Source organism: Bufo bufo, chromosome 4, assembly GCF_905171765.1.
Source record: "Bufo bufo chromosome 4, aBufBuf1.1, whole genome shotgun sequence".
In the NCBI taxonomy this organism is placed as follows: Eukaryota; Metazoa; Chordata; class Amphibia; order Anura; family Bufonidae; genus Bufo; species Bufo bufo.
Window position 1 is genome coordinate 28,328,828 of NC_053392.1, and position 144,179 is coordinate 28,473,006.

General features: G+C 46.4%; 3 protein-coding genes and 1 long non-coding RNA gene across 14 annotated transcripts; 3 read left to right on the forward strand and 1 right to left on the reverse strand.

Moving 5' to 3' along the window:
- Positions 1-19,334: 19,334 nt before the first annotated feature.
- On the forward strand, positions 19,335-80,642 carry LOC120997076 (zinc finger protein 12-like). Of its 6 annotated transcripts, XM_040426987.1 has the most exons (13): positions 19,335-19,479; positions 23,094-23,158; positions 32,404-32,530; positions 34,485-34,583; positions 35,972-36,076; positions 36,295-36,366; positions 41,583-41,678; positions 52,874-52,972; positions 54,705-54,803; positions 57,160-57,258; positions 77,651-77,743; positions 78,194-79,605; positions 80,291-80,642. In XM_040426987.1, the coding sequence occupies exons 2-12, from the start codon at positions 23,138-23,140 to the stop codon at positions 78,679-78,681; spliced, it is 1,398 nt and encodes a 465-aa protein (XP_040282921.1). In that variant the 5' UTR covers positions 19,335-19,479; positions 23,094-23,137; the 3' UTR covers positions 78,682-79,605; positions 80,291-80,642. The 6 variants fall into 6 exon arrangements, with proteins under 6 accessions (XP_040282921.1, XP_040282919.1, XP_040282918.1 ...); XM_040426985.1 differs by lacking the exons at positions 77,651-77,743; positions 78,194-79,605; positions 80,291-80,642 and adding exons at positions 70,051-70,566; positions 72,921-73,564 and having other exon boundaries at positions 19,335-19,502; XM_040426984.1 differs by lacking the exons at positions 77,651-77,743; positions 78,194-79,605; positions 80,291-80,642 and adding exons at positions 70,051-70,566; positions 72,921-73,564.
- A 2,553-nt stretch (positions 80,643-83,195) lies between these two features.
- Positions 83,196-95,985, reverse strand: LOC120997079 (zinc finger protein interacting with ribonucleoprotein K-like). 6 transcript variants are annotated; one of them, XM_040426996.1, is made up of 10 exons: positions 88,001-88,665; positions 87,724-87,803; positions 87,530-87,683; positions 87,331-87,394; positions 87,131-87,251; positions 86,638-86,721; positions 86,412-86,519; positions 86,164-86,250; positions 85,228-85,377; positions 83,196-84,898 (listed from the first exon to the last, which is right to left on the reverse strand). In XM_040426996.1, exons 3-10 carry the CDS (start codon positions 87,553-87,555, stop codon positions 83,805-83,807), a joined length of 1,734 nt encoding a protein of 577 aa, XP_040282930.1. In that variant the 5' UTR covers positions 87,556-87,683; positions 87,724-87,803; positions 88,001-88,665; the 3' UTR covers positions 83,196-83,804. The 6 variants fall into 6 exon arrangements, with proteins under 6 accessions (XP_040282930.1, XP_040282929.1, XP_040282934.1 ...); XM_040426995.1 differs by lacking the exon at positions 88,001-88,665 and having other exon boundaries at positions 87,131-87,253; positions 87,327-87,394; positions 87,530-87,606; positions 87,724-87,886; XM_040427000.1 differs by lacking the exons at positions 87,331-87,394; positions 87,530-87,683; positions 87,724-87,803; positions 88,001-88,665 and adding exons at positions 89,746-89,751; positions 95,980-95,985.
- Positions 87,374-87,885, forward strand: LOC120997082. Its single transcript, XR_005778065.1, has 2 exons — positions 87,374-87,628; positions 87,706-87,885. It is a non-coding gene; the product is annotated as an uncharacterized LOC120997082 (long non-coding RNA).
- On the forward strand, positions 90,135-117,344 carry LOC120997081 (zinc finger protein 567-like). The gene is made up of 8 exons (XM_040427005.1): positions 90,135-90,191; positions 91,339-91,457; positions 91,558-91,684; positions 91,983-92,063; positions 98,215-98,301; positions 98,381-98,470; positions 98,559-98,660; positions 116,322-117,344. The coding sequence occupies exons 2-8, from the start codon at positions 91,440-91,442 to the stop codon at positions 117,056-117,058; spliced, it is 1,242 nt and encodes a 413-aa protein (XP_040282939.1). The 5' UTR covers positions 90,135-90,191; positions 91,339-91,439; the 3' UTR covers positions 117,059-117,344.
- Positions 117,345-144,179: the final 26,835 nt, after the last annotated feature.

Sequence of the window (144,179 nt, forward strand, 5' to 3'; positions counted from 1 at the left end):
GAGAGCTGAACACTTCCGTGGGACATTGTGGAGATGCTTGGTGACCCAGGTGGTGGTGTTGCTGGCAGATCCTCTGTTTGTGGGGTGGCAGGTGGCACTGTCACTCCAGAGGTGGATGAAGAGGCCGAGACTGCAGCAGATGAGGAAGCAGGAGGAGCAAAAGACCTCAAAAACCAAGAAAGGTGTCTACTCCACTGCAGCTCATGCTTTGCACTTAGATGCCTGGTCATGCAGGTTGTGCTCAGGTTGAGAACGTTTATGCCTCGCTTCAGGCTCTGATTGCACAGCGTGTAAACCACTCGTGTCTTGTCGTCAGCACATTGTCTGAAGAACTGCAACACCAGGGAACTCCTTGGAGTTGGCTTTGGTGTGCTCGGTCCCTTGCTGCGGTGGGCAGTAGCAGGTGTACTGTCCAGGGGACGGCCACTCCGCTTTTGCACCCTGCTCCCTCTTCTGCTGTGCTGGTGGCTCTGTGTGACCACCGCCTCTTCCTCTGAACTAGACAGGTCACTCGCATGACCTTGATTCTATGTGGGGTCGAGGACCTCATCATCCTCCACATCATCTTCCACCCAGTCTTCACCCCTGCCCTCCTTGTCGGTCTGCACACTTTCGAAAGCCACCGCAGTTGGCACCTATGTTTCGTCATCATCCGAGACGTGATGCGACGGTCCTCTCATGTACTCATCTTGAAACATAAGTGGTTGGGCATCGGTGCACTCAATCTCTTCCACTTCTGGGGCAGGGCTAGGTGGATGGCCCTGGGAAACCCTGCTAGCAGAGTCATCAAAAAGCAGAAGAGACTGCTGCATGACTTGGGGCTCAGACTGCTTGGCTGATTTGCAAGGGGGTGAGGTGAAAGACTGATGGACATCGGCTGCAGGTGCCAACTTTGATCTTTCAGCAAGAGACTGGGTGGGAGACAATGTGAAGGAACTGGAGGCACTGTCAGCAACCCAATCTACTATCGCCTGTACTTGTTCTGGCCTCACAATTCGTAGAGCCGCATTAGGCCCGACCAAATACCGCTGAAGGTTCTGTTGCCTACTCGCACCTGAGGAAGGTGTTTCACTTGTGCGTGTAGCTGGCACAGATCGACCACGTCCTCTCCCTGCAACAGGAGCTTCACCAGCAGCACCACGGCCGAGGCCACGTCCCTTATTTGATGCTCTCCTCATATTTCTCAAATTTAGGATCTTGCCCAAAATGGGTGTTTTTTTTTAATAACAGAATAAAACAACAGTATCCAACGCGTGTATCTCAAAATGAGAGATGCAGCAAAGGCTGCAAAATTAAGATTTTTGCCTTAAATAGGTGTTTTTTTAAAAGCAGAATAGAACAACAGTTTCTAAAGGGTGTATCTCACAATGACAGATGCAGGAAAGGCTGCAAAATTAAGATTGTTGCCCTAAATTTGTGGTTTTTTAATAGCAGAATAGAACAACAGTATCTAAAGGGTGTATCTCACAATGACAGATGCAGCAAAGGCTGCAAAATTAAGATTTTTGCCCAAAATGGGTGTTTTTTTAATACCAGAATAGCACAGCAGTATCTAAAGCGTGTATCTCACACGTACAGATGCAGACAAGGCCGCAAATTAAGATTTCTGCCCAAAATGGGTATTTTTTTAATACCAGAATAGCACATCAGTATCTAAAGCGTGTATCTCACACTGACAGATGCATACAAGGCCGCAAATTAAGGATTTTGCCAAAAAAGGGTGTTTTTTTTAATACCAGAATAGCACAGCAGTATCTAAAGCATGTATCTCACACTGACAGATACATACAAGGCCGCAAATTAAGGATTTAGCCCCAAAAGAATGTTTTTTTACTAACAGAATATGACAGCAGTATATAACGCTTGAATTTTACACTGACGAGATGCAGCAAGGGCTGTAAAATTAAGTATTTTGCCCAAAAAGGGTGTTTTTTTAATACCAGAATAGCACAGCAGTATCTAAAGTGTGTATCTCACACTGAGAGATGCAGACAAGGCCGCAAATTAAGTATTTTGCCCAAAATGGGTGTTTTTTTAAAACCCAGAAAATTATAGCTGTATTTCTAGCTTAAATTGCACACTGACTAATGCGGCATAGGCCCCAGATGGAGAGTATTGCCAAAAATGGGTTTTTTAAAACCCAGAAAATTATTGAAGTATTTCAAGCTTGTTTTTAACAATCACAGATTCAGCAAAGGCTGCAATATTAAAGAGAACCTGTCACCAGTTTCATGGTGTCCTAACTATGGGCAACGTAAATAAGTGACTGATTCTCTTAGCAAAATGCTGGGTCACTTTCTTTAATTGACCCAGTCAATCTGCCAACATCTTGTATTGAAAAGCTCCAGCTGATAATGATGAGTCATGAATATTTATGAGCTCCTGACTCTCTCCGCCTACCTGCTGCTGAATGACAGTTTTTTTTCCATATGAATCAGCAGCAGGTGGGCAGGGGAGTGGCTATAGCTGTTAATTAAATAAACGCTGGACTCAATGACATCACGCTGGACTCAAATCAGCTCAATAGCATGCGGCATGTGGCATCTTTGTGTGTATATTATGAGGTAACCATCTGTCACACCAGTAAGTGAATACATCTAAGGCACTTTTTAGTAGTTAATGATTGTATATACCGTATTTTACGCTTTATAAGACGCACCTGATGATAAGACGCACCTAGGTTTTTGAGGAGGAAAATAAGAAAAAAAAATTTTGAACCAAAGGGTGTGCTTTTGGTAGCTTTTGTAACTAATGGTGGTCTGTGGATGATGTACTGTTATGGGGATCTGGGGATGACGCACTGTTATGGGGATCTGTGGATGACACTGTTATGGGGGATCTGTGGATGACGCACTGTTATGGGGGATCTGTGGATGACGCACTGTTATGGGGGGATCTGTGGATGACGCACTGTTATGGGGGAATCTGTGGATGATGCACTGTTATGGGGGGATCTGTGGATGATGCACTGTTATGGGGGATCTGTGGATGACGCACTGTTATGGGGGGATCTGTGGATGATGCACTGTTATGGGGGGATCTGTGGATGACGCACTGTTATGGGGGGATCTGTGGATGACGCACTGTTATGGGGGATCTGTGGATGACACTGATGGGGGATCTGTGGATGACACTGAGGGGGGATCTGTGAATGACACTGAGGGGGGATCTGTGAATGACACTGAGGGGGGATCTGTGAATGACACTGAGGGGGGATCTGTGAATGACACTGAGGGGGGATCTGTGCATGACACTGAGGGGGGATCTGTGCATGACACTGATGGGGAATCTGTGGATGACACTTATGGGGCTCTGTGGATGACACTTATGTCATCCACAGATCCCCATAAGTGTCATCCACAGATCCCTCATCAGATGCATCAGTGTGGAGGGAGGAGGCGGAGACACTCATGGCGGGGCCCGGTGCAGTGACTCTACTCTAATACACCGGGCCCCGCAACTGTTAAACATTCAATCTGATCTATATCTAATAGTATATGCTCTGTACGGCTCTTACTGTAGTACCGTAAGTATAGCACAGACCAGCATCTCCATCGGTCATGCGCCACCTGCCGCAGCTCCCTCCTCATGCGCCGTCTGCTCCAGCTCCCTCTGTCATGCACCGCCTGCCCCAGCTCCCTCCTCATGCGCCGCCTGCCTGCTTATCTCTTTTTATGAATGAACAGGCAGGCGGCGCATGACAGAGGGAGCTGGGGCAGGCGATGCATGACAGAGGGAGCTGGAGCAGACGGCGCATGAGGAAGGAGGTGCGGCAAGCGGCGCATGACCGAGGGAGATGCCGGTCTGCGCTATACTTACGGTACTACAGTAAGAGCCGTACAGAACATATACTATTAGATATAGATCAGATTGAATGTTTAACAGTTGCGGGGCCCGGTGTATTAGAGTAGAGTCACTGCACCGGGCCCCGCCTCCTCCCTCCACACTGTCACTGATACTTCGCTGGCCGCGCTGTGCAGCATAGCGGCCAGCGAAGTATTCGCTTTATAAGATGCACGGACATTTCCCCCCCACTTTTGGGGGGGAAAAAGTGCGTCTTATAAAGCGAAAAATACGGTAATTAGTTAGATTATAATCAAATATCCACATGACAGGTTCCCTTTAAGTACTTTGCCCAAAATGGGTGTTTTTTTTACTAACAGAATATGATAGCAGTATATAACGCTTGAATTTCACACTGACAGATGCAGCAAGGGCTGTAAAATTAAGTATTTTGCCCAAAAAGGGTTTTTTTTTAAAACCCAGAAAATTATTACTGTATTTCTAGCTTAAATTGCACACTGACAAATGCTGCAAAGGCACCAGATGTAGGATGTTGCCAAAAAAGGGTGTTTTTTTTAAACCCAGATTATTATTGCAGTATTTCAAGCTTGGATTTGAATGTCACAAAAGCACACATGCAGTGCTGGTGCACTGAACTTGCATAAAATGGCCGCCACCACCCACCTAACTAACAGACAGATAAAAGTTATTTTTCTGTGTCACTGGGCTCAGGGCAGGGTAAAAAGATTGTGCACTGCACTCACAAAACTAAATCTAGGTAGATCGCTGAGTTAACAAGCACTTCTGATTAAAGATTCTTTCCTATTCTCTCCCTCACAGCAGCAGCATCCTCTCCCTACACTAGTAACAGCAGAGTTACGTGCAGCGCTACGTGACTCCAGCTTATATAGGGGCTGGGTCACATGCTGCACTGGCTAATCACAACCATGCCATTAGTAGGCATGGCTGTGATGGCTTCTAAGGGCACAGAGTTAAACACTTGTTGATTGGCTGCTCTGCAGCCTTTCAAAAAGCACCATAAAAATAGCCGAACACCGAACCCAAACTTTTACTGAAATGTTCGGGTTCAGGTCCAGGGTCTAAAAATCCTAACGTTCGGGTTCGCTCAACCCTACAAATGACCCCTTCCCATTGGAAAAACCTGAACGTAATTAAATACGGCAGCTTTCAAAATGGCAGGTGAAAATCCCCCCCACCCCCCAATTAATACTTTCACACATTGGAAAAAAGTTTTCTACAAATTAAAGCCGCTAAAAGGGGGCATCCAGAATTTTATATAATTTTCCATCCCCATATACAAACTGTAATCCTAATTAAAAAGGATGAAATGTATTGTGGCTTGCAGAAGTTGCTGACAATGTTCAGAAGAATGTGTGCTCATTTCTAATGTGCCTAAGAACTCCCTCTTGGTCTTCCAGTGATAGAATTGTCTGCCTTTGCACCTCTTGATTTGCGACGTTCCAACTCGCTGGAATTCCACCTTGGATATGGCAAAGCGTCTGTACATCATGCACCAGTCAATCACAGTAGAGATAATTATATTGGAGGAAACACGCTGATGCAACAAGGGATCGTGGAAGAATAACAGCTTCCACATGTACTGTAGCTTGCTGCCCTGAGGCTGTTGGGGACCCGCATGTATAAGAGGAAGTGAAGGAGAATGTGTAGCAGTTGGTGGTAGAGGGGGACATTGAGTTTTCAGAGGCATAGTTGGGGGATGAGGTTGACACTCATCATGGCACACATGATGATGATGATGACACTGACCATGAGTAAACATTGCAATGCGAGGCAAAGACTGCATAATTAGCTGATTATGTGATTATACATATACAACATCAAGCAAAATAATGAATATGGGATAGCTATGATTTTAGACCCTTGCTGTAAAAGAAGGAAACATTGGCATATTACCTTGATATGCTTGGCATCCTATTTAGAATGACCCCCATTTCTTAGCTCTATTGTTTGTATGTATAATGGTGTGCAGCCATCTTGTTTTTTATAATAATGTTTGCTTCATGGATATGCACCTGTGATTCTGAAGGTTCTAGTCTAAATTCTCTTGTGGTATATATTGAGGGTAGCGCCTCTTTTAGACTGAACACGCCCATCTACCTGGGACTTCTGAGCAGAGTACGTATGTAGCTGGTCTCTACACTGCCCTTAATATTGTAGGCTTAAGTAAGTCCAAAGAGAGGCAGTATATTAGTGTTAGGGACCCATCTGCGGAAGCCACCTTGACGCCTGGTAGAGGGGCCCGACACACGTTTGAGCAAATATGTGCGCTAAGAGCTTCCATTAACTCATTTATAGTCGGTATTGTACCACTTTTATTTAGTATGCCTTGTACCCTGCAGACAGCTGCCAGCCTCATGTCTACCCATGCACCCTCTTAAATCCATACCACCACAATAAGTAGCAGCAGCACCAGCTGTAACCAATACAGCTTGCTGGACAAGATGTAACCGTACTTTCAACCGCCATGCCAACCTGACAGCGCATCAGCAAACAGATATGCATCACCTGAACAACCGGGTTCAGTTCTACCTGGACTGCACCCTATAGCTGACAAATACCCTGATTCCTGAACATTTGGACTTCAAGGTCAGCAGAATGGGGACAGGCTACTTGCCACTTTATGTGGTAATAACTTTGGAATGCTTTTGTGAATCAGTTAAAATTCAATTTGCCATGAAACCGAATTCCCTTGTGTTTCGTGGTAACAAATCGATTTTCCCAAATGGTGGTAAAAAATAAAAAAAATCATACTTACCTCATCCACTTTAGTAAGAAGAGCCAGCCGCTATATTGATTGAAGATTCTGCGTGAAATCACGTGTCCGGTGACGTATGATGTCACTACGCCGGCTGACGTGGTGACATCATGGACCGTGCAAGATTTTGCGCTGGATCTTCAATCAAGATGGCGGCAGTCGACTCTTTGCAATCAAATGGATGAGGTAAGTATGATTTTTTTTTCTTGTTTTTTTTTTTAGAATTTAATATTAATGTCAGATGCCGTGATCAGCGATGAAAACGGCATCTGAGGGGTACAATGATGGGGAGCGGCGCAATCGCCGTTCCTTGTCATTGCAGCCACTACTTACAAAGAAAAGTGCTTTTTTTTTGTATAATTAGGCGACGTAGCCAAATCAAATTTTATAATATTTCGCTCATCTCTAGCTTTCACTTATACAAGCCATTCCGAGAATGTTTCCTCATGACATTCTGTAGTTTTTGCTATTGGTAAATATTGATATGTTTTACCTTTATTTATTTAAAAAATTCCAAAATGTATGGAAAATTTGGAAAAATTAGCATTTTACTAACTTTGAATTCCTCTGCCTTTAAGAGAGTGATATCTCATAAAATAGCTAATAACTAATGTTCATCTTATGTCTCCTTTATGTTGGCCAAATTTTATCAAATTTAGAAACAATTGGCTGTGAAAATAAACAATTACATTTTTTCCAATAAAATTATCCTTTAACTCGAGATTTTTAGTTTTTACAGCAGTAATGCAGAGAGCCTCTGAGGAGCCGATGCAGAGGATGGGAGTGGCACTGGCCCAGATCAGGTGTTGTGTCACGAATAACTCATTCAGCCCATTGCTCCCTGTGGATCGGTGCAGTGGAAAGATAGTTTGAAGAAACAAAAAACTTTGAAGAAGTAAGTGTATAAAAGTCTCTCTATATGCAAAATATAACTTTGTCACGCTTCGGTGTGGGAGGAAAACACCACACCGAGCATAGGAGGGAAAGGGGGAACAGGGAATCAGGCCTTGAGAACTAGGGAAGGAAAATGGACACCACCTAGTGAAAACCCTAACCAAAATCCTGACTGACTACCAGTATGACCAGACCCAAAAGGTAGATGAGTTCATAAGCAGGAATACCTAGAATCCTATCAAGCCCTATAGGACCCTGGTACTAATGGGAGGGAAGAGACTACCTGTTCCTCGAAAAGGAAGGACAAACAGGAGTCTCCTTCAGGCTTAATACAAACAATAGGGAAATGCAACACACAGAACCCAAACAAAATACAAAAGGGAAAGGAAAGACTTAAAGGGAACCTGTCACCGGGATTTTGTGTATAGAGCTGAGGACATGGGCTGCTAGATGGCCGCTAGCACATCCGCAATACCCAGTCCCCATTGCTTTTATTGTGTAAAAAAAACGATTTGATACATATGCAAATTAACCTGAGATGGGTCCTGTCCCTGACTCATCTCACGTATAGGACTCATCTCAGGTTAATTTTCATATGTATCAAATCGTTTTTTCTCCACAATAAAAACACAGAGAGCTATGGGGACTGGGTATTGCGGATGTGCTAGCGGCCATCTAGCAGCCCATGTCCTCAGCTCTATACACAAAATCCCAGTGACAGGTTCCCTTTAACTTCAAAGGAGCAATGGAAGCACCAGGAACTCAGCCGAGATCCAACCACAATCTATCCAAAGGTCCAAACAGAAGCTGTAAACCGCACAGCATTGTGGGAGAAACAACTATAAATAGAGAAAGTTAAATGACCCTAATAGCCACACCTGGGCAAAGAAGATGTGGCAAGCACCAGAAACAACACAGACGTCATTTGATCCAAATGTAAAACATGTCAGATCAAACCATGTGTTGCCAGTCTCACCAATCTCCTGCCACCTGTCCGTGACAGTACCCCCCCCTTCTCATGGTGACCTCCGGACACCCAGGACTTATCCGGGTGAGACCTGTGAAAAGCTTTCATCAAACGACTGGCATTCACGTCAGATGCCGGTACCCACATCCTCTCCTCTGGTCTATAACCCTTCCAGTGAACAAGATACTGAAGAGATCTACGGAGAACTCGAGAGTCAATTATCTTGGCGATCTCAAATTCCAAACTGCCATCCACCATGACAGGAGTGGGTGGCAAGGAAGACGGCTCCAAAGGTTCAACATATCTCTTCAACAAAGATTTATGAAACACATTATAAATTTTCAGGGCCTAAGGAAGTTCAAGACGAAAAGCTACAGGATTAACAATGGCAGTGATCTTATATGGACCAATAAATCTTGGACCCAACTTCCAAGAAGGTACCTTCAACTTAATGTTTCTTGGGAACAGCCACACAGAATTACCCAGTTTCCCAGAGGGACAAGAATTTGGTGCATCTCCCTGGGCCTCTAACACCTTCACCTCTAGGTCAGGGTAAAGAGCGGATATCACCACCCCTTCCGACAGTATAGGACTTGGATTTTCAAAATCACCACCTCCAAGAAAACTACGTGAAAAGGCATCTGCCTTGACATTCTTAACCCCAGGACGATAGGTGACAGTGAAATTGAATCTGGTGAAAAACAAAGACCATCTGGCCTGCCTCGGGTTTAGTAATTTAGCCGACTCCAGGTAAGCCAGGTTTTGTGATCTGTGAACACTGTGATCGGATGAATCGCCCCTTCCAAACAATGACGCCATTCCTCAAAAGCAAACTTAAAGGCCAGTAACTCTCTGTTCCCCACATCATAATTTCTCTCTGCGGAAGAGATTTTTCCAGAGAAAAAGGCACATGGATGCCATTTACCAGGTAACGGGCCCTGCGATAAAACTGCACCTACCCCCAACTCGGACACGTCCACTTCCACAATAAAAGGCTGTGATACATCCGGCTGCACCAATATAGGGGCAGAAGAGAAGCATTCCTTAATCGCAGAAAAGGCTCACAATGCCGAATCAGGCCACACTGAAACATCTGTCCCTTTCTTAGTCATGTCAGTTAAGGGTTTTACTATTGTCGAACAGTTTTGAATACATTTTCGGTAATAGTTGGTGAACCCCAAAAAATGCATAAGAGCCTTCAGATCCTTGTATCGATCCCAGTCCAATACAGAACGGACTTTCTCTGGATCCATTCAAAAACCTGAAGATAGCAGGTAGCCCAAAAACTGCACCTCGTGTACAGCAAAAACACACTTCTCTAATTCTGTGTACAATTTATTATCTCTTAGAATCTGTAACACCTAACGTGATCCTGATGTATCTCCACGTCTGGAGAATAAATTAGAATGTCATCCAAATACATGACTACAAACTTCCCCACAAGGTGATGAAAAATGTCATTCACAAAATGCTGGAAAACCACAGGAGCATTGGTCAACCCGAATGGCATGACCAGGTTCTCAAAATGACCCCCTGGGGTATTACGCAAGAAAAGAGAAAAATACAATATAGTGCAGTGATAAGAGTCTAACTTAGTCCCCTCCTAAAGTCCCGTGATCTAAAGTCACACACTTAAGGGTACTTTCACACTAGCGGCAGGGGACTCCGGCAGGCTGTTCCGGCGGGTGAACAGCCTGTCGGATCCGTCCTGCCGCTAGTTCACGTGTTCCCCCGGACTGCCGATCCGTACCCATTGACTGTAATGGGGGCGGAGTTCCGGTGGCAGCGCACGCCTAGAGGCAGCCGGACTAAAAGTACTGCATGCAGTACAAAATAAATATGAGTATAATAAACCCTTTTATCTGACTGGAACTATCAGTGCTTCACTATTGGTGCAATCTCTCGATATCCCACAGGAGTGTGCTGGAGGAGAGGAGTGCATCTGTGGAGGGCGATTTGGTTCTCTGTGTCTGAATATGCGGATGGTTCTGTGCTAGAGTGAGATTCCTGCATTGCTAAAATAGCGCGGTCCTACCCTGAAAACACATTGACTGTGTGAACATTGCCCACTTCACATTATGGACCAGCGACGCTGATAATACAGGTGACGTATTTATATTCACCTGTTCCAAGTATCAAAATGGCTGCACTGCTTCTTAGAGTGCCTGATGCCTTGTGTGAACCATGCTGGCCAGTCCAAAAGCAGGACTGGACAAATAGGAAGTGTCTTGGGCTACCGATTTACAGTTAGGTCCATATATTTTTGGACAGAGACAACATTTTCTAATTTTTGTTCTGTACGTTACCACAATGGATTTTGAATTAAACAATTCAGATGCAGTTGAAGTTCAGACTTTCAGCTTTAATTCAGTGGATTGAACAAAATGATGGCATAAAAATGTGAGGAACTAAAGCAATTTTTAACCACCTCAGCTCCCCTAGCTTAAACCCCCTTAATGACCAGACCACTTTTTACAATTCTGCACTACACTACTTTCACGGTTTATTGCTCGGTCATACAACTTACCACCCAAATTAATTTTACCTCCTTTTCTTCTCACTAATAGAGCTTTCATGTGGTGGTATTTCATTGCTGCTGACATTTTTACTTTTTTTGTTATTAATCGAAATTTACCGAAATTTTTGCAAAAAAATGAAATTTTTAAATTTCAGTTGTAAATTTTTTTTTTTTTTAAATACATTTCTATATAAATTTTTCTCTAAATGTATTGTTCTTCATGTCTTTGATAAAAAAAAATGCAATAAGTGTATATTTATTGGTTTGGGTAAAAGTTATAGCGTTTACAAATTATGGTACAAAAATGTGAATTTCCGCATTTTGAAGCAGCTCTGACTTTCTGAGCACCTGTCATGTTTCCGGAGGTTCTACAATGGCCAGACAGTAGAAAAACCCCATTTCGGAAAGTAGACACCCTAAGGTATTCGCTGATGGGCATAGTGAGTTCATAGAAGTTTTTATTTTTTGTCACAAGTTAGCGGAAAATTATGATTTTTTTTTTTTCTTACAAAGTCTCATATTCCACTAACTTGTGACAAAAAATTAAAACTTTCATGAACTCACTATGCCTATCACGAAATACCTTGGGGTGTCTTCTTTCCAAAATGGGGTCACTTGTGGGGTATTTATACTGCCCTGGCATTTTAGGGGCCCTAATGCGTGAGAAGTAGTTTGAAATTCAAATGTGTAAAAAATGCCCTGTGAAATCCTAAAGGTGCTCTTTAGAATTTGGGCCCCTTTGCCCACCTAAGCTGCAAAAAAGTGTCATACATGTGGTATCGCCGTACTCAGGAGAAGTTGGGCAATGTGTTTTGGGGTGTCTTTTTACATGTACCCATGCTGGGTGAGAGAAATATCTCTCTAAAAGACAACTTTTCTCATTTTTTTATACAAAGTTGTCATTTGACAGAGATATTTATCTCACCCAGCATGGGTATATGTAAAAAGACACCCCAAAACACATTGCCCAACTTCTCCTGAGTATGGCGATACCACATGTGTGACACTTTTTTGCAGCCTAGGTGGGCAAAGGGGCCCAAATTCTAAAGAGCACATTTAGGATTTCACAGGGCATTTTTAACACATTTGGATTTCAAACTACTTCTCACGCATTAGGGCCCCTAAAATGCCAGGGCAGTATAACTACCCCACAAGGGACCCCATTTTGGAAAAAAGACACCCCAAGGTATTCCGTGAGGGGCATGGCGAGTTCCTAGAATTTTTTTTTTTTTGGCACAAGTTAGCGGAAAATTATTATTTTTTATTTTTTTTCCTTACAAAGTCTCATATTCCACTAACTTGTGACAAAAAATAAAAACTTCCATGAACTCACTATGCCCATCACGAAATATCTTGGGGTGTCTTCTTTCCAAAATGGGGTCACTTGTGGGGTAGTTATACTGCCCTGGCATTTTAGGGGCCCTAATGCGTGAGAAGTAGTTTGAAATTCAATTGTGTAAAAAATGTCCTGTGAAATCCTAAAGGTGCTCTTTAGAATTTGGGCCCCTTTGCCCACCTAGGCTGCAAAAAAGTGTCACACATGTGGTATCGCCATACTCAGGAAAAGTAGGGCAATGTGTTTTGGGGTATATTTTTACATATACCCTTGCTGGGTGAGAGAAATATCTCTGTAAAAGTCAACTTTTCCCATTTTTTTATACAAAGTTGTCATTTTAGAGAGATATTTCTCTTACCCAGCATGGGTATATGTAAAAAGACACCCCAAAACGCATTGCCCTACTTCTCCTGAGTACGGCGATATCACATGTGTCACACTTTTTTGCAGCCTAGGTGTGCAAAGGGGCCCAAATTCCTTTTAGGAGGGCATTTTTAGACATTTGGATTCCAGACTTCTCACGCTTTAGGGCCCCTAAAATGCCAGGGCAGTATAAATACCCCACATGTGACCCCATTTTGGAAAGAAGACACCCCAAGGTATTCCGTGAGGGGCATGGCGAGTTCATAGAAGTTTTTATTTTTTTGCACAAGTTAGCGAAAATTGATATTTTTTTGTTTTTTCTCACAAAGTCTCCCTTTCCGCTAACTTGTGACAAAAAGTTCAACCTTTCATGGACTCAATATGCCCCTCAGCGAATACCTTGGGGTGTCTTCTTTCCGAAATGGGGTCATTTGTGGGGTATTTATACCGCCGCAGCGATTTTACAGTGTTTTTGCAGTGATCAGAAAAAAAAAAAACACATCCGCAAAACACATACGGACGTCTGAATGTAGCCTTACAGGGGGGTGATCAATGACAGGGGGGTGATCAGGGAGTCTATATGGGGTGATCACCCCCCTGTAAGGCTCCATTCAGACATCTGTATGTGTTTTGCGGATCCACAGGTCCGCAAAACACATACTGACGTCTGAATGGAGCCTTACAAGGGGGTGATCAAGGATTCTATATGGGGTGATCACCCCCCTGTAAGGCTCCATTTAGACGTCCGTATGTGTTTTGCGGATCCGCAAAACACATACGGACGTCTGAATGGAGCCTTACAGGGGGGTGATCAATGACAGGGGGGTGATCAGGGAGTCTATATGGGGTGATCAGGGTTCAATAAATGACGGGGGGTGTAGTAGTGATTGGTGCTACTTACAGAGCTGCCTGTGTCCTCTGGTGGTCGATCCAAGCAAAAGGGACCACCAGGTAGCAGGTATATTAGACACTGTTATCAAAACAGCGTCTAATATACCTTTAAGGGGTTAAATAAATCGCATCTACAGCCTGCCAGAGAACGATCGCGCGCTGGCAGGCTGCAGATCCACTCGTTTACCTTCGGTTCCTGTGTGCGCGCGTTCACAGGAAACCTCGCCTCTCGCGAGATGACGCGCCAGCGAGTGAAGGTGCCTGAATCAACCGCCTCCGGACCGAAATCCTGCGGTCCGGAGGCGGTTAAACTCAACCCCTTCATTTCAGGGGCTCAAAAGTAATTGGACAAATTAAATAATTGTAAATAAAATGTTAATTTCTAATACTTGGTTGAAAACCCTTTGTTGGCAATGACTGCCTGAAGTCTTGAACTCATGGACATCACCAGACGCTGTGTTTCCTCCTCTTTAATGCTCGGCCAGGCCTTTACTGCAGCGGTTTTCAGTCGCTGTTTGTTTGTGGGCCTTTCTGTCTGAAGTTTAGTCTTTTACAAGTGAAATGCTCTATTGGGTTCAGATCAGGTGACTGACTAGGCCATTTAAGAATATTCCACTTCATTGCTTTAATAAACTCTTGGGTTGCTTTGGCTTTATGTTTTGGGTCATTGTCCGTCTGTATAAGGCTACTTTCACACTGCCATTTGTTGCGGATTCGTCATGGATCTGCACAGACAGATCCGCACCGATAATACAACCGCATGCATCCGTTCAGAACAGATCCGTTTGCATTATCTTTAACATTGCCAAAACGGATCCGTCTTGAACACCATTGAAAGTCAATGGGGGACGATCAGTTTTCTATTGTGCCAATGAAAACGGATCCGTCCTTATTGACTTACATTGTGTGTCAGGACGGATCCGTTTGGTCAGATGGACACCGTGTCCATCTCCAAAGCGGAATGGAGACTGAACTGATGCAAACTGATGTATTCTGAGCGGATCCTTTTCCATTCAGAATGCATTAGGGCAAAACTGATCCGTTTTAGACCGCTTGTGAGAGCCCTGAAACGGATCTCAAAAACGGAAAGCCAAAACGCCAGTGTGAAAGTAGCCTAATGAAACGCCGACCAATCAGTTTGGCTTGATTTGAGCACACATTGTCTCTGAAGTACCCAGAATTCATCCGGCTGCTTCTGTCCTGTATCACATCATCAATAAACACTAGGGCCCCGGGGCCACTGGCAGTCATTCATGCCAAAGCCATCACACTGTCTCCGCTGTGTTTTACAGATGATGTGGCATGCTTTGGATCATGAGCTGTACTGTGCCTTCACCATACTTTTTCTTTCCATCATTCTGGTAGAGTTTGATCTTGGTTTTATCTGTCCAAAGAATGTACTTCCAGAAGTGTGCTGATTTTTTAAGATGTTTTCTAGCAAGGTCCAATCTGGCCTTCTTATTCTTGAGGCTTATGAGTGGCTTGCACCGCGCAGTGAACCCTCTGTATTACTTTCATGCAGTCTTCTCTTTATGGTAGATTTGGATATTGATACACCTATATCCTGGAGAGGGTTGTTCACTTGGTCGGCTGTTGTGAAGGGGCTTATTCTGCGATCATACTCACTGTTGTCTTCCGTGGGCGTCCAGGTCTTTTTGCATTCTTGAGGTCACCAGTGCTTTCTTTCTTTCTCAGGATGTTCCAAACTATTCATTTTGCCACTCCTAATAGTGTAGCAATTATTCGGATATTTTTTTTCTGTTTTCGCAGATGAAGGATCGCTTGTTTCACCTGCATAGAGAGCTCCTTTGACCGCATGTTTACTTCTCAGCAAAATCTTCAAAATGCAAGCACCACACCTCAAATCAACTCCAGGCCTTTTATGTGCTTAATTGAAGGAATGAAATAATGAAGGAATTGCCCACACCTGCCCATGAAACAGCCTTTGAGTCAATTGTCCGATTACTTTTGGTCCCTTTAAAAACAGGGCGCCACATGTAAAGGAGCTGAAACTCCCAAACCCTTCATCCAATTTTAATGTGAATACCCTCAAATGAAAGCTAAAAGTCTGGACTTTATGTCCATTATATAACTATAACTTAAATATGTTTTAGTAAACAGGTAAAAATAATAATTTGTGTCAGTGTTCAAATATATATGGACCTAACTGTATGGAGGAGCGGTGTGTGATTGATATGTGGTATATATGGAGAGAGGAGGAGCGGTGTGTGATTGATATGTGGTATATATGGAGAGAGGAGGAGTGGTGTGTGATACATGGTATATATGGAGGGAGGAGGAGCGGTGTGTGAGGGGTGATATGTGGTATATATGGAAGGAGGAGGAGTGGTGTGTGATACATGGTATATATGGAGGGAGGAGGAGCGGTGTGTGAGGGGTGATATGTGGTATATATGGAAGGAGGAGGAGTGGTGTGTGATACATGGTATATATGGAGGGAGGAGGAGCGGTGTGTGAGGGGTGATATGTGGTATATATGGAAGGAGGAGGAGCGGTGTGTGAGGGGTGATATGTGGTATATATGGAAGGAGGAGGAGCGGTGTGTGAGGGGTGATATGTGGTATATATGGAAGGAGGAGGAGCGGTGTGTGAGGGGTGATATGTGGTATATATGGACGGAGGAGGAGTGGTGTGTGAGGGGTGATATGTGGTATATATGGAAGGAGGAGGAGCGGTGTGTGAGGGGTGATATGTGGTATATATGGAGGGAGGAGGAGCGGTGTGTGAGGGGTGATATGTGGTATATATGGAGGGAGGAGGAGCGGTGTGTGAGGGGTGATATGTGGTATATATGGAGGGAGGAGGAGCGGTGTGTGAGGGGTGATATGTGGTATATATGGAGGGAGGAGGAGCGGTGTGTGAGGGGTGATATGTGGTATATATGGAGGGAGGAGGAGCGGTGTGTGAGGGGTGATATGTGGTATATATGGAAGGAGGAGGAGCGGTGTGTGAGGGGTGATATGTGGTATATATGGACAGAGGAGGAGCAGTGTGAGGGGTGATATGTGGTATATATTGAGGGAGGAGGAGCGGTGTGTGAGGGGTGATATGAGGTATATATGGAAGGAGGAGGAGCGGTGTGTGAGGGGTGATATGTGGTATATATGGAGGGAGGAGGAGCGGTGTGTGAGGGGTGATATGTGGTATATATGGAGGGAGGAGGAGCGGTGTGTGAGGGGTGATATGTGGTATATATGGAAGGAGGAGGAGCGGTGTGAGGGGTGATATGTGGTATATATGGAAGGAGGAGGAGCGGTGTGAGGGGTGATATGTGGTATATATGGAAGGAGGAGGAGCGGTGTGTGAGGGGTGATATGTGGTATATATGGAGGGAGGAGGAGCGGTGTGTGAGGGGTGATATGTGGTATATATGGAGGGAGGAGGAGCGGTGTGTGAGGGGTGATATGTGGTATATATGGAGGGAGGAGGAGCGGTGTGTGAGGGGTGATATGTGGTATATATGGAAGGAGGAGGAGCGGTGTGAGGGGTGATATGTGGTATATATGGAAGGAGGAGGAGCGGTGTGAGGGGTGATATGAGGTATATATGGAGGGAGGAGGAGCGGTGTGTGAGGGGTGATATGTGGTATATATGGAGAGAGGAGTGGTGTATGATGGGTGATATGAGGTATATATATGTTAGGAGGAGGAGCGGTGTGTGAGGGGTGATATGTGGTATATATGGAAGGAGGAGGAGCGGTGTGAGGGGTGATATGAGGTATATATGGAGGGAGGAGGAGCGGTGTGAGGGGTGATATGAGGTATATATGGAGGGAGGAGGAGCGGTGTGAGGGGTGATATGTGGTATATATGGAAGGAGGAGGAGCGGTGTGTGAGGGGTGATATGTGGTATATATGGAAGGAGGAGGAGCGGTGTGTGAGGGGTGATATGTGGTATATATGGAAGGAGGAGGAGCGGTGTGTGAGGGGTGATATGAGGTATATATGGAGGGAGGAGGAGCGGTGTGTGAGGGGTGATATGTGGTATATATGGAAGGAGGAGGAGCGGTGTGTGAGGGGTGATATGTGGTATATATGGACAGAGGAGGAGCAGTGTGAGGGGTGATATGTGGTATATATGGACAGAGGAGGAGCGGTGTGAGGGGTGATATGTGGTATATATGGAGAGAGGAGGAGCAGTGTGAGGGGTGATATGTGGTATATATGGACAGAGGAGAAGCAGTGTGAGGGGTGATATGTGGTATATATGGAGGGAGGAGGCGCGGTGATATGAGGTATATATGGAGGGAGGAGGAGCGGTGTGTGAGGGGTGATATGTGGTATATATGGAAGGAGGAGGAGCGGTGTGTGAGGGGTGATATGTGGTATATATGGAAGGAGGAGGAGCGGTGTGTGAGGGGTGATATGTGGTATATATGGACGGAGGAGGAGTGGTGTGTGAGGGGTGATATGTGGTATATATGGAAGGAGGAGGAGCGGTGTGTGAGGGGTGATATGTGGTATATATGGAGGGAGGAGGAGCGGTGTGTGAGGGGTGATATGTGGTATATATGGAGGGAGGAGGAGCGGTGTGTGAGGGGTGATATGTGGTATATATGGAGGGAGGAGGAGTTGTGTTTGAGGGGTGATATGTGGTATATATGGAGGGAGGAGGAGGGGTGTGTGAGGGGTGATATGAGGTATATATGGAGGGAGGAGGAGCGGTGTGTGATTGATATGAGGTATATATGGAGGGAGGAGGAGGGGTGTGTGAGGGGTGATATGAGGTATATATGGAGGGAGGAGGAGCGGCGTGTGAGGGGTGATATGAGGTATATATGGAGGGAGGAGGAGCGGTGTGTGAGGGGTGATATGTGGTATATATGGAGGGAGGAGGAGCGGTGTGTGAGGGGTGATATGAGGTATATATGGAGGGAGGAGGAGGGGTGTGTGAGGGGTGATATGAGGTATATATGGAGGGAGGAGGAGCGGTGTGTGAGGGGTGATATGAGGTATATATGGAGGGAGGAGGAGCGGTGTGTGAGGGGTGATATGAGGTATATATGGAGGGAGGAGGAGCGGTGTGTGAGGGGTGATATGTGGTATATATGGAGGGAGGAGGAGCAGTGTGAGGGGTGATATGTGGTATATATGGAGGGAGGAGGAGCGGTGTGTGAGGGGTGATATGAGGTATATATGGAGGGAGGAGGAGCGGTGTGTGAGGGGTGATATGTGGTATATATGGAGGGAGGAGGAGCGGTGATATGAGGTATATATGGAGGGAGGAGGAGCGGTGTGAGGGGTGATATGAGGTATATATGGAGGGAGGAGGAGCGGTGTGTGAGGGGTGATATGAGGTATATATGGAGGGAGGAGGAGCGGTGTGTGAGGGGTGATATGAGGTATATATTGAGGGAGGAGGAGCGGTGTGTGAGGGGTGATATGTGGTATATATGGATGGAGGAGGAGCGGTGTGTGAGGGGTGATATGAGGTATATATGGAGGGAGGAGGAGGGGTGTGTTCGGGGTGATATGAGGTATATATGGACGGAGGAAAGGTGTGCCAGGGGTGATATGAGGTATATATGGAGGGAGGAGGAGCGGTGTGTGAGATACGTGGAGGGAGCAGACGGTTGTATACGGCTCGAAACGTCTTTTCCTTCGGCTCGCTCTCATGTCACACCTTGGCGCCTAACACATTGCGCATGCGTCCTACCAGTCCACAGGTCCTTTGCGGCTCTACACCCGCCGACCAATCAGCGTAGACCCCTCACTCCTCCGCCACAGATGACAGCGCCCGGCTTGACGTTGTTTCGAACGCGGAAGTGGAGCATGCGCAGTGCTTCTGTCATGGCGGCGCCCACTGTACGGAGAACCGATTGAAGAGATCTTACGGAGTAGCCGGAGGCGATCATCTCTACTGGCGATCGTGGCGCCGCTATGAGTGCAGCAGTGTGATCTCTGCGACAGGTACGGCAAGTCCGGCCCTACAGGTCTGCACCCCGCGTACCTGTCACCCGCATCATGTATGTGTCATGTGTTGTGTACATAGATGACGTCACCTGCCTCCTCCCTGAAGCACTATGTATAGGCGCTGTATACTGCGCGGTCCCCGCCCCCCCCCCCCCCCCCCCCGGTGCCTACGGGTACATTGGCGGTTCTTGATGTGGATGCTGGCTGTACAGGGATTCCTGGGGTGCGGGCACTTCCTGACATGACCACGCTGGACCGTGGCGCTGTTGTGCTGTTAATGAGATGGTGATAAATGTCAGCTCTCTCATGTCACCTTAGTGTCAGGCGGTAACCTAGCAACAAACCCCCAACATGGCGCCTCCAGCCAAGAATCCAATATGGCTGCTGCATTTGGGGAGTTGACATAGCTGGATTAGCGTGATGTCAAGTAGTCGCCATGGAAATGTCCATGGTTTCTCATCACGTGACCGGCACAAGTCACATCCAGTGCAGAGGTCAACACCGGAAAATTGTAATTTCTGTGGTAAGTGGGTCATTACGTGGCACCGTCCTGTGAGACCCCCGGCAGATGATCATGGAGGCCCCTCATGTTATACCCATCCCGGCGGTGATCGTGGGGGTTCCTCGTGTGTGACACCCTCCCCCAGCAGGTGATCATTGAGGCCCCTCACCCACAGCGATCATCCCAATAAATAGACCATTCCTGAATTACTCTAAACTTCAAAATAGCCTAATGAGGCGCAAAAGCCTCCAAAACAGACGTACAGTACAGACCAAAAGTTTGGACACACCTTCTCATTCAAAGAGTTTTCTTTATTTTCATGACTGTGAAGGCATCAAAACTATGAATTAACACATGTGGAATTATATTCATAACAAACAAGTGTGAAACAACTGAAAATATGTCATATTCTAGGTTCTTCAAAGTAGCCACCTTTTGCTTTGATTACTGCTTTGCACACTCTTGGCATTCTCTTGATGAGCTTCAAGAGGTAGTCCCCTGAAATGGTCTTCCAACAGTCTTGAAGGAGTTCCCAGAGATGCTTAGCACTTGTTGGCCCTTTTGCCTTCACTCTGCGGTCCAGCTCACCCCAAACCATCTCGATTGGGTTCAGGTCCGGTGACTGTGGAGGCCAGGTCATCTGGCGCAGCACCCCATCACTCTCCTTCATGGTCAAATAGCCCTTACTTTCAAAGTTTTCCCAATTTTTCGGCTGACTGACTGACCTTCATTTCTTAAAGTAATGATGGCCACTCGTTTTTCTTTACTTAGCTGCTTTTTTCTTGCCATAATACAAATTCTAACAGTCTATTCAGTAGGACTATCAGCTGTGTATCCACCGGACTTCTCCTCAACGCAACTGATGGTCCCAACCCCATTTATAAGGCAAGAAATCCCACTTATTAAACCTGACAGGGCACACCTGTGAAGTGAAAACCATTTCAGGGGACTACCTCTTGAAGCTCATCAAGAGAATGCCAAGAGTGTGCAAAGCAGTAATCAAAGCAAAAGGTGGCTACTTTGAAGAACCTAGAATATGACATATTTTCAGCTGTTTCACACTTGTTTGTTATGTATATAATTCCACATGTGTTAATTCATAGTTTTGATGCCTTCATAGTCATGAAAATAAAGAAAACTCTTTGAATGAGAAGGTGTGTCCAAACTTTTGGTCTGTACTGTACTTTCAGTGGTAAATGCGACTAATAAAATTAGACTGTCTAAAACAGAATCTTTTGACTAAAAACAGGCACAACAACATAGTAAATGTGCCCTAGTGTTAAAAGGTTTCTCCAGGCTTTTAATATTGATGAGCCGTCCTCAGGATAGGTCATCAATATCAGATCAGTGGGCAGTGATGGTCAGTTCGCCAGCGAACACATGGGGGCTGCCATCTTGACTCACCCGTCCAGCAATGCACAGGTAAGCCTGTGCCGTGAGCCGGTCTGGAATCAAATGCGGTCACCGGAGCCCGATGAAGGCCCCCAGCGGCAGTTCTCGGAACTGCCTGCTCCCGGTGACCGCATTTGATTTCAGACAGGCACAGGACTTACCTGTGCATCGCCGGACAGGTGAGTCAAGATGGCAGCCCCCATGTGTTCGCTGGCGAACACTGCAAACTGACCATCACTGTCAGTGGGGTCCGACCACGGACCATAACGGAATTTAGAATCCAGAACACGATTCTTCGATAACCCGAACTTTAGACACAAGTTCGCTCAACACTATATGTGATACTTTTTATGTGAGATTTTTAGAGTGCGCTCTTATTGTATTGGTGCGACTCCTTTTTTTTTACTTCTCTACGAATAAATATCTGCTGCTTCCATATACAGAGGGCCGTCTACACCTCCGTTTTTAAAGCATTCCCAGGGCAGGATAAACAATAATAAGGCTCCATTCAGACGTCGGGGGGGGGGGGGGGCCCTTCGGACAAGAATAGGTATTTCTATGGGGGGGCCGGCCGGGTGTATTGCGGATCCGCAATGTACTACGGACGTCTGAATGGAGCCTTATTATTGTTTATCCTGCCCGGCGAATGCTATAAAAACGGAGGTGTAGACGGCCCTCTGTATATGGAAGCAGCAGATATTTATTCGCACCAATACAATAAGAGCGCACTCTAAAAATCTCACATAAAAAGTATCACATATAGTGTTGAGCGAACTTGTGTCTAAAGTTCGGATTATCGAAGAATCGCGTTCTGGATTCTAAATTCCGTTATGGTCCGTGGTAGCGGAATCCATAACGCGATTCTTCGATAACCCGAACTTTAGACACAAGTTCGCTCAACACTAATTGCATATAAAAAGTTGTCAAGATAAAAGAAGATACGAGACAGAAGATCATTTGGTACAAATCTGTCCCAAAATGTGCACGCCACCAGCCCAAGTTCCACCGTCTCCCTGGGTGCGACGCTCTGCGCTGCGATTGGACAGAAGGAACGCCCAGGGAGAGAAGCCGATGTCTCCTCCTTGGTAGTACAGCACAGGCGAATATACCGGGGGCCACAGCGGGCGGACGGAGCGGCGCCCAGATATAATAGTAAGCGCAGGGAGATCCCCGGGCGCCGCTCTACATGTCCTGCTACTTAGTTAACAAAGTCCGGACCCATGAAAGGTCCTCTTTAAGGTGAAAAATGTCAGGGTCCTGAAGGGGTTAAGGGTTTCTATCGGGTACATTTTGTATGGCTGTGATGGTTCTGACCCAGAGAATAAAGTCATGGTAATAGTGATGCCGCACACTGAACATCAGTACAAAGACGATGACGGAAGTGCTGTTTTTTTCCCCCAATCCACCACAGAGTTAAAAAGAAAAGTAATCGGTGAGTTGTGTGCGCCCCCTTATTGTGCCACTAAAAACTGCAGCAAGTCCTCGTAAGGCTACATCAATGAAAAAAATAAATGAAAAGTTTGGGGTTAAACAAGTGAATCCTTGGCACCAGCTTCCCCCTGTGAGCGGCTCCTCGGAGGACACCCCATTACTCATCATGGCGCCGGTACCATGTCAGCCCCCCCCCCATCCTTCTTTAGTTCATGGAGGGTCTAGAGACCTGTAGGGGGCGATCATCCTGGTGAATGTACGACTGAGCTGTGCTCTCCTCCTCCAGGTTACTGAGAAGCTGAAGACACCGCGATCGTCCTTCCTGAAGACATGTCCACTCACACTTACCCAGTAAGTACTTTCTGTACACTATCGTTTTTTCATAGGGGGTCTTTGTCTTTTTCTCCAGTCACATCCAAAGCTGCATTCCCATTTTGGCTCATGAGGTGCGGGGCCGTCCCGCTTGTTTACTGCGTGTCCAGGACATGCTCTGCTGCAGTACATTGAGGAGGATGTTGTGTCTATGGAGGTAGAGACAATCATAATGCAGTACTTTCCAGGGCCCCTCGGAGAGGACATCACCAGGGTGTTCCAAGTGCCTGAAGCTGGAACTGTGATTGCAGCTCTGGGTAGGACTAGTGTATATGACGTAACAGAATCCGTACCAGAGAAATCAACTTAGCCTTTAATCTAGATATACCGGGTATGCTGTAAAATGATACAGTTGTCACTGTGCTTTGCTGCAGCTCTAGCTGTGACTGGAGTATAAAACCAGAATAAAAAATGATTGAGATTTATCCTGTGACGTAATGTATGTCTCCACGTGGCTTACTAATGTTATGAGAAGTCCTAGTACACAGGTTATTACAGATCGCCACAGCAGGCTCTGTACGGAAACAAAGAAACAGGGAGTGCTGGGAGATTTCAGCTGTGAAGCCTTCAGAATAGTAACTGCTTCACATGTACACTCACCTACAGAATTATTAGGAACACCTGTTCTATTTCTCATTAATGCAATGATCTAGTCAACCAATCACATGGCAGTTGCTTCAATGCATTTAGGGGGGTGGTCCTGGTCAAGACAATCTCCTGAACTCCAAACTGAATGTCAGATTGGGAAAGAAAGGTGATTTAAGCAATTTTGAGCGTGGCATGGTTGTTGGTGCCAGACGGGCCGGTCTGAGTATTTCACAATCTGCTCAGTTACTGGGATTTTCACGCACAACCATTTCTAGGGTTTACAAAGAATGGTGTGAAAAGGGAAAAACATCCAGTATGCGGCAGTCCTGTGGGCAAAAATGCCTTGTGGATGCTAGAGGTCAGAGGAGAATGGGCCGACTGATTCAAGCTGATAGAAGAGCAACGTTGACTGAAATAACCACTCGTTACAACCGCGGTATGCAGCAAAGCATTTGTGAAGCCACAACACGCACAACCTTGAGGCGGATGGGCTACAACAGCAGAAGACCCCACCGGGTACCACTCATCTCCACTACAAATAGGAAAAAGAGGCTACAATTTGCACGAGCTCACCAAAATTGGACTGTTGAAGACTGGAAAAATGTTGCCTGGTCTGATGAGTCTCGATTTCTGTTGAGACATTCAAATGGTAGAGTCCGAATTTGGCGTAAACAGAATGAGAACATGTATCCATCCTCTGATGGCTACTTCCAGCAGGATAATGCACCATGTCACAAAGCTCGAATCATTTCAAATTGGTTTCTTGAACATGACAATGAGTTCACTGTACTAAAATGGCCCCCACAGTCACCAGATCTCAACCCAATAGAGCATCTTTGGGATGTGGTGGAACGGGAGCTTCGTGTCCTGGATGTGCATCCCTCAAATCTCCATCAACTGCAAGATGCTATCCTATCAATATGGGCCAACATTTCTAAAGAATGCTATCAGCACCTTGTGGAATCAATGCCACGTAGAATTAAGGCAGTTCTGAAGGCAAAAGGGGGTCCAACACCGTATTAGTATGGTGTTCCTAATAATTCTTTAGGTGAGTGTATATAGGCTGAACTGTACATCACTGTGTTTTTACAGGAGAAGCAGGACTCGCAGGCTTTCTCCTGGAGTGGGTGGGGGAAGCAGGACTCGCAGGCTTTCTCCTGGAGTGGGTGGGGTAAGCAGGACTCGCAGGCTTTCTCCTGGAGTGGGTGGGGGAAGCAGGACTCGCAGGCTTTCTCCTGGAGTGGGTGGGGGAAGCAGGACTCGCAGGCTTTCTCCTGGAGTGGGTGGGGGAAGCAGGACTCGCAGGCTTTCTCCTGGAGTGGGTGGGGGAAGCAGGACTCGCAGGCTTTCTCCTGGAGTGGGTGGGGGAAGCAGGACTCGCAGGCTTTCTCCTGGAGTGGGTGGGGGAAGCAGGACTCGCAGGCTTTCTCCTGGAGTGGGTGGGGGAAGCAGGACTCGCAGGCTTTCTCCTGGAGTGGGTGGGGGAAGCAGGACTCGCAGGCTTTCTCCTGGAGTGGGTGGGGGAAGCAGGACTCGCAGGCTTTCTCCTGGAGTGGGTGGGGGAAGCAGGACTCGCAGGCTTTCTCCTGGAGTGGGTGGGGGAAGCAGGACTCGCAGGCTTTCTCCTGGAGTGGGTGGGGGAAGCAGGACTCGCAGGCTTTCTCCTGGAGTGGGTGGGGGAAGCAGGACTCGCAGGCTTTCTCTGGGAGTGGGTGGAGGAAGCAGGACTCGCAGGCTTTCTCTGGGAGTGGGTGGAGGAAGCAGGACTCGCAGGCTTTCTCTGGGAGTGGGTGGGGGAAGCAGGACTTGCAGGCTTTCTCTGGGGTCCAAGTGGCTTGTGCCCCTTTGTACATTTCACTCTGCATCGTCCGGTGGTCTGAGGGGAGAAAGGACCACTGGCTCTTTAAAAAGAACCAAGATGCCAATGGAAAAGGGGTCAGCAGTCTCATGGGAGGACATAAGGCCAATGCCCAGGTGATGTGTGTCGAGAAAAGATTCAGGACAGTGGTGCATGCATAGTCATATACTCGTCCACTAAACGTGGACCTCCGTCCATTGCAGTGGTCTTCCTGGTGTTTGCACTTTGCTGACCGCCTGGTGAGACCAATCTTTTGGGTGACTGACAGATGCACCTTAAAGGGTGCCCCCGCAGATCAGCTGTTTGAGAAGGTAGCGGCACTGGCAGTAGCGCCGCAGCCTTCTCGCTGTTTACCGCAGGTCCAGTGACGTCACCACTAATATCACTGGCCTGGGCGGGGCTAAGCTCCATTTAAGTGAACAAAGCTTAGCTCCGTCCAGGCCAGTGATACTAGTCGTGACGTCACTGGGCCTGATCGGCAGGGGTCCCGGGTGTCGGTCCCCCGCCGATCAGATGCTGATGAGTTTAAATAACTGTTCAGTTTAAAATAACTGCAGAACCCCTTTAAAGGGAACTTGTCATCAGAAAATGATCTATTGTTTTAAATCAGTTTTTATGTTTAATATTTTTTTTAATATAAAAAATATATTTTAAATATTATTATTATTATTATTATTATTATTTTTAGATTTTTTTTATGAATTCTTTTTTATTTTTTTTTACATTTTTCCATGTAATCCTGTAATTTTTATTTTTGGAAGTGCTGAGGTATAGGCAGGGATGTGATGTATGAGCTGGTGAGCGTATATTACCCATTGGATATGATATGCACCTCTCCTAGGACAGGGCAAGAGTGCATAGAAAGGTAATAATACGCCAATAATACACCTGTAAGCACCACAATGGCGGGGAGGAGAGCGGAGATGTGCCATGGCTTCTTCTGACAGATGGTATCTCTGAAAGTAGTGGTGATTAGTGATGAGCGGGAGGTGCCATATTTATTATTTCTCGTGAATAATATGCGATTAAATTAATCGTACGATTTTTTTTAATCGTACGATTATTTAATTTATTTTTTTCCCTGTATAAGGCAACGTTCCTATGACTATGGCTAGGCTAATATGTGCTTTTTACGAAATTTCTTAATATTGCTCTAACTTCGTCTTTTAGAATATTCGTAATATTCTAAAAGACGGAGTTAGAGCAATATTACGAATATTCTAAAAGACGAAGTTAGAGCAATATTAAGAAATTTCGTAAAATACACATATTAGCCTAGCCATAGTCATAGGAACTTTGCCTTATACAGGGAAAAAATAAAATAAAAAAAATAAAAAATCGTACGATTAATTTAATCATACGATTATTAGCCTAGCCATAGTCATAGAAACGTTGCCTTATACAGGAAAAAAATAATAATAATCGTACGATTTTTTTATTTATTTTTTTCTGTATAAGGCAACGTTCCTATGACTATGGCTAGGCTAATATGTGTATTTTACGAAATTTCTTAATATTGCTCTAACTTCGTCTTTTAGAATATTCGTAATATTGCTCTAACTCCGTCTTTTAGAATATTACGAATATTCTAAAAGACGAAGTTAGAGCAATATTAAGAAATTTCGTAAAAAGCACATATTAGCCTAGCCATAGTCATAGGTACGTTGCCTTATACAGGAAAAAAAAATATTGTACGATTAAATTAATCGTCCGATTTTTTATTTATTTATTTTTTTAAAAATACGAATATTCGATTTCGCGAATATTTAGAACTATATTCTAAATATTCGCGAAATCTCGAAATTGCGATATTCGCTCTCAACACTAGTGGTGATCAGCAGCACAGACCCGGCAGTGTGAAAACACCAATGCCAGTGTGTTAACCCCTTGAATGCCGCGGTCAAAGCTGACCGAGGCATGCAGAGTTTACGGGTGCCCTCCGCTTCCCCATCAGGTCCCCGCTCTGCAGTGACTGGGGCTTGCCTTCTATGGAAGCCTGTGAGATCCAGCCCTTAGGCTGGGTCTCACAGGCAGGCTGTCAGCATAAATGCATTGCAGAGGGGATCAGACCCCAGACGTTAAAGTCCCAGAGTAGGACAAAAATGAAAAGTTTAAAAAAAAAAAAAAAAAAGTTTTTCCATAAAAAAAATTACATTTCACAAAATAAAACACATAAAAAATTTTTTAAAAAAGAAAACCAGATCTATTGGTTATTGCCGCGTCCTTAACGACCAGCTCTACAAAATATGACATGATCCACCCCCTCACCTGAACGCCGTAGAAAAAATAAAATAACTGTGCCAAAACAACCTTTTTTTTTGTCACCTTACATCACAAAAAGTGCAACACCAAGCGATCAAAAAGGCGTATGCTCCCCAAAATAGTGCCAATCAAACCGTCACCTCTTCCCGCAAAAAATGTGCTCCTACATAAAACAATCGTTTAAAAAATATAAAAAACTATGGCTCCCAGAATATGGAGACACTAAAACATGATTTTTTTTTTTGTTTCAAAAATGCTGTTATTGTGTAAAATTTAAATAAATAAAAAACAGTATACATATTAGGTATCGCCGTGTCCGTAAGGATGCTTTCCGTTTGTGAGATCCGTTCAGGGCTCTCACACGTGGTCCAAATCAGATCAGTTTTGCCCTAATGCATTCTGAATGGAAAAGGATCCGCTCAGAATACATCAGTTCAGTCTCCATTCTGCTTGCAGCGTTTTGGTGTCCATCTGACGAAACGGAGCCAAACGGATCCGTCCTGGCACACAATGCAAGTCAATGGGGACGGATCCGTTTTCTATTACACAATCTGGCACAATAGAAAACGGATCCGTCACCCATTGACTTTCAGTGGTGTTCAAGACGGATCCGTCTTGGCCATGTTACAGATAATACAAACGGATCCGTTCTGAATGGATGCATGCGGTTGTATTATCTGAACGGATCCGTCTGTGCAGATCCATGACTGATCCGCACCAAACGCGAGTGTGAAAGTAGCCTAAGAACCTGCTGTATAAAAATAGCACATGATACCCCTCAGGTGAACACCGTAAAATAAAAACTGTGTCAAAAAAGCCATTTTTTTTGTCACCTTACATCACAAAAAGTGTAATACCAAGCTATCAAAAAGACATATGCACCCTAAATCAGTACCAATCAAACTGTCATCTCATACAAAAAAAAAGATTCCCTACATAAGACAGTCGCCTGAAAAATAAACTATGGCTTTCAGAATATTGAGAGACCAATTTTTTTTTTATTTTTTTCAAAAATGCTTTATTATGTCATATTTGGTATTGTCGCGTCCGTAACAACCTGCTCTATAAAAAATACCACATGATCTAACCTGTCAGAGGAACATTGTAAATAACAAAAAATAAAAACGATGCCAAAACAGCTATTTTTTGTTACCTTACCACCTGAGAGGTTTATTGACTCTGTCATCGAGGCTAGGCGCTGGCCCCAGCAGTGAAATCCCGGGGGCTCCGATTAGAAGCCTGCCATAGTAAACTCCCTGCTGCTGTGTGCACTAAGCAGCAGCGACTGTGTAAAGTCCTATTCACCCTATTAGATCTCTGTAAGGGTCCATTCACACGTCCGCAATTTCGTTCCGCATTTTGCGGAACGGAATTGCGGACCCATTCATTTCTATGGGACCTGGAATTGCGGATCCGCACTTCCGGGTCCGCAATTCCGATCCCGAAAAATATAGAACATGTCCTATTCTTGTCCGCAATTGCGGACAAGAAAAGGGAACACACATCGCCGATGTCCGTGTTTTGCGGATCCACACACACGGACGTGTGAATGTAGCCTAATGGTGAATAGGACAAGGGTTCCAGCCCCTTAAGGCGGCTAAAGCAAAAAAATAAAGTTTAAAAAAAAAACTAAATATTAAAAGTTTAAATCGCCCCCCCTTTCCCGATTTTACATATAAAATATATAAGCAATAAAAAAATAAACAAATTGGGTATCACCGCTAGGGATGAGCGAATCGACTTCGGATGGTGCATCCAAAGTTGATTCGCTTAAAAATTCGTTGGAATTCGGTCCCAAGGTTTTTTACAGTAATAATTAATTCCCAAAGTTATTAAACGAAGTCTTGCGCGACTTTGCGAAGAAATAGCTTTGTCTCATTGTAATACTGTACGGAGAAGGATCTCTGTACAGTATTAGAACACATTTTTAAGCGAATCAACTTTAGATGTACCATCCGAAGTCGATACGCTCTTCTCTAATTACCATGTCTGAAAGTCTTAACTATTAAAGTATTTAAAAAAAAAATCTCCTATGCAGTGAAGGCCGTAACAGAAAAAAAATAAAAATAATTAAAATGCGATGATGGGAGAGAGAGGAATATAGGAGCGGGATATCTGTAGGACCTGGAGGTTGGGTTTATTATTTGAAGATCTATAAGGCGGAGAAATTGTAAAATACTGGAAGTTTTTGATGAACATGACAATTAAAGGTGCATTCTCCAAATAGTATAAGTTAATAATGAAAAGGAAAGTGGAGAAATACTCCATGGGAACAATATTTGGGGATAATATCGCCCAATGATTTTTAGTAGGATCCCTAAACCTTCCTGTCGCCTGGCGTATAGGATGTCACATAAGGCTAGTTTCACACTAGCGCTTGATACCTGGCTGGCTGTTCGCACAGTGGTTTTCATCCAGCCGATTTTGGCGCATATTTTCTGGGTTGCGCCCGGATCTTCGCCAGTCCTCATTATAGTTAATGGGGGCCGGACGGAGACTTACAAACTTCTGGCAATGCCAGATACAGAGAGATCCGTCCGGCTGTTCCCTGCCACAACAAGCCGGCCAGTTCTCAAGCTCTAGTTTGAAAATAGCCTAAGTGTTTTATTGTACATAGTTTACCGTATTTTTCGCCCTATAAGACGCACCTAGGTATTAGAGGAGGAAAATAAGAAATAAAATATTTCTCATTAGACCACCAATGCTAATCAGATCGAACCCCTATGTTAATAAGACCCCCAGTCAGACCTCAGATCAGAGGGGGGGGGGGGAAATAATCAACTCGCCTCTCCTGCTCCGGACGCCGCTGCTCCTTCTGAGATCCAGCGCTCTTCCTTGTCTTCTTGCCGCACCGTGGTGTCACCTGATGTCACAAAGCGCCAACATCCCGACCAATCACCGTAAGTGGCCGAGGAAGACGAGGTAGAGGTGAGTACAGAGCCCGCACGGGAGCGATGCATTCACCACTCCCCGGTCCTCCTGTACTAATGGGGGGGGGGGGAGGCGAGAGTCTGTCTTATAGGGTGTAAAATACGGTACTAAAAACCTTGCAAAATGATAGGAATAAAGAAGTTCACTGTCCAAAATGTGGCCTGGATGATGCGGATAACGTTCATGTTTTGAAAGGATGTGTATAAAACTATGGCGCCGCGGTATAAGATGGTGTATGGACGGCGTATTGAGGGTGGAGTCAGTAAATATACTCCAGGACAGTGATGGTTAACCTCCGGCACTCCAGCTGTGGTGAAACTACGTCTCCCAGCATGCTCCATTAATTTATGTGAAGTTCTGAGAACAGCCAAGCAAGTGCGCATCTTGGGAGTTGTAGTCTTACCACAGCTGCAGTACCGGAGGCTAGCCATCACACTCTAGGATATGCCATCTAAGTCAGATGGGGGCTCTGAGACCCGCACGATCTCTAACGGGGCCCCTGAAAGTGGCGGAGAGCGCACCGCGCACAGCATTTCTACTGGAGTTCTGAAAAAGCCAAGCAAAGGGACAATCCAGCTATTTTTGGAAGTCTCATAGAAATGAATGGAGAGCACACCGCACAAGCGCGTTCACTTCTACGAGACTGCGGAGATAGCCAGCGCTCGGCCATTTTCAGAACTCTCATAGAATGAATGGAGGGCGGTCGCGCAATTTCAAAAAAATAATAAAATCTTGCCGTTTTCTCACTTGTCTTTTGAGAGCAGCTACACGGGCCACAGACACAGTGGTCTGGACCGGACCCCTTCGACTTCTACGGATGCAGAGGTCAGGAGGGAGCAGATAAGCTGTGATATCACCGGTTGTGAATGGTTGATCCTGTGTTATCTATACAGAGGTGATATCTATCACTGTAATCCTGTCTGTGATGATAATGCGATGGATACTGAAAATGTAGCTGTTCAGAGCAGGAAATCATGACTAGGGACGGGCGAATCGACGTCAGATGAAAAATCTGAAGTTGATTCGCATAAAACTTTGTTACAATACTGTACGGAGCGCGAGCCCTCTGTACAGTATCAGAATGTATTCGGATCATCCCTAATCATGACCTATTATTACACCTAGTGGCCAGTGTGAGAATTGCAGGATTATACACATTTTTTTTTAAATGGTTTCTTCCACCAGATTTAACCCTAGCTGACACTAGCGACATGTTAATGTCAGCAGACCCTAACTAGCCTATTCCTACTTTTATCTATGCCCCCGTTACTCCAGAAATATAACTTTTATAATATGCTAATTAGCCTCTAGGAGCTGCTCCTAGAGGCTCTGTTCTCCCACCTCTGGCCACGTCCTGTATGCCGTGTAAATCTCGCGCCTGCGCCGTCCTGTTCAGTATTCAGCGCAGGCACAGTGAGTGAAGGGCGCTCGCCGGCTGCCTCCCTGCGCCGAATACTGGAGGTGAAGGCTGCCTGGCCCTGTCAATCGAGTGCAGCAGGGCATAGGCCAGAGGTGGGAGAACTGTATGCCACGGTCTTTTGTGTAGAGACTAAAAAACCCGTTTCTTTCCGCTCTTCCTCTGCAGATGTCTGTGACGTTCCATGACGTGGCGGCCTGCTTCTCCGCCGAGGAGTGGGTGGGGCTGGAGGACTGGCAGAAGGACCTGTATAAGAAGGTGATGCTGGAGATCCACTCTGCGCTGGAGGCCATGGGTGAGAGCCCGGGGGGGGCACTATACAACACTTCACGTCTCCTGGCCTGTCCTCAGGACAGATCTTCAATTTCTGACTGGTGGAGGTCCGACTGCCGGCACCCCCGGCGATCAGCCGCACAGATCTCTCCTGTCCTGATGGTTTGTTACAGTGTATCAGTTTGAGGACTGGGCTGTTTAGCGGACAGAGGATTTTCTAGACTGGATACAACTGTAACAAGCCCTCAGCTTTGAGAAGCATTAGAACTCTGCATGTGTCATCAGCAGTGTTCTCATTCAGTGACAGCAAGCAGACACCATGAAAGTGGTGAGGAATTTAGTGATTGGGAGCGCACTGCGCATGCGCAGCCACCGCTCCCATTCATTTCTATGGGGCCAACGGAAATAGCTGAGCCAGCGCTTGGCTATTTTCGGCGGCTCCATAGAAATGAATAGAGGGCGGCTGCACATGCGCAGTGCGCCCTCCTCAACTTCCTCAGCTCCGTTCTCCTTGTAGGTGCGGGTCCCAGAGGTGGGACCCGCACCTATCAGACAATGGGGGATAACCCCTTTTAAGGGAAAAAAAATTCCTTCCCGACTCCAATCAGGCATCAGAATAACTCCCTGGATCAACGACCCCTCTCTAGTAGCTATAGCCTGTAATATTATTACGCTCCAGAAATACATCCAGGCCCCTCTTGAATTCCTTTATTGTACTCACCATCGCCACCTCCTCAGGCAGAGAGCTCCATAGTCTCACTGCTCTTACCGTAAAGAATCCTCTTCTATGTTTGTGTACAAACCTTCTTTCCTCCAGACGCAGAGGATGTCCCCTCGTCACAGTCACAGTCCTGGGGATAAATAGATGATGGGATAGATCTCTGTACTGACCCCTGATATATTTATACATAGTAATTAGATCTCCCCTCAGTCATCTTTTTTCTAAAGTGAATAAACCTAATGTTGATAATCTTTCAGGGTACTGTAGTTGCCCCATTCCAGTTATTACTTTAGTTGCCCTCCTCTGGACCCTCTCCAGCTCTGCTATGTCTGCCTTGTTCACTGGAGCCCAGAACTGTACACAGTCCTCTATGTGTGGTCTGACCAGTGATCTGGTGATCGTCTCGTTCTGCTGGCGCTGAAAGTCATCATTCCTGCGCAGCAGACGTTGGTGTATAGACAATGACCTGCTGTGCAGACTTCACAGAAGTTCAGGTTTGGGTTAGTTGTAGTGTAGATTGTATTATTTCCCCTTATAACATGGTTATAAGGGAAAATAATAGCATTTTGAATACAGAATGCAAAGTACAATAGCGCTGGAGGGGTTAAAATAAAATATAAAAAATAATTTAACTCGCCTTAATCCACTTGTTCGCGCAGCCGGCTTCTCTTCTGTCTTCTTCTTTGAGGAATAGGACCTTTTGATGACGTCACCACAGGTCCTTTTCCTGCACAGCAAAGATGAAGACAGATTTTTTTAACCCCTCCAGCGCTATTGTACTTTGCATTCTGTATTCAGAATTCTATTATTTTCCCTTATAACCATGTAATAAGGGAAAATAATAATGATCGGGTCTCCATCCCGATTGTCTCCTAGCAACCGTGGGTGAAAATCGCACCGCATCCGCACTTGCTTGCGGATGCTTGCGATTTTCACGCAGCCCCATTCATTTCTATGGGGCCTGCGTTACGTGAAAAACGCACAAAGAGGAGCTTGCTGCGATTTTCACGCAACGCGCAAGTGATGCGTGAAAATCACCGCTCATGTGAACAGCCCCATAGAAATGAATGGGTCGGGATTCAGTGCGGGTGCAATGCGTTCACCTCACGCATTGCACCCGCGCAGAAATCTCGCCCGTGTGAAAGGGGCCTTAGAGGTTTGATAAGATGAGTGTTTTGTAGACCCGCGAGCCGAGCAGTCAGTGCTGATGTTGGAGGGGACGTCGCCTACTGACCGGTCTCTACCACTGTCTTAGGCTTTGAGATCCTGAACCGCGATGTCTTGTTCTGCATTAAGAAGGTGAAGGACCTGTACATGGACGTCTGTGAGAAGGACCGAGCCAACAGCGGTGCAGGTGAGGAGCGAAGCCGTGTCCACGACTAGAAAAACATGCCTTTTCAGTAATAGCGCCACATCTGGCCTTGGGTTGCATGTGCAATATCTAACCCTTTGCATTTTTTATATTTGTTTTCTTGGCGACGCGGCAGCGCTTAGGGCCTCCACTGCCTACTTAAAGGGGTCTTACCAGAGGAAAATCTAAAAATACCCTTAAAGGGTTTCCAGGATTTCTCCTCCGGATAGGTCTTTAGTGTCTGAATGGCGGGGCCCCCAGCGGTCATCTGAACTACACCGCTCCATCCATTCTCCTCGGTGGGAGCTGCACACGGAGTGGTGTAGGTGCGGAGCTTCCCCCCGAACAGCTGATCAGCGGGTGTCGGACCCTCAATGGTATAATCCTGGACAGCCCCCTTTAACCCCTTCAGAACACAGCATGTTTTGGAAATTCCATTTTCGTTTTTTCCCCTCCTCTTTCAAGGACCATTACATTTTGTGGGACCAGTTGGACTTTTTGATGGCACCATTTAATCTTCCATATAATGTATTGTGAATCTGGAAAAGAATGGTCTGTGGGATGAAAAAAAATAAAAATTAACATTCCGGCATGGTTTATATATATTATTCTGCGGGTGGGTGCGGTTACGGTGGTGCCAAAATTATAAAGTTTTTATTATGTTTTATAACTTTTAAAAAAGGAAAAACCTTTTCTTAAAAAAAAATTGCTTTGTCGCCATATTCCGACTGCCGTAGTTTTGATTAATATCATCTTGGAGAACGTGCAACTTTTGATAATCTTTTTTTTATTCCAATTTTTGGAGGAGACAAGGTGACCTAATAATGGCAGTTCTGACATTTTCTTTAAAAAAAAAAAAAAAAAAGTATTTTTACTTTTTTTTTTTTTCTTTTTTATGTCCCTTTAGAAGACTTGAACCTGTGATAGTTTGAGTGCGTCTACTTCTCGCAGCAAAGGCTTCTGTACTGCTGGGAGTAGTGATTTTGCGGCCATTCTATTAACCCTCCGTGAGGTTAAGCAGGCCCCACTGCCATAGCAGCTGATTGGCACCTCACATGGATGCCGATAGGAGGACACATGCCACCGTAGCAATTGGTCATAGCATCTGAGGGGTTAAACAGCTGGGATCAGAGTTATCTCCGATCCCGGCCGGCCTGTGGGTCGTTGTCAGCTGTCTTAAACAACTAGCATCCTGTGAGCCGCCTCCATGCGTTCCTCACACACCTTGGACGTACAGTTACACCCATGTGCACAAAGGGGTTCATTGTACATTAAAATGTAAAGGGGGGGGGGGCACGTAATCATCCGAACGTCTCAGTAGGGCAGCAGAGATGCCAACATTGATCGAATGAGAAGTACATGAAAACTTTGCGCTCTTATGTCTCCTCCAGCCTCCTCTCCCAGAGATCCAAGCCGAATCATGGGGCTGAAACAAGAGCGGGGGGCCCACCTGGTCTCCTGCCAGAAGAAGGGAGCCAAGTCCACCGCTCACCCAGGTAGGATGATGATGGAGTGGGTCAGTTTTAGGATATGGGGTGATCAGCATGCCACCAAGGATCGGGAGTGCAGTGCCGAGGGATCAGCTGGTGGCCCATAGTCATCATGTAACCCATGATCAGCCATGTCCTAGACACCAATATGTAGGAAGATCATATGTGTCTCCAGAATGAGCACGATGTCCAGGAGATGGGTCTGATGTGTCGTTCCTTCACAGGCTGCGGCCCCGACTTACTGCTGAGGATCCAGCAGGACGACCAGACGCAGCAGAGCCCTGCCCACAGCAGCGGTAAGTCAGGATTGCGGCTCACAAGTCTTGTCTAATCTTCGTCCATCTTCCCACCATTGTATGTACTATGTGACCATTTCCATCATCAGCTTATGGTTGGCTGGTGGGAAGTCTTTAGGGACTTTTAATCTTTTCATGGAGAAGATGCATGTATGTGTCTGTCCATGACCAGGCCATGGCTGAATGTGGTCAGCAGCTCTTTGTTAAAGTTGGTGGCCACTTAGATGTCTAGTTGAGTTGAGATGCAGGGGCTGACCGCCATTGGTTCTTGGGTGTTATAACTATAATGAAGATGGCAGTCCTCGGTTCTTTTCCAGATGAAGCTCTATTTGGATTATAAGGCCCAGATACAGCAAGGTTTATGGACCCAGAACGTCACCCTTAATGTCTCCTCAGCCTTCCTTCTTACCTTCTTATACCATTTCTACCCATTGACTAACATGTGGAGGACATCATCTACTTGAACAGTACAAAATTTCAAACCTAAACATTCATCTATTGGGCTTTTTTAAAACGAAACGTACACGCTGATTGGTTTTGTAGTATTGTGTTAGCGATGGCCGTTTGGGATGCGGAGGGAAAATGACTTGTCCGGGCTCTTCTGTGTAGGCCGCATACAGTGGTCACCCTCACTGTAAACAGTAAAGCCTGTATTACACTTGACCATTTTTCGGCAGATGATCGCCAACGAGCCTTCGTATGAATGATTGTTAGCGATGATTATGCTGCCGCAAATGCTCGTTCTTTGGGCAATTCTGGAGCGCCTCCCTCCTGACAATCGCTTGCTGTCTGGAAGCAAATAGTGACTCTCCTCAAACAGACCCCCGAGCAGGCTCCGTCTGTATAGCAAACTCTGCAAACCGAGAAGAACCTGCCTAAATATCCTCCAGTGCTGGATCAGTGAAATGGCAATGTATGAACGTACTATAATATATGTATAAATAATGTGTATAGTATACCAATATGGGGGACTCTTCTAACAAACAGGGATGGTACAAAGGGGAACTCCGTCTTACACCGTAGCAGATTTTTAGTAGACGTGATAAGGCACCAGCGTACCTGTTGTTGCCTCTAGGTGGCGATGTGTATGAAGTTTTATGTGACTCCTATTGACCTTAGTATGTAAGGAGTAAGAGGCTCTTACACATCGCCTCCTAGTGGCTGCAGAGATCCTTACAAGTCACTGTTAAAGGGCATCTGTCAGCAGTTCTGTACCTATGACACTGGCTGACCTGTTACATGTGCGCTTGGCAGCTGAAGGCATCTGTGTTGCTCCCATGTTCATATGTGCCCGCATTGCTGAAAAAAGTGATGTTTTATTATATACCAGCCCGCATCCGTCGGAACAGTCCGGGAGGCAGGAATCGGCCTCTGTGCGTCTCCTCCACAGACCAGCAGCGCTGCCACTGGTGGGGAGCACCGATGTCTGAGCTATGAGCAGGGGCCTTCCTCTGAAGGGGCCCAAATCTGGCGTAACCACTTTGAGGTGGCACATATCTGGCGTAACCACTGTGAGGGGCACATATCTGGGCATAGCTACTGTGAGGGGACACATTATTATTATTATTATTATTATTATTATTTTTATTATTTATTAAAGCGCCATTCATTCCATAGCGCTGTACATATGATAAGCGGTGCACATACATAATACAGACAATTGCACTAATCATGAACAAGACAAGTTACAAACTGGTACAGAAGGAGAGAGGGCCCTGCCCGTGAGGGCTTACAATCTACATGTTATGGGAGAAGGACACAGCAGGAGAGGGTGAAGCTGGTCATGGCGGTATAGAGGCAGCAGGGTCACTGGTTGTAGGCTTGTCTGAAGAGGTGGGGGGGACAGGTTTCTTTTGAAGGATTCCACTGTAGGTTAGAGTCTGATATGTTGGGGTAGCGAGTTCCAGAGTATGGGGGATGCACGGGAGAAATCTTGGAGGTGATTGTGGGAAGAGGCGATAAGAGGAGAGAAGGAGGTCTTGTGAGGATGGGAGATTACGTGTGGGCATGTATCGGGAAAGTAGCTCAGAGATGTAGGGAGGGGACAGGTTATGGACGGCCTTGTATGTATTTGTTGGTATTTTGAACTGAATTCGCTGGGCAATGGGGAACCAGTGAAGGGATTGGCAGAGGGGAGAGGCAGAGGAGTAATAGGGGGAGAGGTGGATTAGTCGGGCAGCAGAGTTGAGGATAGATTGGAGCGGTGCAAGAATGCTAGATGGAAGGCCACAGAGGAGGATGTTGCAGTAGTCTAGGCGGGAGATGATGAGGGCATGTACAAGCATTTTCGCAGATTCAAAGATGAGGAAAGCGCAGATGCGGGAGATGTTTTTGAGTTGGAGGTGGCAGGTGGTGGAAAGGGCTTGGATGTGCGGTCGGAAGGAGAGGGTGGAATCCAAGGTCACTCCAAGGCAGCGGACTTGGTTGACCGGGGAGAGTGTGCAGCCATTGATCATGATAGATAGGTCTGTTGGGGAGGTTAAGCAAGATGGGGGAAAGATGATGAATTCTGTTTTATCCATGTTAAGTTTTAGAAAGTGAGAGGAGAAGAAGGTGAATATAGAAGATAGACATTGTGGGATTCTGGAGAGTAAGGTGGTGATGTCTGGACCAGAGAGGTAGATTTGTGTGTCGTCAGCATAAAAGTGATACTGAAAGCCATGGGACTCTATGAGCTGTCCCAGGCCAAAAGTGTAGATGGAGAAGAGCAGGGGTCCTAGGACAGAGCCTTGCAGGACACCAATAGAGAAGGAATGAGACGAGGAGGTGGCGCTGGAGTGGGAGATGCTAAACGTCCGGTCTGTGAGGTATGATGTGATCCAGGAGAGGGCCAGGTCAGTGATGCCGAAAGATGAGAGAGTTTGTAGCAGAAAGGAGTGGTCAACAGTGTCAAAGGCAGAGGACAGGTCAAGGAGAAGGAGGACAGAGTATTGTTTTTTGGTTTTGGCTGTTCGTAGGTCATTGGTGACTTTGGTGAGGGCAGTCTCAGTTGAGTGGTGGGGTCGGAAGCCAGATTGTAGCCGGTCAAAGAGGGAGCAGGAGGAGAGGTGAGAGGACAGTTCTGAATGGACATGTTGCTCAAGTAGCTTTGAGGCAAATGGAAGAAGTGATATGGGGCGATAACTGGACAAAGAAGATGGGTCAAGTGAAGGCTTTTTGAGGATGGGTGTAATGGCAGCATGTTTAAAAGCAGAGGGGAAGACACCAGAGGTTAGTGATAGGTGGAAGAGATAAATTGGGGCTGGGAAAAACACTTAGGTGAAGTTAGGGATGAGGTGGGATGGGATTGGGTCAAGTGCACAGGTGGTGAGATGTGATCTGGAGAGTAGAGTGGAGAGTTTTTTCTTCTGTAATGGTGGAGAAGCGGGTTTTGGGAGAAGAGGACTGAGCATCTGGCGTAACCACTGTGGCGGCACATATCTGGCCATAACTACTGTGAGGGGGGCACATATCTGACGTAACGACTGTGAGCGAGGCACATATCTGGCCATAGTTACTGTGAGGGGGCCACATATCTGACCATAACTACTGTGAGGGGCACATATCTAGTGTAACAACTGTGTGGGGCACATATCTGATCTGATGTAACGACTGTGAGGGGGGCACATATCTGACTTAACCACTGTGAGGGGCACATATCTGGCCATAGCTACTGTGAGGGGCACATAGCTGGCCATAGCTACTGTGTGGGGCACATATCTAGCCATAGCAACTGTGAGGGGCACATATCTGGGCATATCTACTGTGACGGGACACATATCTGGGCAAAGCTACTGTGAGGGGCACAAGTCTGGGCATAACCACTGTGAGGGGCACAATGTGGGCATAGCTAGTGTGAGGGGGCACATATCTGGGCATTACTACTGTGAGGGGCACAATGTGGGCATTATTACTGTGAGGGGCACAAAGCGTGTATTACTAGTGTGAAGTGGGCATTACTACTGTGTACTGGAAGGTGTGTAATGAGCATCTGGGGCGTTGCCATTTTTCCTAGCGTGTCATAGGTACAAATCTGCTGACAGATGCCCATTAAGGGGAGGATTGCACTGTTCTAACATAACGGAGCACCTGTGTCTTCTCCAGTTAGAAAGTGTTGGAAATCAATCATCCTACAGATTGCGATGGCGGGGTTTTCATTTCATTCCGGCTCTTTTCTGAACAGTATTTCTATTAATTTCTCTGCCCATCATAATCTGCCATCGTGTTGTCCTCCTCAAGGGAACGTGCCATCCAAAAATGACCAATTGTTTAAATGAAGTTTATGTTAAACACCTTTTTTTTATTAATACATTTTCCATGACCCTGAAGTCTAGCACTTTCACTTTGACCACTAAGCAGAATAATTTGATGACATCTCCTTTTTTTTTTTAGCAGTTGTGTACTTATCATCACAGGCAGGATTGCAATGACAGATAACACCAGCGTACATGGATAGCACAGGGTCCACCATGCACAGTAGATGATATCCCAGCTTATCTACTCCCCTTTGCTGCACAATGACTTGTGCACGGGTTTCAGAGCATGTCCACAACACTCGTAGACACCAGTGAACATCTCCTGTCTATTGTACCCATGGTCCTTGTGGCTGCCGTAAAGCAGATCTCTAAGTGCTGTTAAAGGGGTTGTGCCATAAAGTTTATTTTCATCAGTTACTCCATCTCCCATTCCTCCTTGGATTGTTTTCTATAAAAATGTACGTCCTTTGCCGTTTTCTCTTGGCCCCCATGCTTGAATCCTACTTCCTGGTTGGTCATATGTCTCCTGTCCCATCATGCCTTAGGGCAGTGAGCTGTGTCCTGACATCAGCAGGTCATGTGACACTAACCACGCCCCTTGTACTTGTGCGTCCTACATTCCCAGGCTCCAATACAGGACGTAACCACAGGACGCAGTGGTGGTCTAATAACTGTAGCATAAGACAGGTTTTCTAAATGGTGGTATTTGGCGAAAGTGATATAACGGTGATATTTATATTAGTGGCACAACCCCTTTAATAGTAATTCATGTAAGATGGCCGCCCCCATAATCGCATACAGAAAATAGAATGAAAAAAACTCTGTGATCATAAAATAGAACGCGCGTCCGTATCTGATTTTAAGTGGTAAAAAAAATATAGGGGACGCGTTCCCTTTAATGTCATATTAAAGAGCCATTATATAAGCCATCTGCCGATCCTGCACGAGCCGGACGTAACGCTCTGTCTCCTCTGTACACAGCTGAGCCGATCCTCACCTCCGTCTTCTCACTGCAGAACGATGAGGAGGAGCTTCACCCGGCGGAGACTGCCGAGAGCCGCCCCATTCCCGCACACAGTGAGTCCTGTGATAATGATGGGGGTATTCCGCTTTTTGTTTGTTTTCTGATGTGATGTTGTGGATTTATGCTCTGCCAATACTAATGTTCTTCCATCCTGTGTAGCTTGTGAGCAGCAAGGAACCTGGGCGCTGTTCTCTGTAAGGCCCCTTTCACACAGGCGAGTATTCCGCACGGACGCGATGCACTAGTTAAACGCATTGCACCCGCACTGAATCCCGACCCATTCATTTCTATGGGGCTGTTCACATGAGCGGTGATTTTCACGCATCACTTGTCCGTTGCGTGAAAATCGCAGCATGTTCTATATTCTGCGTTTTTCACGCAACGCAGGCCCCATAGAAGTGAATGGGGTTGAGTGAAAATCGCAAGCATCCGCAAGCAATTGCGGATGCGGTGCGATTTTCACGCACGGTTGCTAGGAGACGATCGGGATGGGGACCCGATCGTTATTATTTTCCCTTATAACATGGTTATAAGGGAAAATAATAGCATTCTGAATACAGAATGCATAGTAAAATAGCGCTGGAGGGGTTAAAAAAAAAAGTAAAATAATTTAACTCACCTTAGTCCACTTGATCGCGCAGCCGGCATCTCCTTCTGTCTCCTTTGCTGAACAGGACCTGTGGTGACGTCACTCCGGTCATCACATGATCTTTTACCATGGTGATGGACCATGTGATGACCGGAGTGACGTCACCACAGGTCCTGTTCCTACAATCAGCAAAGAAGGAGACAGAAGGAGATGCCGGCAGCGAGATCAAGTGGACTAAGGTGAGTTAAATTATTTTAATTTTTTTTTACCCCTCCAGCCCTATTTTACTATGCATTCTGTATTCAGAATGCTATTATTTTCCCTTATAACCATGTTATAAGGGAAAATAATACAATCTACAGAACACTTCTGTGAAGATGTTCGGGAACCAAACATGCGTGATTTTTCTCACGCGAGTGCAAAACGCATTACAATGTTTTGCACTCGCGTGGAAGAATCGCGCGTGTTCCCGCAACGCCCATGTGAAAGGGGCCTAAGAGGTGCAATACAGAACTGCTTCAAATAAGTATTAATCTACAGCGTCCTAATAATTAGCAGCCAGATATCCAGGACCGTCCAGGTCTAGCGCAGTGAAGGTTATTGCCTACATCTGTGGTTGGCTAGTGCAGGGGTTAATGTTTTTTTGCCAGGAGGTCTAGGACAGTGAAGAGGTTAATTCCAGTATCCCTTGTGGTCTTAGGCAGTGAAGGAGTTAATATCATTAAATATGTTTATCTAGGATAGTGAGGGGGTTGATTCCAGTATTCCTGGTGGCCTAGAGCAGTGAAGGTGTTAATGTAAGGATCCCTGGTGGAAGGGTTAATATTGGATACCTTGGGTCTGGGGGTTACTTACCTTTCCAGACTCTCCGGCTGGATGATGATTCAAATTCTTGTGTCTTTGCTGCATAGAGATGAATGTAGGGATGTGATAGGACTGAGCAGCGGTAACTGTATGGATGCACAGTTCTCTCTATGACTGGACAGAGCAGTACATCAGGGTTCATTAAGGGAAGAGTGCAGGCAGGCTGCCTGGGGACACACTTTTCCTGCTGTATGGATGCACAGTTCTCTCTATGACTAGACAGAGCAGTACATCAGGGTTCATTAAGGGAAGAGTGCAGGCAGGCTGCCTGGGGACACACTTTTCCTGCTGTATGGATGCACAGTTCTCTCTATGACTGGACAGAGCAGTACATCAGGGTTCATTAAGGGAAGAGTGCAGGCAGGCTGCTGTATGGATGCACAGTTCTCTCTATGATTGGACAGAGCAGTACATCAGGGTTCATTAAGGGAAGAGTGCAGGCAGGCTGCCTGGGGACACACTTTTCCTGCTGTATGGATGCACAGTTCTCTCTATGACTGGACAGAGCAGTACATCAGGGTTCATTAAGGGAAGAGTGCAGGCAGGCTGCTGTATGGATGCACAGTTCTCTCTATGATTGGACAGAGCAGTACATCAGGGTTCATTAAGGGAAGAGTGCAGGCAGGCTGCTGTATGGATGCACAGTTCTCTCTATGATTGGACAGAGCAGTACATCAGGGTTCATTAAGGGAAGAGTGCAGGCAGGCTGCTGTATGGATGCACAGTTCTCTCTATGATTGGACAGAGCAGTACATCAGGGTTCATTAAGGGAAGAGTGCAGGCGGGCTGCCTGGGGACACACTTTTCCTGCTGTATGGATGCACAGTTCTCTCCATGACTGGACAGAGCAGTACATCAGGGTTCATTAAGGGAAGAGTGCAGGCAGGCTGCCTGGGGACACACTTTTCCTGCTGTATGGATGCACAGTTCTCTCTATGACTAGACAGAGCAGTACATCAGGGTTCATTAAGGGAAGAGTGCAGGCAGGCTGCCTGGGGACACACTTTTCCTGCTGTATGGATGCACAGTTCTCTCTATGACTGGACAGAGCAGTACATCAGGGTTCATTAAGGGAAGAGTGCAGGCAGGCTGCTGTATGGATGCACAGTTCTCTCTATGATTGGACAGAGCAGTACATCAGGGTTCATTAAGGGAAGAGTGCAGGCAGGCTGCCTGGGGACACACTTTTCCTGCTGTATGGATGCACAGTTCTCTCTATGACTGGACAGAGCAGTACATCAGGGTTCATTAAGGGAAGAGTGCAGGCAGGCTGCTGTATGGATGCACAGTTCTCTCTATGATTGGACAGAGCAGTACATCAGGGTTCATTAAGGGAAGAGTGCAGGCGGGCTGCCTGGGGACACACTTTTCCTGCTGTATGGATGCACAGTTCTCTCTATGACTGGACAGAGCAGTACATCAGCGTTCATTAAGGGAAGAGTGCAGGCAGGCTGCCTGGGGACACACTTTTCCTGCTGTATGGATGCACAGTTCTCTCTATGACTGGACAGAGCAGTACATCAGCGTTCATTAAGGGAAGAGTGCAGGCAGGCTGCCTGGGGACACACTTTTCTGGGCAGCTGTAGCTTCTTACAAGTGATGTCCACCAGAATGAAGGAGTGACGGTGTCAGTAGGCAGATTTATTTAACTGACCTTTCAGTGTCTGAGAGTCTGATTTATGAGAATTACTCGCCAACAACTAAAAGTGTATAGGTCCCTTTTTCTGGGAAGAAGATGAAATAGAAAGTTGTCTGCTCATGGGGTTTTCAGAAACGGCCATTTCCATGTGGTGAGGTCCCTATCTGGGGAGTACTGGGAAGGTCCTAGTTCAAAAATGTATCCTTCAGATCCCCAAGAATATACTGACCAAGAATATGTCCAACGTGCTGCGCAGAAGACATATCCAGGATATAGACCACTATTAGTCGATCAGATATCTTTATTATAATTAAGCCGCTAGGCACCAGGGGTGTTACTGGTAGCCCATTGGGCACAAAGGACATTATTAGTGAACCCCTGTAGACTAGACTAACCAACTGCACACCTGGGACATTACTGCTTAAGGACTGGTGTTCATGGTCCCTTAAAGGGGTTTTCCGAGATTTTCATACTGATGACCTATTTTCATGATAGACATTCAGTTAGTCGATGACGGCAGCATTATTCTCCTTTGAGTCTTTATTGTTAGTTAATCCATGATATACGTACAATTGCGGGGTACCGCGATGGGGTCCAATGTGGCCCCGACATATGCAAATATTTATATGGCTGCTGTGGAGGACGAGCTGGTGTACCAAAATACACCTATGGAGAGAATCCTGTGCTGGTGGCGCTTCATTGATGATATCTTTTTAATATGGATGGGTTCAGTTGAGGAATGAAATGATTTTCATGAAGATTTAAACGCGAGTTCAGTAGGACGATGTCCCGGGTGGAGCTGCGATTCTTGGATGTCAGAGCTTATGTTGAAGAGGGGTGCATTAAAAACGTATCTGTATCAGAAACCGACCGACGGAAACAATCCGTTAGAATATGGCAGTAATCGTCCACGTAAAAGGGTGGAATCATTACCATGGAGGTGATTGCTCAGAGTCAGGCGGGCGGGCTCTGATGATCAGGGATTTGACCTTAGGGTTGAAGAAATGTGCAAAACCTTTTTGGATAGAGGATACCCTTCTAATATCACCTAAAAGTACTATTAGGAAGAGCATGATGGATAAACCTGTAGCAAAACATTTCATTGAATGTGATCAACTACGATTCCGAGTAATTGACTCCGTGGGAAAGCTGAGAAGAGGGGGGGATGGCAATAGGATTCTGAGGAAGAAGGAATTTAAATGGATTTTCACACTAAGAGCACTTCAACCCCTTTTTTTTTTTTCCTGCAGGGGTTAATGGTGAACAACATTGAGCATCTCGCTTGTATGTCCTAGTGCTGCCGGCGGTCTGAAATGTAGGATTTGACCATTCCTATAAGTTCTATAGACAGGCACGAAGATCGCGATTTGTTTATTTGCAGAGTATACGGCGGGATTAGATGCTCCGATGTTGTGTTTGACGTCGGTTGCCGGGGTGATATGACGCCTGAAAGTGTGGAGACAGGCTGGTGTAGACAGAGGATAGCGAAGGATGCGATCATGTGACTCGGGCGGAGTCACGTGACCAAGGGGAGGAGCAGGGAGCGGCGATACGCTCTGAATTGTGTTTTGGAGGTTTCGCAGAGCGGTCGATCGGACCTGAATGAAGACTGGTAAGAAAGCGAGTGGGAGGGGTTAGGGTAGACTCACACGACCGTGTGTAATCCTTTCCGTTTTGCGGTCCGCGTGTGTAATCCTTTCCGTTTGTGTTCAGTATGTCTTCCGTTTTTTACGGTCTGCAAAAAATGGAAGGGGAAAAAAAAAGATAGAGAGGAAAAAAAAAAAAAGCATTATGAAGGCCTTCAAAAATATGGAAACGGATCCACAAAAAACGGATGACGTACGGAAACCATTCCGTATGTCATCTGCAATTTGCGGATCCATTGACTTGAATGGGACTGCGGACCGATCTGTGCAGACAATAGTAGGACAAGCTTCATATTTTTGCGGACTAGAAACGCAGAAAAACGCGGATGCGGACAACATACTGAACGTTGTCCGCACATTTTATTCAACCATAGAAATGAATGGATCCCCATCTATTCCGCAAAATGCGGAATGGATGCAGATCGGGTGCGGATAAAATAATACGGTCGTGTGAATGTACCCTTATGACGATGTGAGCAGCAGAGATGACGTGCTGCTGCCGAGGCATGTGCAGTCAGCGATTGGAGACGCCAAGCAGTGTGCTGCTGCCGAGACATGTGCAGTCAGTGATTGGAGACGCCAAGTAGTGTGCTGCTGCCGAGACATGCCAGGTCAGTGATTGGAGACGCCAAGCAGTGTGCTGCTGCCGAGACATGCCAGGTCAGTGATTGAAGACGCCAAGCAGTGTGCTGCTGCCGAGACATGCCAGGTCAGTGATTGGAGACGCCAAGCAGTGTGCTGCTGCCGAGACATGCCAGGTCAGTGATTGGAGACGCCAAGCAGTGTGCTGCTGCCGAGACATGCCAGGTCAGTGATTGGAGACGCCAAGCAGTGTGCTGCTGCCAGGGCATGCGCAGTCAGTGATTGAAGACGCCAAGCAGTGTGCTGCTGCCGAGGCATGCGCAGTCAGTGATTGGAGATGCCAAGCAGTGTGCTGCTGCCGAGACATGCCAGGTCAGTGATTGAAGACGCCAAGCAGTGTTCTGCTGCCGAGGCATGCGCAGTCAGTGATTGGAGATGCCAAGCAGTGTGCTGCTGCCGAGACATGCCAGGTCAGTGATTGGAGACGCCAAGCAGTGTGCTGCTGCCGAGACATGCCAGGTCAGTGATTGGAGACGCCAAGCAGTGTGCTGCTGCCGAGACATGCCAGGTCAGTGATTGGAGACGCCAAGTAGTGTGCTGCTGCCGAGACATGCCAGGTCAGTGATTGGAGACGCCAAGCAGTGTGCTGCTGCCGAGACATGCCAGGTCAGTGATTGGAGACGCCAAGCAGTGTGCTGCTGCCAGGGCATGCACAGTCAGTGATTGGAGACGCCAAGCCGTGTGCTGCTGCCGAGGCATGTGCAGTCAGCAATTGGAGACGCCAAGCAGTGTGCTGCTGCCGAGACATGCCAGGTCAGTGATTGGAGACGCCAAGCAGTGTGCTGCTGCCAGGGCATGCACAGTCAGTGATTGGAGACGCCAAGCCGTGTGCTGCTGCCGAGGCATGTGCAGTCAGCAATTGGAGACGCCAAGCAGTGTGCTGCTGCTGAGACATGTGCAGTTAGCGATTGGTGACGCCAAGCAGTGTGCTGCTGCCGAGACATGCGCAGTCAGTGATTGGAGACGCCAAGCCGTGTGCTGCTGCCGAGGCATGTGCAGTCAGCGATTGGAGATGCCAAGAAGTGTGCTGCTGCCGAGACATGCGTAGTCAGTAACAATAAAGACTCGATGGAGAATAATGCTGCCGTCATCGATTAACTGAATGTCTGTTGGCGGGCTGCTGTGGATCGGGGGCCCAAGACTGGCTGATGCATATCTCCTGAATCGAGTCAAGAAGGTACAGAAGTGCTGCTCTACATATAATGTTTCGCTGCTATTCTCATGATGGGTCATCTGTATCTGATCGGTAAGGGTCCAACACTCGGGACCCTCGCCGTTCAGCGTTCCTGTGAGCACCGCGGCCTTCTCTCAAGCTTTTGCTTGGCCTGTGACATCACGTTCATTGGTCACGTGGCCTAGGAGCAGCTCGGCCCCATAGAAGTGAATGGGGCTGAGCGCGATACCAAGAACAGCCACTATGCAATGTACGGCGCTGTGCTTGGTGAGCGGGGAGAAGGCTGCGGCGCTCGCAGGTGTTCCGCTGCCTTCTCAAGCAGCTGATCAGTGGGGGTCACAGGTGTCGGACCCCCACCGATCAGAGACTGTTGATCAATCCAGAGAACAGGTCATCAGTATAAAAATCCTGGAAACACCTTTTAAGCTGGCACCATAGTATTTTTATGGCGCAGTTTGTAGCCGACTGTCCATCAGGCAGTCAAATGTCAGGTCTCGCTGTCAGAAAAACTGCCAGGAACCACACGGATAACCCAGAACTGCACACGGGCGCACACTGCTCCGAGGCATCAAACTAGGTTCTCTGAAAGGCCATGGATTATTAGAGCATACAAGGACTAAGCATTCAAATTTCAGGTTTTAAAGGGCATCTGTCAGCAGTTCTGTCCCTATGACACTGGCTGACCTGTTACATGTGCACTTGGTAGCTGAAGGCATCTGTGTTGGTCCGGTGTCCATACGTGCTCGCGTTACTGAGAAAGATCATGTTTAATTATATGCAAATGAGCCTCTAGGAGCAACGGGGGCGTCACCATTACACCTAGAGGCTCTGCTCTCTCTGCACCTGCTGTGTCCTCTTCACTTTTGACAGAACCGGGCGTGATGATGTTTCACTGCCTGGTCCTGTCAATCATAGTACAGAGGGCGCAGCAGTTGCAGAGAGAGCAGAGCCTCTAGGTGTAATGGTAACGCCCCCGTTGCTCCTAGAGGCTCATTTGCATATAGTAAAACAATCTTTCTCAGCACTGCGGGCATATAGGAACATGGGACTAACACAGACGTCTTCAGCTGCCAAGTGCACATGTAACAGGTCGGCCGGTGTCATGTTACGTTATATATTATAATGCAGTGTATTACACTTTATATCATGTTACATTATACACTATTATCCATTGTTTTACATTATGTCGTTTATTAATTTACCTGATATTTAGGTATTTTATATTATTTCATGTTACGTGATATGTTATATATTGTATTATGAGCTATTTCCCATCGTGTAGTTTATTGATTTACCAGACCTTGTACATTACACCGTAGATCAGGTTACATTTAGTGTAATGTGCTGCAGCTATTCTCTCGGCACCCGGCGTCTCGGAGGCGTCTCCCGCTGTGCAGCGCGGCTATTTTACGCCGCTGCCTCAGGGGTCTGCCTGACACCTGTTATCCCAGGTCTTTATATACCGTGAGTGGGAGGTCCCGCTGGACCGCCATATTTACGTCTGCGCCCCGGCAGCTGAGCCCGGAGCCCACTGGGGAGGGCAGGGGAGCGGACGCCTCTGGGACGCCATTCTGTGTCTGCCCATCTGTTTATAGACAGTGACATCGGCGCAGAGACGCCCATCAGGGGGCACCGCACAAAAGGGTATGATTAACGGTATATCCAGCCCAGGACTGCGGCTCCTGTGTTAACCTCTTCATGACTGCACTGCTGAACATCCTCACACACAATCACATACCTGACCCATGTAACAGTGTGTTATATACAGTATATGGCTTACATAGGACTGCAGGTGATGCCTACTGCAGGGCTTGACAAATTTCCTTGGAATCTAGGAGCCCGCTAAAAAAGTTAGGAGCCAGGTGGAGCCGCGTCATAAAGCCCCCAGTAGATGCCCCCATAGGGCTCCCCCCCCCCCCCACTTCTCCATAGAGCCCCCCAATAATGCATGCCAGTACATAGGGCCCCCATAGTGCTCCTTCCCCTCTTCTCCATAGTGCCCCTCCATATTGTGCCAGTATATAGGGCCCCTTTATTGCTTCCCCTCCTCATAGTGCCCCCCCATATTGTGCCAGTATATAGGGCCCCATAGTGCTTCTCCTCTTCATACTGCCCCCCCATATTGTGCCAGTATATAGGGCCCCATAGTGCTCGCCCCCCCATATTGTGCCAGTATATAGGCCCCCATAGTGCCCCCCCCATATTGTGCCAGTATATAGGGCCCCATAGTGCTTCCCCTCTTCATAGTGCCCCCCCATATTGTGCCAGTATATAGGGCCCCATAGTGCTCGCCCCCCCATATTGTGCCAGTATATAGGCCCCCATAGTGCCCCCCCATATTGTGCCAGTATATAGGCCCCCATAGTGCCCCCCCATATTGTGCCAGTATATAGGTCCCCATAGTGCTTCCCCTCTTCATAGTGCCCCCCCATATTGTGCCAGTATATAGGGCCCCTTTATTGCTTCCCCTCTTCATAGTGGCCCCCCCATATTGTGCCAGTATATAGGTCCCCATAGTGCTTCCCCTCTTCATAGTGCCCCCCCATATTGTGCCAGTATATAGGGCCCCTTTATTGCTTCCCCTCCTCATAGTGCCCCCCCATATTGTGCCAGTATATAGGGCCCCTTTATTGCTTCCCCTCTTCATAGTGCCCCCCCATATTGTGCCAGTATATAGGGCCCCTTTATTGCTTCCCCTCTTCTCCATAGTGCCCCCCCATATTGTGCCAGTATATAGGGCCCCTTTATTGCTTCCCCTCTTCTCCATAGTGCCCCCCCCATAATGTGCCAGTATATAGGGCCCCCACCCCCCTTCTTGCCACAGTATACTATAAGTAATAAATACAATAAACTCATGTACTTACCTTATGCTGCTGTCAGTGATGCGATGCAGCCTCTTCCGGCCTGTGTCCTGCACTGTACGGCTCAGGTGGCGCGATGACGTCATAGCGCCGCCTGCACCGGCCTCTGATAGGCTACAGGCACTAGGCCTGTAGCCTATCAGAGGAACGGGCAAGGGAGACGCCTCTCCCGTGCTCCTCCGCACCATTCATCTGTATGGCTGTCCTGAGGACGGCGATTCAGATGAATATGGAGATGAGCGCTTCCACAATGGAGGCGCTCATCTCCACTCCTGCTGCCTCCGGACAGAACGGGCCCCCCCTCCGGCGCTCCGCACCCATCGCCTGTGCACCTTTGAAAACGGGCTGACAAATACCCAAGCGCCAGGACCAAATTCCTAATCGCCATGGCCTATTGCATTATCTATACTCCTCATGTGTTTCCTGTGATGTTACATGGGACTGCAGGTGATGCCTACTGCATTATCTATACTCCTCATGTGTTTCCTGTGATGTTACATGGGACTGCAGGTGATGCCTACTGCATTATCTATACTCCTCATGTGTTTCCTGCTCGTTCAGTGGAGGTGAAGTGCTGTACCTCCACAGTATGTCGCTGCATTGTGTCTGGGCAGCAAAGGGTTGATTACACCGCGCGATCTGCTGCCCAGAAAGGATCTTTTACTCGCCTGCACGAAGCGACGGTTTCGGCTGCACCATTAGACGGGCAGATTGTTGGTAACAAGTGTTCGCAGGAGCGTTCATCCCAGATAATCTGCCTGATTATCAGCATGTTTACCTCCACCATTACATAGAACTGCAGGAGGTTATCACTGCATTATCAGTGGTCTTACATAGGACTGCAGGTGACATCTACTACACTATCTGTACTCAGAGAGCGATCACTTTTATCTGTGGTGTTACATAGGACTGCAGGTGACATCTACTACACTATCTGTACTCAGAGAGTTATCACTGTGTTATCAGTGGTCTTACATAGGACTGCAGGTGACATCTACTACACTATCTGTACTCAGAGAGCGATCACTTTTATCTGTGGTGTTACATAGGACTGCAGGTGACATCTACTACACTATCTGTACTCAGAGAGCGATCACTTTTATCTGTGGTGTTACATAGGACTGCAGGTGACATCTACTACATTATCTGTACTCAGAGAGTTATCAGTGTGTTATCTGTGGTGTTACATAGGACTGCAGGTGACATCTACTACATCATCTGTACTCGGAGAGTTATCAGTGTGTTATCTGTGGTGTTACATAGGACTGCAGGTGACATCTACTACACTATCTGTACTCAGAGAGTTATCAGTGTGTTATCAGTGGTCTTACATAGGACTGCAGGTGACATCTACTACACTATCTGTACTCAGAGAGCGATCACTTTTATCTGTGGTGTTACATAGGACTGCAGGTGACATCTACTACATTATCTGTACTCGGAGAGTTATCAGTGTGTTATCTGTGGCGTTACATAGGACTGCGGGTGACATCTACTACATTATCTGTACTCAGAGAGTTATCACTGTGTTATCTGTGGAGTTACATAGGACTGCAAGTGACCTCTACTACATTATCTGTACTCAGAGAGTTATTACTGTGTTATCTGTGGTTTTACATAGGACTGCAAGTGACACATGGTGCATTATCAGTACTGGTATCCTCAGTGCTGTACAGGAGATCATGTTCTGTCATAGCAGGAGGAAACTGATCCATAACATCCTGCTTTATGAGAAATAACAGTAAATCAGCAGTGACTGCAGCTCTGGGTGTGACTAGAGTTGAAGACTGTGTGTCATTTTCAAGCTTCGTTGTGTTTGATCTTCTTTTGTAGGACGGTTGTCATCGCAAACGATCAAACAAGAGAAGGTGGATTATGTCAAGGTGTCCGTGGGGGGCCACGGGTCCAACGGCACTACGGCGACCCCTACAGGTGAGATCGGGTGACACTGACAGTAAGAAAACTCCCCGTAAATAACGTCCTGCCGTCCATCTGTTCTAATGCGGGCGCACTACAGCTGTATTATGGGGAGCTGATAGGCTGAAAAATCCTACTCCATCATCCCTGTTCCCATCTCCCCATCTCACACTTAGGCCTCATGCACACGACCGTTGTGTGCGTCCGTGGTTCCGTTTTCTGTTTTTTTTTTCGCGGACCCATTGACTTTCAAGGGGTCCGTGGAAAAATCGGAAAATGCACCGTTTGGCAGCCGCATCCGTGATCCGTGTTTCCTGGCCGTGAAAAAAATATAACCTGTACTATTTTTTTCACGGTCAACGGTTCGCGGACCCATTCAAGTCAATGGGTCCGTGAAAAATCACGGATGCACACAAGATTGTCATCCGCGTCCGTGATCCGTGTCCATTTTTTCCTATCATTTCAATGGCAAACTTGACTTAGATTTATTTTTCATGTCCGTGGATCCTCCAAAAATCAAGGAAGACCCACGGAAGAAAAAACGGACACTGATCATGGAACAACGGAAACCGTTTTTGCGGACCGCTAAAAAAAACGTCTGTGTGCATGAGACCTTAGTATATCACATTCACATTATAATCTCCCTATTTTACATCTTACATCACTCCCATCATCCATGTCCACAGGAGCTCACAATCTAATCTCCATTTAATCTCACACACAATGTATTAATCCGTGTCCCCCGAAGTTCACATTATAATGTTCCTATCTCAATGTATCACTCCCATCATCCCTCTCCCCAGGAGCTCACAATCTAATCTCCCTATCTCACACACATTGTATCACTCCCATCATCCCTGTCCCCAGGAGCTCACAATCTAATCTCCTTATCTCACACACATTGTATCACTCCCATCATCCATGTCCACAGGAGCTCACAATCTAATCTCCCTATCTCACACACATTGTATCACTCCCATCATCCCTGTCCCCAGGAGCTCACAATCTAATCTCCCTATCTCACACACATTGTATCACTCCCATCATCCCTGTCCCCAGGAGCTCACAATCTAATCTCCCTATCTCACACACATTGTATCACTCCCATCATCCCTGTCCCCAGGAGCTCACAATCTAATCTCCCTATCTCACACACATTGTATCACTCCCATCATCCCTGTCCCCAGGAGCTCACAATCTAATCTCCCTATCTCACACACATTGTATCACTCCCATCATCCCTGTCCCCAGGAGCTCACAATCTAATCTCCCTATCTTACACACATTGTATCACTCCCATCATCCCTGTCCCCAGGAGCTCACAATCTAATCTCCCTATCTCACACACATTGTATCACTCCCATCATCCCTGTCCCCAGGAGCTCACAATCTAATCTCCCTATTTTACACACATTGTATCACTCCCATCATCCCTGTCCCCAGGAGCTCACAATCTAATCTCCCTATCTCACACACATTGTATCACTCCCATCATCCCTGTCCCCAGGAGCTCACAATCTAATCTCACTATCACCCCCTGGAGGATATAAGATCATGATACCTGAGACATAACAGGACACAAGCACTGCAGCTCTAGAGGTGACTACAGTTTTTTAGACATGATGTTAAATAAACTGTTTCCATTCTGGTCAGAGAGCAGAGTTATTGCCTCAATGTCAGGAGGCTGCTACACCTCTATCCTTTTGGATTATTGAGGTTGACAGTGGTACAAACTCTTCTGTTACAGGACGGCCATCATCCCAGCTAAGGAAATATGAAGACCTGGACTACATGAAGGGGCCAGTGGGGGGCCCCGGGTCAGAGGGTGCAGGAGCCACATCTAGAGGTGAGATGTCTCCAGATCAAGTAGGCGTCCCTGTAACCCCTTCTGGACCTCCTCCTTACATATCCAGCATTTTACAATGGCTCACACGGCTGAGCGGGAGCCATAGCCGCCGGGTTTCTGCTGCTTTAAATAGACATCGAAGGCTGATGTTTGTGATCTGAGATAAATCCAATTAGACATTTAACCCCTCAGATGCCATGGTGAGTTGTGACCATTGCATCCAAGAGGTTTTTCTTCGGGAGAGCTGCCCGCCCAGGATCCGAACAGCTTTACCGTGCTGAGATTGGGGAAGCTGTTTGTTTGCTGTGGTAGCCTGGAGCCTTAGGAAGGATCCAAGGCTACCACAGCAATAGTTCCTATTGAGCCCTGTCTGTGAGCTCCACAGGTACCCGCGGGCAGAGCTCCACAGGTACCCGCGGGCAGATCTCCGTAGGAACCCCCGGGCAGAACTCCGTAGGAACCCCCGGGCAGATCTCCGTAGGAACCCCCGGGCAGAGCTCCTTAGGAACCCCCGGGCAGAGCTCCTTAGGAACCCCCGGGCAGAGCTCCATAGGAACCCCCGGGCAGAGCTCCATAGGAACCCCCGGGCAGATCTCCATAGGAACCCCCGGGCAGAGCTCCGTAGGAACCCCCGGGCAGAGCTCCTTAGGAACCCCCGGGCAGATCTCCGTAGGAACCCCCGGGCAGATCTCCGTAGGAACCCCCGGGCAGAGCTCCGTAGGAACCCCCGGGCAGAGCTCCGTAGGAACCCCCGGGCAGATCTCCGTAGCAACCCGCGGGCAGGGCTTTGTAGGATGCCCAAGGCAGGGCTCCATAGGAACTATTGCTGTGATGGGACTATGGACCCTTATTCTCGGGATCGGTGGGGGGCCCATCAGTCAGAATTCCAGTGATCTAACAGTTGTTCCATTCAGTGGATAGGGGATAACTTCTTGTTCCCAAAATGCCCCTTTAAATAGCTCTTTATAAAAGTCCTCTCCTATATGGCAGCGTGTGATGTGACCATTTACTGTGGTCGGTGATGTCATTATATGATAACTGCCTATTAAGTGATAGCACAAGCTCTCTCTGGTCACCTAGTATTTGTGAATTGCCGATAAACTAAACTAGTCTTCTTCCAAGGGCATCCAGCAAATGCAGCTCTGGATGTGACTAGAGTGTAAGACATGATATCAGTTTGGATCAGTCAGAGCAACTAGGCTTGTATTTTTCTTGGAGATGTTTCGCTGGTCATCCAACTGGATTTCTCAATTACAATCAGTTATGGAGATATGAAGCAGATTGCGTTTTCATGACTGAAGCTATTTGTTGCGATTAAACTGCTTTAGGAGAGATGTTAGAACAGCATTGTAAGTGGCAGACAGTAGATGTCTCATCCTCCACTTGTATTCAAGCTTCATTTCTCCAACTTAACATAATTAGATGCACACCTTGCTGTCAAACAAGTGTCCTTTGTCCTCAAGATGTAGGTACACGACTGAGTCCTGACCGCAGGTGTTGGCTCTTTCCACTGGAAAGTCAGTGGAGTGTTCTGCACATCTTCCTGTGCAAACCTGATGTTATGGTCCACTGTGTTGATCTGTTTGTCTGCCGCCTACAATGCGGCTCTAACGCCTCTCCTGAGGCAGTTTAACCACATCTAATAGCTTCAGTCATGCAAATGCAATCAGCACCTTACCTCCACGAATGAAGCACAAATAACCAGTATTTAATGCCAGAGATTTCTTGCACAAGCTATTCTAATTAAGAAAGTCAGTTGGATGACTAGCGAAATGTCTTCAAGAAAAAAAATTCAACAAGTCTGGTTGCTCTGACTTATCCTTCCTGTTATACCATGACCAAAATGAATGAGGACTAGGAGATGAGCGGATTTCCGGTTATGAAATTCGTTTGCGATTCGTTTACTGGCAAAAGGTGAATTGCGTTATGGATTCCGTTACCAGCCCATAGACTTCTATTGTGACAGAATGAATAATGGAATGCCATTCTGTTATGCATTCCGTCATAGAATTGCGTTGTGGTCCGTGGTAACGGAATCCATAACACAATTCACCTTTTACCAGTAAACGAATCGCAAACGAATTTCAAAATATGAAATTTGCTCATCTCTAATGAGGACCTTCACAGACATACAGTAAATGTGCTTCTATCGTTCACCTTGTTGGGCCGGGCACAGACTATAGTAGGCCTACAGGTACTTTCCTGAGGAAAACCATTAAAGGTCAGTGAGAGCTTCATGGGTGTGATCCCACCACGCCTTTTTTTTCCTCAGTGCCCAGGGCCCCATCAATATCAGCGACTGATAGAGGCACAGTTACATGGTCTCCGGTGACACATTGTTTGGTTATATATCCAGGCCAGGTGACCACCAAGCCAATCAAGCAAGAGGAACCAGAGTATATCAAGGTGTCAGTTGGAGCGCAAGGACTGGTCAATACCACAGTATCATCAAGAGGTAAGAAACGGCAAAGACCTGTGACTCTGTTTTCCATTGGAATTTGGGACCCATAGCTTATGTTATTAGTTTCCTTCAGTGGTCACTGAGATGTGACTCCAGGACACCATTATTATAATGACAAGCCCAGAAGCCACCTCCTCTTCACAAGGGACTATAGGGATTGAGCTCATTAACTAGGACATAGACATTCCCTCATAGTGTGTAGTCTTCAAGGTCCCATCTCACAGTTTATGGCATATCTCTAGGTGTGAGTCCTGCCTCTGGGTCCCTCTTCTATCTCCAGAACGGGGCCCCCAAAGTGAAAGGAGAGCAACCGTGCATTGGCATTCACCCTCCATCTATAGCAGTTAATGGATTGGACACCATGCATGGGTATGCCGCTCTCCATTTACTTCAGGGACCCTGTTCTGGACATCAAACAAGGAGGCGCTCAATAAATCGTTGATCGCGTCTCTTATGTGTATATTGAAATCTTTGCCGACAGCACATCACCATGAGTAAACAAGGGATGCACTGCTAAATATGATGGAAACTGTGGTGAAGGAACAAAAACCCAATGATGATTGCAGCATTGAAGGCGTAAAACTAAACTAAAAGTCTAAAACTAAGTGATCAGCAATTGACTTGCAATATATTGTCATGGCAGATTATCAGCACATATTCCTCTACAGGTCTGTAGGACCCAACGTGTGTTGTGATGTGCAATGTTCAGTATGTAAGCACCTCTACAGAGTAGTCAGTGGACACACACGCATTTAGGGTAATAGTTGTCACCTCTTCTCAAGTCTTATTTTTGTAGGCCAAGGTGGACAACCATAAGGGCAGAAACAAGTTGTATCAGGAGCTTGTTGATCTCTGTAAGGATCAGGTAATGCACTTGAGCAAGACACCCGACTGCTTTTATTTCAAGGTAATCATTTCTAGCAGTCACTTATTTGTCTTAAGTCCTAGGTTGAAGTTAGTTTTTTCCATGGTTGTTCTTTTTAGACTTAGGCCCTAGGTTGGAGTTCATCTTTTTCCATGGTTGTTCTTTTTAGACTTAGGCCCTAGGTTGGAGTTCATCTTTTTCCATGGTTGTTCTTTTTACACTTAGGCCCTAGGTTGGAGTTCATCATTTTCCATGGTTGTTCTTTTTAGACTTAGGCCCTAGGTTGGAGTTCATCTTCTTCCTTGGTTGTCATCCCTGGCCTTTAGGTCCTAGATTGGAGTTCGTTCTTCCATGGTTATCCTCCCTTGCATTAGGTCCTGGGTTGGAGTTCCTTGGCTGTTCTCCTTTTGCCTTTGATCAGAGTTTGTCATTCCATGGTTGTCCTCCCTTGTCTTGGGTTCTAGGTTAAAAATTCATCTTATTTATTGTCCTCCTTTTGCTTAAGGTCCTAGATTGGAGTTTATGTTCTTCTATGGTTGTCCTCCCTTGAGCACTGATGTAAGCTTTGTCTACCCACTAGACAAACATTGTGGAACACTTCCGAAAACAGTGTCAAAAAGGTTGCTTTACCCATATTACCAGTCAGATTGCAGCTCTCATTTTATGTTGGAGAACTGAAGTAGACAGTGGACACCAGTAGTCCATCTGAAACTATATCTGGTTGTATATATGGACTGACTTACTTGACTTTATGTTGTGATTATCCTAAGTATTTGACCATGTAAAGACACAATGATTAGATGGTCGAGAGGCCTCTGTATCGTCTTTGCAGTAAGGCTCCATTCACACGTCCGCATTTTCGTTCCGCTTTTTGCGGAACGGAATTGCGGACCCATTCATTTCTATGGGACCTGGAATTGCGGATCCGCACTTCCGGGTCCGCATTTCCGTTCCCGAAAAATATAGAACATGTCCTATTCTTGTCCGCATTTGCGGACAAGAATAGGCATTTTCTATTAAGTGCTGGCGATGTGCGGACCGCAAAATGCGGAATGCACATCGCCGATGTCCGTTTTTTGCGGATCCACACACACGGACGTGTGAATGGACCCTTAACCTGATTCTTGGAGAGTGTCCAATATAGAAGGATTGCAAAGGTGGGACAATGACTTGCTAGGTATATTGAAATGGTTAACATGTGCATCGGTGCTAATTTGTAGCCTGGTATCTTGGAGAGTGGGTTCTACCTAAATCCACCCAGATAGTCCACTTGGTAAGGAGAGTCCAATTTACCACCAAATGACATACAGTCAGGTCCATAAATATTGGGACATTGACACAATTGTAACATTTTGGGCTCTATACACCACCACAATGGATTTGAAATGAAACGAACAAGATGTGCTTTACCTGCAGACTGTCAGCTTTAATTAAAGGGTATTTACATCCAAATCAAAGAAAAGTAATTGTCGAGGCTCGCCTGGTCCCAGGTTGAAATGGAAGCACGGATATTCGCCAGGAACTAAGCGATAGTAGAAATATAAGTGAAGGAGATCCAGCTTCCAAACAACATATAGATGCTTTAATGAAAAAGGTGCTAAAATCCGGACATGTACATCAGGTCTACGCGTTTCAGATCCTTACTCATGACAACATGGTGGTGTGAGACACTGGCCTTAAATAAGGGGAAGGTCAGACATATCAGGTGGACACCATCAGCAGATAGCCCCACCTCTGAGACATAAGAACATATGCTAAAGAAGAAAAACTTCAAGGGAAACAATAAAGTACCGGGGTCAGTAATGCAGTATTAAGACCCATTGGTACACAGGTACCCATAGTAAAGATCCAATAAGATTCTCTATTTAAAAAGGACTCTCCTATGATCCCCTCCACGTTTAGGGAATTTAACTCGTTCCACCCCCTGCACAACGAGGCCACTGGTATCACCTGCATGACAAGCCGCATAGTGTGAACTGACTGCAGAGACGTTCCTGGTCTGCACATGCGGAATATCAGAGATATGCCGGCGGATCCTGGTTTTAAGGCTGTTAGAGGTGCAGCCTATATACTGTAGGCGGCATGTCATGCAGGTGATGCAGGACACCACTAAACTAGTGTTGCAGTTAATATACTGTTTCAAAGTAAAAGTTTTTTGATTGGACGCAGAGACAACAGTTTGGCTAGTTGAGAGACGCTTGCAGCAGGTGCAAATGCGATGTCCGCACTTGTAGTTTCCCTTAAAATGTAACCAGCTCTGCTGTGTCTGGGAATCATCCAAAAACCAAACTAGGGCTGACACGTTGGCCCAAAGTAGGGGCTCGACGAGCAATACATTTAATATTAGAGCTGAGAACATCAGACCACGGTCCATCCATGCGCAGCACGGACAGATCTCACTGAATTCAGCACTATAGACTGGGGCGCTGTTCTTGGGGACCTCACTGTTAAAGTCAGAACCACTGCTACACCTATTTTTTGGAAAAACTAGATCTACCCGTGGTTTATGTTTGACTTGTGCCGTGGCCTGTGTCAGACTACTGTTGACAGTACATGGGCAGGATGACACGAGGAAGCAAAGAGAGCGCTATTGCCTGCCGTCTCCTTGCGGTAAGTGCGGGTGACTATGTTGGAGTCGGTAACATTGCCCTCCAGAGTCAAATCCAAAAAAGCAATAAATGTACAGTTGAAATTGATAGTAAATTTCAAATTCAATGTATTATTATTTAGGAACTCCTCAGACAGTGGTATGGCGGTATGGTCACCTGACCGGAGGAACAACAAGTCATCAATATAACGGCCATACCACCGTAATGAGGGGGCCCAAATATTGTGATCTGAAAAAAGATAGCAGTGTTCCCACCACGCCATGTAGATGTTGGCCACGGAGGGCGAGAATTTAGCCCCCATGGAAACACCGGTGCGTTGGAGGAAAAAACGGTGGTTAAACATGAATACATTGTGTTTAAGCAGAAAATGGACAACATCACATATGTAGTCCTGAAATTCCAGGCTGAAACCAGCGTAAGTATTCAGGAACCATCGTAAAAAGGCAATGGCTGCAGCGTGAGGGATGACAGTGTATAAGGATGTGACATCCGCAGTTATCCAGACATTCTCCGGCCTCCAAGGAAATTCATAAAAGGACTGAAGTACAGTTCTGGTGTCTAGAAGGAAACCCGGAATAGTCTGGACAAGTGGCTGCAACCCACGCAGACAACCGCTCCGTGAATGAACCTATCCCGGCCACGATAGGCTGCATAGATGGGGGGAGGCCTGGTTTGTGGATCTTGGGCAAAGAGTGGAAGATGGGAGTAATAGGATGTAAAACATATATAAAATCAGCTTGTTTCTGATCCATAAAACCACTCTTAACCCCCGAGGACAACAAGGAAACCAGATCATTCTGAAACTGGGGGGTGGGGTCATGTGACATCTCCAGATATGTGTCCGAGTCTCCTAACATGAGAAGATATATGGAGCGGTCCATGACCACCACCGACCCCCCCCTTTATCCGCCTGTTTAATGATGACATCCTTCATATTCTCAAGCTCTTTTAGAGCCATTTTTTCAGCAATGGACAGGTTACAGTTGATATAAAATGTAGCCACTGACTGGCATGTATCCCTCAAAGCAACCAGATCTCACTCCACTGGTTCCTGAAAATGATCAAGAGCCAGAGAGCGAGACTGTACGGGATAGAAATCACGGTTGTGAGTAACAAAATTGTGAGAAAAATCTGAGACAGTCAGGGAATTGGAAAGGTCCCGACATTGCTGAAGATGAGAGATGTGGACAAGTTCCTGAAAGGACAATCTCGTCTGGCTTAGAGGCCATCACAGGAGTGATAAACGCAGGAACCGGACCAGCAGGAGAGGATTCTTCTGTATCCACATGAGCAAAGTGTTTCTTCAAGGTGAGGTCCCGAGCTAATTTGTTAACGTCCAATAAGGTCTTGTAGATGTCAAAATGGCACGTTGGTGGAAAAGATAGTCCTTTAGACAAAACTTCAATCTGTGGTTGGGAGAGTATCTTAGAAGAAATATTGATCACTTGAGAATGAACTATGTTTTTCTCTGACGCGAGGGATAACGCCCGCCTTTTCTTATGTCTGCGCCCTGCTCGGCGTTTTTTGCTAGTTTCCCAGAGCAGGTGGTATCCATCTATGCGGCCTATCGTGGCCGGGATAGGTTCATTCACGGAGCGGTTGTCTGCGTGGTAGGGATCGACCGATATTGATTTTTTAGGGCCGATACCGATAATTTGTGAACTTTCAAGCCGATAGCCGATAAATTCCCAGAATATCGGTATAAATTTTTTTTTTTTTTTTTTTTAAATCCTACACAAATCTGCTGAAAATTAATATGTTTATTGTTAACGTGTATTTTTATTTTTTTTGTAAATCTTTCTTTTTTTATTTATACTTAATATTTTCTTTTTTTTTTTTTTTACTAACTTTTAGCCCCCTTAGGGAATAGAACCCTTGTCCTATTCACCCTGATAGATCTCTATCAGGGTGAATAGGAGCTCACACTGTCCCTGCTGCTCTGTGGTCTGTGCACACAGCAGCATGGAGCTTACCATGGCAGCTAGGGCTTCAGTAGCGTCCTGGCTGCCATGGTAACCGATCGGAGCCCCAGGATTTCACTGCTGGGGCTCCGATCGGAGGAGCAGGGGAGAGGGGACCCTGTGGCCACTCCCACCAATGATTAATACTGGGGGGGGGGGGCTTGGGTGGGGGGTCGCACTGCGCCACCAACGTTTTTAATACTGGGATGGGGTGGGGGGCGCACTGCGCCACCAATGATTAATACTGGGGGGGGGGGCGCACTGCGCCACCAATGAAGAGAAATCTCTCATTAATTCATATACAGGAGGCGGGAGCTGGCTGCAGAATCACATAGCCGGCTCCCGACCTATGAGCGGTAGCTGCGATCCGCGGCACCTGAGGGGTTAACTACCGCAGATCGCAGCTACCGCTCATAGATGTCGGGAGCCGGCTATGTGATTCTGCAGCCAGCTCCCGCCTCCTGTATATGAATCAATGAAAGACTTATCTTCATTGGTGGAGCGGTGGCCACAGCCCCTCCCCTTCTCTTGTCCTCTCTCCTCTAATTGGCAGCAGCAGCAGCACAGGGGGAGGAGACACTGCTTCCTTCTCCCCTGTGCTGCTGAGGGAACACGGAGAGCGCTGAGAGCAGCGTGATCTGTGTTCCCAATACGTTATAGGAATATCGGCAAAATAGATGCCGATACCGATAACTGTCAAAATCCTGAATATCGGCCGATATCTCTAAAACCGATAATCGGTCGATCCCTACTGCGTGGGTTGCAGCCACTTGTCCAGACTATTCCGGGTTTCCTTCTAGACACCAGAACTGTACTTCAGTCCTTTTATGAATTTCCTTGGAGGCCGGAGAATGTCTGGATAACTGCGGATGTCACATCCTTATACACGGTCATCCCTCACGCTGCAGCCATTGCCTTTTTACGATGGTTCCTGAATACTTACGCTGGTTTCAGCCTGGAATTTCAGGACTACATATGTGATGTTGTCCATTTTCTGCTTAAACACAATGTATTCATGTTTAACCACCGTTTTTTTCCTCCAACGCACCGGTGTTTCCATGGGAGCAAAATTCTCGCCCCTCCATGGCCAACATCTACATGGCGTGGTGGGAACACTGCTATCTTTTCTCAGATCACCACATTTGGGCCCCCTCATTACGGTGGTATGGCCGTTACATTGATGACTTGTTGTTCCTCCGGTCAGGTGACCATACCGCCATACCACTGTCTGAGGAGTTCCTAAATAATAATACATTGAATTTGAAATTTACTATCAATTTCAACTGTACATTTATTGCTTTTTTGGATTTGACTCTGGAGGGCAATGTTACCGACTCCAACATAGTCACCCGCACTTACCGCAAGGAGACGGCAGGTAATAGCGCTCTCTTTGCGTCTTCCTGTCATCCTGCTCATGTTGTTTGCAACGTTCCCAGAGGCGAATTCATACGCCTCAGACGGAATTGCTCAAAAAACTTTTACTTTGAAACAGTATATCAACTGCAACACTAGTTTAGTGGTGTCCTGCATCACCCGCATGACATGCCACCTACAGTATATAGGCTGCACCTCTAACAGCCTTAAAACCAAGATCCGCCGGCATATCTCTGATATTCCGCATGTGCAGACCAGGAACGTCTCTGCGGTCAGTTCACACTATGCGGCTTGTCATGCAGGTGATACCAGTGGCCTCGTTGTGCAGGGGGTGGAACGAGTTAAATTCCCTAAACGTGGAGGGGATCACAGGAGAGTCCTTTTTAAATAGAGAATCTTATTGGATCTTTACTATGGGTACCTGTGTACCAATGGGTCTTAATACTGCATTACTGACCCCGGTACTTTATTGTTTCCCTTGAAGTTTTTCTTCTTTTCTTTTTCATTTTTAGCATATGTTTTTATGTCTCAGAGGTGGAGCTATCTGCCGATGGTGTCCACCTGATATGTCTGACCTGCCCCTTATTTAAGGCCAGTGTCTCACACCACCATGTTGTCATGAGTAAGGATCTGAAACGCGTAGACCTGATGTACATGTCCGGATTTTAGCACCTTTTTCATTAAAGCATCTATATGTTGTTTGGAAGCTGGATCTCCTTCTTCACTTATATTTTTACATCCAAATCAGGTGAACGGTGCAGGAATTACAGCAGTTTGCATATGTGCCTCCCACTTGTTAAGGGACCAAAAGTAATGGGACAATTGTCTTCTCAGCTGTTCCATGGCCCAGTGCGTGTTATTCCCTCATTATCCCAATTACAATGAGCAGATAAAAGGTCCAGAGTTCATTTCACGTCTGCTATTTGCATTTGGAATCTGTTGCTGTCAACTCTCAAGATGAGATCCAAAGAACTGTCACCATCAGTGAAGCAAGCCATCATTAGGCTGAAAAAAAACAAAACAAACCCATCAGAGAGATAGCAAAAACATTAGGCGCGGCCAAAACAACTGTTTGGAACATTCTTAAAAAGAAGGAAAGCACCGGTGATCTCAGCAACACCAAAAGACCCGGAAGACCACGGAAAACAACTGTGGTGGATGAGCGAAGAATTATTTCCCTGGTGAAGAAAACACCCTTCACAACAGTTGGCCAGATCAAGACCACTCTCCAGGAGGTAGGTGTATCTGTGTCAAAGTCAACAATCAGGAGAAGACTTCACCAGAGTGATTACAGAGGGTTCACCACAAGATGTAAACCATTGGTGAGCCTCAAAAACAGGAAGGCCAGATTAGAGTTTGCCAAACGACATCTAAAAAAGCCTTCAAAGTTCTGGAACAACATCCTATGGACAGATGAGACCAAGATCAACTTGTACCAGAGTGATGGGAAGAGAAGAGTATGGAGAAGGAAAGGAACTGCTCATGATCCTAAGCATACCACCTCATCAGTGAAGCATGGTGGTGGTAGTGTCATGGCGTGGGCATGTATGGCTGCCAATGGAACTGGTTCTCTTGTATTTACTGATGATGTGACTGCTGACAAAAGCAGCAGGATGAATTCTGAAGTGTTTCGGGCAATATTATCTGCTCATATTCAGCCAAATGCTTCAGAACTCATTGGACGGCGCTTCACAGTGCAGATGGACAATGACCCAAAGCATACTGCAAAAGCAACCAATGAGTTTTTTTAAGGGAATGAAGTGGAATGTTTTGTAATGGCCGAGTCAATCACCTGACCTGAATCCGATTGAGCATGCATTTCACTTGCTGAAGACAAAACTGAAGGTAAAATGCCCCAAGAACAAGCAGGAACTGAAGACAGTTGCGGTAGAGGCCTGGCAGAGCATCACCAGGGATGAAACCCAGCATCTGGTGATGTCTATGCGTTCCAGACTTCAGGCTGTAATTGACTGCAAAGGATTTGCAACCAAGTATTAATATGTGAAAGTTTGATTTATGATTATTATTATTCTGTCCCATTACTTTTGGTCCCTTAACAAGTGGGAGGCACATATGCAATCTGTTGTAATTCCTGCACCGTTCACCTGATTTGGATGTAAATACCCTCAAATTAAAGCTGACAGTCTGCAGGTAAAGCTCATCTTGTTTGTTTCATTTCAAATCCATTGTGGTGGTGTATAGAGCCAAAAATGTTAGAATTGTGTCGGTGTCCCAATATTTATGGACCAGACTGTATATGTCGCGTTATACAGAGCACATAAGCTGGTCCTGGAAAAAGAGTAAAAGTGTCCCCATGTTGTAGGCAGGTCCAAATTGACAGGAGGTGAGGCCAACACAAGTAGGCAGGGTCAGTGATACCATAATACAGCACACAATACCACCCCAGAAGAACCAGATACCACAGTACAACACAATGCTGCCCCAGCAGAACCAAATGCCTCCCTAGAAGAAGCCACTGGTGGTGGAGCAGGAAGCCATCGGAGTACACATGCAGCCACCAGCCAGGTAGATAAGTACCTGATGTTCCTAACGTCAGGTTGTTGTGAACCCGTCTGGGAGCGGTGAGGAGCGCTTTGGCAGCCCCCTGGATATTGGCCCACCGTGAAGTTTCCCTGTGGTGTCTATGGCCAGTTCAGCCCTCCACATAAACCAGAACCAGCAACGTTCTGACACGCAGGAATTGGACTCTCCTTGCCAGTTTGTCACTATGGGTGTCGTTGTCTGTCTTCTGCCTGTCTGACCAAGAGGATGTTATTGTAGTTTCTGTGTCTGTGTGGCGCTATTCGGTCAGAAGAGATGGACCACTTATATTCTGGGACAAACTAGGAACCTAAAGTGGCCCTGGAAAAAAACTAAAAGTAGCCCCAAGTTGTAGGTGGTCCAGACTGGCAGAAGGCAGTACAACAGATGAAGGTGTGACCAGCAATGCTATAGTGCAGCACAAAATACCGCCACAGCAGAACTCGATACCATAGTGCAGCACAAAATACTGCCACAGCAGAACTCGATACCACAGTGCAGCACAAAATACCGCCACAGCAGAACTCGATACCATAGTGCAGCACAAAATACCGCCACAGCAGAACCAGATACCACAGTGCAGCACAAAATACCGCCACAGCAGAACCCGATACCACAGTGCAGCACAATATACTGCCACAGCAGAACCCGATACCACAGTGCAGCACAATATACTGCCACAGCAGAACCCGATACCACAGTGCAGCACATTATACTGCCTCAGCAGAACCAAATACCACAGTGCAGTACAATATACTGCCTCACAGAACCAGGTACCACAGTGCAGCACAATATACCGCCCCAGCAGAACCAGATACCACAGTGCAGCACAATATACTGCCCCAGCAGAACCAGATACCACAGTGCAGCACAATATACTGCCCCACAGAACCAGGTACCACAGTGCAGCACAATATACTGCCCCAGCAGAACCAGATACCACAGTGCAGCACAATATACTGCCCCCGCAGAACCAGATACCACAGTGCAGCACAATATACCGCTCCAGCAGAACCAGATACCACAGTGCAGCACAATATACCGCCCCAGCAGAACCAGATACCACAGTGCAGCACAATATACCGCCCCAGCAGAACCAGATACCACAGTGCAGCACAATCTACCGCCCCAGCAGAACCAGGTACCACAGTGCAGCACAATATACCGCCCCAGCAGAACCAAATACCACAGTGCAGCACAATCTACCGCCCCAGCAGAACCAGGTACCACAGTGCAGCACAATATACCGCCCCAGCAGAACCAAATACCACAGTGCAGCACAATCTACCGCCCCAGCAGAACCAGATACCACAGTGCAGCACAATATACTGCCCCAGCAGAACCAGATACCACAGTGCAGCACAATATACCGCCCCAGCAGAACCAAATACCACAGTGCAGCACAATATACCGCCCCAGCAGAACCAGATACCACAGTGCAGCACAATATACCGCCCCAGCAGAACCAGGTACCACAGTGCAGCACAATATACTGCCCCAACAGAACCAGGTACCACAGTGCAGCACAATATACCGCCCCAGCAGAACCAGATACCACAGTGCAGCACAATATACTGCCCCAGCAGAACCAAATACCACAGTGCAGCACAATATACCGCCCCAGCAGAACCAAATACCACAGTGCAGCACAATATACCGCCCCAGCAGAACCAGATACCACAGTGCAGCACAATATACTGCCCCAGCAGAACCAAATACCACAGTGCAGCACAATATACTGCCCCAGCAGAACCAAATACCACAGTGCAGCACAATATACCGCCCCAGCAGAACCAGGTACCACAGTGCAGCACAATATACTGCCCCAACAGAACCAGGTACCACAGTGCAGCACAATATACCGCCCCAGCAGAACCAGATACCACAGTGCAGCACAATATACTGCCCCAGCAGAACCAAATACCACAGTGCAGCACAATATACCGCCCCAGCAGAACCAGATACCACAGTGCAGCACAATATAGTGCCCCAGCATAACCAGATACCACAGTGCAGCACAATATACTGCCCCAGCAGAACCAGATACCACAGTGCAGCACAATATACCGCCCCAGCAGAACCAGATACCACAGTGCAGAACAATATACCGCCCCAGCAGAACCAGATACCACAGTGCAGCACAATATACCGCCCCAGCAGAACCAGATACCACAGTGTAGCACAATATAGTGCCCCAGCAGAACCAAGTACCACAGTGCAGCACAATATACTGCCCCAGCAGAACCAGATACCACAGTGCAGCACAATATACCGCCCCAGCAGAACCAGATACCACAGTGCAGCACAATATACAGCCCCAGCAGAACCAGATACCACAGTGCAGCACAATATACCGCCCCAGCAGAACCAGATACCACAGTGCAGAACAATATACCGCCCCAGCAGAACCAGATACCACAGTGCAGCACAATATACCGCCCCAGCAGAACCAGATACCACAGTGCAGAACAATATACCGCCCCAGCAGAACCAGATACCACAGTGCAGCACAATATACTGCCCCAGCAGAACCAGATACCACAGTGCAGCACAATATACCGCCCCAGCAGAACCAGATACCACAGTGCAGAACAATATACCGCCCCAGCAGAACCAGATACCACAGTGCAGAACAATATACCGCCCCAGCAGAACCAGATACCACAGTGCAGCACAATATACCGCCCCAGCAGAACCAGATACCACAGTGCAGCACAATATACCGCCCCAGCAGAACCAGATACCACAGTGCAGCACAATATACCGCCCCAGCAGAACCAGATACCACAGTGCAGTACAATATTCTGCCCCAGCAGAACCAGATACCACAGTGCAGCACAATATACCGCCCCAGCAGAACCAGATACCACAGTGCAGCACAATATACCGCCCCAGCAGAACCAGATACCACAGTGCAGCACAATATACCGCCCCAGCAGAACCAGATACCACAGTGCAGTACAATATTCTGCCCCAGCAGAACCAGATACCACAGTGCAGCACAATATACCGCCCCAGCAGAACCAGATACCACAGTGCAGTACAATATTCTGCCGCCCGCACCACAGTATTCAACTGTATCCTGAGGACGGCAATAGAGCTGAACTGAGGAGGGCGGCCACTTGCCAAGCGCTTTAGCATCTGATGCTCTTAGCATAAGTTAATGCTGAGGGCATCAGATCATTATTTATCCGCCTGGCGGCCATGAGGAGGGTTCGGGCGGCCCCCTCTGACCACCGGACCACTGGGTAATTACCCAGTTGGCTCTGTGGCCCGTCCACCCTTACTTATATTTATTCTCATAATGAAACGCCTAGAACTAACCTTTCCGGTCTTGTTTTAAGTGGCCTCTGTAGCGATTATCCTCTAAAAACCTGTTCAGAAAGAACGTGACCACCACCTCTAAACTTGACTTTGTTCTGTGCCAACATAACAGATGCGGGTGAGCCGACCCTACATATCTGTGATACCGCATCGCCCTCACAATTCCCCGTGACTCAGGTCTCTAGCTCTGTCGGATCTCAGTCTACATCTGCCCCCTCTCCCGGAGTCCCGCGTCTGCGAATTGTAAAGTTCACCGAGAAGGAACTGGACGTCCTCGTGGACCTGGTGATAGAGAATTACTCCAAGCTTTTTGGCAATGAAGCAGACATTACTCCCAGCATGGCCAAGAATGCCATGTGGCAGGCCATAGCCAACGAAGTCAGCGCCATAGGAGTGGCTTCACGCACCAGTGATAAAGTCAAGAAGAGGTGGAAGGATGCAAAGCGCAAAATGAACGAGAAGCTGAGTGAAGCCGCCGCTCACGTTGCCGAGACGGGGCGCCGACCACCACCGCACCTAAGGCTGGCACCGTACGAGCAGAGGTTGAGAGATTTCTTCAAGCCGGAATACAGCAAAGAGGTTGACTGGAACCAAGACAAGGAAGACCTGCCCGAGGAGGTGGAAGCCGGTAAATAGTCTTATTTTGTGTATCGTGGAAAGGTTGCTTAGTTTTAGAGAAATCTGATAAATTGTTATAGTAGACTCCATGTGAAGTGCCAGGGGCCACTGAGAAAACGTGGCACCTAGTGATGTGGACGTTTCATTTCTGAAATCACATCCAGCAGACCCGCCATGTTCCCCAGACACCACTTACACGCTCTTCTACCAACTCTGGGCTCTTCAACATGTCTGGTGAGGATGACCCATTGTAACTGGGAATATGAGGGCTCAGTGGCCACACGTCATGACTGGTCATCCAGTACGGCCTTCCTGGTCTCTAGGAGGTTAGAAATGATATATCTGCTCGCCAGTGGGCTACTAACCATGTCTCAGATGTCTGGGAGTTCCTAATACCATTCATGTGTTTTTTTAGTAGGTTACTAACAAGATCCCTTGTGGTCTAGTGGGTTAGTAATACTGCCCCATCATAATTTCTTTGGTGTCTAGTGGATAAGTTCCACCCATGATTTCCAGAAGGATAACAATATCCCCGGTGGTCTAGTGGGATACTAATACTATGCATGTTTTCTAGTAGGTTAAGAACAATCTCCCTGGTGGTCTTGTGGGTTAGTAATATTGCCCCATCATAATTTCTTTGGTGTCTGGCGGCTAAGTAATACCACCCATTCTTTCTGGTAGGATAATTATATCCCTGGTGATCTAGTGGGATACTAATACTACTCATGCTTTCTAGTAGGATAATAACAAGATTCTCGGAGTCTAGTGGGTTAGTAACACTGCACTTGCTTTCAAATAGGTTAATAACAATACCCATGGTGGTCTAGTGGATTAGTAATACTAACCTATCACAATAATTTCCTAGTGGATTAGTAATACTAACCTATCACAATAATTTCCTAGTGGATTAGTAATACTACCAGTGTTTTCTAGTAAGGTAATAACAATATCCTGGGTGATCTAGTGGGTTACTAATGCTACTAATGTTTTCTATTAGGATAGTAACAATATCCCTGGTGTCTGGTGCATTAGTAATACTACCCATGTTTTCTAGTAGAATAACTAATAATAATCTAGTAGAATAGCTGTCCCTGATGTCTAGTGGTTTCTAGTAGGTATCTCTGGTAGTTTAGTGGATTAGTAATCCTACCTGGTGTCTGGCGGGTTAGTAATACTACCCATGTATTCTGGTAGCATAATAACAGTATCCCTGGTGTCAAATGGCTAAATAATACTACTTATGCTTTCTAGTAGGATAATGGCATTGTCCTTGCCTGGTACTGGATTCCCCTTGTTTACTAATTGGTTAATTATATCCCTGGTAGTCTAGTGGGTTATTAATGCTACTCATATTTTCTAGAAGGATAATATTATGTCTGGTGTGTTAGTAATACTTACCCATGTTTTCTAATAGGATAACTAATAATAATGAAGTCCAAGAACTATCCCTGGTGTCTAGTGGATTAGTAAAACTGCCCTAGTGCAAATAACAATATCCTTGGTAGTCTAGTGGGTTAGGATGCTACCCTATGATAATTTTGTTGCTGTCTAGGGAATAAGTGATACTACCCATGCTTTCTAGTAGGATAATAACAATATCCCTGGTGGTGTAGTGGGTTAGTACTATTACCCATGTTATCTAGTAGGAGGACAATATCCCTGGTGGTCTAGTGGGTTAGTACTATTACCCATGTTATCTAGTAGGAGGACAATATCCCTGGTGGTCTAGTGGGTTAGTACTATTACCCATGTTATCTAGTAGGAGGACAATATCCCTGGTGGTGTAGTGGGTTAGTACACACGTTTATTAGTCTAATGATAACCAAGTCCCTGGTGTCTAGCAGGTTAGTATTTATGACAGTTGTTTAGTACCACTGGATATCCCTTTTTTTCAGTATTCCTGTATCTCCCTGGTCTTTAGTGGGTTACAGTGGATTTATCCCTGGCTTGAAAGGCAGATATGGACCATTTTCTGCCGACCGTTGCCATCTCTTTGTAAGACCAAGGAGCGTGACAGATGGTGAGCGATGGACGACACCTGTCTACGATGACAGGGACATGGCCATCAAGGGGTTTGGTTACATTTCATTATCAGGCCTGGTTCAGACAGTAAAGGACTGTGGGACAAGTGGAGTTATAGGAAAAGCGGCGTCAGAAGAACGAATGAGATTGAAAGAACCAACAAAGAAAATCCCTAGGTTTCCAGTCATGTAGAATTTGTCTAGATTTGTAGAAATTGGGAATTTGCGTTGTGGGATGATGGGGACGTGCGAGAGCCACCATGGCCACGGAGCAATAGCTGTAATACTAATAGCTGACATAAAGTTAGAACATCTGGTAACACCTTAACTCTTCTGTGTTTAGAGCCCGTAGAATGCGTCCACCCAGAGGCGGCCAGAAGCTTCTCTCCTCAATGCCAGGACGCTGCTGAGGACTCCAGCAAAGACTCCTCCGAAGAACCATCCATCATCTCGCCAGAATGTCGACCTCATCCCTCAGACGTCATGGAAGAAACGGCTCCAGAGTCGGAGCCCGACCCACCCGACCACCACCAGTTCCCCACTATAAGCAGCACCCTACACAACCTGACCTCCCACCAGCGGCAGTCCAACCTCCTCATGCAGGAGCAGAACGCCATCTTGTCTCAGATCGCGTACTCTCTGAGCCTCCTGCAGATCCAGCAGACAGATGGACTGGCCGCCTTGGGCAACATTATACAGAGGGGCATTGAGGTCATACGTCCTGCCTCATCTATGTCGCCCAATGATCGGACCACAGAGCACTCCAGCGTCCACACAGGACTGCGGCGGCAGGTGATGAACATAAGCCACGGCGATCAGCCTGTCCCCCAGAAAAGAAAAATTACCTAGTCCACTGACAGCCCCCCCAACAAATCGTGGGCAGTTCTATTGATTGTTCAGCTCCTGGTGATTATTTTTTAGAAATTGTCTTCTGAATATAAAATATTTGCTTTAATATTATTGTTTTAAATAAAGAAAAGAGGTTTTAAAAACAGTTTAGAAAAGTTTTATTTTTTGTGTGCAGTGAATGGTGGAGGGAAGGCGAGGTGTCACCCGACGAGCCCCCCCCCCCCCGAGATGTTAGGCTGCGGGTGCTGAGGTACCCAGCGGTGGTGTGGATGGAGAAGACACATGGTGGGTGCCAAGGTCACAGCTTTAGCTGTCTGTATAGGGGGCGACTAAAAGCTGAACCTAATGTGGACAACTACTCATTCATTCCACAATAGGCCATACATGGCAGCGATCATCTCAGGGGCGTCCTGAAGACCCTCTGACACAGGACTATCAATTGGTTCCAGTTGGGGCCCTGAATCAAATCATGTGAAAGGACTATTTAGGGGGTTATCTTATGAATAGTACAAAATTAATGCAAGTCAAGAATAATATGCAGGGCCGTCTTTACCAAGGGGCAAAAGGGGCAGCTGCCCTGAGCCCAGTTGCTCCTGGGGGGCCCAAGGCAGCTGCCTCTTGAGCCCTGCTAGCCACTGCCCCGGGTGTCAGGCTGTCAGCTCCACAGGGGGTGCTGCCATACTATGCAATGCCTGCCGGCACTCCAGCCAGCGAACTGTGTCTGTGAGAGCTGTGAGTGTGATCTAGGACCTTAGATGACATCATCACCATGTGACCAGTAACCTAGCAATATTACTGGTCACATGGCTATGAGGTCATCACAGGTCCTATCAGAAGTTTGCCTTAACTGTGGAGCTTTTTTTGTGAAGATTACATCAGAAAAAGGTGACAGGGGCTGTTATGCTAATATACTGTAAACTACAGTATAGTGGGGGGCTGTATACTGACTGTGGGGGCCTGTATACTGTGGGGGGGGCTGTATACTGTGTGTGGGGGCTGTATACTGTGTGGGGGCGGGCTCTATACTGTGTGGGGGCCTGTATAGTGTGGGGGGCTGTATACTGTAGGTGCTGTATACTGTGGGGGGCTGTATACTGTGGGTGCTGTATAGTGTGGAGTGCTATACTGCTGTGCTGTATAGTGTGGGGTGCTGTATCGTGTATAGTTTGGGGTGCTGTATACGGTGAGGTGCTGTACTATATACTGTGGGCTGCTATATACTGTGGGTTGCTGTATACTATAGGGTGCTATACTGCATACTGTGGGTTGCTGTATACTATAGGGTGCTATACTGCATACTGTGGGGTGCTGTATACTATAGGGTGCTATACTGCATACTTAGGTTGCTGTATACTATAGGGTGCTATACTGCATACTGTGGGGTGCACTGTAACACTAGGGTGAGCCGAGCTTCGGTCTCCTTCCTGCAGAGCGGTGCCCACCTCCAGCCTGAGCCCAGCTGCCCAGAGCACTGATCCTGAGCCGCTGGAGTCTTCAGAACTGGAAGTATTTACAGTCATTCACTGTACTCTACCAGATGTGTGGATTTGTTGTGTGTGTTGTGGTGGAGGGCGTGATTGCATGCTAGGGTGTGGGAAGGCGGGATCCAGGGGGCCCAAGTCAATTTTTGCCCAGGGTCCAATCAATATTAAAGACGGCCCTGATAATATAGGTCATGACAACCTCTCTCTAACCAGCCCTGTACCTCGCGTGGATCCAGAGAGCTCTTCAGTCATTACTGTAGTTGCTCTGCTAGATTTTTTTCAGGCTAGAATTTCAGGGCCGTGACCTTTCTACTGCAGCTGGGCGGGGGGGGTCCTTTCTGCTGCAGCTCTATCCCTATCACAGTTCAAGGGCATGTCCATTCTCAGGTCGGTGTGTCTTTTCTGCTGCAGCTTTCCCACTCTGACTGTCACAGCTTTTAACAGTAGATACAGTTGAAGGATGGTACTGGGCATGTGTGACCACCACAGCGAGGTGGACAGAGACATGAAAAAAAAAAAAACTGCCGGTGGCATTTACAAAAGTATTTCTATCCAGATGCCGGTCTAAAAAATGTAGATTATTTTTCATGGGACAACCCCTTTTAACCCATAAATGTCTATTCTATAATACAGTTTTACACTCTTCGATGGCCGGGAAAGCGGATACGTTAACTGCATTTGCTTTTACTCCCAGGTTTGTGGCCACATAGACCTACATTCTACCAAATCCCATGATGTCCCAGTGACTAAAGCAGTCCTGGATACTAGTCCCAGAACACCATTTATTTGTGGCCCTTTATGTTCTATGACATGGAGAATTCGAGATTTCGGGGCCCTATCTTTAGGAACCACATGACTTACTGCAGCACATATCGGGGGTTGTTTTTGGGGGTGCAGCCAAGATAAGTGATGGAGAATACTACTGAAAAGTACTCATTCTGTGATGCTCCTGTATGGTAACACGCCGGCCACCCCTTGACCCGTCTCTTCTGTCCTGAAGAGAGTTAAAAAGCTTCCGACGCTGAGGTTGAATGGTGGCGCTGGGGGCTAAAGACCCCGGTTTAAATGTATCCTTTTGTCTGTCCCACAAGTGGTGTAATCACATCTGAACGTGAGGACGTTGTAAATGGTCTCCCCTCTTGTGTAACCAGATCTGCGAGTTGAAGCAGAAGTCTGACATTTATACTCCCTACGACTGATTGCACAGAAATAGTTACGGAGTGTAGCACTAAAAAGAAATACGTTGGGTCCCTCGTGGGTGGGGTTTGGTTCCTCATGGGGTGGAGTCACTTGTCCTGCAGCTATTATTGTAGGTTACACCTTTATGGTTGGGGGCAGCTGGGTCAGATTATTCTTTGGTTTTCTCACTTGACTTCAATGAGAATTTCCAATTGATGTGTCCTTTGTGCTTCCTTCAAGCTATTTGCCAACTAAAAAAAATCGGTAGTAATGGCTTCCATGCCCGAAATGCGAATGGTCGTCTCGTTGTGCATCGGTATATTGTGAAGAAGGTCCAAACCTTGTTATAAATAGAGCTGTTCAGTCGTCATGATTTTGTATATTGTTTTTCTTTTACTTGTTCCAACTTTCTGAAGCTGCCTGCAGTGTAAAGCATGAAGGTTGTCACTCTGATTGACATGGCCACACACAGGGACCTGTCTAGATCTGTGTTATCTCCATGCCTACTCAGCTGTATATTCTAGTGTAGATGAAAAGGTCTAGGACACAACAAATTCAAAAAATTCTGGCAATTCCAGAGAATTGGAAATGCTGCGAAATATCGGTAAGGTTTATGTTACAAGGTCGCGACTTCTCCATACCCGATGCTTGTTTGTAGAACAGTATTGAGGCATACTATGGAGCTGATGTGATGGTGGACACTTGCCCTGGCCACTGGTGTGCAGATATCTCACCCGGTGCAGCCAGTGAAGAAGTTGTGGGAAGCTTCATTAAGCCTCCTTCCCCCAAATTGAACAGGGTCTTGTCACTAGTTGCAGGGTAAGTGATTTTTTTGGGCTCTTCATTCCATTGAAATAAACGGACTCCACACTTCCATTCTAAGCCAAGAATATAGTGGAAGGAAACACCAGCCCTGCACCAAGAGCCGACAACCTTGGTTCAAGACATTGGTTGGGGACTGCAGTTCTCGGATACCCAAAATGTTTTTGATAAGTGATGGAATGAGAAGACTGGAGAGTTCCTTTTAAAGGGGTTTTCCAACATTTTAATACTGATGGCCTATCCTCTGTATAACTCATCAGTACATGATTGGTGGGGGTCTGACACCTAGGAGCCACGCCGATCAGCTGTACTTCTCTCTGCTTTTCCTAGGCCGAGGACGTCACGTTCATTGTTCCCATGGCCTAGGGGCAGCTCAGCCGCTATACAATGTAGAGCGCTGGGCTTGGTGAGCATCGAGAAGGCAGCGATGCTCACAGGAGTGCCTTCTCAAAACAGCTAATCGGTGGGGGTCCCTGTTGTCAGACTCCCACCGATCAGATACTGATGACCTATTCTGGAGGATAGGTCATCAGAAGTAAAATGTCGGAAAACCCTTTTAAGACGCAGGTAAAACTATGTTGACCCTCTGAATATAAGAAGGAGATGGTGTTGACCGGTTGCTTCAGGTCAACAAGGGTCAAATTCAGTCCCTGCCAGTGCGCCGTGATGACTTTCACCCCTGTGCATTGGCACTGATCCTGCAGATAATTCTTTTCTCTTCTTCTTACTTGCTCCATAGACAGTAATGCAGCCTCCAGGATGCAAGAGATGACGGAAATGTGGATAAACCAGACGTCTGAAGACACAGAAACCGCTGAACGTTCCAACCAAGGTAAACGGAGAGACTGCATAACATACAAACTGTACACCTGCCAAAGTGGAGAAATACAGACAGAACACCTTCCTGCTGCTAGAATAATACCCAGGTCTAGCCAGATCTGCTGAAACCATGTCCAGTTCAACCTATATGTGCCCAAATTATACACAGTTTTGAAAAGCCATGCCATGTTCTTCCTAGACCATGCCTAGATGCCTAGTTCACCTTGTATAGGCACAAACCTTGTCTGAGTTTATCCAAAATCTTCTCAAAGGTAACAGTGCCAACCAGTGGTATGGCATGCTTTGGCACATATGGTCCAGGTCTTCTCATGTATGTCAGACCATGGTACTGATTAGCCTATTGACTGGAACTGCTATCTTGTAGCTCTGGGTTCAGACTTGACCAGGGGAAGCCGGGGTTTGACTGCACCCTCAATAACAAGTCATGTCTTATATTTTACAGAGAACAGACGAGAGATCACAGCGGTAGACGGGCCAGCTGGCACACACTGCTTCCTCAATGGATCATACTATAGGTGGAGCAGTTGGCACAATCACGTCGGCATCCTTTCACCTCTGCCCCAGCAACGAAGAGAGAGGCCATACCAGTGCAATGAATGTCCTAAAACCTTCTCTGACCTATCCCGTTTCCTCAGACATCAGATCAGTCACACAGGGGGAAGACCGTACCACTGTCGTCACTGCGTGAAGACTTTCAGACAACCCTACGAGCTCATGGTTCACCAGAGAGTTCATACAGGGGAGAAGCCATACCAGTGCACAGTGTGTGGCAAAAAGTTCATCAAGAACTCAATCCTGAAGGTTCATCAGCGAATTCACACAGGAGAACGGCCATACAAGTGCACTCAGTGCTCCAAGAGCTTCGTCCAGTCCCATCATCTGAAGACTCACCAGCGGACCCATGTAGGCGGCAGGCTGCAGAACTTCTAGAGGGACCTCAAGACTGGGAGACTTTTCTGGGGGGGGGGTCAAGGGATGTTGATCAGAATCATTGATTGAATATGAGGTCCCTTAATTCCACTGAGAAAGAATGAAAGGAGTCGAAAGTTAAAGATCATGGTGATGAGAAGCAATGAAAGGGACTGTAAATGTCCTTATAAAGACAAGAGGTTGTAATTACACCTGATAACCAACCCCACAACCATTTACAATTACCTTTATGGAAATTCACCCCTTGAGTCATAACAGATTAAGGTCTGGTTCTACATTTTTCTTTGGGGGATCGGTACAAATTTCCACTAGGAAAGTCTTGCCAATTCTTGACGATATCTAGTCTTTTTACAGGCCAACGTATCTGAATTCGGACTGGTGGGCAGCTTGATATAGGTTTGGCTTTGGGTCAGCTCCGTTGACTTACAGGACTTATCAAGAGGTCCTACATGACCACCATAGATTTCGAAAGTGTTGTCTATCCTAAAAACCTCCTGATCTGGAGAGAATGAGAAAGAAAATTTGATGATAATAATGAGGGGCATATCTCTCGGGGTGCAGAGGAGGCATTCAGCCTCACCTTGGCTGACAACAAGGAGCACTAGACAATATTCACCTGTCCTACAGTCGGCCTTTGCGCAGGCTGACATCAGAGAACAATAAGGCTGGGGCTACGTGACAGCGCTAAGTCACACAATCTTGGGAGCTGCTACTAGTCTATATACGAGGCTCGTGAATTTTGTTGGAATCTTTTATGCTTTTTACAAGAAACTGGACGTGTGGGGTCTGGTGGGACATTTCAGTAGAGAATATTCTTCTTGGTAGACGTGAACTGCTTTCTTCCAGGACACCATCACCAGGACTCCTGTCCAGCTGCCTGACCTTCATCATTTGGATTCTCAGCTAAGAAACTACTTCACTTCAGTAAGTTTTCAATTTACAGTGCAACCTCTCCACAAGGCCACCATGTTTACTAGACATCTTCTTTGGGAAGACTACCCCACCCCAACTAAACCACTTTTCGGTACTATTTTGTGCAGTCAGGTAAAGCTTTTACACATTGTCTCTATAATAATGGCATCCCCAGTGCTCCCACAATTGTGCCATCCGTAGTGTCCAATTTAAGGGTGACAAACCTAGGGAGTCGTTTACTAAGCTGAAATACGTCTAGAATAGAAGTATTTCAGGCACAGATGGTGGCACGACTGTTAGTTGCACCGCTATCCGTGACTTCGCCCCGCTCACACCAGTTGTGGGCGGAAAAAAGGGACGGGCCGGCAGCTCTGCACAGTGGTACATACTCATTATATAATGATGTTAGGTCTTGTACTCCAGTCACAGCTAGAGCTGCATTCAAAAAAATATTGCTTACCTGCCCGTTGTGGGAGATGTAGTGTTTGCACAACATTCTACATTAAAACTTAAAAACACCACATTTCCCACAAAGTAATGCTTCTGGGGGCGTTGGATCATAGCCAAGCCCTTTGGCACGTGTAAGTACGGGTGACAGCTAATAGAATGGTAAATGCAGCTTGGGATGTGACTGGAGTATATCATATAACATTCTGTGCTTCTGTTCTTTACTGATCAGTCAACTTCTCTTTTTCAGCCGGGATCTTTGCTGGGTATTTTGGATATCTCCTGGTGTCTCCAGAGACCTCTGACATCTTATCCCTCCCATCTTGCTCGATGAAGGTGACACTCAACATCTCGTGTCTTTTATTCAACCTCAAGCCCCTGAGAAGATTCTGGAGTCAGCAGGGTTTAGTTACATCAAAGACTTTTGGTGAACTAGACGTCTCAGTCCATGGGTGCGAGCATCACTCATCATACGTGTCAGAGACGTACAGCTGACCTCAGGGGTCACCTCCTGATCAATAAACAGATTAAAACATCTTCTCGCAGTGAAGGAGATTCTGATATTATTGGTGACAGAGGGTAACTCGAGGGCGGGACAAATCCACCGACAGCCAACCAGACAAAACATCTGCTCCTCACAGTAAAGGACATTCTTATATTGGTTACATAGGGTAACTCGGGGGCGGGACAAATCCACCGACAGCCAAAACATCTGCTCCTCACAGTAAAGGACATTCTTATATTGGTTACATAGGGTAACTCGGGGGCGGGACAAATCCACCGACAGCCAAAACATCTGCTCCTCACAGTAAAGGACATTCTTATATTGGTTACATAGGGTAACTCGGGGGCGGGACAAATCCACCGACAGCCAAAACATCTGTTCCTCACAGTAAAGGACATTCTTATATTGGTTACATAGGGTAACTCGGGGGCAGGACAAATCCACCGACGTACAACCAGACAAAACATCTGCTTCTAGCAGTGAAGGAGATTCTTATATTGGTTACATAGGGTAACTCGGGGGCGGGACAAATCCACCAACGTACAACCAGACAAAACATCTGCTTCTAGCAGTGAAGGACATTCTTATATTGGTTACATAGGGTAACTCGGGGGCGGGACAAATCCACCGACGTACAACAAGACAAAACATCTGCTTCTAGCAGTGAAGGACATTCTTATATTGGTTACATAGGGTAACTCGGGGGCGGGACAAATCCACCGATGTACAACCAGACAAAACATATATTTCTCGCAGTGAAGCAATTATATTATTGGTGACGAAGGGTAACTCGGGGGCAGGACAAGCCCACCTGACAGCCAACCAGACATATCAGTTGTTTCTCACAGGAAAGGAGATTCTTACATTATTGGTGACAAAGGGTAACTCAGGGGTGGGACAAGCTCTCTTGGCACCCAAGCATTAAAAATGTGCCCCCCTACAAATTTAACTTTTTCAAGGGTTTATCCCTAGTGGCACATGAGCATCCATACAAAATGCAATCTCCTGCCCCTATAAAGCAGTCTTTACAGCATCTGTTCTGAGATGAGCGCTCATATTTTAAAGGGAGTTTCCCTCAAAATCAAAGACCATTGTTAGGATCAGCCATAATTTACTAATCATAGTAGCCAAGTCGGCACCTCCACCGATCCATACAAAACAGTCTTCATCCTTTTGATTGATTGTAATTTTATTCACATTTTGGCTTATTTTTTATGTATTTTTTCACTATGCAACCTCTTATTACCCCACTAGGGGGAGCTCACGCTTTAGAAGTATACACAGACCTCAGTACTGGCAGATTAGGTGCAGTAGATGTCCCTGCCTGCATTATGGATTGGGAAGATCATTTCTTGGGCAGTACTCCTTAGGAATCAGAGATGTCCCTGTGCTCAATGTGCTGGCCCCCGAGGTCCTCCATCTGCAATTTCAAGATGGTGCCATGTATAAAAAGTTGTCGTTTTTACAGGCAGTTTTCACGGCCTTGCTTTTTCTTGTTGAACTCAAATGCTAATTTGATTTTTAATGCACTCCTCCACCACTAGGGGGAGCGGAAGAGATTCATAGCGATGGGTTTATTATGGAGTTTAGTGGGGGTAAATCTGGAAGTAATTAGCTCCCCCTACAGGCAAAAAGAATATTATCATGACTGATGAAGGGAAGCAGGGAGTTTGGAGCTCTGTCTCAGCAAAAGAAAAAAAAACTGTGCAGCTCACGTCAGGTTACTGATAAGATGCCACAGAAACAAACAAGGAGTGACTGCAGCTCCGGCTGTGACTAGATCAGGCATGCTCAACCTGTGGCCCTCCAGATGTTGCAAAGCTACAACTCCCAGCATGATAGCTGTAGGCTGTCCAGGCATGCTGGGAGGTGTAGTTTTGCAACAGCTGGAGGGCCGCAGGTTGGGCATCCCTGGCCTAGAGTATAAGTGATGTGACAGATCATGCCTTTTGCTCCAAACAGCAGAATTGTGACTGTGACTGGAGAACGAGGCATGACGTAACAGCAGAATTATGACTGCAGCTCTGGCTGTGACTGGAGAACGAGGCATGACGTAACAGCAGAATTGTGACTGGAGTATAGTACAAGATGTACGAGTAGAATTGTGTCTGCAGATCTGGCTATGACTGGAGTATAGGACATGATGTTACAGTAGAAATATGACTGCAGATCTGGCTATGACTGGAGTATAGGACGATGTTACAGTAGAAATGTGACCAGATCTGGCTATGACTGGAGTATAGGACATGATGTTACAGTAGAAATATGACTGCAGATCTGGCTATGACTGGAGTATAGGACGATGTTACAGTAGAAATGTGACCAGCTGAGCTCTGGCTGTGACTGGAGTATAGAACATGATGTTACAGTAGAAATATGACTGCAGCTCTGGCTGTGACTGGACAGAACAAGGATTTACTGTGACAGTGACGCTGGACGAGACTGTGTTTGAGTCTTTGTGACATTCACAGATGAGAGGACGAGTGAGGGTCTCGTTGGCAGCCGTCATGGCGGCTGAGCGATTCACCCCGCACATTCGCGGCAGTAGCCCCTGATGCGGAGTCTGCACAGGTTACCTCTGTATAACAGAACGTGGCCTCCATCCTGGGATCCCCTCCCCCCACAGAATCACCAGAGACATGCAGCAGAGCCAATCGTGTGTATTATGGATGGTGCCGGCTCTACATGCATCGTGCCGCAATTAACCCTTCCATGCCTTGCGCAGCCGGTGGCTGACTGTTCCGGATATTCTGAGCAGTGGACAACCGTCCGAGATTATTATCATTTATAACGACGCAAAACTGAAATAAATAATAAAAGCGGAAAATTCACATTGACCAAAATCCCGAAGCCTGGAGTCTCCGTCAGAACAAGAGGAAAGACTGCTCGGCCTCTTCTACAGTAGATCTAGATCTGGGGAAAGCTCCATTGCATGGGTTGTCACCCAGCTTTCCTGGATACAGACAGGCTTGGTGATGTATCCTCTCAGGCACCTGGGAAAGCTGGGGGACACCTGTGCAGTAAAGGCGGACATATTGTTGTCACTGAGCTTTCCTAGCATCATAATCCAGGAGATCACCACCACACCAGGCGCCCAGGAAAGCAGAAGTCTTCTCTGCAGCATCCTTGATCTGTTACCACTACAGAACTACATCGGGAAAGTTGGGTCACCTTTAACATTGCCTATATCGGTTTGACAGAGCAGGACTCCACGGGGTGGACGGCTCCTTTACATTCATAGTACATTAGTCCCAGGTGGTCAGCACTGCTGGTCGGGGTGACAGGACAGTTCCTCCTCAGTTCCTCGGCTTTCAGGGCTGAGGTGGTCTTTCCAGGAGACATCTTGAGCATCCTCCACCTCATACAGTTTCCTCCAGAAGGAGTCCAGTTTGCCAGTGTGGACCCTCTGGTGTCGGACCAGGGTGGAGTGCTGAGTGAAGCTCTTGCCGCACTGGGCACATATGTAGGGCCGGTAACCGGTGTGGATCTGCTGATGGGCCTTCAGGTTGGAGATCTTGCTGAAGCCCTTGTGGCAGACGTCACAGGTGTATGGCTTCTCCCCGGTGTGGATCTTCTGGTGGCCGGTCAGGTGGGAATGTTCGCTGAAGCATTTTCCACACTCGGGGCACTTGTACGGCCGCTCGCCCGTGTGTGTCCGGATGTGGTTGCTGAGGTGACCCTTCTGGCTAAAAGTCTTTTCGCAGTGCGCGCATTTGTACGGTCGCGCCCCCGAGTGCTTGCGCCGGTGCCGCACCAGGCTGGAGTGTTGGCTGAAGCAGAGCTCGCACTCGGGGCACTTGTAGGGTTTCTCACCGGTGTGGATCCGCTGGTGGACGATGAGGTTGGAGTTCTCGCTGAAGCTTTTGTCGCACATGCTGCACTTGTAGCGCTTCTCTCCAGAGTGGACCCGCAGGTGGACGGTCAGGTGGGAGTTCTCGCTGAAGGTCTTGCTGCACTCTGAGCACTTGTAGGGTCGCTCCCCGGTGTGGATTCTGCGGTGCGCCTTCAGGTGGGAGTTCCTGGTGAAGCCCTTGCCACATTCGGTGCAGCGGTAACGCTTCTCCCCCATCAGCATCAGTCGCTGCTTACTGTGGATGCTGTAATTCTCGTAGAAGCCATGGTCAAACTCGCTGCGTGCCGGCCGCCGTAGGGCAGGATGCGTCAGGCTGCTCAGATACTTCTCAAACTCGAGGGCGCTCTCCAGGGAGTACTCTGGGGCGAGAGGCCTATTCAGACCAGCTTCAGAAAACAGGAATGCAGAATCTCCATCGGGGCTGACCAAGGGGGAGGGGCTCAAAGGCTTTGTGGGGTCTTCACTGGTCAGATCCTCAGAGCCCTTCGCTTTGTCAAACTCTGGTGAAAGATAAAAAAATGATCACATATTGCAAGCTCTGTATCTATGGAGTTAAAGTCCTGTGATTACAGCAGCATCAGCGATAAGTGATGCAGCAGGACTGTAATAAGGGGAGGCGCAAAGCATGTAATATGAGCTAGAAGACATGTAGAGACCGTGACCGGGCTGCAGTTTTACTCTATGTGTAATCTGATTCCTACCCATTAGTGAATTTGTAAGACAGTTCTGTGGGGTCTGACAGAATAGTGAATGCAGTTCTGGATGGGACTGGAGTATTTACAATCTGACAAGCCCTTTGTTACCGACCCATCCAAGTCAGTGAACTCACTCTTGGCAGGATCAGGAGGTTCTGCTTCCTCTTGGGACTGCCGCTCAGCCTCCGATTCCTGTGACGCCGCTGGTGTTTTTACTTGCTGCTCGTCCTCTGCATCTTCTTGCTTCACAACAACCACAAGATCGTGTGGAGGCGGCGACGTGGCTGATAACAGAAAGCAGAGGACGCTGTACACACACCACAAGCAAGGAGCGTGCCCTCTAACGACCGCCCCCCGCACATATTCTGTAAGGTCCTACTATTGTGGATTTATTGTACAGGTAAATCCGCCACTCCTATGAATATCAGAGACTGATCACCTGTCGGGGAGGGATGGGTGGCCGGAAGAGACAGTGGGCGGGGAGGGGCCGGGTGGTTGGCTGGCCGGCCGGCCGGCCGAGACAGGAGACAGGGGCCGGGTGGTTGGCTGGCTGGCCGGCCGGCCGAGACAGGAGACAGGGGCCGGGTGGTTGGCTGGCTGGCTGGCCGGCCGGCCGAGACAGGAGACAGGGGCCGGGTGGTTGGCTGGCTGGCCGGCCGGCCGAGACAGGAGACAGGGGCCGGGTGGTTGGCTGGCTGGCCGGCCGGCCGAGACAGGAGACAGGGGCCGGGTGGTTGGCTGGCTGGCCGGCCGGCCGAGACAGGAGACAGGGGCCGGGTGGTTGGCTGGCTGGCCGGCCGGCCGAGACAGGAGACAGGGGCCGGGTGGTTGGCTGGCTGGCCGGCCGGCCGAGACAGGAGACAGGGGCCGGGTGGTTGGCTGGCTGGCCGGCCGAGACAGGAGACAGGGGCCGGGTGGTTGGCTGGCTGGCCGGCCGGCCGAGACAGGAGACAGGGGCCGGGTGGTTGGCTGGCTGGCCGGCCGAGACAGGGGCCAGAGGGTCGGAGACATGGGCCAGCCAGAAGAGACAGGAGGCCCGGTGGGTGGCGGTGGTGCGGGGGACTGCTCACCTTTGTCCTCAGATTCGGTGTCAGAGTAATAAGCTTTGTTCTCCTGCTTGACTTTCAGCGGACGTTCCGGTTTCCGAGCCCGACTTCCTGTGACAGGACGATATTATCAGGTCACTGTGATGTCACCGTGCAGCTACTGCCCACCCACAGATGGCGGTATTTATTCAACATGCTGGTCACCACAGGTGATGACCGCTCCTCCACACAACTCCCACATTTACCACTGACCGTCACACACAGCGTCTGACCTCGGCTGGACTCTGTGCGTCTCCTCGTCGCCTCTTTTCCCGGTAAGATTCCGTCCACTTTCCGACGTTGTATTTTTAGCAGGATGTCCGGCATGAGGACGCCTCCACCTGTCAGTGCGACACAAGACACGCGTGAGGAGGTCACACACTGATGTCTGCATCTCCACACAATGTCCCACCACCGAGCACTATACACTGACCGTGCTGCGATACGCCTCGCACTCACTTGTTGACGGGTTGCCGCAGCGTCGCCCTTGCTCACCCGACTTCTCGATCTTCACCAGCAGCTCTGGGTTCAGGATCCTGTAACCTGTAAACACATCAGGATCAGGGGGGAGTACACGAGTGGTGACTGCAGCTCTGGGTGTAACTAGAGCATAACACCTGTTAAGACTGCTGTGCATGTGACAGGAGTGTCAGAGCGGTGAATATAGTTCTGGGAGTAATTAGAGCATTGCATGGCCAACCTGAGGCTCTCCAGCTGTTGCAAAACTACAACTCCCAGCATGCTCAGACTGCCTACAGCTATCAGCCTGCAGCAGGGCATGGTGGGAGTTGTAGTTTTACAACAGCTGGAGAGCCCCAGGTTGGCCATGCCTGAACTACAGCATTGCAGCTGTGTGTGTGGCTGGAAAATACCCCACTGCCATCAGCAGAGGGAGCCGGTGAGGCCAGAGCCGGCAGAAAGCCCTGTGGTCTCCACTAGAGGGCCCTCTTACCCAGATCCTGCAGGGCGCGGTGGATCTCCTTCACGGCGCTCCGGTACAGCTCCCGCTGCCACTCCTCCATCACGTCCCAGTCATCCTCCGCAAAGCAGGCGGCCACGTCGTGAAACGTCACCTAGAGAGGCCACGGGAGACCGTCACCACCATGTGTCTGGAGGACTACAGGTCCCAGAACACACATCTAGGCTTCTTACCATGGCAGACAGCGCGCTGCATTTCATCTTCTCCTTACGTTTCTCCATCCCTGCACTGGGGCGTCTGCTAACAGAATAGAGTGTCAGCTCCTGGACCAAGCACACAGCTCCAGACAACAAATCACCCCAGGAGCCGCGACCACAGCCCCGTCACCTGCAGCATGGCATTGTGGGAGATATACTGTCATCAGACAGTCACCTGTGATAAGCGGTGCCCGGTGTCATCAGACCGTCACCTCCTATAATAAGCGGCGCCCGGTGTCATCAGACCGTCACCTCCCATGATAAGCGGCGCCCAGTGCCATCAGACCGTCACCTGTGATAAGCGTCGCCCGGTGTCATCAGACCGTCACCTCCAGTAATAAGCGGCACAAGGTGTCATCAGACCGTCACCTCCTATGATAAGCGTCGCCCGGTGTCATCAGACCGTCATCTCCTGTGATAAGCGGCGCCCGGTGTCATCAGACCGTCACCTCCAGTAATAAGCGGCGCCCGGTGTCATCAGACCATCACCTCCTATAATAAGCGGCACAAGGTGTCATCAGACCGTCACCTCGTATGATAAGCGGCGCCCGGTGTCAGACCGTCACCTCCTGTGATAAGCGGCGCCCGGTGTCATCAGACCATCACCTCCTATAATAAGCGGCACAAGGTGTCATCAGACCGTCACCTCCTATGATAAGCGGCGCCCGGTATCATCAGACCGTCACCTCCCATGATAAGCGGCGCCCAGTGTCATCAGACCGTCACCTGTGATAAGCGTCGCCCGGTGTCATCAGACCGTCACCTCCAGTAATAAGCGGCGCCCGGTGTCATCAGACCATCACCTCCTATAATAAGCGGCACAAGGTGTCATCAGACCGTCACCTCCTGTGATAAGCGGCGCCCGGTGTCATCAGACCGTCACCTCCTATGATAAGCGGAGCCCGGTGTCATCAGACCGTCACCTCCTATGATAAGCGGAGCCCGGTGTCATCAGACCGTCACCTCCTATAATAAGCGGCACAAGGTGTCATCAGACCGTCACATCCTATGATAAGCGGCGCCCGGTATCATCAGACCGTCACCTCCTGTGATAAGCGGCGCCCGGTGTCATCAGACCATCACCTCCTATAATAAGCGGCACAAGGTGTCATCAGACCGTCACCTCCTATGATAAGCGGCACAAGGTGTCATCAGACCGTCACCTCCTGTGATAAGCGGCGCACGGTGTCATCAGACCGTCACCTCCTATGATAAGCGGAGCCCGGTGTCATCAGACCGTCACCTCCTATGATAAGCGGAGCCCGGTGTCATCAGACCATCACCTCCTATAATAAGCGGCACAAGGTGTCATCAGACCGTCACATCCTATGATAAGCGGCGCCCGGTATCATCAGACTGTCACCTCCTGTGATAAGCGGCGCCCGGTGTCATCAGACCATCACCTCCTATAATAAGCGGCACAAGGTGTCATCAGACCGTCACCTCCTATGATAAGCGGCACAAGGTGTCATCAGACCGTCACCTCCTGTGATAAGCGGCGCACGGTGTCATCAGACCGTCACCTCCTATGATAATCGGCGCCCGGTGTCATCAGACCGTCACCTCCTATGATAAGCGGCGCCCGGTGTCATCAGACCGTCACCTCCTATGATAATCGGCGCCCGGTGTCATCAGACCGTCACCTCCTATGATAAGCGGCGCCCGGTGTCATCAGACCGTCACCTCCTATGATAATCGGCGCCCGGTGTCATCAGACCGTCACCTCCTATGATAAGCGGCGCCCAGTGTCATCAGACCGTCACCTGTGATAAGCGTCGCCCGGTGTCATCAGACCGTCACCTCCAGTAATAAGCGGCGCCCGGTGTCATCAGACCATCACCTCCTATAATAAGCGGCACAAGGTGTCATCAGACCGTCACCTCCTGTGATAAGCGGCGCCCGGTGTCATCAGACCATCACCTCCTATAATAAGCGGCACAAGGTGTCATCAGACCGTCACCTCCTATGATAAGCGGCGCCCAGTGTCAGACTGTCACCTCCTGTGATAAGCGGCGCCCGGTGTCATCAGACCGTCACCTAGCGTGATAAGCGGCGCCCGGTGTCATCAGACCGTCACCTCCTGTGATAAGCGGCGCCCGGTGCCATCCGACCGTCACCTCCCGTGATAAGCGGCGCCCGGTGTCATCAGACCGTCACCTCCTGTGATAAGCGGCGCCCGGTGTCATCAGACCGTCACCTCCTGTGATAAGCGGCGCCCGGTGCCATCCGACCGTCACCTCCCGTGATAAGCGGCGCCCGGTGTCATCAGACCGTCACCTCCTGTGATAAGCGGCGCCCGGTGTCATCAGACCGTCACCTCCTGTGATAAGCGGCGCCCGGTGCCATCCGACCGTCACCTCCCGTGATAAGCGGCGCCCGGTGTCATCAGACCGTCACCTCCTGTGATAAGCGGCGCCCGGTAATATTAGGGTTAAGCAGTGCCCGATAACTCCCCTCCGGGACACGCGGTGTCCTGCACTCACCCGGCTCCTCCGCCCCCTACAGTCCCGGTAATGGCTAAATACTATATCCGGTGAGGACCTGCTGACGTCACCACATCACGTGGCACTCCTAAACCGGAAACAGGAGAGCCGCGCTTTGTGTGTGAAGGGTTGTTGTTTTTTTCACGTGGAGTGAACTAAAAAAAAACTGCAGCGCAGTATTAGTACGCGGACCCTACTAACTCTCATTGGTATGGTCCACGTCCTCACCAAGCATAGTATTTAGTCACAACCATGTACGTAGACACTTGTGTACCACGTGATACCCGAGCGGAAGGCGCCTGCGCAATGACCTGACCGCAGCTCAGCTGTCCAGGGGAGAAGCGGTGGTGACTGGTGAGAGACAGGGAGGGAGTCGTGTCCGGTCACTGGGGTCACGTGGCTCCAGGATCTGATCATGTGACCAGGAGGAGGCGTTGTGCTCTATGGCGAGGATGATAGAGCCACTAAACAAGTGAAAGTCGTATCATGTCCCTATGAACCTAGCTGGGCCATACCATTGCTTACTGATAAGGGGGATAAGACAGAGAACCTGGCCTCTTTCTCTGAGTCCAGCAGGTGGAGCTGCGGTCATTAGTCTGCGTCCACCAAGTGGAGCTGCGGTCATTACTCTCTGTGCACCAGGTGGCGCTGCGGTCATTACTCTCTGTGCACCAGGTGGCGCTGCGGTCATTACTCTCTGTGCACCAGGTGGCGCTGCGGTCATTAGTCTCTCTGTGCACCAGGTGGCTCTGCGGTCATTAGTCTCTCTGTGCACCAGGTGGCGCTGCGGTCATTACTCTCTGTGCACCAGGTGGCGCTGCGGTCATTAGTCTCTCTGTGCACCAGGTGGCTCTGCGGTCATTAGTCTCTCTGTGCACCAGGTGGCTCTGCGGTCATTAGTCTCTCTGTGCACCAGGTGGCGCTGCGGTCATTAGTCTCTTTGTGCACCAGGTGGCGCTGCGGTCATTACTCTCTCTGTGCACCAGGTGGCGCTGCGGTCATTACTCTCTCTGTGCACCAGGTGGCGTTGCGGTCATTGCGCTCTGTGTGCACCAGGTGGCGCTGTGGTCATTACGCTCTGTGTCCCCCAGGTGGAGCTGTGGTCATTACTCTGTGTCCACCAGGTGGCGTTGCGGTCATTACTCTGTGTCCACCAGGTGGCGCTGCGGTCATTACGCTCTGTGTCCACCAGGTGGAGCTGTGGTCATTACTCTGTGTCCACCAGGTGGCGTTGCGGTCATTGCGCTCTGTGTCCACCAGGTGGAGCTGTGGTCATTACGCTCTGTGTCCACCAGGTGGAGCTGTGGTCATTACGCTCTGTGTCCACCAGGTGGAGCTGTGGTCATTACTCTGTGTCCACCAGGTGGCGCTGCGGTCATTACGCTCTGTGTACACCAGGTGGAGCTGTGGTCATTACTCTGTGTCCACCAGGTGGCGTTGCGGTCATTGCGCTCTGTGTGCACCAGGTGGCGCTGCGGTCATTACGCTCTGTGTCCGCCAGGTGGAGCTGTGGGTTGCCCTGGCTTTGTCCCGTATTCTCCATCTTGATCACAAGAGGTCAGCGAAGAGACCGCAGAGTGTGGACCACGTGGGCGCTAGAAGATGGACACATCTCAGCGGGTAGGTTACCTCGTGCCAGGACAACAGGGGGACAATATGGGGGCCGTGTGGACATCAGATCTGTTGAGGGTTATTGACTGTCCGTTTCTCTCCCCCTCAGGCCGCGGTGTCCTTCACAGATGTGGCGGCCTCGTTCTCAGAGGAGGAGTGGGACATCCTGGAGGAATGGCAGCGCCATCTGTACGGGAACGTGATGCGCGAGATCCACAATGTGCTGCTCGATCTCGGTAGGTGGCGTCTGGAGGCAGCCAATCAGATCGCTGCTTCAGATTGAGTCGCAGATTTGACAATAGAGTCTATTTAAAGGGGTACTCCACCCCGGGGTTATCCGATGAGCATAGAGGAAGGGGCACCACCCACCGATTGACCTCCCTCCGCACAGTCTGTCGATTCCAGATTATCAGATGATAATAAACTGTTATTTGCAGTAGGAGGGCATGCTGGGAGTTGTAGTTGCACACGAGTTGTAGGTTATCCTAGGAGGCACCTTGCAGATGTTTGCTCCTGACCGCCTTGTTTCCTCAGGGTACCATATTGACAACTCGGAGGTCCTGTACCGAATCGTCAGCAAGGAAGAAACCAGCAAGTGTGGTCCGCGCCAGGAAGGTAGCGGCTCGTCCTCCATGTTTGTCCGTTCTGAACTTGTGGTAATGTTGAGAGGGGGAGGGGATGCAGTCTGTGAGAGAGGCAGGGAGAGCAGCACTGGCCTCGGGTCAGGGAGAGCAGCACTGGCCTCGGGTCAGGGAGAGCAGCACTGGCCTCGGGTCAGGGAGAGCAGCACTGGCCTCGGGTCAGGGAGAGCAGCACTGGCCTCGGGTCAGGGAGAGCAGCACTGGCCTCGGGTCAGGGAGAGCAGCACTGGCCTCGGGTCAGCGTTCATGCACTCATTGACTTTCAGTGTATTTAGTGACGCATCCGTTTTTTCAGTTTTGTTTTTTACACAACCGCATCCTAACGAAACGGACGCCTCCTGATGTGCAAAATCAAAATAGATTGTCTAATTCCGGTATTGAATGCGGACCTATTTAGCACACTGTGTGCTGTCCGCATCCGTGGTTATGTTCCACGGCTCCGTAGAAAAGATAGAGCGTGACAAGAATAGGCATTTTCTATTATGGTTGTGGCCATTAGTGATGGCCAGTTCGCTAACGAACACATGCGGGCGGCCATCTTAAATCACAAGTCTGGCGAGGCACAAGTTACCCCTTACCTGTGCCTTCGCCGCGAGCCGGTCTGAAACAAATGCAGGCAGTTCCGAGAACAGCCCGAAGAAGGACCCAGGCGGCTGTTCTCTGAACTGCCTGCTCCCGGTGAAAGCATTTGTTTCAGACCGGCTCACACTGCGCAGGCACAGGTAAGGGCTTACCTGTGCATCGCTGGACTTGTGAGTTAGGATGGCAGTTGTTGGCGAACACTGCGAACTGGCCATCACTGGTGGCCATGTGCGGTCAATCGGCATGTGGTCACTGTGTGCACTGCACCTTATGTAGAAGGGAGTCTCTGTGCTGACATCATGTGGTCACTGTGTGCACTGCACCTTATGTAGAAGGGAGTCTCTATGCTGACATCATGTGGTCACTGTGTGCACTGCACCTTATGTAGAAGGGAGTCTCTGTGCTGACATCATGTGGTCACTGTGTGCACTGCACCTTATGTAGAAGGGAGTCTCTGTGCTGACATCATGTGGTCACTGTGTGCACTGCACCTTATGTAGAAGGGAGTCTCTGTGCTGACATCATGTGGTCACTGTGTGCACTGCACCTTATGTAGAAGGGAGTCTCTGTGCTGACATCATGTGGTCACTGTGTGCACTGCACCTTATGTAGAAGGGAGTCTCTGTGCTGACATCATGTGGTCACTGTGTGCACTGCACCTTATGTAGAAGGGAGTCTCTGTGCTGACATCATGTGGTCACTGTGTGCACTGCACCTTATGTAGAAGGGAGTCTCTGTGCTGACATCATGTGGTCACTGTGTGCACTGCACCTTATGTAGAAGGGAGTCTCTGTGCTGACATCATGTGGTCACTGTGTGCACTGCACCTTATGTAGAAGGGAGTCTCTGTGCTGACATCATGTGGTCACTGTGTGCTCTGCACCCTGTGTAGAAGGGAGTCTCTGTGCTGACATCATGTGGTCACTGTGTGCACTGCACCTTATGTAGAAGGGACTCTCTGTGCTGACATCATGTGGTCACTGTGTGCACTGCACCTTATGTAGAAGGGAGTCTCTGTGCTGACATCATGTGGTCACTGTGTGCACTGCACCTTATGTAGAAGGGACTCTCTGTGCTGACATCATGTGGTTACTGTGTGCACTGCACTTTATGTAGAAGGGAGTCTCTGTGCTGACATCATGTGGTCACTGTGTGCACTGCACCTTATGTAGAAGGGAGTCTCTGTGCTGACATCATGTGGTCACTGTGTGCACTGCACCTTATGTAGAAGGGACTCTGTGCTGACATCATGTGGTCACTGTGTGCACCTTATGTAGAAGGGAGTCTCTGTGCTGACATCATGTGGTCACTGTGTGCACTGCACCTTATGTAGAAGGGAGTCTCTGTGCTGACATCATGTGGTCACTGTGTGCACTGCACCTTATGTAGAAGGGACTCTCTGTGCTGACATCATGTGGTTACTGTGTGCACTGCACTTTATGTAGAAGGGAGTCTCTGTGCTGACATCATGTGGTCACTGTGTGCACTGCACCTTATGTAGAAGGGAGTCTCTGTGCTGACATCATGTGGTCACTGTGTGCACTGCACCTTATGTAGAAGGGACTCTGTGCTGACATCATGTGGTCACTGTGTGCACCTTATGTAGAAGGGAGTCTCTGTGCTGACATCATGTGGTCACTGTGTGCACTGCACCTTATGTAGAAGGGAGTCTCTGTACTGACATAATATGCTCACTGTGTGCACTGCACTTTATGTAGAAGGGAGTCTCTGTGCTGACACCAAGTGGTCACTTTGTGCTCTGCACCTTATGTAGAAGGTAGTCTCTATGCTGACATCATGTGGTCACTGTGTGCACTGCACCTTATGTAGAAGGGACTCTCTGTGCTGACATCATGTGGTCACTGTGTGCACTGCACCTTATGTAGAAGGGGGTCTCTATGCTGACATCATGTGGTCACTGTGTGCACTGCACCTTATGTAGAAGGGAGTCTCTGTGCTGACATCATGTGGTCACTGTGTGCACTGCACCTTATGTAGAAGGGAGTCTCTGTGCTGACATCATGTGGTCACTGTGTGCACTGCACCTTATGTAGAAGGGACTCTCTGTGCTGACATCATGTGGTCACTGTGTGCACTGCACCTTATGTAGAAGGGAGTCTCTGTGCTGACATCATGTGGTCACTGTGCACTGCACCTTATGTAGAAGGGAGTCTCTGTGCTGACATCATGTGGTCACTGTGTGCACTGCACCTTATGTAGAAGGGAGTCTCTGTGCTGACATCATGTGGTCACTGTGTGCACTGCACCTTATGTAGAAGGGAGTCTCTGTGCTGACATCATGTGGTCACTGTGTGCACTGCACCTTATGTAGAAGGGAGTCTCTGTGCTGACATCATGTGGTCACTGTGTGCACTGCACCTTATGTAGAAGGGAGTCTCTGTCTGCTGACATCATGTGGTCACTGTGTGCACTGCACCTTATGTAGAAGGTAGTCTCTGTGCTGACATCATGTGGTCACTGTGTGCACTGCACTTTATGTAGAAGGGACTCTCTGTGCTGACATCATGTGGTCACTGTGTGCACTGCACCTTATGTAGAAGGGAGTCTCTATGCTGACATCATGTGGTCACTGTGTGCACTGCACCCTGTGTAGGATGGAGTCTCAGTCACTGAGTGGACTGTGCTTCTGCTGCTCTCCTGCTTTTTCTATTTTTCTTGCTTATATAGCACCAACATATTCCTCAGTGCTTTTAAAACATTATCATCAGTCACTGTCCAGATTATTATCAAGAGGGGGGTCACATACATAATATAAAATACAGTAAACAGTAGGGTTGTTTTGGGTATCGAATTTTCGATACCCAATCGATACTTTTGCCTGGTTTAGACCTAGATACCAGGATTTGTCTTTTTTTTAACTAGGCTTCGCTATTGCGCAGTCTAGTATCAGAGAACATGGAGCGCGCTGCTCTCAGCGTGCTCCGTGTTCTCCTCAGCAGCGCAGGGGAGGAGGAAGCGGTCTCTTCCCCCCCCCGCTCCACCAATGAAAGTAAACATTTAATATAAATCCAGGAGGCGGATGCTGGCGGGGAGCTGCGATCAGCGGCAGTTAACCCCTCAGGTGCAGCACCCGCCTCCTGTATTAAATGTTAATTATCATTGGTGGTACAGTGCGCCCTCCTCCCCAGTATTAAAATCATTGGCGCAGTGCGCCCCCCCCCCAACGTCCCCCAGTATTAAAATCATTGGTGGCAGCGACCATAGGGTCCCCTCCTCCTCATTGGTGGTGCAGTGGCAGCTTCTGATCGGAGCCCCAGCAGTGTAATCCTGGGGCTCCGATCAGTTACCATGGCAGCCAGGACGCTACTGAAGCCCTGGCTGCCATAGTTGGCTCCCTGCTGCTGTGTGCACAGGGCAGCAGGGACAGCGTGAGGTCCTATTCACCTTAATAGAGATCTATCAGGGTGAATAGGACAAGGGATTAAAAGATTCCAGGCTCTAGCCCCTAAGGGGGACTAATAGTTATTAAATAAAAAGTTAAAAAAAAACATCAAAATATTAAGTATAAATCGCCCCTTTCCCAATTTTACATATAAAATATATAAACAATAAATAAATAAACATATCACATATCGCCACATCTGAAAAGTCCAAACTATTAAAATATAAAAAAAATGTTCTATGCGGTGAGCACCAAAAAACTGCGCGATTCGTCATTGTTTTTAGTCACCTTGTCCCCCAAAAAAATAGGATCGGACTGTTCTATTATGGGCCGAACCTTCCATAACATGCAGAATGCACGCAGCTTTTTTTTTGTGTTTTTATTTTTTCCGCGTGGTATCGAATGGTATCAAGTATCGCAATACTTTTTTGTGGTATCGAAACCGAATCAAAAATTTGGTATCAAAACAACCCTAGTAAGCTGCTCATGTGGCTGTGTGGTGGCAGCATGCTCATTGCAGATGGTAGACTTTCCTGAAAAGGTGGGTTTTCAGGTGACTCTTGAAGGTTTGGATGTCGGGGGAGAGTCTGATGTGTTGGGGTAGTGAGTTTCAGAGGAGAGGCACAGGAGAAGAACAGACGTGAGGACAACAGATGAGAGGAGTCCTGTGAAGATCTGAGATTACGTGTGGAGATGTATCGGGGGTGAGCAGGTCAGAGATGTACGGAGGGGACGGGTTGTGGACGGCCTTATATGTAGTTGTAAGTATATTAAACTGAATTCGCTGGGTAATGGGGAGCCAGTGAAGGGATTGGCAGAGGACGGAGGTGGATTAACCGGGCAGCAGAGTTGAGGATAGATTGGAGGGGAGCGAGAGTGCTTGATGGGAGGCCACACAGGAGGATGTTGTAGTAGTCCAGGCGGGAGATGACCAGGGCATGCACTAGTATTTTAGTTGACTCGGGTGAGAAAGGCGCGAATACGAGAGATGTTCTTAAGTTGAAAGCAGCAGGTGGAGGTGAGGTGGATGTGTGTCTTAAAGGACAGGGCAGACTCAGGCGGCGGGCCTGTGAGACTGGAGAGGGCGTCATGCTATTAACTGTAGGGGCAGACTGGGGAATTAAAGTGGCCCTGGGAAAAATCTAAAAGTGGCCCCATATTGTAGGCGGGTCGAATCAACAGAAGTTCGGACCATACGAGTAGGCGGAGCCAGGAAAATCATAACGCATATTGCCCCAAAAGCCGTCCCTTTGTGGTAGCCATCAATATCTGCCATCTTCTGTCCTCCTCCTCCAGTTGTCTCTGATTAGGATATGAAGTGGGGGCTGAGGAGGTCAGGTGTGGCCACAGCAGATGAATTCAGGAGGATATGTCCGGTTGCTGGCCTGGTACCCGAGTACCTGATTCCCACAGCATTAGTTACTACTGAGAGCTCATTATGTACCCGGTGAGCAGCAGAGAGCAGGGCTTGGGCATCAGCCCACCGGGACATTACCCTGCAAGGTCTTTGTCCAGTCCACCCCTGATTAGCTGTAATGGACAGGTCAGGTAGGGGGACTGAGAGACATGAGGGAAAGACAATGAATTCAGTTTTGTCTAGAGGAGAAGAATGAAGATATAGCCGACAGACACTCTGGGATTCTGGACATCTGGGCCCGAGAAGTAGATCTGAGTGTCGTCAGCATAGGTGGTATCGAAAGCCATGGGACCCTGAGCTGTCCCAGGAGGAATGGAGAAAAGTTGTAGACCAAACAAAGAGCCTTGAGGAACAACAGAGGGGGTGTGACAAGGAGGTAGTGTATGAATGGGAAACGCTGAAGGCTCTGTCGGTGAGGTACGAGGAGGTCCAGGAGAGGGCCAGGTCTCTTATGGTGAGGGAAGAGAAGGGTTGTAGGAGGAGAGAGTGGTCCACAGTGTCTATCAGTATGTGGGGGGGAACCGGAGGAAACCACACAAACACAGGACAAACATACAAGTAGATGTTGTCCTCAGATTTGGACCCAGGACCCCAGTGCTGACCACAGCCACTATGTTATCTTGTCCCCAGGATGTATGAGGGGGCTCCTCTGTGTTGTGTATCGTGTAGTCCTCTGTCTCTCTGTTATCTGCTTTCTTTAGATTTGTGTCTTGCACATTTCAGGGCTTGGACCGGATATTATGTTGAGAATAAATTACCAGGGGGCCGAGGTGGAGGACCCTGAGCAGAGGGTCATAAAGACTGAGGCAGGTGAGTGTGGTGAGCAGTGGGGCCGTGCAGCTCCCCCTGCTGGCCGGGGTATCACATGCTTGTTCTGTGTCTCTAACAGATTCACTGCCTGAGGTTAAGCAGGAAAAAGGTATATATGACACCGGTGTCCCTGACACATCCCAGGACGAGGGGCCACGCTCCACCCCAGGTACCCCCCCCCCCCCATATGTGTCCCTGCTTATCTGTACTGTCTTGCTCCTTCCTTATAAATACATTTATACCCCCATTATTTGCAGCAATGTGCACTCAGTCTCCGTCTTTGCCCCCTGGTCTTGTCGTTTACCCTGTGACTGTAAAGAAGGAGGCAGAGGACGGTGGCGGTGACTCCCAGCTCTCTGGTAAGCCGGCGGCAGTACAGCCAGAGCTGCATTCACAATTCTGCTGGCTTTAGAGAAATGGGAATGCTCAGTTGCAAATTTATTCATAAGTTTTTTGAAGGGATAATTGAAGAATGGAAAATACAGTCATGAGAAAAGTTCCTTCAGAATTGTCATTTTATGAGGAATATAAGTAGTTAATAAAACAGAAGTGACAGGACTTCCTCAGAAATCAGTTCTACAATATTAATGCATACTCAAAAAAAAAAAAAAATCCTGGTGACCGGGCAGCCAAAGAAGTGTAATCCTGAGGAGACCTTCCCAGGAATCTCTTGCTGTGCGGGCGCTATCCTGCTGAGAAATGGAAGCCCTGCCCATGAGAGGACCACATGTGGCGGCAGGATGCTGTCAGTGTTCTTGTATCACTACTAGGGGTGACGACTGTCATCTGAGATGTCTCCAGATCATCACACCAGCAGGGGGCAGTGTGTCCTCCACAGCAAGAGCAGGATTGAGGCGCTCACCACAAGGCCTCCATACTGCAACCCCACCATCACTGGATCCCAAACAGATCCTGGATCCATCAGTAAAGACGAGATGGTTGTAGTCCGGACCAGTCCAGGTTTCTCGTTCACCACACCACTGCAGATGAAGGTGATGGTGGCAGGAGATGTAATGGCCGCTGTGACACCAAAGTCCCTTCTACTAAGCACCTGGAAATGGTCCGAGCAGTGACAGGGGGGTAATGATGTCTGGGTGGTGGACAACGAAACTGTGGGGGCTGCTTCTGCTTGTCGGGGGATCAAAGGATCTACCGGTGTATAGGCCGCCCAGAGCCTGTGCTCTGTGTGCGCTCCCACTACTCCCAACATCTCCTCAAAGCTAGGTCAGAACGGACTACATGGCGGCAATTCATCAAAACGACCATCCTGCTTCATTCAGTCAACTGGTCAAAAATGTCTGCGTCGTAGAGGTAGAGCAGTCATCTCACCAAGAGGTACACTATCCAAAAGTAGCCTCTGAGAGCCTTTTTATAGAACAATGTCTAATCAGACCACACCTGTAATTGGTAACATATCTGCCTAACTGCAGGATGCAGCAATCAGACATGTCTATCTGGGTGCGGTATACAGTGAGGAACAGAAGTATTTGAACACCCAGCGATTTTGCAAGTTCTCCCACTTAGAAATCATGGAAGGGTCTGAAATTCACATTGTAGTTGCATTCCCACTCTGAGAGACAGAATTAAAAAAAAAGAATTCAGGAAATCACATTGTATGATTTTTTTTAAAAATAATTTATTTGTCTTGCACTGCTGAACATAAGTATTTGAACACCTGAGAAACAGCAAGAATTCTGGCTCTCAAAGACCTGTTACTGTGCCTTTAAAAAGTCCACCTCTACTCTAGTCATTAATCTAACTTAGTAGCACCTGTCTGAGCTCTTTAACCCCTTAAGGACCCATGACGTACCGATACGTCATGTATAGTTCCGATCACCACCGCCCGGCGGTGATCGGAACCCGATGCCTGCTCAAATCATTGAGCAGGCACCTTGGCTTAATGCGCCGGGGGTTCCTGTGACCCCCCCATGTCGGCGATCGCAGCAAACCGCAGGTCAATTCAGACCTGCGGTTTCGGAAGTTTCTGATCCCCGCGGTCTGTGACCGCGGGGATCAGAAACTTCAAATAATCTTTATTTTAATGTTTAACCCCCGCCCCCTCTCTCAGGATAGCCGAGCGGTTTGCAGAGTGTCAGCACATTGCTGACACTCTGCTTGAAACGCCTGACATCTGTGCTGGCACAGATGCCATGGGTTTAACCCCTTCCATGCCGCGGTCCGTAGGGACCGCTGTATGGAAAAGGTTAAGAGGGAGGGAGCTCCCTCCCTCTCCCATCGGGGGCTGCTGTGCCTTTTCACCCCCCGATGGGAGAGGGAGGGGGCCCCCTTACCTCCCTATCACCCACTGCTCTGCTGTGGCAGCGAGTGATGGGTACCATGGCAACCGGACACCTTCACAGGAACTGGTACTGTTTAGAGGCTGTCTATGGTGCTGATTAGACTTCTGCTAAAGGCAGAAGTCTAATCAGACTTTGTAAAGTGAAAATACAGTACAATACACTATATAGTGTACTGTACTGTATTATACAGACATCAGACCCACTGGATCTTCAAGTACCAAGTGGGTCTGGGTCAAAAAAATGTAAAAAAAAAAGTAAAAATCAAAAAACACTTATCACTGATTAAAAATGAAAAAAATAAAATTCCCTACACATGTTTGATATCACCGCGTCCGTAACGACCTGATCTATAAAATGGTCATGTTACTTTACCCGCACGGTGAACGCCATAAAAAATAAATAAAAAATATGATGAAATTGAAATTTTGCCCACCTTACTTCCCAAAGAGGTAATAAAAGTGATCAAAAAAGTCGTATGTACGCCAAAATAGTACTAATCAAGCAGTCACCTCATCCCGCAAAAAATGAGACCCTACCTAAGATAATCGCCCAAAACCTGAAAAAAATATGGCTCTCAGAATATGGAGACACTAAAACATGATTATTTTTTTTGTTTCAAACATGAAATAATTGTGTAAAACTTACATTAAAAAAAAAGTATACATATTAGGTATCGCCGCATCCATGACAACCTTCTCTATAAAAATATTACATGATCTAACCTGTCAGATGAATGTTAAAAATAAAAACGGTGCCAAAACAGCAATTCCTTGTTACCTTGCCTCACAAAAAGTGTAATATAGAGCAGCCAAAAATCATATGTACCCTAAACTAGTACCAACAATACTGCCACCCTATCCCGTAGTTTCTAAAATGGTGTCACTTTTTTGGAGTTTCTACTCTAGGGGTGCATCAGGGGGGCTTCAAATGGGACATGGTGTCACAAAACCGGTGCAGCAAAATCTGCCTTCCAAAACCGTATGGCATTCCATTCCTTCTGCACCCTGCCGTGTGCCCGTACAGCAGTTTACGACCACATATGGGGTGTTTCTGTAAACTACAGAATCAGAGCCATAAATTTTGAGTTTTGTTTGGCTGTTAACCCTTGCTTTGTAACTGGAAAAAAATTATTAAAATGGAAAATCTGCCAGAAAAGTGAAATTTTGAAATTTGTATCTCTATTTTCCATTAAATCTTGTGCAACACCTAAAGGGTTAACAAAGTTTGTAAAATCAGTTTTGAATACCTTGAGGGGTGTAGTTTCTTAGATGGGGTCACTTTTATGGAGTTTCTACTCTAGGGGTGCATCAGGGGGGCTTCAAATGGGACATGGTGTCAAAAAAAACAGTCCAGCAAAATCTGCCTTCCAAACCCATACGGCGCACCTTTCCCTCTACGCCCCGCTGTGTGGCCGTACAGTAGTTTACGGCCACATATGGGGTGTTTCTGAAAACTACAGAATCGGGGCAATAAATATAGCATTTTGTTTGGCTGTTAACCCTTGCTTTGTTACTGGAAAAAATGGATTAAAATGGAAAATTTGCCCAAAAAATCTAAATTCTGAAATTTTATCACCATTTGCCATTAACTCTTGTGGAACACCTAAAGGGTTAACAACGTTTGTAAAATCAGTTTTGAATACCTTGAGGGGTGTAGTTTCTAGAATTTGGGTCATTTTGGGTGGTTTCTATTATGTAAGCCTCACAAAGTGACTTCAGACCTGAACTGGTCCCTAAAAATGGGTTTTTGAAAATTTCTGAAAAATTTCAAGATTTGCTTCTAAACTTCTAAGCCTTGTAACATCCCCCAAAAATAAAATATCATTCCCAAATTGATCCAAACATGAAGTAGACATATGGGGAACGTAAAGTAATAACTATCTTTGTAGGTATTACTATGTATTATAGAAGTAGAGAAATTGAAACTTGGAAATTTGCAATTTTTTACAAATTTTTGGTAAATTTGGTATTTTCTTTATAAATAAAAATGATTTTTTTTTACTTCATTTTACCAGTTTCATGAAGTACAATATGTAACGGAAAAACAATCTCAGAATGGCCTGGATAAGTTAAAGTGTTTTAAAGTTATCACCACTTAAAGTGACACTGGTCAGATTTGCAAAAAATGGCCAAGTCCTTAAGGTGAAATAGGGCCGAGTCCTTAAGGGGTTAAAGACCTCTGTCCACCCCACAGTCAGTCAGACGCTAACTACTACCATGGGCAAGACCAAAGAGGTGTCAAAAGACACCAGAGACACAATTGTGGACCTCCACAAGGCTGGAAAGTGCTACGGGGCAATTGCCAAGCAGCTTGGTGAAAAAAGATTGTTAGAAAATGGAAGAGGCTAAAGATGAATGTCAGTCTCACTCGGACTGGGGCTCCATGCAAGATCTTACCTCGTGGGGTATCACTGATGATAAGAAAGGTGAGGAATCAGCCCAGAACTACAAGGGAGGAGCTGGTCAATGACATAAAGAGAGCTGGGACCACAGTTTCAAAGGTCACTGTCGGTAGAACACTACGACATCATGGTTTCAAATCATGCATTGCACGGAAGGTTCCTCTGCTCAAGTCATCACATGTCCAGGCCCGTCTGAAGTTTGCCAATGACCATCTGGATGATCCAGAGGAGGCATGGGAGAAAGTCATGTGGTCAGATGAGACCAAAGTAGAACTTTTTGGTCTAAACTTCACTCGTCGTGTTTGGAGGAAAAAGAAGGATGAGTTGCATCCCAAGAACACCATCCCTACTGTGAAGCATGGGGGGTGGTAAAATCATGCTTTGGGGGTGCTTTTCTGCGAAGAGGACAGGACGACTGCACTGTATTAAGGAGAGGATGAATGGGGCCATTTATTGTGAGATTTTGAGCAACAACCTCCTTCCCTCAGGCAGAGAATTGAAGATGGGTCGTGGCTGGGTCTTCCAACATGACAACGACCCGAAGCACACAACCAGGATAACCAAAGAAGCATATCAAGGTTCTGGAGTGGCCTAGCCAGTCTCCAGACCTAAATCCAATAGAACATCTTTGGAGGGAGCTGAACAACCCCGAAACCTGACAGATCTAGAGGAGATCTGTGTGGAGGAGTGGGCCAAAATCCCTGTTGCAGTGTGTGCAAACCTGGTCAAGAACTACAGGAAACGTTTGACCTCTGTAATTGCAAACAAAGGCTTCTGTACCAAATATTAACACTGATTTTCTCAGCAGTGCAAGACAAATACATTCTTTAAAAATCATACAATGTGATTTCCTTATTTATTTATTTTTTTAATTCAGTCTCTCAGAGTGGGAATGCACATACAATGTTAATTTCAGACCCCTCCATGATTTCTAAGTGGGAGAACTTGCAAAATCGCAGGGTGTTCAAATACTTCTGTTCCTCACTGTATATATATATATATATATATATTTTTTTTTTTTTTTGTCAGTGAGTGTTTAATATTGAATGAGACCGAGCTGCTCCTAGGCTCTGTGACCGAGGAACGTGACCTCACACGGCCTAGGAAGAGGCCTAACCGCTCATGGAACACCTCAGCCTCTTCATACAGCTGATTGGTTGGAGCCATAGAGCTCAAGTTATATCTGGGAGTCTGCACAGTGAGCCTCTGAAGGAGGACCGCGCAAGCACAGGGTATCTGGCACATCGTCCATCAAGAGTGAAGGGGACGTGACAAGCTTGACTTGAAGTGTGCTGCTCATTTACATAACGGAGCGGGGAGTGGGGGGGGTGTATGGCTGAATAAAGTTGTTTTGCACATCTGACAACAAAAGCTAACTTGAACTTTAACAGGTTGCCGACCTAGAACGTCCTAACTGGCCAATACTTAACGCCTTAGGACGAGCATTCTAGTCCTAGGGTTAACCGGCTGTCCCACACGCGCTGCCGTGTTCAGCAGCAGGGGCCCAGCTGATACTGACAGCCGGGCCCCTGCTGTATCTGCCAGCAGATGCCGGCGGATTAACCCCCTGTATGCTGCGGTCACGCTGCCAGCGGCATACAGTGGGTTTGCGGCAGCGTGTACATCCCCATCGGGTCCCCGATGGTTGCTATGGCAGCCCCGATGACCTGCACAGGCATTGGGACTGCCAGCTACGGAAGCCCAAGAGATCGAGCCCCAGGGCTGGGTCTCCTAGGCAACTGTCAGCATCTAACAGTGTAAGGCACTGACATTTCAATACAGCACAATACAGATGTATTCTGCTGTATTGAAACCGGGATCAGACCCTGAAATGTTGAAGTCCCATAGTGGGACAAAAACTAAAAATAATAAAGTAAAATAAAAGTGTTTTTAACAATAAAAAAAAAAAGAAACCCCTTTCCCATAAAAAAATACATATAAAATTGTAAAAAATAGAAAAAATAAATAAATGAAAAATACACATTAGGTATCGCCGCATCCGTAACAACCTGCTCTGTAAAAATATCCCATGATCCACCCCGTCCGGTCAACACTGTAAAAAAAAAAAAAACCTGTAATAAAAAAAGCCATTTTTCACCTTTTATCACAAAAAGTGTAATACCAAGCGATCAAAAAGCAGTATGTACCCAAAAATAATACCAATCAAACCATCATCTCATGCCGCAAAAAATGAGATCCTACATAAGACAATCAGCCAAAAAAAATAAAAAAGATATGGCTTTCAGAAAATGGAGACATAAAAACATAATTTAGGTATCGCCGCATCCGTAACAACCTGCTCTATAAAAATATCACATGAGCTAACCCGTCTGGTGAACACTGTAAAAAAAATAAAAATAATTAAAAACTATGCCAAAAAATTAATTATTTTGTCACCATACATTAAATAAAATGTAATACCAAACGATCAAAAAGTAGTATGTACCCCAAAATAGTACCAATTAAACCATCATCTCATCCCGCAAAAAATGAGAACATATCCAAGACAATCGCCCAAAAAATAAAAAAAAGATTTGTCTTTCTGAAAATTGAGACATAAAAACATTGTTTTTCTTTCAAAAATTGTGCGCTCTGCCGTGTTCCCGTACAGCAGTTTCCGACCACATGTGGGGTAATTCTCTAAACTGCAGAATCGCGGTAATAATAAATATTGAGTTTTATTTGGCTGTTAACTCTTGATGTGTTACAGAAAAAAATGAATTAAAATGGAGAATCTGCCAAAAAAGTGAAATTTAAAAATGTGATCTCCTTTTCCTTTAATTCTTGTGGAACACCTAAAGGGTTAAAAAAGTTTTTAAAATCAGTTGTAGTTTCTACAATGGGGTCATTTATGGGTGTTTTCCACTATGTAAGCCTCACAAAGTGACTTTAGAATTGAAGTGGTCCTTTAAAAAAGTGGGTTTTGGAAGTTTTCTTAAAATTTTTTAACTTTTTTCTTCTAAAATTCTAAGCCTTATAAGATCCTAAAAAATATAATTACATTTACAAAATGATGCAAACATGAAAGTGGACATATGGGGAATGTAAGGTAATAACTCTCTTATGATGTATCACTATCTGCCTTAAAAGCAGAGAAATTAAAATTTTAGAAAATTGCAAATTTTTAAAAATAATCTGTAAATTTGGGATTTAAAAAAAAAATAAAGGTGAATTATATAGACTAAAACAGTCTCAGAATGGCTTAGATAAGTAAAAGCATTCCGAAGTTATCACCACGTAAAGTGACACGTCAAGTTTCCAAAACACGGCCTGGTCCTTAAGGTGAAAAATGGCAAGGTCCTTAAGGTGTTACCCCTTCACTACCAGGCCACTTTTCGCCTTAAATCCCAGGCCAATTTTTGCAAATCTGACATGCGTCACTTTATGTGGTAATAACTTTGGAACGCTTTTACTTATCCAAGCCATTCTGAGTTTGTTTTCTCGTGATACATTGTACTTCATGACAGTGGTAAATTTGAGTCAATACCGGTATATTTCACCTTTTATTTATAAAATAATCCACAAATTTGGAAAAATTCACAATTTTCTAAATTTCTCTACTTTTAAGATAGTAATACCTCATAAAATGGTTATCAGTCAACATTCCCCATATGTCTGCTTTATGTTGCCATAATTTTGTAAATGTTATTTTATTTTTTTAGGATGTTAGAGGCTTAGAAGTTTAGAAGCAATTTTTAAAATTTTCAACAAAATTTCCCAAACCGTTTTTTTTTTTTTTAAGCACCGATTCAGTTATAAAGTGATTTTGAGGGTCTTACGCAACGTAAACCACCCATAAATGACCCCATTTTAGAAACGACACCCTTCAAATTATTCAAAACTGATGTTACAAACTTTGTTAACCCTTGAGGTGTTCCACAAGTATTAAAGGAAAATAGAGGTGAAACTTCACAATTTCACTTTTTTGGTAGATTTTTTTTATGTTAATCAATTTTTTTCTTTCAACACAGCAATGGTTAACAGCAAAATAGACAATGGGCAAGTGGCAGTGGTCGGAAGGAAAGGAGCTCCATATGGATTTTGGAGGCAGATTTTGCTAAAATGGTTTTTAGGCACCATTCTGTATTTGAAGAGACCCTGACATACCCCTACAGTGGAAACCCTCAAAAAGTGACCCCATTTTGGAAACTACACCCTTCAAAGAATATATTAACCACCTCAGCCCCCAGTGCTTAAACACCCTGAAAGACCAGGCCACTTTTTACACTTCTGCACTACACTACTTTCACCGTTTATTGCTCGGTCATGCAACTTACCACCCAAATGAATTTTACCTCCTTTTCTTCTCACTAATAGAGCTTTCATTTGGTGGTATTTCATTGCTGCTGACATTTTTACTTTTTTTGTTATTAATCGAAATTTAACGATTTTTTTGCAAAAAAATGAAATTTTTCACTTTCAGTTGTAAAATTTTGCAAAAAAAACGACATCCATATATAAATTTTGCTCTAAATTTATTGTTCTACATGTCTTTGATAAAAAAAAATGTTTGGGTAAAAAAAAAATGGTTTGGGTAAAAGTTATAGCGTTTACAAACTATGGTACAAAAATGTGAATTTCCGCTTTTTGAAGCAGCTCTGACTTTCTGAGCACCTGTCATGTTTCCTGAGGTTCTACAATGGCCAGACAGAACAAACACCCCACAAATGACCCCATTTCGAAAAGTAGACACCCTAAGGTATTCACTGATGGGCATAGTGAGTTCATAGAACTTTTTATTTTTTGTCACAAGTTAGCGGAAAATGATGATTTTTTTTTTTTTTTTCTTACAAAGTCTCATATTCCACTAACTTGTGACAAAAAATAAAAACTTCCATGAACTCACTATGCCCATCAGCGAATACCTTGGGGTGTCTTCTTTCCAAAATGGGGTCACTTGTGGGGTAGTTATACTGCCCTGGCATTTTAGGGGCCCAAATGTGTGGTAAGGAGTTTGAAATCAAATTCTGTAATAAATGGCCGGTGAAATCCGAAAGGTGCTCTTTGGAATGTGGGCCCCTTTGCCCACCTAGGCTGCAAAAAAGTGTCACACATGTGGTATCTCCGTATTCAGGAGAAGTTGGGGAATGTGTTTTGGGGTGTCATTTTACATATTCCCATGCTTGGTGAGATAAATATCTTGGTCAAATGCCAACTTTGTATAAAAAAAAATGGGAAAAGTTGTCTTTTGCCAAGATATTTCTCTCACCCAGCATGGGTATATGTAAAATGACACCCCAAAACACATTCCCCAACTTCTCCTGAATACGGAGATACCAGATGTGTGACACTTTTTTGCAGCCTAGGTGGGCAAAGGGGCCCATATTCCAAAGAGCACCTTTCGGATTTCACTGGTCATGTTTTACAGAATTTGATTTCAAACTCCTTACCACACATTTGGGCCCCTAGAATGCCAGGGCAGTATAACTACCCCACAAGTGACCCCATTTTGGAAAGAAGACACCCCAAGGTATTCGCTGATGGGCATAGTGAGTTCATGGAAGTTTTTATTTTTTGTCACAAGTTAGTGGAATATGAGACTTTGTAAGAAATTTTTTTTTAAAAAAAATCATCATTTTCCACTAACTTGTGACAAAAAATAAAAAATTCTAGGAACTCGCCATGCCCCTCATGGAATACCTTGGGGTGTCTTCTTTCCAAAATGGGGTCACTTGTGGGGTAGTTATACTGCCCTGGCATTCTAGGGGCCCAAATGTGTGGTAAGTAGGTAAATGACCTGTGAAATCCGAAAGGTGCTCTTTGGAATGTGGGCCCCTTTGCCCACCTAGGCTGCAAAAAAGTGCCACACATGTGGTATCTCCGTATTCAGGAGAAGTTGGGGAATGTGTTTTGGGGTGTCATTTTTTATATACCCATGCTGGGTGAGAGAAATATCTTGGCAAAAGACAACTTTTCCCATTTTTTTATACAAAGTTGGCATTTGACCAAGATATTTATCTCACCCAGCATGGGTATATGTAAAATGACACCCCAAAACACATTCCCCAACTTCTCCTGAATACGGAGATACCACATGTGTGACACTTTTTTGCAGCCTAGGTGGGCAAAGGTGCCCAAATTCCTTTTAGGAGGGCATTTTTAGACATTTGGATACCAGACTTCTTCTCACGCTTTGGGGCCCCTAAAATGCCAGGGCAGTATAAATACCCCACATGTGACCCCATTTTGGAAAGAAGACACCCCAAGGTATTCAATGAGGGGCATGGCGAGTTCATAGAAAAAAAAGTCTCCCTTTCCGCTAACTTGGAACAGAAATTTCAATCTTTCATGGACTCAATATGCCCCTCAGCGAATACCTTGGGGTGTCTTCTTTCCAAAATGGTGTTGTTTGTGGGGTGTTTGTACTGCCCTGGCATTTGAGGGTCTCCGCAATCATTACATGTATGCCCAGCATTAGGAGTTTCTGCTATTCTCCTTATATTGAGCATACGGGTAATGAGATTTTTTTTTTCCGTTCAGCCTCTGGGCTGAAAGAAAAAAATGAACGGCACAGATTTCTTCATTCGCATCGATCAATGTGGATAAAAAAATCTCTGCCAAAAAAAGAAAAAGGAGGGGAAAGGCGTCTGCCAGGACATAGGAGCTCCGCCCAACATCCATACCCACTTAGCTCGTATGCCCTGGCAAACCAGATTTCTCCATTCACATCAATCGATGTGGATGAATAAATCATTGCCGGGATTTTTTTTTTTATATATACAAAGTGTTTGCCAAAGTATATGAACACCGCCGCCTCCTCAGCTCATATGCCTCGGCAAACGTATCTTTTACTGCAGAGGAGAAATCTCGTCTTGCAGCGCCGCATACACCGACTTGCGTGTAATCTGACAGCAGCGCAATGCTTCTGTCCGAATGCACATCAGTGCTGCAGCAAGTCGATCGGTTGGTCCACCGGGAAGGTAAAAAAAAAAAAAAAAAAAAGAAAAAACCAGGCCGCAACACAATAAATTTATTAACTTTTGAACAGAACATATAAACTTTTTTTAACTGAACGTTAACTTTTTTACTTACCGGTATTTTTTTTTTTTTTTAGTTTTTTTTACCTTTTATAGAACAAACCTCTCCTTCCCCATGGGACAATGTGCAAAGCGCAAATCGCCCAAATATGTGGCGAAGTACGTTATGCACTTTATCCCAGGTGAAAGGAGAGGTTTGCAGCAGCTGTGAGTAAAAGGGCCCTAATAGCCCTGTGTGCCTGTCCTGGTGAGATGTGATCCCTATGCTAGGTGTACCTGTGTGCGGTACTTCCGGAAACACTCTCCATAGCATAGGGCAGGGTGGTCAGGACAGAAATAGCGGGTGTCACGCCTTATTCCACTCCTGCTACAGACACAACATCTTTTTCGGGGTGACGGTTGGGTTGAGGTACCAGGAACGACACTGGGGAAATGTCGCTCGTGTAGACGGCTAACTACACTGGTGGATGGGGCCACGGAACCTCCTGGATAAAGGAGGTTCTCGATGATCTCTTCCTGAAATTTGAGGAAGGATCGTGTTCTCCCAGCCTTACTGTAGAGAACAAAACTATTATACAGCGCCAATTGAATTAAATATACAGACACCTTCTTATACCAGCGTCTGGTTCTGCGGGAAACTAAATACGGAGACAACATCTGGTCATTGAAGTCCACCCCTCCCATGAGCGCATTATAGTCGTGGACACAGAGGGGCTTTTCAATGACACGGGTTGCTCGCTCAATTTGTATTGTCGTGTCTGCGTGAATGGAGGAGAGCATGTAAACGTCACGCTTGTCTCTTCATTTCACCGCGAGCAGTTCTTCGTTACACAAGGCAGCCCTCTCCCCCCTTGCAAGACGGGTGGTTACAAGCCGTTGGGGGAAGCCCACGCGACTAGTTCGCGCGGTGCCACAGGCGCAAATCCGTTCTAGAAACAAATGCCTAAAGAGGGCCACACTTGTGTAGAAATTGTCCACATAAAGATGGTACCCCTTGCCGAATAAGGGTGACACCAAGTCCCAGACTGTCTTCCCACTGCTCCCCAGGTAGTCAGGGCAACCGACCGGCTCCAGGGTCTGATCTTTTCCCTCATAGATCCGAAATTTGTGGGTATAGCCTGTGGCCCTTTCACAGAGCTTATACAATTTGACCCCATACCGGTCACGCTTGCTTGGGATGTATTGTTTGAAGCCAAGGCGCCCGGTAAAATGTATTAGGGACTCGTCTACGCAGATGTTTTGCTCGGGGGTATAGAAATCTGCAAATTTCTGGTTGAAGTGGTCTATGAGGGGCCGAATTTTGTGGAGCCGGTCAAAAGCTGGGTGGCCTCTGGGACGGGAGGTGGTGTTGTCGCTAAAATGCAGGAAACGGAGGATGGCCTCAAATCGTGCCCTGGACATAGCAGCAGAGAACATGGGCATGTGATGAATCGTGTTCGTGGACCAATATGGCCGTAATTCATGCTTTTTAGTTAGACCCATGTTGAGGAGAAGGCCCAAAAAATTTTTAATTTCGGAAACTTGGACTGGTTTCCACCGGAAAGGCTGGGCATAAAAGCTTCCCGGGTTGGCGGATATAAATTGTGTGGCATACCGGTTTGTCTCTGCCACGACTAAGTCCAAGAGCTCCGCAGTCAAGAACAGCTCAAAAAATCCCAGGGCCGAACCGATTTGAGCCGTCTCAACCCGAACTCCAGACTGGGCGGTGAAAGGGGGAACTAATGGTGCGGCTGAAGTTGGTGACTGCCAATCAGGGTTTGCCAGCACCTCAGGGACTCTAGGGGCTCTACGGGCCTGTCTGTGCGGTGGCTGCGACGGGGTAACTACTGCACGTGCCACCGTACCAGCTTCAACTGCCCTTCTGGTGCTCGCCACGTCACCATGTTGTACGGCAGTGCTGGTACTAGGTCCAGGGAGGGCTGCGCTGCTGGTGTATGCCTCCCCACGTGATCCGGCAGCGACAGCCCCACTCTGCTGCTCTTGAAGCGGATCCTGCGCAACCTGTGGTCTAGCGACACGGGGCCGGGTACGCCTGGTGCTATCAGGGACCTCCACCTCCTCGTCCGAACTTTGGGTCAGAGAGCCACTGCTTTCTACAGGTTCATATTCTGACCCGCTAGATTCATCAGATGAGGGTTCCCATTCCTCATCCGACTGGGTCAGAATCCTGTAGGCCTCTTCAGAAGAATACCCCCTGTTTGACATTTTGGACTACTAAATTTAGGGGTATTCCCTGAGACTACCCAAGAAAAAAAGCAAGCCTGTCTTACGAAGGGGAGGCTAGCGAAGTACCGGAGGCCGCTGCGGTTGATAAAAAATATCAAAACTGATTTTTTTATCGCCGCAGTGCGTGTAAAATGAATGTGCAGTGATCAAAAAAATATATATTTTTTGTCACTGCGGTGGGGCGGGCGGGCGTGGGTGAACGCACGTGTGGGCGACCGATCAGGCCTGATCGGGCAAACACTGCGTTTTGGGTGGAGGGCGAGCTAAGGTGACACTAATACTATTATAGATCTGACCGTGATCAGTTTTGATCACTTACAGATACTATAAAAGTACAAATGCTGATTAGCGATACGCTAAACAGCGAATAAGTGACTGCGGTGCGGTGGGCTGGGCGCTAACTCACGCTAAATTACCTAACCAAGGGGCCTAAACTATCCCTAAAACCTAACAGTCAATACCAGTGAAAAAAGAAAGTGTCAGTTTACACTGATCACTTTTTTTCTTTCACTAGTGATTGACAGGGGGCGATCAAAGGGGTGATCAAAGGGTTAATTGGGGTGCAGGGGGGTGATCAGGGGCTACAGTGAAGTGTTTGGTGTACTCACAGTTCAGTCTGCTCCTCTGCTGGATCCAACCGACGAAAAGGACCAGCAGAGGAGCAGAGAAGCCATATAACAGATCATATTTACTAATATGATCTGTTATATGGCTTGTGATTGGATTTTTTGAAAATCGCCAGCCTGCCCGCCAATGATCGTTGCTGGCAGGCTGGTGACGAACTTGTTCTTTAACTTTTGCCGGCCCGCGATGCGCATGCGCGGGCCGGCTTTGAGCGAAATCTCGCGTCTCGCGAGATGACGCGTATATGCGTGACTGTGCGCAGCGCTGCCACCTCCGGAACGCGAATCTGCGTTAGGCGGTCCGGAGGTGGTTAAAGGGGGTACTGACCACTTTGACCCCTAAGCGTTTTATGGAAGTTGGAAACACTTGGTTGTTAAAGGTTTTGTTTCTTCCAATAAAGTGTTGCTTTAGCCCCCAATTTTTTCATTTTCACAGGGCATAATTTATTAACCATTTTCTCCTGTATAGGGCAACACCCCATATGTGGTGGTAAACTGCTGTGGGGGCACATGGCAGGACGGAAGGAGCGCCATATGGCTTTTGCAGCGCAGATTTTGATGGATAGGATTATGGGTGCCATTGGTTTTTATTTTTTAAGTGATTGTCTTATGTGGGGACTCATTTTTTTGTGGGATGAGGTGATTGTTTGGTACCATTTTGAGGTATAGAAGACTTTTTGATCGCATGGAATTGCTTTTTGTGAGGCAAGGTGAAAACAATGGCTGTTTTCGCATCGTTTAAAAATTTTTTTTTTACAGCATTCACCTGAGGGGCCATCTCATGTGATATTTTTATAGAGCAGGTTGTTACGGACGCGGCGATACCTAATATGTCTATCATTTTTATTTTTACTCAGTGAAATACTTTTTGAACAGAATAAAATCTTGTTTTTGTGTTGCCATTTTTTAAGAGCCCTATTTTTATTTTTTGGGGGTGATTGTCTTAGGGGCTCATTTTTTGCAGGATGAGATGGCCTTTTTTTATCTCTTAATATTACACTTTTTGTGAGGCAAGGTGACCAGAAAATTGCTTTTTTGACAGTTTTTTTTTTTTTTTACGGCGTTCACCTGATGGGGTAGATCATGTGATATTTTTATAGAGCCGGTCCATATGGACGCGCCGATACTTTTTCTTTTTTTTCCCCCTATTTAAAAAACTATTATTTTTTTTTTTACTTTATTTTGCGAAAAGGATGCTTTTTCCCACTCTGGGACTTCAACTTTTCGGGGTCTGATCCCATTTACAATGCATTACAATATTTCTGTATTGTAATGCATTGGCTATAAGTGTATTATCAGTGTAATACAGGGGGCTGAATCTCACAGACTGTCATGGATGGCAACCACGATGCCTAAGGAAGGCATCGGGCTGCCTTCCCTGCAATCGGGTACCCGTCACAGCAGCGCGGGGACCCGTTGGCCACCCCCCACCTGGCAGGATACCTGACGTGCCGTGGTCAGCGCTGACCGCAGCAGTGCAAGGGTTAATGAAACCCTTAGTGAAAACACTGATGCCAGCGCATACAGCAGGGGGTTGGCTATCAGTGACTGCCGGACCCCTGCAGCTGATCTGGTAGGCACAGCTTCTGCGCCGCCCGATCAGAGCGCTGTAGCTGTACAGCGCTGGGATTTGTGACTCTAGTACCTGCGCCGTACATGTGTGGTGCTGGTATCCTACGGGTTAAGGTCCTGGGGGCAGTTTGGGGGACATTATGCAGAGGTCAGGTTCCCTTTAAGGCTACTTTCACACTTGCGTTCGGAGCGGATCCGTCTGGTGTCTGTACAGACGGATCCGCTCCTATAATGCAAACGCTTGCATCCGTTCAGAACGGATCCGTCTGCATAACTGTTTTTTTCAGATCAGATTTTTCACTTCGTGAAAACTCAGATCCGACAGTATATTCTAACACAGAGGTGTTCCCATGGTGATGGGGACGCTTCAAGTTAGAATATACTAAAAGGACTGTGTACATGACTGCCCCCTGCTGCCTGGCAGGTGCCAGGGGCAGACCCCCCCTCCCTCCCCTGTATTTACCTCATCGGTGGCCAGTGCGGCCGCCCCACCCTTCCCCCCCCCCCTGTATTTAACTCATTGGTGGCCAGTGCGGCCGGCCCCCCCTCCCTCCCTCCCTCCCCTGTATTTAACTCATTGGTGGCCAGTGCGGCCGCCCCCCCCCCCCTAATTAAAATGACCGACCCCCCCCATCATTGGTGGCAGCGGAGAGTTCCGATCGGAGTCCTAGTTTAATCGCTGGGACTCCGACAGGTAACCATGGCAACCAGGACGCTACTGCAGTCCTGGCTGCCATGGTTACTTAGCAATTTTAGAAGCATTATACTTACCTGCGATGTCTGTGACCGGCCGGGCGCTCCTCCTACTGGTAAGTGAAAGGTCTGTGCTATAAGCAATGCGCCGCACAGACCTTTCACTTACCAGTAGGAGGAGCGCCCGGCCGGTCACAGACATCGCAGGTAAGTATAATGCTTCTAAAATTGCTAAGTAACCATGGCAGCCTGGACTGCAGTAGCGTCCTGGTTGCCATGGTTACCGGTCGGAGTCCCAGCGATTAAACTGGGACTCCGATCGGAACTCTCCGCTGCCACCAATGATGGGGGGTCGGTCATTTTAATTAGGAGGGGGGACCGGCCGCACTGGCCACCAATGAGTTAAATACAGGGGGGGCCGGCCGCACTGGCCACCAATGAGTTAAATACAGGGGAGGGAGGGGGGCCGCACTGGCCAAAAATGAGTTAAATACAGGGGAGGGGGGGGTCTGCCCCCTGCTGCCTGGCAGCACCTGCCAGGCAGCAGGGGGCAGTCATGTACACAGTTCTTTTAGAATATTCTAACTTGAAGCGTCCCCATCACCATGGGAACGCCTCTGTGTTAGAATATACTGTCGAATCTGAGTTTCATGATCTAACTCAAATCCGATGGTATATTCTAACATAGAGGCGTTCCCATGGTGATGGGGACGCTTTAAGTTAAAATATACCATCGGATTGGAGAAAACTCTGATCTGATGGTATATTAATAGGGACTCCTGACTTTACATTGAAAGTCAATGAGGGACGGATCCGTTTGCAATTGCACCATATTGTGTCAACGTCAAACGGATCCGTCCCCATTGACTTGCATTGTAAGTCTGGACGGATCAGTTTGGCTCCGCACGGCCAGGCGGACACGAAAACGCTGCAAACTGCGTTCGGGTGTCCGCCTGCTGAGCGGAACGGAGGCCAAACGGTGCCAAACTGATGCATTCTGAGCGGATCCGCGTCCACTCAGAATGCATTGGGGCAGTACGGAACTCAAACGGAACTCACAAGCGGAACCCCGAACGCAAGTGTGAAAGTAGCCTAAGAGCTCAGCCGTTAGGGCATTTTCTGTTTGGCCCCCAATAGAACTGTAAATGCAACTTTGGATGTGACTAGAGCGTGTGGCCTTTTTTCGGTGCTGCTTCCAGTGAATTTGTTTTTTCCCCTTTTTTAGGAGCCAACAGTGAGTGGGCAGCAAGTAAAACCAGAGCACTGTGTAAGAGCCGGACCACTGGAGACCCCACACCTGAGCAGACCTGCATGGATCGGATCCGCAGGAGGAAAGGGATCGCCCATCAGATCAAGTCTGTGTCTGGATTACATGACTCCGACCAAAACAAACAAACTGAACCCAAAGAGAACAAGGCACCCCGACACCCGCGGCTCTCCCCCGAGTGTGAGCCCAGCTTCATGGATATAAAGCTTCCCTTCCCTGCAGCACGGCCGGTGGAGGAGGTCTATCCCATCAGTTTCCAACAGCGTGGGCAGACCTTCATCATCTGCAGCGTGTGCGGTATGACCTTCTGCCATAAATCCAGCTTCCAGGTGCACATGAGGACGCACACAGGGGAGAGGCCCTACAAGTGCTCCTACTGCGACAAGAGCTTCATCCGCAGCTCCCACCTCAATATCCACCTGCGGACACACACAGGCGAGAGGCCCTACAAGTGCCCCGGATGCGACAAGAGCTTCAGAGATAACTCCAGCTTCGTCCGACACCAGAGAATCCACACGGGGGAGAAACCCTATCAGTGCTCCACGTGCAGGAAGTATTTCCGGAAGAAGTCCAACCTGAAGGACCATCAGAGGACACACACGGGGGAGAGACCTTACATGTGCAAGCACTGCGACAAGAGCTTCCACCAGAGGTCAAACCTCATGGTCCACGAGAGGAACCACCACAGAGACAGCTGAGCACGACAGAACTGTTCCTTGGAGGGCAGTTTAGGCATTAACCCTATACTGTCCTCAGCTATGGCTGCCGGCCTCCTCCGTATACTATTCCAGGGCTAGAAATCATTCCCTGGAGATCCATCTTCTGCACTACTCGTGACTTCTTGACTGGCATCCAATGGAGCTGGACCCTTGTGTAGATAGTATTGTCGCCTAGAGTCCATCAGCAGCTGCTTATCCAGACTTTGGCGTGCCTGCTACCGCCCCCCTAGCCATGTCCCTGTGTACTGTAACCATACATCCTGTTAACCGGGCGTCAGGGGCATAGCTAAAGGCTTATGGGCTCTGGTGCAAGAGTTCAGCTTGGGCCCCCCTCTCCTCAGTGCTCTGTGGTCAGAAGCAGGGAAGCATATTGCCTTTGTACTGCCTGAGGTAAAAATTGAAACTACCCTACCATGCAAATTATTGAACTAACTCCTTCCCTCCAGCCAGAGGTGTAACTTGACCAGCATTTCTATAATACCAGTATCTTCTTATGCAGCACAAGGGTCTTTGGGCCCCCTCAGGCTCCTGTGCCCGGTAGCGACTGCTACCTCTGCACCCCCTATAGCTACACCCCTGCCGGGCGTTAATGTGAACACAAGGGCTTAACCGTGAAGATGCTGCTGTATGCAGTTCTACAGATTGGTGACTTCTCTTGCATATTTGCACTTGATGTAGAGTGGCGCCCTCTGCTGGCTGAATGTGATGATCATGGATGAAATAAAGCTCCGCTCGTAGAGCGCAGTGTCCTCAGAGAGGCGCCCTCTGCTGGCCACATGTCATCACAGGTGAAATAAAGCTCTGCTTCTAACGGGTGGTGTCCTCAGAGCAGTGCCCACTGCGGGCTGAATGTGATCATGGATGAAATAAAGCTCTGCTTGTAACGGGTGGTGTCCTCAGAGCAGTGCCCACTGCGGGCTGAATGTGATCATGGATGAAATAAAGCTCTGCTCAGAGAGTGGTGTCCTCGGAGCGGCGCCCTCTGCTGGCTGCTTGTCATTGCGGGAGAAATAACGCTCTGCTCATGGCGAGCAGTGCTCTCTGCTTGTCGCACGTCATCACAGGTGAAATAAAGCTCTGCTTGTAGCGGGCGGTGTCCTCAGAGCGGCGCCCTCTGCTGGCTGAATGTGATCATGGATGAAATAAAGCTCTGCTCGTAGTGGGCGGTGTCCTCAGAGCGGCGCCCTCTGCTGGCTGAATGTGATCATGGATGAAAAAAGCTCTGCTCGTAGCGGGTAGTGTCCTCAGAGCGGCACCCTCTGCTGGCTGAATGTGATCATGGATGAAACAAAGCTCTGCTCGTAGCGGGTGGTGTCCTCAGAGCAGCGCCCTCTGCTGGCTGAATTTGATCATGGATGAAATAAAGCTCTGCTCGTAGCGGGTGGTGTCCTCAGAGTGGCGCCCTCTGCTGGCTGAATGTGATCATGGATGAAACAAAGCTCTGCTCGTAGCGGGCGGTGTCCTCAGAGCGGCGCCCTCTGCTGGCTGAATGTGATCATGGATGAAACAAAGCTCTGCTCGTAGCGGGCGGTGTCCTCAGAGCGGCCATGTCTCTGCTTTTTTACTCCTTGGGATACAGATGGAATAAATCTGCACAATCCTCTCCTGACTCCTCAGCCCGTCCTCCGCTTCAGATCGTGCAGAACTCAGAGCTGCCCAAAGGGAGACCCTGCTGACAGATTGAAGTAAATAGCTTTATTTAAAATTAACAAAGCAGAAAAAGGTGAATGGAACTAATTCTCAGCAGTCCTGAGCAGAAGCCACAGTGTCTGCATGATAGCCGCCATGACTGGACAAGAGCTCTCACACCCTCCACAGAGCCCTGTCATTCATGGTGTCAACACAGGACCACTGACCTCTAGCAACCACACAGCTGCTGTGAGAGGAGACGGCTCTGGGATCAGCTTTATATACTACCGGGGCGGAGCCTAGCAAAACCACACCCACAGCAGTTAACTATAGCTCCACCCTAACATGTACAAGTCAGTGAGGGCAGTCACGTGTCGAGCACGTGGCTTCTCCTGCTGCCCGTGCAGGCACAATGCCAGGTTCTTAGTCAACAGCGCATTTCTAGTTCTGGGCAAAGAAAGACGAGGCTGTAGGGTTGTGACTAAATACTAAACTCCGTAAGGACCTGCTCCTTACCAGTGATAGGAAATAGCCGACTACACATCATTTGTAGGGACCTTTTCTGCCTCACTGGTTACTGAACCGCCATTTCAAAATGTATCATGAGTGTAACGGCTCGTTACTCAAGGTAAGGCCTATTGCACACGACCGTATGGCTTTTTCAGTGTTTTGCAGTCCGTTTTTCACGGATCCGTTGTTCCGTTTTTTTGTTTCCATTGTGTTTCTGTTTTTGTTCCGTTTTTCCGTTCCGTTTTTCCGTATGGCGTATACAGTAATTACATAGATAAAATTGGGCTGGGCATAACATTTTCAATAGATGGTTCAGCAAAAAACAGAACGGAAACGGAAGACATACGGATGCCTTTCTGTATGTGTTCCGTTTTTTTTGCGGACCCATTGACTTGAATGGAGCCACGGAACGTGATTTGCGGGCAATAATAGGACATGTTCTATGTTAAAACGGAAATACGGAAACGGAATGCATACGGAGTACATTCATATTTTTTTGCGGAACCATTTAAATGAATGGTTCCGTATACGGAACGCAAAAAACGGCCAGTAAACGGGAAAAAAAAACGGCCGTGTGCAATAGGCCTAAGGGGAATTGATCAGGTTCTTGTCAGTAAGAGGCTAGCGCAAAAAGAGGCTAAATGGATTTTTCAACTCGATACAATTGCAACCCAAGGTCTCAATGATGATCTTTGCTCCATTTTTACAAGTAGCGTTATCTATATATATATAGATACGTTTTCTTCTTCAGTTTTTTTCCTTCTGCTTTTTCCTTTTCCCCTTCTTTTTCCTTTTTTCTTTCTCTTTTTTAACATCTTTTCGGGTTCCACAATTGTGCTCTGAGATTGGTTTTAACCCCTTCCCAACACATGACGCACTTTTACGCCATAGAAGTCAGTGCGTTCCCGCATCTTGAGGTAATGGTACGTCATGGTTAACTCCAGTCACCGCGCTGTGACCGAAATAAGATGGCTGCACTAATCGGCAAGCAGCCATCTTAGCTGAGGGCGAGCAGGAGTTTTTCCGCCCCCCCCCTGCAGCCCCGATTGGCCGATTAGTGAAGCCCATGGCAGCGCCGGCAATGGTATGGTGCTGCAGGGGGGGTTTGACTAGAGGTGGCAGGGGCTGATTACATCAGCCCATGTCACCTCCGAGGTCAGGGAGGGGACACCAGACACAGGTGTCCCCTCCCAGCCCTCTGCGATTGGCTGGAACAACGCTCCAGCCAATGGCAGCGCTATGCAGCTGAAAGAAGTTGGTTCCTCTCTGCAGGCAGCCATTATAGCTTGGTGACTGCTTGCAGAGAGGGCCTGTGCCCTTCTGTGCTGCTGGTTGTCGGCTGGGACTTGTGGTACTACCACATAAATCAGAGCTTTTCACTGCTTTGACAACATCTGGAACAGCTGCAGTGATCTTTGGCTTATCTGCAGCAGTTTCAGATTCCCTGTCCCTCCACTCCTCTCCCGGCTCCAGTCTGTCCTTTTTTTTTTTTGCCTATTTTTTGTCTTTTCCAGCTCTGCACCACTTTTTCTGTGCGTGAGCTGTGTCTGGCAAGTGTTTTTTTTGTGCTAGCTAAATATATATATATATATATATATATACAGTACAGACCAAAAGTTTGGACACACCTTCTCATTCAAAGAGTTTTCTTTATTTTCATGACTATGAAAATTGTAGATTCACACTGAAGGCATCAAAACTATGAATTAACACATGTGGAATTATATACATAACAAACAAGTGTGAAACAACTGAAAATATGTCATATTCTAGGTTCTTCAAAGTAGCCACCTTTTGCTTTGATTACTGCTTTGCACACTCTTGGCATTCTCTTGATGAGCTTCAAGAGGTAGTCCCCTGAAATGGTTTTCACTTCACAGGTGTGCCCTGTCAGGTTTAATAAGTAGGATTTCTTGCCTTATAAATGGGGTTGGGACCATCAGTAGCGTTGAGGAGAAGTCAGGTGGATACACAGCTGATAGTCCTACTGAATAGACTGTTCGAATTTGTATTATGGCAAGAAAAAAGCAGCTAAGTAAAGAAAAACGAGTGGCCACCATTACTTTAAGAAATGAAGGTCAGTCAGTCAGCCGAAAAATTGGGAAAACTTTGAAAGTAAGGGCTATTTGACCATGCAGGAGAGTGATGGGGTGCTGCGCCAGATGACCTGGCCTCCACAGTCACCGGACCTGAACCCAATCGAGATGGTTTGGGGTGAGCTGGACCGCAGAGTGAAGGCAAAAGGGCCAACAAGTGCTAAGCATCTGGATGGACCCCAGTAAATGCAGTCGACATTATGATGTTTTGGGGACTTTTGCTGCATATGGGCCTGGTAAAAAAAAAACTCGAAATGAGACAATATTGGAGTTTAGATGTCGTGTACCACACTCCAATTTACAATATGGCCATGTCCTTCTCAAGATTTGAATGCATTTTGAAATTCTTACATTATAACGATAACGCACACTGCCCCCCCCTCCCCCCCAAAAAAAAATAAAAAATTACCCCCAATTAGACCATCTATTCAAAATAAGACCCCTCCTGGAGTACCTCACCTCCAAATTTACAGAGGTCTTCACCCCAGAAAAAGAAATTAGCATAGACAAGTCCCTTGTACATTTTCAAGGAAGGGTTAAATTCCGCCAGTACCTGCCCAGCAAGCGGGCACGGTATGGAATTAAAATGTACAAGCTGTGCGAGAGTACCTCTAGGTACACCTACAGGTTCCGGGTTTATGAAGGGAAAGATTCCCGATACAACCCCCTGAATGCCCCCCCATCCTAGGAGTTACTGGGAAGATAGTGTGGGACTTACTGCACTCACTGCTGGATAAGGGTTACCACCTCTATCTGGATAACTATTATACCAGCATACCCCTATTCATGTCCCTAACTGCCAGAGGTACTGTGGCTTGCGGCACAGTGCACAAAAATCAGAGAGGCCTTCCTAGATCCCTGGTAGGGAAACCACAGAATGGGTGAAAGTAGGGCTCTCCTCCATGAGAACATGCTGGTGGTTAAGTACAAGGACATGAGGGACATCCTTCTACTGACCACCATTCACACTAACACCAGTTCTCCTGCCCGAGTGCGAGGTACCACTACCACTGTCAACAAGCCGGACACCTCAGGGTGTCTTCATATGTGAAATGGCTCCCTATTACCATTCCAGCTAAATCCGCTCTCCAAAAGCCATATGGTGCTCCTTCCACTCTGAAGCCTGCTCTGTGCCCATGTAGTGTCCCACTAGGTAAATGTGGGCACTACACAAGGTTCAATTGGGTCACGTTTGTTCTCCACCTCCTGTGGAACATGGTCATTGTATTTTATATGTCATTTTAATGTAAATTGTCATGGTATTTGTTATCTCCTGAGTACCAGGCCTATTAGGGGTGTAATTCCTCCTCCTAGACTGTAGAGGGAGCTAGGGAACCCCTAGTATAAATAGCCAGGTCCAGACCAGGGAGGGTCAGTGAAAAGAGGAGTGGATTTTGAGAAGTCTAGTGTTGCACCCTAGCCAGAGGGTAGCTGGGATCCAGCCTCTGATATGCAGCTAGACAACCCAGCCTTCTAGCTTGCTACCAGGAGAAGAGCCTGCCTCCTGAGAAGATAAGTTCCCACAAGAGTACAGTGCAGAGCCAAGTTTGTTTCCAGCCAAGCAGAGAGCTGAAGGGCAGAAGGATTTATGCAAAGCAAGGAGATATATACGAGAGGAAGTTTCCCTAACCAAGGATAAAGCCAGCAATAGGGCATACGGGCCTTGGGATAAAGACAGACAGGATTCTGAGGAAAAGTGCAGCCTGATCTGTAAGTGTTTAACCCTCTGAGTACCTTGCAAGAACATTGTGCCTGCCATTGGATGTAAAGCCTGCCTGTTACCTTCTTGTACATGTGGAACTGAACAAAGAACTGTAAATAGTTAACTGTTTCAGTAAAAGGAAGTTTTGGTTCACTGCAACTTGTGTTCCTCCATTATTACTGCAACAAATCAGTGTGCCACCGGCACTGGCGTCACGAACTTTAAGGGATCTTGCCACAGGCACATTAAACCTACAACACCTAGGGCACCTCACCTACCACCTGGCCTGGTCCCTATATACAGAGAATGCCCCAGAGGATCCAAGTGCCAGCCTCTCCATCACTGCTGTACACCTGCCCAGGGTCTTTCATAAACTGTGAGTAACCAAGAGCAACCCTCGTTTTGCCTATTAACCGTGACCTCACCATCGCAATACCCTTCAGGGCTGCGTACTGCACCCATACATCCGTTTTTGAGCACATATGGGGCGTTTCTGTAAACTCCTGATTCAGGGTAATAGATTTTGAGTTGTGTTTGTCTGTTAACCCTTTATGTTGCAGAAAAAATAAATAAAAATTTTAAATCTGCTAAAAAAGTGAAATTTTTAAATTTCATTCCCATTTCCCTTTAAATCTTGTGGGGCACGTAAAGGATTAACAAAGCTCTTAAAAATCCGTTTTGAATGGCTTGATGGGTGTAGTTTCTAAAATGGGGTGATTTGTGGGTGGTTTCTAATATGTAAGCCCCACAAAGTGACTTCATAACTGAACTGGTCCTTAAAAAATTGGGTTTTGGAAATTTTAATATTTGCTTCTAAGCCTTCTAAGGTCCCCAAAAAATTTTATTTACAAAATGATCCAAACATGAATTAGACATATAGGGAATGTAAAGTAATAACTATTTTTGGAGTTATTACTATCTATTATAAAAGTAAAGAAATTGAAATTTGCAAATATTTCCAAATTTTTTGTAAATGTGGTATATATATATTTTTTTTTTATAAAAATGAAATTTTTTTACTTCATTTTACCACTGTCATGAAGTACAATATGTGACGAGAAAACAATGGCCTGGTTAAGTAAAAGCGTTTTTAAAGTTATCACCACTGTTGTGCATTTTCATAAGTGTACAATGTATCTGATGATACTATATTCAATATGGATGATCATTGCCTTTAACAGCATGTGATCAGCATGAACCTGGAAAAAAACCAAGATGGGTTCATAGCAAGTTCAATGTGTTAAAAGTGAATATATAGAGAAGACTATACTTTTATTATTGTTTAGAGACATGGATTTATCTACACAGGTTTCTCTAAATTTGTCTGTCCGAGGAACAATGGGTGTTTCATGGCTAAACCATGATCTGATAAGAGACGTCCATAAAACACATCTGGTGTGGAACAGATATCTATTCATATATTCGCATATAGATCTATATTCCTGTGTGCATTTATTTAGCGTTTGAACTTATTAATGATTCATATATACTATGTGATATTGATGTATTATAACCAAATATTATTAATGTATCTTTATGTGTCTGTATCTCATTGAGAGGATATATTCTAGGGGATATAGAATTTTCTTAAATAGGGTTTATTTTAGAGGAGCTGATGTTATTTCAAACATCATTACTCAATAGCTGAAGACAGTTAAGGTACACAAACCAGAAAAACCATCCTGACTCCTATCTGCCCCATAAATTCAGGGATTAGGAAAACTTCTGATACCGCCAGTCAGTCTGAGCAAAGTGTCAGAAAGAACCCCTCCTAATTGATTTAAGGTGTGAAAGGGCAAAGTTTAAGTAGTAATAAAACAATCTGTATATATGTTAATTCTTAAAATATTCAAAATTGTTATATGATACAACAGTGCCATCAAGTGGTAGATGGGCAGAAGTTTCTGAGGAATGTCAGTTAAGTGACATCATTCCCATGTTTAACATACGTCACACCCACCTTATCTAATTGGTAATCCCTATTCCAAGAGGGGATGGGCATAGATAAGGATGGGGATATCTGATCCAGTTTTTGGGTAGATCAGGACACACTTCTTCACAGACACTTCACAAACTTCACAAAAAGAAAAACTTCACAAGGACTTCTTCACAACGGAACTCTTTACAAAGATTCATTCATCAGCATCACTTCACACGTCAGGAACATACCATAAGACGGGACATATCTGAACCTTGGAAAGCTGAGTCCATTCTAAAAGCTCTTTATCCCAAAGCCAGGGGTAATGTATAATTTATTTCATTTGCAGTAATTATAAATCGCTCCAATTGGCATATAGTTGAGACCCCATTATTAGTGGGTCAATAGTGTTAAAACAATAATTTTATGGGAAATTTTAATGAACGTGCACATCATTAGAATTCTTGTAATATTGCTATCAGAGTGGAATCTCTGATTGGATTTTATTATCCGTAGTTAGGCCAACGGGCGTATTTATAAGATGTCTCTTACTGCCATATTCTTTGATTGAGCATAAGGAATTTTCTACAGATTCATTTCTATTGTTTTGTTGTTATTGTTACATTATAATATTTTAATAATCAGAAATAATTTGATAATATTTGAATAACATTGTATTGTACTTGGTGTACTAAATTAAGTAAGCCCGGCGTAAACGGCGGAGCATCATTTTGTGGTCAATTTTGATATTATCATTGTATTCATTTGTATGCCATTTTTACTGCATGTATTTATTTGTAATAAATTATATTTTATATAATTAATTGCACCCTGTTTCATTATCTGCACAAATTAACTTTAGATCTCATCAATAAAAGAACTGGCGTTTATATGTCCGCCAATAAAAATTTTAATTTTTTATTTTTCATATTTCATAAAAATATGAAATCATAATTTTTATGATTTCATATCTTATATGAAATAAATACCCGACACCACATAAAGTGACAGATTTGCTAAAAATGGCCGGGTCCTTAAGGTGAAAAATGGCCGGGTCCTGAAGGGGTAATTTCTGGAAAATCTTTACAATAAACAATAACAAAACTATCATGCGACTTCTGAGCACTTGTCTCTGCGATAATGTCCGGTCCTGTGATATTCATGACAAAGTGCTCCGCAGAAACATCTGGTCATGTGATCTCTGTACTTTCCTAGAAGTTAAAGGGGTTATCTGATATAGAAAATATCCCGGCCAATGCCCGGGACCCTTGTATGGATTATACTTACCTGCTCCTCGGCAACCGCGTCGCTCTGGATCCCTGCATGACCGCTGCTGCATCTACCATCAGTCGCGGCCTGCTATTGGCTACTCTCCCCTGAAGAAGCAGCTTTTTTGACCTTTCAAAATGCATCCCTTTAGAAGGGGCAGCTGACATATTACTAGTGGACTGGGGTAGTGAAATGAGATGTCTGTGAAGGCAATAGTAGGAAGAGGCAAAAAATGAGGGTGACGTCGCTGTCAGAAGTAACATCATCCTGTTGTCAGATAATGTTGATGGCTCAGTCGTCCTTTCCACATTTTCCTCTCCTTCATCCATAATAACAGTTGCCCAACAGCTAGTGGAGGCACTGACTGGGAGGGTGGTGCCGAGTCTGACAGTGCCGGCACCGCCGCCGCTACAGCCACTCACATTACTGGTGGATGATGTGGTTTTTCCTCCATTAACCCGTCCTCTTTCATTTTCTGTTGCCAAACATATCCTAATCAAATATGACTCTGTTTTCAACTACACACCAAATTGCAGTCTGTGATGCAGGAAATTATTTTCCTGTACTACATACAATATTCCAGTGTACGTTTTTATTGTAAATACACACATAAATGGTGATTGTACACAGAGTGATGCAAGAAATTTAATTGCCTTAGAAAATGCTATATTAAAATGTAAGTTTGCTCAAATACACACCAAAATGCCGTGTGATGATTGTCTGCTGTAGAAAATGCAGGTTTTGCTCAAATTAATAAAAAAGAAAAAAACTATTTTAGCTGGCACTGCTCTAAATAAAGAATGCGCCGTCACTTAATTGTCCGTTTTCTTTTGCACAGATACTGTAGATTGTGTGCGTGACAGTGTAAATGACTCCCACCCTGAACACACTAGTTTTTCACTATCCCTAAATCTATCCAGCTATTACTTAAATAAATATTCACTTGTATTCACACACTAAATTGCTCACACTATCAACACCGCTCAATTGGCTTGTGGGTGAAATTTCAGGATGAACCTAAAAGGCACATGTCCAACTGTTCAGTGTTTCAATACTTTTTGCACAACTTGCTGTTCTCTAACAAGTAGCTTAACGGCAAAATTTATAACAGGTGTTTGATCCATGAATCGTGCAATAAATTTGGTATTTAAAGGGGTTCTGCACTTTGTTTAAACTGATGATATATCCTCTAGATAGATCATCAGCTTCTGATCGGCAGGGGTCCGACACCCGGGACCCCCACGATCAGCTGTTTGAGAAGGCAGCGGCGCTCCAGCAGCGCCGCGGCCTTCTCACTGTTTACCGCTGGCCAGTGACATGACGACTTGTATCAACTGGCCTGGGCGGGGCTAAGCTCCATTCAATTGAACAAAGCTTAGCCCCGCCCAGGCCAGTGATACTAGTCGTGACGTCACTGGGCCAGCGGTAAACAGCTGATCGGCGGGGGTCCCAGGAGTCGGACCCCTGCAGATCAGAAGCTGATGATCTATCCAGAGGATAGATCATCAGTTTAAACAAAGTGCAGAACCCCTTTAATAGGAATTGGTATTTAAACAGTCCTCCTCATCATGCTGTTCACACTTTGCCATCATGAGACCTAGATGACACCTAACAATTGATCAGCAGTATCTCTCAATTTGTGAGGCTTCAAGCAGGATGTTCTCAGATGTAAGTGGCCACTGAGCTTAGACTGTCACAGAGAGTCATCAGCAGGTTGTATCAGAGAAACTGGAAGAGTCACAGAAAGGCGGAGAAGTGGACATCCTTTGGCCACATCCCATACTGATGACCACTTTATTTGTGGAACAGGATGATGAACAACTCCAGGCACAAGGGAGGTGAGAGGCATCGAAGTGTCACGTCAGACCATTGGAAACCGTTTACATAAAGGGAGGTTAGAGGCACCCAAGTGTCAATTCAGACCATTAGAAACCGTTTACGTCATCGCGCTCAACAAAGCCGCTGCCAGGAGTCCGTGGCGCATCAGGCTGAGCCTAGTGCGCAGGCGCCGGATCTAGCAGAGGGACGGGAGGATTGCGGAGGCGGGGCTGAGGTGAGGAAGGCGGCGATGGGCACCAGACGGCGAGGGGTGCGGGCGGGCACCCTGGGTTAACGTAAAACCCCTTGGGCACCTTAGGTAGGCGAGTGACAGCTTATAAAAACCAGTTTTTTGGGCTAATAGAGCAACAAGCAGGTTTAATAAGGGCAGTTTAGGATTCATGTTATTAGTACGGACCTGGCCATATGTTTAGCTTATAGGGCTCAAATCTCATGACAGAATCCCTTTAAGACCACTTGAAAAATGGCAAAAAAAATCATATTTTACATTGTTGGATCTTAACAAGGTTCCAAGTAGAGCTTCAACATGCAACAAGAAGAAATGAGAGGGAGACAAAAAAAATTGAGCATTTAATTAATTGAAAATAACGATTAAACTGAAACAGGCTGTTTTTCAGCTGATCCAAAGTTTAGGACCACATGCCTTTAAAAGGCCAAATCTGTGCAAAGATGTGGATTCATTGTCCTTTTCTGTCAGGTAGTCACACGTTGTGAGGGCAAAGGCAAAAAAACTCTCCATTTTTGAACGTGGTCGGGTTGTTGAACTGCATAAGCAGGGTCTCTCACAGCCGCCATCGCTGCTGAGGTGGGACGCAGTAAGACAGTCATTGGGAATTTCTTAAATGATCCTGAGGGTTATGGAACAAAAAAGTCAAGTGGAAGACCCAAAAACATTTCACCAGCACTGAGCCGGAGGATCCAATTGGCTGTCCGTCAAGACACTGGACGATCCTCGACCCAAATTAAGGCCCTTACTGGTGCTGACTGCAGCCCCATAACCATCAGACGGCATCTGAGACTGAAGGGCTTCAAAAACAAAAAACCTCTTCAAAGACCTCGTCTCCTTGAACGCCACAGAACTGCTCGTTTGGACTTTGCAAGAGAGCACCAAACATGGGACATTCAAAGGTGGAAGAAAGTTTTATTCTCTGATGAGAAAAATGTAACCTTGATGGTTTCCAACGTTACTGGCATGACAAGCAGATCCCACCTGAGATGTTTTCTATGCGCCACAGTGGAGGGGGTGCCATAATGGTCTGGGGGGCTTTTTCCTTCAGTGGAACAACGGAGCTTCAGGAAGTGCAGGGGCGTCAAACGGCCGCTGGCTATGTGCAGATGTTGGCGAGAGTATTCCTCATGACTGAGGGCCCTCGTCTGTGTGGTAACGACTGGGTTTTTCAACAGGACAACGATACAGTACACAATGCCCGCAGGACAAGGGACTTCTTCCAGGAGAATAACATCACTCTTTTGGCCCATCCTGCGTGTTCCCCTGATCTAAATCCAATTGAAAACCTTTGGGGATGGATGGCAAGGGAAGTTTACAAAAATGGACAACAGTTCCAGACAGTGGATGGCCCTCGTGCGGCCGTCTTCACCACTTGGAGAAATGTTCCCACTCACCTCATGGGAACGCTTGCATCAAGCATGCCGAAACCAATTTTTGAAGTGATAAACAATAACGGCGGAGCTACTCATTACTGAGTTCATGTTTGGAAGTTGGATTTCTGTTTTGGGGGGTTTAGGGATTTTTTGGAGGTGTGGTCCTAAACTTTTGATCAGCTGAAAAACAGCCTGTTTCAGTTTATTCGTTGTTTTCATTAAATTGAATGCTCAAAAAATGTTTTGTCTCCCTCTCATTTCTCCTTGTTGCATGTTGAAGCTCTACTTGGAACCTTGTTAAGATCCAGCCATGCTACATAGGATTTTTTGCCATTTTTCAAGTGGTCTTAAACTTTTGATCAGGACTGTATAAAACACCTCAAAAAGAGATCATCATTAATTATATTGTCCAATCAGTAAAACATGGTACAAGCGTCTATGCAAAAATATAAATAATTTATTATACAATAACTCAAGATACAATCAAAGCTTAATGAATATAAAACTCCATAATATGCAATAAAACACAGTGATATGCAGTACCCTAAATTCGCCACTAGATGGCTTTAACATGACTACCAGCGTTCCATAACACCTCTCAAAAATAAAATGTAATACAAACATCCCGACGACAATTATGAGATATACACAATAAACTTAATAGTGATTAAGTAGATATGAACCCTTGCTCTGATCAAACTATGACCAATATCGGATAGTATCGCTACACAAATTATAAATTAAAAGGCCCGATAATGACTATGGAATGTGCATATTCCAATCAGAGAGTTTCTCCGAAATCAATATTAGATCTTTTATTCAGTACTATGCATCTTTACTGAATAATGATAATATTGATGTAGCACTTTTAACATTATATATCCGCACTAAAGCGGGGAGTTACTAAAAATCAAGCCAAATAATCAATACTACACATAATAAAGTTATACGTTACCCGAGAATGCAGATGATATGCAGAGTCTAAGGGAAGTCAGCTCTAAAGTACATTCTGGTCATTGGGATTTTTCTCCTGGGGTCTCTCCTTTCTTTCATTGTTTCTCTCAGTTTTTTTTCTGTGTGTCCCTGTATTTTCCCCCTTCATGTGTGTGTGGTTTATGATCACAAACTTATCAGTTAGACACACCTTCCTAACTTGGAGTTTTCCAATCATTGTTGGTTAGGCATGTACATATGATAATCACTGTGATGTCACTATCACCCAGAATGCATTTCTGCTGTTAGTGCAATGTTACTCATTCGTACCTAGGTGCATAAGCTACTAGCATCATACTAGTAAGGGTTAAATGTCCAGGTCTGATTTCGTCTTACATTCCATACACATAACATAAGGAATCATAAATCATAGCTAAGGGATTAACTTTGACACATGGACCAATTAAAACACAGACGTTTGGGTACCATTTGAGACATTTCCCAAGCTACTAAAATTATGGTACCAATAAGAATATAATGGACCTTGTACTCTCACTGACATATGTGTTTCCTCTGTTACTCCAACGGTTGATTGATTGTTAGTTAAAAAAACACTATCTTAGTAACAAGGTTTACACTTAAAATTCTTTTCATCATGCTTTAGGAGTTTATGCGTTCCTAGTGAGAAATATATAAGATAATAGATGCATTGACGTCCTTCATAATATTTAACAACATAGTACATATACATCACAGATTTTCTGCTTCATCAATAGACAAAAAACCATAGGGGTAGTACCAGATGCATCTAGAGAATATCCTTATCTCAGTCATAAATCTATAAGGAGACAAGAATGACTCTTCTCAGACTGGCAGATCTAATAGAGAAGAAACCTTATGAATCGTGTCCTTTCCATGAACCTTTTTTGGCCTACTTTAAAATACATACGAAATGGTGAATAAGTCACAATATGGCCTCTTATATAATCAAATCCACTATAATTAGGATATTTAGATATAAATGTTGTACACCTATGAAAAAGCACAACACACCAGACGAGACTTTGGTGGTGGTGGTGGTGGTGTTACAGTGTGGGCAGATGTCTAGTCAATACAGAACCTCCCTACATTTTGTGAATGGCCCATACTACTTGAAGAACATCATTAATCCAGTCATTGTGCCTTTGCAGGAACAACACAGGCCTAATGCCATCTTCATGGAGGACAATGCGCCAGCTCATCGAGGTCCATCATTAGAGAACGGCTGCTGGAGACTGGGGAACCGTGTAGAGGCTTGTACCCCAGAACCTAAATGACCTGAGGCCCGCCCTTCAAGAAGAGTGGGATGCCATGCCTCAGCAGACAATAAGTCGACTTGTGAACAGCAGGAGACGTCGTTGTCAAGCTGTAATTGATGCTTAAGGCCACATGACAAGTTCTGGAGACACTGACATTTTGTGGGGGTTTACCGACCCTGCCATTTTTCACCTTAAGGACCAGGCCATTTTTTGCAAATCTGACATGTATCATTTTATGTTGTGATAACTTTAAAATGCTTTTACTTATCCAAGCCATTCTGAGATTGTTTTCTCGTCACATGTTGTACTTCATGACAGTGGTAAATTTGAATCAAAATATTTTATTTTTTATAAAAATATTAAATTACCAGAAATTTGGAAAAATTTGCAACTTTCCAAATTTCAATTTCTAGACTTTTAAAATAAATAGTAATAACTCTTAAAAATAGTTATTACTTTACATTTCCCATATGTCTACTTTATGTTTGGATCATTTTGTCAATGACATTTTCTTTTTTTGTGAACCAGTTCAGTTATGAAGTCACTTTGTGGGGCTTATATATTAGAAACTACCCATAAATCACCCCATTTTAGAAACTACACCCCTCAAGCTATTTAAAACTGATTTTACAAACTTAGTTAACCCTTTAGGTGTCCCACAAGAGTTAAAGGAGAATGGGAATGAAATTTCAAAATTTCACTTTTTTTTTAGCAAATTTTCAATTTTATTAAATTTTTCCTGCAACACATGAAGGGTTAACAGCCAAACAAAACTCAAACTCTATTATGGCAACCAACTGGTCACTAAGGGATACAGAAAGCCCACGGCTACGAATTCGCTGTGTTGCATTACGATAGTTTTCACCCCCAAAGTGTAAAGTCAGCAGTACCGTATGGCCAGTAAATAAGGCTTAGAAGGATCAATGGCTGGGAGGAGGATTTCAAATCCCAAGCCTTTGATCTAACTAGGCGTTTGTTGAAAAGGGGTTACCCCTTGAAGGATCTCCACTTGTTGGCTTGCAAAAAGAATTTGAAGAGTGGTAAAGGAGGTGGTATATCCCACAGATTCATGTTCTCATTCAAATATAGTCCTATGGCGGATGCCATTCGTAGGACTATCTATCATAATTGGGATATATTGAGTGGTGATGATTCCCTGCCGGAGGTGGTATGTAGCAAACCCATAATAGCTTTTAGACGTAGCCATACCTTGAAAGATAGGTTGGTTAGAAGTAGGTATTTAGAAAAAAAGCCAGATGTATGGTTGAAAGAATATGTACCCAAGGGCAACCGCAAATGTGGTAACTGTTCATTTTGTAGGTATAACCCTCAGCAGGGATTAGTGTGTTTTGGTGGTTTACAATGTAGGGTTAACCGCCTCATTACTTGTCAGAGTAAGTTCTGTATTAAGTGCCGGCAAATTGCGGACCTCAAAACACTACGGACGTCTGAATGGACCCTTACCCTGATTCTGGAGTTTACAGAAACACCCTATATGTGCTCAAAAACTGATGTATGGGCTCAGAGCAGGCTTCAGAGTGGAAGGAGCACCATATGACTTTTGGAGAATGGATTTAGTTGAAATGGTAATTGGGAGCTATGTCGCATATGAAGACACCCTGAGGAAACCCCCAAAAAGTGACCCCATTTTGGAAACTACACCCCTCAAGGAATCTTTCAAGGTGTGTAGTGAGCACTTTGACCTCAAAGGTGTTTCCTAGAATTAGGGAACACTTGGCAGTGAAAATTAAAAACTTTGTTTTTTTCAAGAAAACATTGCTTTATACCAACGTTTTTCACTTTCCCAAAGGGTAGCAGGACAAAATGCACCCCACAGTTTGTTCCCCATTTCCCCCCGAATACATAAACACCCCATATGTGCTCAAAAACTGATGTATGGGCGCACAGCAAGGCTCTAGAAGCAAACATCAAAATATTGATTTTGCTGGCCTGAATTGGCAGGCATGGATTTTAGATGCCATGTCGCATTTAAAAAATCCCTGAGGTCGCCAGAAATTAAAAACCCCATGAACTGACCCCATTTTGGAAAGTGCACCCCCGTACGAACATTTTAAGGGGTGGAAATGGTACTTTTCAGCAAACAGGTGTCTCACAGAAGGCAGAAACACTTGTCAAAGGATTTAAAAGTTGTCTTCCTGGCGCTCGAGTTCGACACATCGCGGATCAGGTTGACAGATTTCTGGGAGGGGCTGGATAAGCAGTCATGGTCCATATCAGAACCAATGACAAAGTTAGAGGTAGGTGGAGCGTCCTTAAAAATGATTTTAGGGATTAGGTCACAAGCTTAGGGCAAGGACCTCAAAGGTAGTGTTTTCCGAAATACTACCTGTACCACGGGGCACACAAGAAAGGCAGCGGGAGATTAGAGAGGTTAACAAGTGGCTCATGAACTGGTGTAGGAAGGAGGGGTTTGGGTTCCTGGAGAACTGGGCCGACTTCTGTCGGCTACAGGCTCTATCGTAGGGACGGGCTGCACCTCATGGGGAAGGGGCAGATGTTTTGGGGGAGAAGATGGCTAGAAGGTTGGAGGAGTGTTTAAACTAGGGACTGGGGCGGAGGGTAACTACGTTACAGGATGGGAAGATAGTGCAGATAGAGACCGGGGGCAAGGTAGTGGGACTGGGGGAGGAATGGAAGGCGGGACTAGAACAGTTCAGAAGAAAAGGTGTAGGGTAAAAATATACATAAACCTCTTAATTGTATGTATACTAATGCCAGACTAATAAAACTGGTGAACTGGAATTAGTGGTGTGAGGAGGACTATGACATAGTGGGAATAACTGAGACATGGCTGGATGATAGCTATGACTGGGCGGTTTGTAAGCCGTGTATCGTGGTGGGCTCCCCAGGATACAGAAAAGTCACGAACGAGGAAAACAACTCCACCACCAGCTTTTGCCAAAACAGAATTTTACTTAAACGTGATAATGAACACAACCACAAATGCTGGGAAAATACAATAAATTTACATACACTTTTTTTGACACAATTGTTTGGGTGCGTGGTACGGGCTACAATCTTACAGTGCTATACAGTATTCCCCCTCCCATAACTGGTCTTGTAGCATGTGCCTGAGTATTCCTGCTGAGCAAAAGGCCAGCCTGGCTTAAGTTTGTAGGAAGTTTATCAGCTCTCTACTGTGAAATATCACTTTAAGTTATGGAGTCCTTGCAATGAACAGTAGCAACACTTGTGGCCTGACACAAACAGAGACCCTAACTAGCTAACTACAGGCCTGGTCTCAGTCTCTAGGCGCCAACACTGTAATGAGGTGCGTGCACGATCTTACCAACCCGGGTCTGCTCTGCATCCGCTGGTGACTCTGAACAGAACAAATGCCTCTCAAAGAAGCATGCGGTACCGCAATGTATGTCGCTTTGCTCATCAGCGTTCCTGGAAGCAATCCTCATTCCTCTGGTGAGGATCAGGGTCTTGGACACGATCAGCTTCACTTAGCTGCAGCTCTGGTCACTGAGGTATGCTCCCACACCTGGATGCTGTCTGATCCTCTGCTCACACAGTTCCTCAGTCTCTGCTCCCTCTAAGATGGCTGCTCCCTTTCTTCTCCAGGCTCTGAAACTCCACCTCTCATGAATATGGAAATATATGCAGTCTGTTAGCTGTGTTTAGGAAACAGCCGCATCTTGTGGCCAAACAGCAGAATGTCAGTCCAGATCATTTAATTTAATCTACAGAAACAGTGTTCAAGAAGAGCTGTTTCCCCATCTCACAGTTAACATACAGGGTTACAGTCTCTTTATAAAGGATCGTCAAAACCGGAGAGGGGGAGGGGTCTGCCTTTATGTAAAGTCCTGTCTAAAGCCCACAGTCCGGGAAGATATAAGTGAGGGACATGAACATGTGGAGTCACTGTGGGTAGAGATACATGGAGGAAAAACAATAATAAAATACTAATAGGAGTTTATAATAAGCCACCTAATATACCAGAGTCCACAGAAAATCTACTACTAAACGAGATAGACGAGGCGGCTAATCATAATGAGGTGGTTATTATGGGGACTTCAACTACCCAGATATAGACTGGGAAACTGAAACTTGTATATCTCATAAAGGAAACAGGTTCTTGGCAATAACCAAAGACAATTACCTCTCCCAACTGGTTCAGGACCCGACTAGAGGGACGGCCATACTGGACTTAGTATTAGCCAATAGGCCTGACAGAACAACAGACGTGTAGGTTGGTGGACACCTGGGAAATAGTGACTATAAAGTAATAACCTTCCAATTATCATTCAAAAGAGCGTTTCTTGAGGGAGGAACAAAAATACCAAACTTCAAAAAAGCTAAATTTAGCCAACTAAGAGAGGCCATAAGCCAAACTAACTGGGACAAAGTCCTCAAAAATAAAAATACAGCCACAAAATGGGATATCTTTAAAAGCATCCTAAAAGCTCATTGTGAGAGGTACATACCGTATGGGAATAAAAGGTTAAGGAACAAAAAGAAACCAATGTGGATAAATAGAATTGTAAAGAAAGCAATAAATGACAAAAAGAAAGCATTTAAATCACTAAAACAAGCGGATGGCGAGGAAGCACTGAAAAACAATAAAGAGAGTAAAACTAACCCTAAAATGTTCTTCAATTATATAAATGGTAAAAAGTATAAATCTGAAGGTGTCGGCTCTTTACAGAGTAATGAGGGGGGAGTCGCAGAGAGCGACGAGGAAAAATATTACTGCAAATAGTGCACCACAATAGTATGCAACTGACAATACAAGGCTAAACCCTCACACTGATGTTAAAAAATGAGATTTTAGCCAATATATTCCTGTCAGGAACATATCGGAGCCCGCGCACCCCGCCAAGGTATCTCAGTGTAGCGCGGGACCTACCGCTAACCTACCTATAGTGTGTGAATACTGTCCGATAGGTGCTTAGGTCCGACTCACAGCCAAACTCCCTCATACCTCCAAAGTAAGATCACTAATACAATGGGAGGAGGCTGCAGGCCCCACCTACAACAGGCCATGTGACACAGGCTACCAGGTGCGCTAGAATGTTATCAAGAAACCATATCAAGAAAAATCACAGAATAGAGTGGCCTAACTGGGAGGAAATGCTCAAACCCCAAATACTGTAGCGTATTTATAACTGTTGCTAACGGCAATCCCCAGAAAAATGCATACAATGGAGGATGCGGCAGCGGACCACATGTACCACAAAAACATCCTACACAAGATAAAATAATAATGTGTGGATGAAAATATAAGAGTAAATAGATCATTGCAAATAGTGCACCACAATAGTATGCAACTGACAATACAAGGCTAAACCCTCACACTGATGCTAAAAAATGATATTTCAGTCAATATATTCCTGTCACCCCACCAAGGTATCTAGGCCACTCTATTCTGTGATTTTTCTTGATATGTATTGAATGTGCGGACGCTTATCGTTGGTAACATTCTAGCGCACCTGGTAGCCTGTGTCACATGGCCTGCTATGGGTGGAGCTCGCAGCCTCCTCCCTCCATATTAGTGATCTTACTTTGGAGGTATGTGGGAGTTTGGCTGCGAGTCGGACCTAAGCACCTATCGGACAGTGTTCACACACTATAGGTAGGTTAGAGGGAGCACCTCAATGAAAATAAGCAAATAACGCCATATCAGCATGGCTTCATGAGGGATCGGTCATGTCAAACTAATTTAATCAGTTTCTATGAGGAGGTAAGTTCTAGACTTGACAGCGGTGAAACAATGGATGTCGTGTATCTGGACTTCTCCAAAGCATTTGACACTGTACCACATAAAAGGTTAGTATATAAAATGAGAATGCTCGGACTGGGAGAAAACGTCTGTAAGTGGGTAAGTAACTGGCTCAATGATAGAAAACAGAGGGTGGTTATTAGTGGTACACACTCAGATTGGGTCACTGTCACTAGTGGGGTACCTCATTGGTCAGTATTGGGCCCTATTCTCTTCAATATATTTATTAATGATCTTGTAGAAGGCTTGCATAGTAAAGTATAAATTTTTGCAGATGACACTAAACTGTGTAAAGTAATTACCACTGAAGAGGACAGTATACTGCTACAGAGCGATCTGGATAGATTGGAGGCTTGGGCAGATAAGTGGCAGATGAGGTTTAACACTGACAAATGTAAAGTTATGCACATGGGAAGGAATAATGCAAGTCACCCGTACATACTAAATGGTAAAACACTCGGTAACACTGACATGGAAAAGGATCTAGGAATTTTTGTGAACCGCAAACTAAGCTGCAAAAACCAGTGTCAGGCAGCTGCTGCCAAGGCCAATAAGATAATGGGTTGCATCAAAAGGGGCATAGATGCCGGTGATGAGAACATAGTCCTACCACTTTACAAATCACTGGTCAGACCACACATGGAGTACTGTGTACAGTTCTGGGCTCCTGTGAACAAGGCAGACATAGCAGAGCTAGAGAGGGTTCAGAGGAGGGCAACTAAAGTAATAACTGGAATGGGGCAACTACAGTACCCTGAAAGATTATCAACATTAGGGTTATTCACTTTAGAAAAAAGATGACTGAGGGGAGATCTAATTACTATGTATAAATATATCAGGGGTCAGTACAGAGATCTATCCCATCATCTATTTATCCCCAGGACTGTGACTGTGACGAGGGGACATCCTCTGCGTCTGGAGGAAAGAAGGTTTGTACACAAACATAGAAGAGGATTCTTTACGGTAAGAGCAGTGAGACTATGGAGCTCTCTGCCTGAGGAGGTGGTGATGGTGAGTACAATAAAGGAATTCAAGAGGGGCCTGGATGTATTTCTGGAGCGTAATAATATTACAGGCTATAGCTACTAGAGATGGGTCGTTGATCCAGGGAGATATTCTGATGTCTGATTGGAGTCGGGAAGGAATTTTTATTCCCCTAAAGTGGGGAAAATTGGCTTCTACCTCACAGTTTTTTTTTTTTTGCCTTCCTCTGGATCAACTTGCAGGATAACAGGCCGAACTGGATGGACAGAGAGTTTTTTTCAGCCTTATAAACTATGTTACTATGTTATGGCTGTGAAAATGAAGAATTACTAGCAGACCCCAATTTTTCACTTTCACAAGGGGTTAAAGGAGAAAATGCACCCCACATTTTGTTCCCCATTTTCTACCCATTCAGGAAACACCCCAAATGTGATTGTAGCCTGCTGTATGGACGCACAGCAGGCAAACAGCAAAATATGGATTTTGCTGGCCTAAATTAGCAGACATGGATTTTAGTTGCCATGTCGCATTTAAACAATTCCTGAGGTCCCCAGAAATTAAAACCCCCAAGAAAGGGCCCCATTTTGGAAAGTGCACCCCCGTATGAACATTTTAAGGGGGTGGAAAGGGCACTTTTGACCTAACAGGTGTTTCACAGAAATGAATATGTAGTGGTTGGTGAAAAGTGGATCTGTAAGCTATGCGGACTAAATTAGAGGTATAAGAAGGTAAAACTACAGGGTACATTATGGATGAAATTAAACTAATACTCCATGGATGAGTGGTTGATTCTGAAACACTCCTGCATGCACAGGCCAGGTTTTTCAGGGCAGGTTTTGCAGTGGTAAATGGTGTCTTTCCTTATCCCCCTTGAAACACACCCTGCATCTTTTTTGGGTCCTTCCCTTCCTTGTTGTCTGGGGGTCTTGACCTGGAAAATGTTGCCCTGGTACAACACGGGCACCATGACTTCCTAAAGTACTGGGACCCTCCCCGGCCTCACTTTGAAAAATGAGGGCCTTGATAACCACCTCTTGCAACTGAAGTTCCTGTGTGGCCTGCAGATTGAAATAGCACGTACGCATTGCACATGGCCATCTGTACAATGTGTACGGCCAGCTTTTTGTACCACACTTTCGTTTTTCATGTGGCATTGTAGGGCTTCAGAAGTTGATCTGAAAGATCCACCCCTCCCATGTGTCTATTGTAGTCCAGGAAACAAACTGGTTTGGGGACAGTGGTTGTGGTGCCTCGTACAGGAGCAGGGGAGCTGGTGTTAGTGTGAATGGTGGTCAGTACAAGGATGTCCCTCATGTCCTTGTACTTAACCACCAGCATGTTCTCATGGAGAAGAGCCCTACTTTCACCCATTCTCAGTGGGCCTGGGCCATTAATCTTTATTTTGCTATCATCCATACCTATTTTTTTTATAGTTATTATTTTACCTATCATTAATTAACTTTTATTATAAGTATTTTCCTACCTATCATTAATAATTTATTTTTATAGATGCTATATTATTTTTAAAATAAGTTACCTATAACTCTCAATATACAACATATAACACACAATCACACAAAGGCTGTATGCCAAAAGCCAGATATATGCAAGCCAACAATCTATCAATGAGACAGGTAGTCAGCATACCTTACCATGGTAGCCTTGTGTGCAATGAGACATTAAAGACCAGCTCTCATGTGACTGAGAGCCAGTAAGCCTCAAAGTTACTTGATTTTTGTTGGATTGGCTTGGGGGATCTGCGCCCCTAGATCATTATCATTAGGGTGACAAAAAAAATAAAAAATTTTATGCCAGCTAACTCTTCTCTAACTGCTTAGGAGGCCTGCCTAAAATTTTCTGTATTCTAATTGTCCTAATATTATATTCAATAACCTTTCTATACTGTTTTGTCATGTAAACTCATTTGCATAAACATGGGCATATGGGAAAGACATACAAATAGTGTTTCTGCTGAAAAACAAGGCAGATTATGCAAATTTTCATGTCTTTCCCATATGCCTATGTTTTTGTAAATGAGTTTACATGACAAAACAGTATAGAAAGGTTATTGAATATAAATGTTAGGACAATTAGAAAACTGAAAATTTTTATGCAGCCCTCCTAAGCAGTGAGAGAAGAGTTAGCTGGCATCCAAAAAATTTCTTTTCAATTTTTGTCATCCTAATGATAATGATCTAGGTGCGCAGGCCCCCCAAGCCATCCAACAAAAGTCAAGCAACTTTGAGGCTCACTGGCTCTCAAGTCTGTGTGGATAGAGAGCTGGTCTTGAATGTCTCATAGTGCACAAGACTGCCATTGTAAGGTATGCTGACTGTACCTGTCTCATGGATAGGTTGTTGGCTTGCACATACCCGGCTTTTGGCATATAGCCTTTGTGTGAATGTGCATATTACTTTAGGGATTTTTTTCAATTGAGAATTTATGGCAAAAATTTGTGAAATATCGCAAATTCAAATATTGCCTATGCCGCTCATCACTAATGATGATGAGGGGGTAGAGGAGTAGCTGGAAAGTAGTATCCTCTTCTACCTCACTGGCAGACTCAGTATTATGCCTCTTCAGCTGAGTATACTCGTTGGGACGAAGCGGCCATTTTTATTTTATTGGGTGTAATGTGTGAAATGTGTAAACCTTTATTTATTGTGAGGGGTGTGTATGTTGTGTTTTCACATGTGAAGGGGCTTGTAATAAATTTGAAATATAGAGAAAAGGAGTAGAAATAAACATAGCTAAACATCTAGCTATACCCAAAGTTCAGAGGAAGGGATGTTTTCCCTGCCTGGGATGTTTTAATTGCAATGGCATATTGAAGGGGAGCTCCTTCACACATCCTAGGACAGGGAAAAAGTACCAAATTAGGAATTATTACACCTGTAGGTCAGAATTTGTGATCTATGTGCTGCAGTGTCCTTGTGGACTTTTTTATGTGGGAGAAACAAGCTAGGAATTCAGAAACAGATTGAATCAGCACCGTTATCAAATACGGAAACTACTCTCAGGACAAGGAGAGACTGAATTGTTGAGGACTGAATTACCTGTACCGGAGCACTTTTTGAAACTGGGTCATAATATCTCACAATTACGCTTCCGTGTGATTGATGGAGTACCTCCCCAAAGGAGAGGAGGCGACCGGGAAAAATTATTAACGAGGCTAGAGTTGAGGTGGATTTTCGAATTGCAAACGCTTGAATCCAGGAGACTTAATAGGGAATTCAGGATTGGCCCACCCTACTGAGCTGTGCGGACTCTGGTCCCCTCCTCACTGGTATATGAATACTGTACCTCATCCATGGATAGGATGCAGGTTTTTAATTAAGTTTTGTACCCAACCTATTGGCTGTGATGTATTATCTTATATTTATTTTTTATCTTTCACAGAAACTACATTGTTGATGGGACCTGGGGACATGAACTAAGAAGAGACCGAGTTATTGGGAATCTACACGGTAGCTATCTTGTTCATATCTAGAAATAAATATTTAGGTACTTCAGCTGGCTACATCTATGTGACCCTCAGATGAGGGCGACCATTTGACCTGGGGAAAATAGGGTTCCAACTGGGCCTAGGGTAAGTTAGGAACTAATTGTTCTTTATAATGTGGTTTCTGCACTTTATGCCTTGATTGAGCGATCGGGTGATAGTATTTTAAGGCTTTTAATAAAAGGGCTGGTTTGAATGGGACGGCTTGGTTGGGGCGAGGGGGATCAGCCCGGGAACGGGGGACTCAACTACCCGACTAAGCTAGTCAGCTGTGGTTGGAACAGAGGAGGGGCGTTCCTCCTATCAAATGGAGGATACGCCCACCTCGAACTGACAGTTGGGTGTCCATGGCGGGTACATGTCCATACGTTCAATGTGGGGAGATACGCCATCCATTATGACACTAGAGTGGTTTTGTGGGAGAGGAAGGTGATGACCCATACTGGAACGGGGGGTGTATGACCTATACCCGAACAGGGTGGGCGATATGGCCCCTCCCCCCCCAATAAATTGGACACATGAGTCCAATAACCATTGGGCTGAATTAGGTACTTTACCCTGAAATCATGGCATTATAGTGGATTCCATAGTTATGTTTGACAAAAACATTCTTTATAAAAATATGTAAAGTAAAAAATTTGTATAAATAGGCTACCCTTGGACCCTGTGAGCGATAGGCTTGGCTGCCCTTACCGTCATGGATGTCAGATTAATCTGATGTGGCCAGTTGAGATATCTATAGAATAAAATAGAATGAATGAGTGATATTAGGGTTGAGATCCTGTCGCTGCATGTGTTGGGCGCGCAGGCGCACTATGCACGTAGAGATGCAGGGTTGTTTAGCGTCTGGTCTCCATGGTTCCCGCAGAGTGTGCTCCACGCAGGCGCAGCAAGTAAACACTGTATCCCACTGATGGTAGCGCACATGCGCATTGAGCATAGAGGAACGCCGAGCATAGTACATGTTTTACCGCCGGACTTATGCTAAATGTACGGTCTATTCGGCGAAATGTACCCCAGGTTCCCATCGAGCACCGCAGTAAGTAACTGTTTATGTTTTCTATATCATGAAAATCACATTTGTAAAAAGGAGCTTTATAAATCTGGATGGTTGGATGGCACAGAGGGGTGTGACACACACCTTTTGAATATGTAATTGTTGATTACCATACTTAATTGAATCATGTGACCTATCTAGGAAGGTATATGTACTTCACTCTGTTCACATTGTTAGTTGCTTGAAAAAGACCACACAGGTCGAAACGTCGCACTTTTGCTGGTGAATAAACCTTTGGAAATTCAAGGCTGGAGAGTGCTGCGGTTTTCTGTACAAGTGCATCTATATCTGGGGGAGTGCAGGACTGACTCCCAACGCGGCTGGCACCACCACATCAAGGGACGGTATTTATTGTTTTTCCGCTGTGCTGCTACACTTTGTTTCTTTTATATGCCGGTAAGAGCAGCCATTGCGCCCCAATTCCCCCGCGATCCCCTCCCAGAACCCGGCGGACCTTGTGCCGTACATGTATGGCGCTGGTACTTAAGTTACGTCCAGCTGCGCCGTACATGTACGACACGGGTCCTTAAGGGGTTAAATGCCCTACTTTCATGATATAATATCACCGTAGCCGGAACATTTACATTTTCCATAAATTTCACTCGAAAGCCAAATATCCCTAACTTTTTGTGAGTAGTTCATGTTTTTATTTCTTTTAATACTTTGCTGGCAGATTAGCACATATATGATGCTGCCTGGTGTCTTCTTTCTTCCCCACACAATGGCACCGTTCTGGGTATCGCTGATCCCACCAGGAAACGCATTCAATGCTGCAACCAAACATGATTAAAGGGGTTATCCGAGAACAAAACAGTCCCGCACTGGTGATGATACTCACCTGATCCCCGCCGCTGGATTCGGTCTGTGTGATGTCACACATGACATAAGGGGAAGAGGTCTCCGCCAAAGTCTGTGATTGGCGATGACACTTGTTGATGCCGATACAGAAGTGCCATTCCAAGCCACACAGGCCGAATTCAGCAGCGGGGACCAGGTGAGTATGATCGCCAGT

Coding starts and splice junctions, on each gene's coding strand:
- LOC120997076 (XM_040426985.1), top strand. CDS start 23,138: ATGTCCACTCACACTTACCCA. Junction 34,584..35,971: donor CCGAGCCAACAGCGGTGCAG/GTGAGGAGCGAA, acceptor TGTCTCCTCCAG/CCTCCTCTCCCAGAGATCCA. Junction 52,973..54,704: donor CACTACGGCGACCCCTACAG/GTGAGATCGGGT, acceptor CTTCTGTTACAG/GACGGCCATCATCCCAGCTA.
- LOC120997081 (XM_040427005.1), top strand. Junction 91,685..91,982: donor CAATGTGCTGCTCGATCTCG/GTAGGTGGCGTC, acceptor TTGTTTCCTCAG/GGTACCATATTGACAACTCG. Junction 92,064..98,214: donor GTGTGGTCCGCGCCAGGAAG/GTAGCGGCTCGT, acceptor TGCACATTTCAG/GGCTTGGACCGGATATTATG.
- LOC120997079 (XM_040426995.1), bottom strand. CDS start 87,555: ATGACACCGGGCACCGCTTATCACAG. Junction 87,254..87,326: donor CGCGCTGTCTGCCATGGTAA/GAAGCCTAGATG, acceptor CGTGGCCTCTCT/AGGTGACGTTTCACGACGTG. Junction 84,899..85,227: donor ACCTCCTGATCCTGCCAAGA/GTGAGTTCACTG, acceptor ATCTTTCACCAG/AGTTTGACAAAGCGAAGGGC.